Source organism: Loxodonta africana, chromosome 1, assembly GCF_030014295.1.
Source record: "Loxodonta africana isolate mLoxAfr1 chromosome 1, mLoxAfr1.hap2, whole genome shotgun sequence".
Lineage (NCBI taxonomy): Eukaryota > Metazoa > Chordata > Mammalia > Proboscidea > Elephantidae > Loxodonta > Loxodonta africana.
Genome location: NC_087342.1, coordinates 36,675,646 through 36,819,824, shown reverse-complemented (window position 1 = coordinate 36,819,824; position 144,179 = coordinate 36,675,646).

Below are 144,179 nucleotides of genomic sequence, written 5' to 3'. Positions count from 1 at the left end.
TCCTCGTTTTCATAATGTTTAACTTTACGTTTGTTGAGTCGTTACGTTTTTCTTGAGTTATGGAATTGATATTCCTTTTTTTTTTTTTGTATTTTAAGTCAATCTCTTTTTTTTTTTAATTAGGCTTCAAGTGAACATTTACCATTCCAATCAGTCTGTCACATGTAGGTTTACATACATCTTACTCCCTTCTCCCACTTGCTCTCCCCCTATTGAGTCAGCCCTTACAGTCTCTCGTTTCGTGCCAATTTTACCATCTTCCCTCTCTCTCTATCTTCCCATCCCCCCTCCAGTCAAGAGTTGCCAACACACTCTCCCGTGTCCACCTGATTTAATTAGCTCACTCTTCATCAGTATCTCTCTCCGCCCCACTGACCAGTTCTTTTCATGCCTGATGATTTGTCTTCGGGGTTGGTTCCTGTCCTGTGCCATCAGAAGTTCTGGGGAGCATTGTCTCTGGGATTCCTCTAGTCGCAATCATACCATTAGGTGTGGTCTTTTAATGAGAATTTGGGGTCTGTATCCCATTGGTCTCCTGCTCCCTCAGGAGTTGTCTATTGTGTTCCCTGACAGGGCAGACATCGATTGTGGCCGGGCACCAAGTAGTTCTTCTGGTCTCAGGATAATGTAGGTCTCTGGTTCATGTGGCCCTTTCTGTCTCTTGGGTTCTTAGTTGTCGTGTGACCTTGGTGTTTTTCCTTTGCTCCCAGTGGGTTGAGACCAATTAATGTATTTTAGATGGCCGCTTGTTGGCATTTAGGACCCCAGGCGCCACAATTCAAAGTGGGATGCAGAGTGTTTTCATAATAGGATTGTTTTACCCATTGACTTAGAAGTCCCCTCAAACCAAGTTCCCCAGACCCCAGCCCCTGCTTCACTGACCTTTGAAGCTTTCATTTTATCTCGGAAACCTCTTTACTTTTACCCAGTCCAATTAGGCTGACCTTCCTTGTTTTGAGTGTTGTCTTTCCCTTCACCCAAAGCAGTTCCCATCTACAGATTGATCAATAAAAAGCCCTCTCCCTCCCTCCCTCCCTCCCCCCTTTGTAACCACATAAGTATGTGTTCTTCTCCGTTTTTTTCTATTTCTCAAGATCTTATAATAGTGGTCTTATACAATATTTGTCCTTTTGCAACTGACTCATTTCGCTCAGCATAATGCCTTCCAGATTCCTCCATGTTATGAAATGTTTCAGAGATTCATCACTGTTCTTTATCGATGTGTAGTATTCCATTGTGTGAATATACCACAATTTATTTACCCATTCATCCGTTGACGGACATCTTGGTTGCTTCCAGCTTTTTGCTATTGTAAACAGAGCTGCAATAAACATGGGTGTGCATATGTCTGTTTGTGTGAAGTCTCTTGTATCTCTAGGGTATATTCCGAGGAGTGGGATTTCTGGGTTGTATGGTAGTTCTATTTCTAACTGTTTAAGATAACGCCAGATGGATTTCCAAAGTGGTTGTACCATTTTACAATCCCACCAGCAGTGTATGAGAGTTCCAATCTCTCCGCAGCCTCTCCAACATTTATTATTTTGTGTTTTTTGAATTAATGCCAGTCTAGTTGGTGTCAGATGGAATCTCATCGTAGTTTTAATTTGCATTTCTCTAATGGCTAATGATCGAGAGCATTTTCTCATGTATCTGTTGGCTGCCTGAATATCTTCTTTAGGGAAATGTGTGTTCATATCCTTTGCCCACTTCTTGATTGGGTTGTTTGTCTTTTTGTGGTTGAGTTTTGACAGAATCATGTAGATTTTAGAGATCAGGCGCTGGTCTGAGATGTCATAGCTGAATATTCTTTCCCAGTCTGTAGGTGGTCTTTTTACTCTTTTGGTGAAGTCTTTAGATGAGCATAGGTGTTTGATTTTTAGGAGCTCCCAGTTATCTGGTTTCTCTTCATCATTTTTGGTAATGTTTTGTATTCTGTTTATGCCCTGTATTAGGGCTCCTAGGGTAGATCCTATTTTTTCTTCCATGATTTTTATCGTTTTAGTCTTTATGTTTAGGTCTTTGATCCACTTGGAATTAGTTTTTGTGCATGGTGTGAGGTATGGGTCCTGTTTCATTCTTTTGCAAATGGATATCCAGGTATGCCAGCACATTTGTTAAAAAGACTATTATTTCCCCAATTGACTGACACTGGTCCTTTGTCAAATATCAGCTGCTCATACATGGATGGATTTATATCTGGATTCTCAATTCTGTTCCATTGGTCTATGTGCCTGTTGTTGTACCAGTACCAGGCTGTTTTGAGTACTGTAGCTATATAATAGGTTCTGAAATCAGGTAGGGTGAGGCCTCCCACTTCTTCTTTTTCAGTAATGTTTTGCTTATCCATGGGTTCTTTCCTTTCCATATGAAATTAGTGATTTGTTTCTCTATTCCCTTAAAGTATGACATTGGTATTTGGATTGGAAGTGCGTTATATGTATAGATGGCTTTTGGTAGAATAGACATTTTTACTATGTTAAGTCTTCCTATCCATGAGCAGGGTATGTTTTTCCACTTAAGTATGTCCTTTTGAATTTCTTGTAGCAGAGTTTTATAGTTTTCTTTGTATAGGTCTTTTACATCCTTGGTAAGATTTATTCCTAAGTATTTTATCTTCTTGGGGGCTACTGTGAATGGTATTGATTTGGTTATTTCCTCTTCGGTGTTCTTTTTGTTGATGTAGAGGAATCCAAGTGATTTTTGTATGTTTATTTTATAACCTGAGACTCTTCCAAACTCTTCTATTAGTTTCAGTAGTTTTCTGGAGGATTCCTTAGGGTTTTCCATGTATACGATCATGTCATCTGCAAATAGTGATAGCTTTACTTTCTCCTTACCAATCTGGATACCCTTTATTTCTTTGTCTAGCCTAATTGCCCTGGCTAGGACTTCAAGTACGATGTTGAATAAGAGTGGTGATAAAGGGCATCCTTGTCTGGTTGCCGTTCTCAGGGGAAATGCTTTCAGGTTCTCTTCATTTAGAGTGATATTGGCCGTTGGGTTTGCATATATGCCCTTTATTATGTTGAGGAATTTTCCTTCAATTCCTATTTTGGTTAGAGTTTTTATCATAAATGGGTGTTGAACTTTGTCAAATGCCTTTTCTGCATCTATTGATAAGATCATGTGGTTTTTATCTTTTGTTTTATTTATGTGATGGATTACATTAATGGTTTTTCTGATATTAAACCAGCCTTGCATACCTGGTATAAATCCCACTTGATCAGGGTGTATTATTTTTTTGATGTGTTGTTGGATTCTATTGGCTAGAATTTTGTTGAGGATTTTTGCATCTACGTTCATGAGGGATATAGGTCTAAAATTTTCTTTTTTTGTAATGTCTTTACCTGGTTTTGGTATCAGGGAGATGGTAGCTTCATAGAATGAGTTGGGTAGTATTCCGTCTTTTTCTATACTTTGAAATACCTTCAATAGTAAGGGTGTTAAGTCTTCTCTGAAGGTTTGGTAGAACTCTGCAGTGAAGCCATCTGGGCCAGGACTTTTTTTTGTTGGGAGTTTTTTGATTACCATTTCAATCTCTTTTTTTGTTATGGGTCTATTTAGTTGTTCTACTTCTGAATGTGTTAGTTTAGGTAAGTAGTATTGTTCCAAGAATTTATCCATTTCTTCTAGGTTTTCAAATTTGTTAGAGTACAATTTTATGTAGTAATCTGATATGATTCTTTTGATTTCATTTGGTTCTGTTGTGATGTGGTCCTTCTCGTTTCTTATTCGGGTTATTTGTTTCCTTTCCTGTTTTTCTTTAGTCAGTCTAGCCAGTGGTTTATCAATTTTGTTAATTTTTTCAGAGAACCAGCTTTTGGCTTTGTTAATTCTTTCAATTGTTTTTCTGTTCTCTAATTCATTTAGTTCAGCTCTAATTTTTATCATTTGTTTTCTTCGGGTGCCTGATGGATTCTTTTGTTGCTCACTTTCTATTTGTTCAAGTTGTAGCGACAGTTCTCTGATTTTGGCTCTTCTTTTTGTATGTGTGCATTTATCGATATAAATTGGCCTCTGAGCACTGCTTTTGCTGTGTCCCAGAGGTTTTGACAGGAAGTATTTTCATTCTTGTTGCTTTCTAAGAATTTCCTTATTCCCTCCTTGATGTCTTCTATAACCCAGTCTTTTTTCAGGAGGGTATTGTTCATTTTCCAAGTATTTGATTTCTTTTCCCTAGTTTTTCTGTTATTGATTTCTAGCTTCATTGCCTTGTGGTCTGAGAAGATGCTTTGTAATATTTCGATGTTTTGGATTCTGGAAAGATTTGTTTTATGACCTAATATGTGGTCTATTCTAGAGAATGTTCCATGTGCGCTAGAAAAAAAAGTGTACTTTGCAGCAATTGGGTGGAGAGTTCTGTATAAGTCTATGAGGTCAAGTCGGTTGATTGTTGTAAGTAAGTCTTCCGTGTCTCTATTGAGCTTCTTACTGGATGCCCTTTCCTTCTCCGAAAGTGGTGTGTTGAAGTCCCCTACTATAAATGTGGAGGTGTCTATCTCACTTTTCGATTCTGTTAAAATTTGATTTATGTATCTTGCAGCCCTGTCATTAGGTGCGTAAATATTTAATATGGTTATGTCTTCCTGATCAATTGTCCCTTTTATCATTATATAGTGTCCTTCTTTATCCTTTGTGGCAGATTTAAGTCTAAAGTCTATTTTGTCAGAAATTAATATTGCTACTCCTCTTCTTTTTTGCTTATTGTTTGCTTGATATATTTTTTTCCATCCTTTGAGTTTTAGTTTGTTTGTGTCTCTAAGTCTAAGGTGTGTCTCTTGTAGGCAGCATATAGATGGATCGTGTTTTTTTATCCAGTCCGTGACTCTCTGTCTCTTTATTGGTGCATTTAGTCCATTTACATTCAGCGTAATCATAGATAAATAAGTTTTTAGTGCTGTCATTTTGATGCCTTTTCATGTGTGTTGTTGGCCTTTTCATTTTTCGACGTGCTTTTTTGTGCTGAGACGTTTTTCTTAGTAGCTTGTGAGATCCTCATTTTCATAACGTTTAACTTTGTGTTTATTGAGTCTTTACGTTTTTCTTGGCTTTTTTCTTGAGTTATGGGATTGATATTCCTTTTTGTGGTTACCTTTTTATTTACCCCTATTTTTCTAAGTAAAAACCTAACTTGTATCCTTCTATATTGCCTTGTATCACTCTCCATCTGGCAGTTCAATGCTTCCTATATTTATTCCCTCTTTTTGATTATTGTGATCGTTTATCTATTGATTTCCATGATTTCCTGTTATGTGTATTATTTTGTTTATTTATTTTTTAGAATTAATCTTACTTTGTTTTTGTGCTTTCCCTATTTGAGTTGCGTTGCTATCAGGACGTTCTGTTTTGTGACCTTGTATTGTGCTGGTACCTGATATTATTGGTCATCAGGCCAAACAATCTCCTTTAGCATTTCTTGCAGTCTTGGTTTAGTTTTTGCAAATTCTCTAAACTTGTGTTTATCTGTAAATATCTTAATTTCTCCTTCATATTTCAGAGAGAGTTTTGCTGGATATATGATCCTTGGTTGGCAGTTTTTCTCGTTCAGTGCTCTGTATACGTCATCCCATTCCCTTCTTGCCTGCATGGTTTCTGCTGAGTAGTCTGAACTTATTCTTATTGGTTCTCCCTTGAAGGAAACCTTTCTTTTCTCCCTGGCTGCTTTTAAAATTTTCTGTTTGTCTTTGGTTTTGGCAAGTTTGATGATAATATGTCTTGGTGTTTTTCTTTTTGGATCAATCTTAAATGGGGTTCGATGAGCATCTTGGATAGATATCCTTTCGTCTTTCATGATGTCAGGGAAGTTTTGTGTCAGGAGTTCTTCAACTATTTTCTCTGTGTTTTCTGTCCCCCTTCCCTGTTCTGGGACTCCAATCACTCGCAAGTTATCCTTCTTGATAGAGTCCCACATGATTCTTAGGGTTTCTTCATTTTTTTTTAATTCTTTTATCTGATTTTTTTTCAGCTATGTTGGAGTTGATTCCCTAGTCCTCCAGAAGTCCCAGTCTACATTCTAATTGCTCGAGTCTGCTCCTCTGACTTTCTATTGCATTGTCTAATTCTGTAATTTTATTGTTAATCTTTTGGATTTCTACATGCTGTCTCTCTATGGATTCTTGCAACTTATTAATTTTTCCACTATGTTCTTGAATAACCTTTTTGAGTTCTTCAACAGTTTTATCAGTGTGTTCCTTGGCTTTTTCTGCAGTTATCCTAATTTCATTTGTGATATCTTTAAGCATTCTGTAAATTAGTTTTTTATATTCTGTATCTGATAATTCCAGAATTGTGTCTTCATTTGGGAAAGATTTTGATTCTTTTGTTTGGGGGGTTGGAGAAGCTGTCATGGTCTGTTTCTTTATGTGGTTTGATATGGACTGCTGTCTCCGAGCCATCACTGGGAAACTAGATTTTCCAGGTAATCAGCTAAAAAAAAAATGCAGTCAGATCCCTATCTGAATTCTTCTTCTGGCTCAGGGTATTCGGATGTTAATGGAGCCACCTGGGGAGGTGGGGGAGGGATCAGAGAGCTAGGCGTGTAGCACCACAGAATATAGAGCTGATCCCCACGTTCACGCTCTGCCCCCGTCCTCCAGAATCCCGGCAGGACGGCTCCCCAGCTGGGACACTACTCTGCCCGCTCCAAGATCTGTCACTTCCTCCTGGGGATTTCTCCCTCCGGTGCGCCGCACCGCTTGCGCGAACTGAGTGGCCATGGCCCTCACGAACAGCTGGGTCCGCCCCCGGGGTCTATTCAGGGGAATGCGCTCACACCCTGCCCGCTCTCGCCAAGATCCCAGCGGGACGGCTCCCCGGCTGGGACGCTGCTCTCCCCGCTCCAAGACCAGTCACTTCCTCTCAGGGATTTCTCCCTCCGGTGCGCTGCACCGCTCGCGCGAACTGGGTGGACGTGGCCCTCACGAACGTCTGGGCGCCCCCCCCGGGGTCGCTTTAGGGAAATATAGGTGATCCCCACGCTCACGCCTCGCCCGCCTCCCGCCAAACTCCCGGTGGGACGGCTCCCCGGCTGGGACGCTGCTCTCCCCGCTCGAAGATCAGTTCACTGCCTCCCGGGTGTTTCTCCCACCGGCTGCGCCGCTAGGCTGCCCGCGCCAACCAGCTAGACTTCCTCCCGGGATGGGTTTGGGGGGGTAGGGCTGGGCCCCTTGTCTGTGCCTTCTGCCCCCCTGGGCTCTGCCCCAGCCTGGGCTCCGAAGGTCACTTGCCTGGTACGCTGGCTCTTAGTTCTGAAAACGATCGCTGTCTGCCCGTATTTGTTCATTCTCCATCTCTAAGTCTGTGTTTGTTGTTCAGAGTTCGTAGATTGTTATATATCTGATCGATTCACTTGTTTTTCCGAATCTTTGTTGCAAGAGGGATCCGCGGTAGCGTCCACCTAGTCTGCCATCTTGGCCTCTTTTCACATTTTGACTATGAATAATGCTGCTATGAAAATTCTTGTTTAAGTTTTTATGTGAGCATGCTTCAGTTCTCCTGGGTACATACCTAGGAGTGGAAGTGCTATGTCATATGGTGACTCTATTTAACTTTCTGAGGAACTGCCAAACTGTTTTCCAAAGCGATTGGATCACTTTATGCATCTACCAGCAATGTACGAGGGTTCCAGTTTCTCCACAGCCTTACCACTTGTTGTCCATCCTATTGATTTTAGCCATCTTAATGGTTTTGAAATAATAGTGCGTTTTGGTCTTGACTTGCATTGCCCAATGACAAATGAGGTTGAGCTTTTCATGTGATTGTTGACCATTTCTGTATCTTCTTTGGAAAAATGTCTATGCAAATCCTTAGCTTGCGAATTTTTTTTCAGCTTTTTGCCTGTATTTTTGCTTTCTTTATATCATTTCTGATATGCCAGATATCTATATCTTATCAGTTTTAGCCTTCACACGTTTGGGATTTTTAGAATATCTTTCTCTTTTACCAATAAAAAGCAAAACAAAAACTCCCATAATTTCTTCTGAAATTTTTATGGTTCCATATTTTACTTTTAAATGTACAATCCTTTTGGAATTTCGCTTCCTGTAAGATATGAGAAAAAGAATGAAAATATTTTTACAGATGATCTAAAGGATTACCAACTTGCTACAAACACTCCTTTTTGCCTTTTTGCAGGACCTGTATCTTAATGGCATTTTCCCATAGTCCATATAGAAAAGCATTTTTACAGAAGGAGGCCCGCCATTCCCAGACATTTCATTTTAAGGTTTTGCTTTTCTGCAATAGAAATCCCTTCTCTATCTTATCTACACACCTCTTTTTTTAAAATTTTTATTGTGCTTTAAGTGAAAGTTTACAAATCAAGTCAGCCTCTCACACAAAAACCCATATACACCTTGCTACACACTCCCAATTACTCTCCCCCTAATGAGACAGCCTGCTCCCTCCCTCCACTCTCTCTTTTCGTGTCAATTTCACCAGCTTCTAGCCCCCTTCACCCTCTCATCTCCCCTCCAGGCAGGAGATGCCAGCATAGTCTCAAGTGTCCACCCAATCCAAGAAGCTCACTCCTCACCAGCATCCCTCTCCAACCCATTGTCCAGTCCAATCCATGTCTGAAGAGCTGGCTTTGGGAATGATTCCTGTCCTGGGTCAAGAGAAGGTCTGGGGGCCGTGACCACCGGGGTCCTTCTAGTCTCAGTCAGACCATTATGTCTGGTCTTATGAGAATTTGGGCCTGCATCCCACTACTCTCCTGCTCCCTCAGGGGTTCTCTGTTGTGTTCCCTGTCAGGGCAGTCATCGGTTGTAGCCGGGCACCATCCTAGTTCTTCTGGTCTCAGGATGATGTAGTCTCTGTCTCTTGGGCTCGTAATCGCCTTGTGACCTTGGTCTTTTTCATTCTCCTTTGATCCAGGTGGGTTGAGACCAATTGATGCATCTTAGATGGCTGCTTGCTAGTGTTTAAGACCCCCGATGCCACTCTTCAAAGTGGGATGCAGAATGTTTTCTAAATAGATTTTATTATGCCAATTGACTTAGATGTCCCCTGAAACCATGGTCCCCAGACCCCTGCCCCTGGTACGTTGGCCTTCGAAGCATTCAGTTTATTCAGGAAACTTCTTTGCTTTTGGTTTAGTCCAATTGTGCTGACCTTCCCTGTATTGTGTGCTGTCTTTCCCTTCACCTAAAGTATTTCTTATCTACTATCTAATTAGTGAATGCCCCTCTCCCACCCTCTGTCCCTCCCCCCTCTCGTAACCACAAAAGAATGTTTTCCTCTCAGTTTAAACTATTTCTCAAGTTCTTATAATAGTGGTTTTATACAATATTTGTCCTTTTGCAACTGACGAATTTCACTCGGCATAATGCCTTCCAGATTCCTCCATGTTATGAAATGCTTCACAGATTCCTCACTGTTCTTTATCGATGTGTAGTATTCCATTGTACACACCTCTTCTTATAGCCAGTAAAATTTTTGTGAGTAGGACTCTTGTGAATTTATTAGATGAGGTTGGCTTTTATAACTGGTTCCATGTGGTACAGCCGAGCAGGAGAGATAGAAACAGTAGCTCCAGAGGCAACAGAATCTATAAGAGCATAAGCCTCTAGAGATTTGCTCTTGAATTCACAGAAAGCGCTAGACTTTTCTGTAAAAACGTATCATTATATATGGACATCACCTTACAACAGACAGAAAATAATGCTTTGAAAGTGAGAGATTCAGGACAGAGCTGGAGAAAAATGTAGAATAAAATTCTAACTCAAAAAAAAAAAACTAGACTTACTCGCTTGACAGAGACTGGAGAAACCCCAAGAGTGTGGCCCCCAGACATCTTTTTAGCTCAATAATGAAGTCACTCCTGAGGCCCTTAACCAAAGATTAGACAGACCCAGAAAACAAAATGAGACTCCAGGGGCATAGCAGCCCAGGAACAAGGACTAGAAGACAGGAGAGGACAGGGAAGCTGGTAATAAGGAACCCAAGGTCAAGAAGAGTGTTGACATGTCCTGGGTTGGTAACCAATGTCATAAAACAGTTCATGTACTAACTATATGATGAGAAGCTAGTTTGCTCAGTAAACCTTCATCTAAAGAACAATTAAAAAAAAAAAGGCATTCAGAAGGAGGGTGTTCATTCCTTAGCAGATACTTAGAAGTATGTGTTTTGGTGAACATATGTACCCATTTCTGTTGGGTATGTATCTAGAATTGCTGGGTCATAGGATATATGTACGTTCACAGCTTTAGTAGATATGCCCAAAACATTTTTAAAGTGGTTGTACCAAATTATACTTCCACTAGCAGTAGATTAGAATTCCAGTTGCTCCATGTTCTACCAAATAGTTGGTATTTCCATTTTTTTCGTTTTAGCCATTCTGGTGTGTGGGGGTTAGGATCACATTGACTTTTTGTTAGAATTCCTCTGATAACTAATGAAGTTTAGTCCTTTTATATATGTATGTTGGCCATATAGAAATCTTTTACAGAGCGTTCAAGTATTTGCTGCTCTTTCTATTGAACTGTCTTTTTTTTTTTTCTTCTTTATGGGTCATTCTTTATATATTCTAAAACCAAGTTCGTAGTAGGATGTATGTATTGCAAATAACATCTTCTACCACATGAATTTACCCTTGTGGCTTGTCATGAACTTTTAAATTAAAAAACCTGCCTTTTATAAGAACAGGCAAATGTATAGAGACGAAAGTTTATTAGGGGTTACCAGGGGCAGGAGACAAGGAATAAAGTGGTGTTATTGCGTATGGAAACTGAGTTTCAGTTTACAGTGATGGAAAAATCACATTGATTAATGGTAGGGTTGCACAGCTGATTAATTTATTGCTGTCAGTAGCTTGTATACCTCTACAACTTGTTCAACTGGTAAAAGCTGTATGGTATGTTTACAACAACAACAAAAAAGAGCAACTGCTGTGGCAAAATAATAGTACTCAGTTGGTGAGATGTATTCTTTTATTGTACTTTTCTCATTTGTTTTTATAAGACATTACTGTTAAAATCAAAGATAATAAAACATTTGCATGATGAAAGTGGATAACAATGTCCCACCCACTGTATCCATCTGAAGTTTAAATGAGGAACTACATGCCACTAGCAGACACCCAGCCTTACTTGGCACTCAGGAAATATTTCATTTCTCCCACTCCTCTGGCTCACTGTCTTCTCCCCTTGTTTATTTGCTCTTTTCTCTTTCCAGCTGATTGCATGTGACCACCAGGCTTCCTGACTCTATTATTCCACTTCTCATACCAGTGTTTTTGTAATCTTGGGTTCTTGGGCATTGGTGAAAGGTACACACTGTCCCTGCCATCATGAAGGGGACAACCCAGTGCAGGTGGGAAATGCAGCCCAGAGGAAGGACAGACCACCCTCCAGGAACCGCACTGGACTTCAGAGAGCTTTGTTGGCTGCCTTTCACCTGGCTGGCTTCTAGATATCAGAGTGCCCTCGGGCTTGGTGCTTCATGCTATCTCTATCGACACCCTCTCTCTAGGATGCCTCAGTGAGTACACAGCAGTCTGCCTGTGGCTGAGGACGTGAGATTTACGCCTCCAGCCATTTCAACTCCTCCTGGGTCCAGACTCAGACTCAAATGTCAGCTTACATCTGTATCAGCCTCTTCGTGTATAAAATGTGCATTATAATGGTGCATTCCTCATAGGGTTGTCACGCAGAGCAAATATCTTAAGAAAGGAGAAGCAATTACAAGAGTCCTGTCACCAGTGCATGTACTCAGTAAGTGTTAGCGGTTAGTATTATTACCTGACATCTCCACATGGACGTCTAACAGCTATGCCATGTTATCAAGGCCATGAAACAATTCTTTGTTCCAACCCCATTCCACCCTTATCAATGAATTTCTCAAGGCTTCTGTGATGGCAACCTATGTGTTTTTCCACACAATGGACTGGTTAGAAAAGATCAGCCAGGTCCTTCATAATACATTGCTACAAAGTTCATATGGGTGACCACTGAGACAAGTGACAGCCAAATAATGTAGAAAAAAAAAAAAATAGAACCATTCTCAGCTGCTCTCATGCTTATACTCTCCAGAATATCTGGTGAGGGTGCTATTATGGACTGAATTGTGTAACCCCAAAGTTATGTTGAAATCCTAACTGCTGTACCTGTAAATGTGACCTGATTTGGATATAGGGGATTTTTAAAATTATGTTAGTAAGGCCATACCAGTGTAGGGTGGGTCCTAAACCTAGTCCTTTCTAAGTTATAGAAAGAACAGAATAGACACAGACACAAATGGGGAGAGGAAGACAGACAAAGGAGCAGATGCATCTACAAGGCCAGGAACACAAAGGGTGGCTAGAACCTGCTAGAAGCTGAAGTAGACATGAGCCATGCCCTAAATTCAGACATCTAGCCTCCTGAACTGTAAGAAAATAAATTTCTATTCTTTTAAGCCACCCAACTGTGTTATTTTTTCCTTATGGCAGCACTAGGTAACTAACACACATACCCATGTGTATAAATCCAGCCAAGTGTAAAATAGTGCTCTCCCCTCCTTGTCCTATAACTCTTCTTATACCTTCATTTTCTAATTGGGTATCAATATTAAACTAGCCTTAGGGATCAAGTTGGGGAACATCTCATAGTTTTCTCTTCTTCGCTGACTGTGTATGAGATTGAAATGATCTGTTTTTACATGTTTGCTGGAACCTGCCTGAAATTGATCTACCAAACCCAAAACCAGTTGGCCATTGAGTTGATTCCGTCTTTGTAGGGAGATCTTGAACTACTGACCTATTTTGTGTAGTGATTAAGGGCCTCTTCTGGTGCTAATTTACTTAGAAAAATTTCCACTGCATGTTTTAGGCTGCTAGGATTTCATCTTTAAATATTATGTGGTTATCACTGTTTTCAGCCTCATCCAGGCCAATTAATCAATCCTAGATTTTCCATTTTCCCAAAGTGAGACTGTATCTACTCCTGGTACCAATTCCCTTCTCTAAGACTTATTTGTAAAGAAAGATACAACCCAGCCTTCTTGAGTCTATAATGTGAGGTTATAGTCTCACATTATGTGATTTTTTTTGTAGGTCTTTTTGTTAATTTTTTTCTTTTACATCTTCTGTAATTGCTCTGTTTGTTAAATTTCTTTTATTTACTGTTTTTTTTTTTTTTTTTCTCATTTTGAACCTATCTAGCAGTTTTAGGAAATCTAGTGGAGTAGTGGTTAAGAGCTACAGCTGCTAACTAAAAGGTTGGCAGTTCAAATGGACCAGGAGCTCCTTGGAAACCCTATAGGGCAATTCTACTCTATACTTCAGGGTCCCTATGAGTCGGAATGGACTAGAAGACAACGAGTTTTTGGCTCTAGCAGTTTTAAAGTTTGCCGGGGGCCAGCCTCAGCAATGAACAGGGTTACCAGAGGAGGGGTAGAGTTCGGCGAAAAAAGAATGAGCGGTAGAGTGTCTTATATTTTCATTCTGCAGAAGAAGAAGGCTCTGCTCTTTATTTTTTACATGGTCTTTTATATCATAAGCTTACAAAAGCATAACATCGCATGATCAATAAAGGGGCAGTACAAGATATAATCATAAACATCATTTCCCAGAGACATAATTTTCCAAGTGACACATAGTACAGTTCTGCGTGCGCACACAAATACAATGAGTTTTTGTTTAGTTGATTTAAAGTAACAATTGACTTCACACTGCTTTACACTTATGCTTAATCTTGCAATACCTTCCACAGTTTTTTTAACAATTAATCTTTTTGCAAAACCATTGCCACATAGGCTTTGTCCATCTTGTCCAGGGTGGTCAAGTTCTTGAAGTCCAGCCACTTTGGGTTACGTCATATTGTCCACGATTATGCCAAGGACAATTAGCCCAATCTCTATACCCAAAGACCAGTCAAGCACAGCAGTGAGCGGGGTAGACGAGAAGGTTGACCTGTAATTGGCTGAGAAATTGGCTGAGAGAACTCACTGCCTTTTGTTTTTCCACTTTTATGGGATCATGTGTGGGTGGTGGTTTAATCACAAAAGGGCCTCGGTAAATACCAGGATTTCACCATCCTATTCTTGTTTTCCATAGTCGAGCTATTTGTTTTTCCCCTAAGACAACTTCATGTTGATCCCCAGGTAATACACGGGCTGTCCCTACCCGAGATTTCACCAGGGGATTATGAGTAGGACGCCCCCCGTCCAAAGGTCCCTAAATCTATAATGGAATTTTATGCTTATACATTCTGCTATACACAGGCTGAAAATGAAATAGAAACATAACACAGATGACAGAGATATTCCTGACTTTTCAGGAATTCTTCGATGTTTATGCTGGGGGCAGTGGGTGCAGAGGGGCCGCCCTTGCAGCCTGGCTCTTCCTGACTTTTCAGGAATTCTTCAATGTTTATGCTGGGGGCAGTGGGTGCAGAGAGGCTGCCCTTGCAGCCTGGCTCCCAGCAAAAGTTGTGCCTTTCAGGTTCAGGTCTTTAATGTGAGACAGACTCGGTATGGTGCGGTGTCGTGCCCAGTTGCATCTGTGCATTAAGAAAGAGAATGCGCCTCTAGAACTAGGAGGCTGGAAAGCAGTGGTTGGGCAGTTGCGGGGAGGGGGCGGCAGGGCAGCTCGGAGAGGGGCGTCCGTGGGAGGCGCGAGGTCCCGGGCTACCCCACCATATTCCCGGGGGTAATACGATAGAGCTGGCTTCCACTAGCCTTTTGCGACAGTGCCAGCCCACCTAGCCTAGCAGGGACCTCATACCCACCAGGCTCATAGATCCCACCAGAACTAGAGGAAGCCTAAGGCCAAGAGGGCAAGACCGAGGGTACATACCTAAGCCTGATCACAGCGCTTATGCTGGAATAGGAGGGCAGTAGAGGCATATGGAGACTTGGGTCCAGACAGTGGACACAGAAGGGTACGAACTTGTGTTCAGCCTCAGGATCCGAAGGTGGAAGCCTTCGAGACGCACTTCCGGGAGGAGAAGGCAAAGCCACAGAGGACACACTGCCCGACGACCCCCCCCCATCCCCGCTTCCCCAGGCCCCAGGCTGGACTCACCACCTGCACTGCCCCCGGAGGGCTCCCCAGGGATGGCACCCCTAATTTGGGGAGCAAGAAAGCCCGCCCTGGTTTGGGCTAGGGAATTTGTTTCCTCTGCTCTCATCACTGGCTGTGAGCGGACTCTTGTCTGCAGAGACTAAAGACGAATTATCAAAATGAGCTCAAGACTCCAGATTTGAACTAAATATCATTTTTTTATCATAAATTAAAACAGAGAAATACAACTTTAACAATGAGTGCCTGCCTGGAGCCCAAGTTGCATTAAAAAAAAAAAGCCTGAACAAGACCCCAGAGGGAGTGAGTGAGAGGAGGCTCCTTCTTTTGCCACCCTCCTGCATCCCAAGCTTTCTCATCTCCCACCTCCCAAGACTGTATCAACTGGTTTGAGAATTTTTTAATAAAGATCCCCAGGAATATCACTGCTCCCACTCTGTGAGGATTTCCCCCATGCTGGGTTAGACTAAGACTGAGAATCCTCCAGAGGCTTCCAGGGCCTGTGTACTGGATGGTCAACGCACCAAGGTTCAGAGCCACTTCATTTTTCCTGCAATTGGGCATTACACTTCAGGAAGCCACTGACCCTCTCACTGAGTTTCTCTCTGTCTTGGTCTCAGGATCAGTCAGGCCAGCTTGTCCCCTTAAGTGTGTTTCTGTTGAAAGATACCCAAGCGGCACTATGGGTTTGTGCCCCGCACCCTGCAAACCTGCCTCCTCTGGGGTGAGGAGCTACTGAAACACTGAAATCATTGAAACTAGCAGAAGCCACAGTCCATGGTGCCGGGAGAAAACTGGGAGGGAGAGAGAGGTGGAGAGGCTATAAAGCCCCAATTGTGAAGGCGACCAGGTGCCAGGATATCCTGAAGCCACAAAGCTGACAAAGCTGAATGGCCTCAAACCTGCCGCTCCTGAACCCATCTCTTCTTTCAGTGGAGAAAGCCTTTCCCTGCTCTTATGCGACTGGGCTGGAAGGGCCTGTGACTTCTAACATGAACCAGGCTCCAGAGCCTCTTGGGGCAAGTGATGGTCAAGGAAGTTCTGCCCAACCCCACCCTGTCCTTCCCACTTGTCAGAGAACCAGGAATTTCAGTCTTCAGCTCCTGGACTGATCTAGTAACTTGTAACAGGATTTCACTGGAACTCAAAACTTTGGAAGATGGGAAATACTGCCTGGTTCCTGGTCTTATTACACAACTTACATACAGTATGAGGAGTTTGGGGCTTGACATCTGACATCTTAGCAGAAGTTCCTGTTTGTTTACGAGGCAAGACGTAAAAAGAAGGCAGTGTCTAGTACGTCCTTTTCCATGAGTCTTAGGAGATCCTCACGAAGAACCTCTCAGGTAAGGACTGATGGGAAATGCCTTGGTTTACTCTTAAACTTTGCTGTTGAGGCATTTTCTTTATGGAGCACATATAAAATGTTATCTACTCAAGGAAGCACTCTAATTCTTATCTAGACTTTGTGCAGAATGACTGTATATGAAAACTAAACTTGGTCCTTAAGCAAGTGGATACCTCTCAGAGAAGGACCATGGGGAGGTTTATACCAACTCCTGCTGGGCTGCCATTGCTCCAAGGAGCCCTATTGGTGCAAAGGTTAAGTGCTTGGCTCCGGGATGTGACCCTGAGGGTGCTGACACTTCTTGAAGCCAATGACGCTCCTACTGAGTCTCTCTCTGTCTGGATCTCAGGATCACACAGGCCAGCTTGTCCCCTCGGGACTGTTTCTGTTGAAGGACACCTAAGCAGCACTATTGTTTCATGCCCTGAACCCTGCAAACCTACCTCCTCTGAGTGGGGCAAGGAGCTACTGAAACATTGAAATCATTGAAACTAGCAGAAGCCACAGCTCATGGTGCTGGGAGAAGAATGGGAGGGAGAGAGAGGTGAAGAGACTATAAAGGCCCAGTTGTGAATGTGACCAGGGGCCAGGATGCCCTGAAGCCACAAAGCTGACCAAAGCTGAATGGTCTCACACCTGCAGCTCCTGAGCCCATCTCTTTTTTCAATAGAGAAAGCCTTTTCCTGCTCCTATGCAACTGGGCTGGAAGGGCCTTTGACTTATAACTTCACTTATAACATAAACCAGCCTCTTGGGGCAAGTGATGGTCAAGGAGGTTCTGCCCAACCCCACCCTGCCCTTCCCACTTGTCAGAGGACCAGGGACTTCAGTCTTTCAGCTCGTGCGCTCATCTTGTGACTTATAAAAGGATATTTCACTGGAACTCAAAGGTGTTGAAGACGGGAAATACTCCTGGGTTCTCTTCACACAGCTGAATGCCTGGTTCCTGGTCTTATTACACAGCTAACATTCAGGACAGAAGAGGAGATTGGGACTTGACACCTGACATCTTAGCAGTGGTTCCTGTTTGTTTAGTAGGAGCAAAGAGGTAAAAAGAAGGCAGTGTCTAGTACATCCTTTTCCATGATTCTCAGGAAATCCTCAAGAAGACCCTCTCAGGTAAGGATTGATGAGAAATGTCTTGGTTTACTATTAAACTTTGCCCTTGAGGCATTTTGTTTATGGAGCACATGTAAAATATTATCCACTCAAGGAAGCACTCTAATTCTTATCTAGACTTTATGCAGAATGACTATATATGAAACCTAAACTTGGCCATTAAGCAAGTGGTTACCTCTCAGAGAAGTCCCATGGGGTGGTTTATACCAAATTCTGTGGTGCTACTGTTGCTCCAAGTAGCCCAGGTGGTGGCAAGTTTAAGCACTCAACTGCTAACTGAAAGGTTAGTGATTTGAACCCACCAAAAGGCTGTAAGGAGTAAACATCTGGTGAACTGCTCCCATTATGATTACAAACCAGGAAACCCTATCGGGACAGATTTCCTTTCACACTGGGCTGCAATGACTCCGAAATCCACTCCATGGTACCTAGCAATAACAACAGGAAACCAGTGCTCGCCATGTGCCTGAAATGCCTCTCTGGGGAAGACCTTCAGAGGCAGCTCATGGCCACATGGGAATTGAGACTCATTTTTTTGTTACCATACCCTAGTTTCAGTCCAGATAATTTATTTTCCAGTTTATTCACCAGACCTGATTACAGACATCTCTCAGATACTGTCAAAATTAATTCCATTCTCTAATAATGATTTGCCAAGAGTGTATTTCCAAGCGCTTCCAAGAGACTGGAAAAACTTTCCAAAGAGGCGTGTCCAGTGCCATGTTGTGCAGTAACTACAGCATTGACATAGTATATTTACCCATATAGTTCCCACGTTTTCTGCTTTCCTTAAATACAACTGAAATTCCAAGTCCACCACCTGAAGCACTTTCTTTAGTGTCTCATTTAGGACAAGTCTGGTGGTGATGAATTCTCTTAGTTTTCCTTCCCCTAAGAATGGCATTGTTATTTTTTTTTTATAATTTTTATTGTGCTATAAGTGAAAGTTTACAAATCAAGTCAGTCTCTCACACAGAAACCCATATACACCTTGCTACACACTCCCAGTTACTCTCCCCCTAATAAGACAGCCCGCTCTCTCCCTCCACTCTCTCTTTTTGTGTCAATTTCATCAGCTTCTAACCCCCTTCACCTTCTCATCTCCCCTCCAGGCAGGAGATCCCAACATAATCTCAAGTGTCCACCTGATCCAAGAAGCTCACCCCTCACCAGCATCCCTCTCCAACCCATTGTCCAGTCCAATCCATATCTGAAGAGTTGGCTTCGGGAATGGTTCCTGTCCTGGGGCAACAGAAGGTCTGGGAGTCATGACCACCGGGGTCCTTCTAGTCTCAGTCAGACCATTAAGTCTGGTCTTATGAGAATTTGGAGTCTGCATCCCACTGCTCTCCTCCTCCCTCAGGGGTTCTCTGTTGTGTTCCCTGTCAGGGCAGTCATCGATTGTAGAGAATGGCATTATTTTTGCTTAACTCCTGAAGGTAGTGATTGGATATAGAATTCTGGGTTAATATTTTCTTCTTTCAGAGTTGAAAAAATGTTGTTTCACAACCTTTTTTTGGGCTTCCATGGCTTCTGATAGTGAATACAGAGTCACTCAAATTATTTTTCGCAGGTGAAATGTGTTGTTTTCGCTGTAGTTTCTTCCTGAGTATTTTCTTGATATTTGTTATTCTGCAGTTGGTTATGATGTACAGTATTTATATGCAAATAATGCATGTTTTGTATATATACATATATATATATATTTTTTTGGTCAACTGTGCTTCCCCCTCCCAGGTATTGTCGTGAGCACAGTACACTGTATATATATATATATATATATTTTTAAATACTGCTGTAAAAAAATTAGTGTAGTGTGCTTACAAATATACCTGGGGTGTGGGGAAAGGCCTGCTCGGTTGGCAAAAAACCCATAACCCGTACAATATTTTTGTACAAGTACGGTATTGGGGCATAGAATTCTTTAACTTGTTGTGGTTTGCTGAACTTCTTGAACGTGTAAGTTTGTCTTTCACCAAATTTGAAAAGTATTCAGCCAGTATTTCTTCAAATACTCTTTTCTACACCACACATTTTCTGCACGACTTCTGGAGTTTCCAATAAATAGGCTTTTTGTCTAGTTCTTGACGCTCTCTTCATTTTTTTCCATATTTTTTCTCTCTGTTTCCAGAATGGATATTTTCTACTGATTCATTTCAAAGCATTTATTTTGTTCTCTGTCATCACCATTCTGCTGTTGAAACTATCAACTGAGTTTTTTATTCCTACTATTGTATTTTTAACACGTAGAATTTTCATTTGCAAATAGCATCTATTTAAAAAGTGTCCCTGTTATTTCTTGGACCATGATTAGAATAGCATTTTAAAATTTGCATCTTATGATTTCAAGGCTATAAGTCTTGCTTAAGTTTCATGGAAAATGTTGATTTTTTTTTTTTTTTTTAACCATTCAACTTACCCAGTTAAGTTCAGGGTGCAAGTTCCATCTTGTCTTCTGTATTCTATGGCTCAAATGTTAGTTCAATTTTTGAGGCCTTTGCAGTGATAATTCAGTTCTAATCTATGTGAGTGCCACACAGTCTGGAACTTTGATGGTGTTCTAACCCATAGTACAGCTCTTAAACGATTTGATACGCTTCTTAGGATCAGGGCAACGTGTATGCATCTGGGGGGTGAACCAGGAGTTCATAAAAAGTTACAGAATCTCTCTCTTGCACAGCCTCCCCTCCTTATTTCTCTGATGCTCTCTGAGTTCTGAAGGAGTGCTTTCCTGGCCCATTGGCAAGAATGCTGGGGCTTTAATCTCTTCATTCTGTCATGCACATAAGTGACTGGTTTTGCCTATGGGGCCAAAGTGCTCAACAACCAGCCAAAAGGCTGGCAGTTTGAACCCAACAAGAAGTGCATTGGAAGACAAGCCTGGTGATCTGCTTCCTAAAAGTCTCACCCTTTGAGGCAGAATTAACTAGATGCCAATTAACAGCAGAGAGAGAGAAAGAAAATTTAATGGTGATTCCTCTATACTCTTTGGACCTTACATACTCTGGTCAGAGAGAAGGATTCTCCTCTACCAGAGTTTTAGGTGTCTGCCTACCTGCCTACCTGCCCACCTCTCTCCTTTAAGAACCCTCTTTCCCATTTGATATGAAAGAGGGCTTCTCTTGGAGCTGTTTCTGTCCACAACTGGTGTGCAGTTATGGAATTTGGGCTTATTTAATTTCAGCCTCCGGAATGTTCATACTTTGTGTTCTGGTTTCCTCCCCGCCCCCATCCAACTTCAACAATTTCCTTTGCAGAGTCCTTAGATAGATGTTCCATGCATTTGTCCAGACACTTAGTTGTCAAATACCAGTGTAGCCCACCCAGGGAAGTGTTGGTTGTGGTAAGGGGGGAAGGGGCTGTACACTGAAGGAGCTGCAAGATCTGGGCTGCCTTATGTGAGCAGGATGGGGGTGTGCTTAGGAATGAATGCTGAAGGTGCTGAATCACGAGGAGTTTAATACAAAGTTCGGTCAAGGAGAGTTTGTTGATATGTGGGAACTCTCTGATGCATAGCAAAGGCTCTGGAAATGGGTTTAATATGCTGTGGGATTGCTTTTGGACGTTTGGAAAAGGCAATGGCCCACATTCTATGAAATAGAAATGCCAGACCTGCTGTGTCAGATGTTGGAAGAGGGGATAAAAGTCTCCAATATGTGGGCATGTCAGAGTTAGTCTTCTGTAAGACCATTTCTTGGAGGTCCTGAAGGACACCCATTTCATCAAAATAATAAGGAATGCGGAGATGAGGGGAGCACCAGCAACATGGAGCTTACTAATATCTATCCTTTGTAGGGGATCCTCGGGTGCCACAGTTAAGTGCTTGACTACTACCTGAAAGTTTGGCGGTTTGAACCTACCCAGAGGCACCTCAGAATACAGGCCTGGCAATCTGCTTCTAAAGGGTCACAGCCTTGAAAACCCTATTGAACAGTTCTACTGGGCCCACATGGGGTTGCTGTGAGTCAGAAATGACTTGATGACAATAATAATTCTCTATAGGCTGAGGTTGTTAGTGGGACCTGGGCTGCCTAGTAGCAATGCAAATCATGGGATCCCAGTGCAACAGAGGCCAGGTGGAAGTACTTAACTGTCAGACACAAATTGTGTGTGATTACAATAATGGTCAGCAGGTCAAAGTATTATCTACTGAGGGGATAATAGATTATCCCCAAACTTAGCAGGTGTGAGATAAATGGAAAAATATTCAACTCATGCTGATAAATTTGAAGCTAGACAAAAATTTTGGTATCACTCAACATAGTTTTAAGGTGAAGGAATAAACTAGAAAATTTAAATAACTGGTATAAGTATTAAAAGAGATTTTTAAAATGATGATATAATTGCATACCTGAATAAAAGACAAATACATCAGAATCAATGGTTTCTTTCCAGTGTAGACATAAGGGTCTAAAATTGACAAGGGTGGGGAGAACAGACCATTCTCTTTTCCCTACTACTTGACTGTACCAAAATGTGTCTGAAACTATAAAATATTTAGGAAAACATTGTTTTGACCAGAGCAGCAAAGGACCTATATGAAGAAAACTAATGTATTAAAGTACCTAAAATGAAACCTGAATATATGCAAAAATATGCTATATTTTCAAATGAGAAGTGTTGTCAATTAAATGGAAGTCCCTAAAACTAATAAGTGGAACGCATTTCCAGTCAGAAAATGAAGATAGTTGTTTTTGAATTGTATATAGTAATCATATGATACAAAGTGTAGATAACAAAGAATGTTGTTGTTAGGAGACTTGGAGTCAATTTTTGGCTGATAGCGATCCCATTTGACTGCCCCATAGGATTTTCTAGGGTGTAATCATTATGGGAGCAGACTGTCAGTTCTTTCTCCCTCGGAGCCACCTGGTGGGTTCAGCCTGCCAACCTTTCTTTCAATTAACAGTTAAGCACTTAATCACTGCAACACCACGGCTGCTTTACCAAAGTATAGAGACAAAAACCATGAAATAGCAGAATAGTAACAGGTGTCTACCTCATCAGGTAACAGAACAAATCAATATGTAACAGAACAAATCAATATTACATAGCATAGAAACTGACAAGTAGACCAATGAAACAGAAAATCTACTAAGAAATCTCAATAACCATTGATACAAAGGTGGTATTTCAAGAAAATTATATTTATTTAATAAATGGTGCTGACTCAACTGATGGTTCTGGGGGACAAAACTTACAAAAATGTGATACACAAATCATAGATTTGGAAAATTATGTGAAATGTAGATGATAAGGCTTAATAACAATTTCCATTTTATACAGGAAGGATAAAAGTTAAGCACTTGAAAAATGAGCAATGAATTCAAACAGATCATTCAGAGCAAATCCACATGCCCAATAAACATAATCAAAGTTGTTCAGAAACACTGATAGTTAAGAAAATATCAAAGTGCCAGTGAAACTGGCACAATTTAAAAACCAACACAACCTATGGCTGGCTGGGCTGTGGGCAGAAGGATACCCTCAGACATTGCTGGAAAGGTGCATTATGACAGTCTGTAGGGGAAAGACATGGCCACAGCCCTGTCCTTTTAAAATATCCTTTGAACTGGAAATCTCACTCTATGGCATCTATTCCACAGAAACAAATCCTGTAGTGTACAAAGGATAGTTATTATTAATAATGACAAAACATTGACTGTCCACTGATGGTGGAATGATAGATAACTTATGGTAAAGCTACATCATCAATAAAATCGGGAGTCGTTAGAATGAAAAAGAGTTGTAGTAGTTGAGTAGGAGAAATCTCTGTGAAGTATTATTGAAGTGTTCCTGAAAAAATCAAGGTTCAGAGAAGTCTATATAAAATTAGCACATCTGGGTTAAACAATATCAATTGTTTGAATATGCTTGAATACATTTTTATATTTTTTTGTGTGTGTAAATGAGCAGACGAGGATACATGTATGTCTGTGTGTTTGTTTAAGCATGGATAAGAGAGACCACTTACCACATTGTTAACCTGAATTACCTTGGATTCACTTGTGGGAAAGGACAGGGGGAGGAGAGCTAAAACATGCAGGAAGGGTGGACTTAAAAAGCATGGAGGATGTTTCCATTTTATTAGTGTTAAGTATGAGATGAACAAATCTGTCTTGAGGGAAGAAAGCCAGAATATTCCTTAGAAGCAAGGATGGCTTTGGACATGTTATCAGGAGGGACCAGTCCCTGGAAAAGGACATGATTCTTGGTAAAGCAGAGGTCCAGTGAAGAAGAAGACCCTCAGTGAGATTGACCAATACAGTGGCTACAACAGTGCTCAAATACAGCAACGATTAATAGGATTGCACATGACCAGGCAGTGTTCTGTTCTGTCGTGCATAGGGTCGCTGTGAGTCAGAACCAACTAGATGGCTCCTAACAACAACATGTATAAGTCCAGATAATGTGTACTGAGTTGATATCATCTATTTAAATTATTCACGTAAGTTAGAAGACCCAAAAATATAGTGTTAGATGACTTAACAGAGAATCAAGATAGAATGTCAAGTGAAAGAAGGGGTGAGAGCAATGTGGGTAGAGTGTGACCAAGCTTCCATAAAATCAAACACCCCAGCAGATCTACTTGTGTACCTGTGACTGTGTATATGTGTCCCTGCAGAGAAATGTAGGGAAGGATACGCATGTGTCTGTTAACATTGGATACCTTGAGGGAGCAGGAGCAAATTACATATGACGGTAGGAACCTGATGTAAATTTCTTTGTCATACAAATCTGTAATCTTGAAGGTGTAATTAAAAAATTTTTCAGAGCTTTGGAAATTGATAAACATCATAAATATATATGTATATTTTAAAGTTTTTTTGTTAGGTATTTTTAAATAGGTGAAAATTCTCTTTAATGACAGACAAAAGATTTTAATCACTGGAAGGAGAGCACACCACAGGCAGTAATAATCAGATCCAGTGGATTTCTTGTTGTTCTTGGAGCCAGTGAGCTCTTCTGGTTTTTATAACTGGAAACGACCAAAAATAATTTTGGGAAGTCATTAGAGTTACCCCTCAAACACCTCTTGCAAGCACACGTCTACAACTAAATGTAGAAGGCTGGACACCATGTGCAATTCAACTTACTAGAAGATTCTCTTTCCCTGATATGCTTCTACCACCTCCTCCCTGCCTTGCCCCATTGGATAACCTGCCTTTGTGCATTCTAGGCCCTTTTCAGGTCTGAGCATAGAGGACATCAACTGGGAAGATAGCTTTTAAGAAGAAAGATGTTGATCAAAAGATTTCAGAAAGCAGTACCTCCCCAGCCAGCCTCTCCCAACCTGGGAATGCTAAGCCCTCCCACTCTGATACCTCTGAGAATCTCTGATTTTTTTTTTGGATCCTTAGGAGACTGAAGAATCCACCCCTCCTGAAAGCCTTCGCTGCCCTCTGCCTCTGACAGTGTCCCACACAGGAGCTGTCTCTGTCTCTGTCACTCTGAGAAATACACACAGGACAACCTGTGGTTGGAGGTGCCCATCCTAGAGGCCCTGCCCTCCCTTCCTGTGCCCCTGAAGGCTTCCCTATGACAACTGAGGTCTCATCTTCCAGGGAGGTGGATATTCCCCTATCATGTCCAGGGCTTCCCCAGACCTGGGACTTGATGCTATGGCTGAGATTTGGACTTTTCTATCCAGTATTGAGTCTGGGCCTGAATCTGCCCCTTCCCACCCTCACCTCTGATTCCCTGTGTTCTTGCTGTTCTCCCTGGGTTTAGAAGCCTGCCCTCTCTTTTGCTTCTTTCATCTCAGTTGGCCTTTTTCTTCAGTTCTTTTACCTCAGGACAGGTCACATAAGACCACAGAAAAAACAAAAAAATTTAACAAGTATGATTGACCTGTCAAAAACCAGAAAGTACAGCTTGATTTAAAGGAGAGGAAAATGTTCCAAAGCTCTGCCCCTTACCCCAGGAGATGCTGTACAGGAAATATCTTGAAAGCACTGTATCAACTCTTATCCAGAAACAGATAACACCCAGAGGGATTTTTCTACACCACCTCCTACTTCAACTCCTCTAATGAGGCAACGACGATGCATCCTAATCATAAACCCAAATTCACCATGTGAGACCAGAAGACATGGCTGGAGTGAGCTTATTTCCCTTCACCCTGCCTTTCTCTCCTCCTGCCAAGCCCTGCTTGTTTCTCTGCCTGCAGGCTGCTGGGAAGAGACCCAGAGTCTTTGGTTTAGGGCTTCATGCCCACTGCTCACCTGCAGGCAGGCTTCACCACAGCCTGTCGTCTCTCTGGTTCCATCTACTACGATGAACTCAGTGACACCCTGTCACCATCACATCTCCCTTAGAGCTGTCCTTGCAGGGCCCCCTCTCAGCCTCCCAAGTCCCACTAAAATCCCTTTCTCCCTCCCTACTTATACTGATCACCCTCAGGGTTCTGAGACCTCACCATCCAGATGAGGCCTGTCTTGTCCTCTCCTGGGCCATGGGAGCCTCTGAGCAGACTGCGTGTCTGCGGTCAGCTGTCATGGGGCTTCTTTCACGCAAGTCCCCCTAGGCCTGGAGCTCTCCAAGCACTTGGGGTGGGAAGGCGGGGGTCACAGAACTGGCATAGGATCTTTCAGAGGAGCTGGGTTAAAGGAGACTGAATGGCTGTCTCTCCTGAAGGGCCCACGTTTCCAGCCCAAAGGCCCTGCTCTTCCCAGTCCCAGGGTGCTAGCAGGTCTTCAGGTGCTTCCCACTCTGGCCTTGGTGCTGTGCCTGCACCCTCTCTAGCCTGGTCTCCTGCGTCTGCAAGCTCTTCAGCTGGTCCCTCAGCCTCTTCAGCTCCTCTCTCTGCTTCTCCAGCTGTTCCTCCAGTTGCCGGCAGACCACTCTCTTCTCTCTCACCTCCGTCTTCTTGGCAGCCATCAGGCAGTGCCTGGCCAGCTGTTGGCAGCGTTGGGGCCTGTGCTGGGCAGAGGGCTGCAGTCACCTCTCAAGCAGCTCTTTGGAGAAGACGTGGCAACTGAAGCCCTGGCTCATGCCATGCTCCGTGTGGACCACCAGGGCTTCCCGGGACTCGAACACATGGCAGTAGGCCACACAGTGGAAGCCGTGCTTGCAGGTCACCAGCCACTCCAAGGTGGCTGCATTTGACCTCTCCCCATGCTCCTCACCCTGGACGCTGGGTTCCGGGATGTGGACCTTGGGCCCCTCCTGCCAGGGTTCCAGGGCACTGACCAGGGACTCAGTGTTGGCCAGACTGGGGGCAGAGCTGATGGTGCCCTCCTCCAAGAAGAGTTCAGCCTCAAAGACCTGGGGCATCTTGCCCACAGGGGCAAGGGAGGTTTTGGTCTGCCAGGCCACAGCCATCCCCTTAACTATACGCACCTGAGTGAAATATGCGCACCTGACCCATCGCTTCCCTGGAGCAGTCCTGTAGCTGAATGAGGGAGCGGTCTGCTCAGTTGAAGCTGAGGGGAAAGACCTCCTTGATGCTCGTGGAATCTTCCTTGGCCTGGAGCTTGGCCTTTGTGCTGTGGATGTTGTCAGCGCTTAGGCATATTCCTTTCAGGTGGAGACCTCTGAGGATAGAGAGTTCATTTACATGAGCTTTCATTGTCCTGGGTCCTCATCTGTGAGCCCAAAGATTCGCTTATAGGGACCCCTGGAGGCTTCTCCATCACCACATCCTCCAACTTTGGGAGACATCCTCCTTCCTTTCTTCTTCCAGAAGCTCCACCCTACTTTGGGGCCATTGCTATGGATGAAAAAATCTTTGCAAATGGCGCTAATGATATTACCTATTGCCATGGAGTTGATTCTAACTTATGGCTACCCCATGTGTTACTTAGTAGAATTGTGCTCCACAGTGTTTTCTTGGATGTAATCTTTATGGAAGCAGATGCCAGACCTTTCTTTGCTGTGCTCCTGGGTGGTTCCAGCCACCAGCCTTTTGTTTAGTGGTCCTGGGCAAACCATTCCTGCTCCCCAAAGACCCTACTAAAGATAATAAAAAGTACTGTATAATAAAAGTTTACGTACTTTGAAGATAGTATCTTGGGATTTTATATTTGTAAATAAAGCACCTTTAAGTTGCTTTTTTTTCTGACATTTGTTGGATTCCAAATGAATTTGCTCCTTTGGAACATGAAAAACCTCAACTTTCCTGAATGTTCATAGTAATGTGAGACTTCTCCTGAAGAGCTTTTCTATGAGGATGATTTTCTTAGTAAATTAATACTATAAACAGTTACCCAGGAGAAATGCTCACCTTAACCTCTCTTAAGGGAAGGCATTTTATAGACAAATTATCCTTAAAGTGAAAGAATAATTTGTGTATTTTGTTAAGGATCTTACACATATACCTCTGTACCCTTCCTAAACAAGCAACAGCAAAAGGTTAAAGTTGCCTTTCTGTAAACAGAAGACCCGTAACAGGTCCTTGTTAGATAAACACTTTCAAAGTCCTTAGGCAGAAAACAGATGACTATATCTGAGAGCCTTGATTTCACAAATGTCAATGGTTAAATACAAACACCTCACCTGGGTGTATCTGGGTACATGTTTCTGAATATGATGGAAGGACTAGAGAGTTCAGAATGAAGAAAGAGATGGAGGTAGTCTGTGTAAGCTGGTTGGAAGGAAAGCTCCAGGGAGGCACACAGGATAGAGAGGAGGAACCTCCCAGGAGTATGTTAGAGGGATAGAGAGACCAAGGAGGGAGCAGAAAGCAGAGCTCATCTACTGCAGGGCAGCACAGGAGAGCAGCAGAGAAGAAAAAAGAGGTGGGTGGGGGAGATGGACACTGGGTAGGGTAAAGGTACACCACCAGGAGTTACAGCAAAAGCTCAGGTTCAATGTGGTGAGATTTTAAAACTTCAGTCCTAAAGAGAACTTTAGCGCTTGGAGGAAAAGGGAAGTCCTGGAGCTCAGGGGCATGTTGTGCCCACGCTTTCTGCGGCCTGAGTCCAGGCTCAGGACTGTTGGAGCTCACAGCAACTGGGAACTCTAGGTCAGCGTGGGATACTGTTATACCACCCACTCCCAAAACTCCTTGATACATTGTATTTAATTCATCAAATGATTTATCAATTCAATCTCATTAGAACATATTAAAAATAAGTACAAGCCTTCGTAACCACTCTTCTCCCTGGTCCTACACCCACTGCCCCAGTTGATCACTTGCCTCCTTCTTTGTCAGAGACATAAGCAGGAATATTGTAGGCCTAAAACATTGAGTGACTTCTCCTTACTCTGGAAAGCCCTCATCACAGTAGAATGTCATCATTAACCCATGTATGCCTTCATTTATTCATTCACATCACACACTTCGGGAAATTGTCTACTAAATGGCAGGAAGTACTTTCTCAGAGAAAGCCTTAGTGAGACCATCACCACACATCAGAGCCTTCATCTTCTCTCCTTGTGGCCCACTTTCCCAAGGAAACACATCCCCTCATTGCCAGCTACCATTGATCAGGGAGAATCTTCCTCCCGCTCATACCTTGAGTCCTGGAGAGAGGCCTCTTCCTCTCATGTTGCCATTCCATCCTGGCTGGGTGAAGATGAGCCAAAAAGGATGGCTTCTGAAACAGGTTTCTCCCTCCTTCCAATTAGAGATGATGTCCCAAACCCTCACAAGTTGGGACATTTAGGAATCACTCTCTGTGAATTCAAAGCTTAAGTCACTCTCCCACAGGAGACCTCAGATCAACAACCTCTCCAAAGAGCATTTGGGATCTGAGTGACCACCAAGGCTTCCAGTAGCTCTTGTGTGACATCATCGCTGACATCGCTCCATTCCAAGGGCCCATTTTGAATCCAAACACAGCAACAAGAAAAATATGACAATTCCTGTGGCAGTGGTTAGGAAGTTGCTATAAGGGAAATAAAATGAACCTTTTCCCTGCCCTCAAACAGGTTACCACCCATTGGGGTGACATGAGAGTTCAGGGAATGGTAACAGTGTGATGGCTGTTGTTTTCCCCAAACCTCTCCTCGAACTCTATTTGGTCCACATCACTCCAGTCCTAGAAACACATGTCCACTCTGAATTAGTCTCTCACCTCCTTTGCAGCTAAGGCTTCACATAGGCTGTTCACTTTGACTGGAAGATGTTCTCTGCCCTCCCCTTGCTGACCCACTTTCCCTGGTGAAGCATGGTGGTGGAGAGAACACACCTCAGCCAAACTCCTGGTGTGAGCCCTAACTTCTCCACTTACTGCTACTATGACCTTGAATGAGATATTTAACCTCTCCATGCCTCACTTCCATCATCTGTCAGATTAAGAGAACTCTCCTCCTCCCCCACGTGTCTGTCAGTTTGTCGTACTGTGGGGGCTTGTGTGTTGCTGTGATGCTGGAAGCTATGCCACCAGTATTCACATACCAGCAGGGTCACCCGTGGAGGACAGGTTTCAGCTGAGCTTACAGACTAAGACAGACTAGGAAGAAGGACCTGGCAGTCTACTTCTGAAAAGCATTAGCCAGTGAAAACCTTATGAATAGCAGTGGAACATTGTCTGATATAGTGCTGGAAGATGAGCCCCCCAGGTTGGAAGGCACTCAAAAGATGACTGGGAAAGAGGTGCCTCCTCAAAGTAGAGTCGACCTTAATGACGTGGATGGTGTAAAGATTTTGGGACCTTCATTTGCTGATGTGGCACGACTCAAAATGAGAAGAAACAGTTGCAAACATCCATTAATAATCAGAACCTGGAATGTATGAAGTATGAATCTAGGAAAATTGGAAATTGTCAAAAATGAAATGGAACACATAAACATCAACATTCTAGGCATTAGTGAGCTGAAATGGACTGGTATTGGCCATTTTGAATCGGACAATCATATAGTCTACTATGCTGGGAATGACAACTCTAAGAGGAATGGTGTTGCATTCATCGTCAAAAAGAACGTTTCAAGATCTATCCTGAAGTACAACGCTGTCAGTGATAGGATAATATCCATACTCCTACAAGGAAGACCAGTTAATATGACTATTATTCAAATTTATGCACCAACCACTAGGGCCAAAGGTGAAGAAATAGAAGATTTTTATCAGCTGCTGCAGTCTGAAATTGATCGAACATGTAATCAAGATGCATTGATAATTACTGGTGATTGGAATGCAAAAGTTGGAAACAAAGAAGGAGGACCGGTAGTTGGAAAATATGGCCTTGGTGATAGAAACAATGCCGGAGATCAAATGATAGAATTTTGCAAGACCAACGACTTCTTCATTGCAAATACCTTCTTTCACCAACATGAACGATGACTATGCACATGGACCTTGCCAGATGGAACACAGAGAAATCAAACTGACTACATCTGTGGAAAGAGACGATGGAAACGCTCAATATCATCAGTCAGAACAAGGCCAGGGGCCGACTGTGGAACAGACCACATCAATTGTTCATATGCAAGTTCAAGCTGAAACTGAAGAAAATCAGAGCAAGTCCACAAGAGCCAAAATATGGCCTTGAGTATATCCCACCTGAATTTAGAGACCATCTGAAGAATAAATTTGATGCATTGAACACTAGTGACCAAAGACCAGACGAGTTGTGGAATGACATCAAGGACATCATCCATGAAAAAAGCAAGAGGTCACTGAAAAGACAGGAAAGAAAGAAAAGACCAAGATGAATGTCAGAGGAGACTCTGAAACTTGCTCTTGACCGTCGATCAGCTAAAGCAAAAGGAAGAACTGATGAAGTAAAAGAACTGCACAGGAGATTTCAAAGGGCCTCTTGAAAAGACAGAGTATTATAATGACATGTTCAAAGAGGTGGAGATGGAAAACCAAAAGGGAAGAACACGCTCGGCATTTCTCAAGCTGAAAGAACTGAAGAAAAAATTAAAGCCTCGAGTTGCAATAGTGAAGGAATACATGGGGAAAATATTAAACGATGCAGGAAGCATCAAAAGAAGATGGAAAGAATACACAGAGTCATTATACCAAAAAGAATTAGTCAATATTCAACCATTTCAAGAGGTGGCATATGATCAGGAACCGATGGTACTGAAGGAAGAAGTCCAAGCTGCTCTGAAGGCATTGGTGAAAAACAAGGCTTCAGGAATATCAATTGAGATGTTTCAACAAACAGATGCAGCACTGGAGGTGCTCACTCGCCTATGCCAAGAAATATGGAAGACAGCTTCCTGGCCAACTGACTGGAAGAGATCCATATTTATGCCTATTCCCAAGAAAGGTGATCCAATTGAATTTGGAAATTATAGAATATCATTAATATCACACACAAGCAAAATTTTGCTGAAGATCATTCAAAAACGGCTGCAGCAGTATATCGACAGGGAACTGCCAGAAATTCAGGCCAGTTTCAGAAGAGAACGTGGAACCAGGGATATCATTGCTGATGTCAGATGGATCCTGGCTGAAAGCAGAGAATACCAGAAGGATGTTTACCTGTGTTTTATTGATTATGCAAAGGCATTCGACTGTGTGGATCATAACAAATTATGGATAACATTGAGAAGAATGGGAATTCCAGAACACTTAATTGTGCTCATGAGGAACCTTTACATAGATCAAGCGGCAGCTGTTCGGACAGAACAAGGGGATACTGATTGGTTTAAAGTCAAGAAAGGTGTGTGTCAGGGTTGTATTCTTTCACCATACCTTTTTAATCTGTATGCTGAACAAATAATATGAGAATCTGGACTATATGAAGAAGAACGGGGCATCAGGATTGGAGGAAGACTCATTAACAACCTGCGTTATGCAGATGACACAACCTTGCTTGCTGAAAGTGAAGAGGACTTGAAGCACTTCCTAATGAAGATCAAAGAGCACAGCCTTCAGTATGGATTACACCTCAACATAAAAAAAAAACAAAAATCCTCACAACTGGACCAATGAACAACATCATGATAAAGGGAGAAAAGATTGAAGTTGTCAAGGATTTCATTTTACTTGGATCCACAATCAACAGCCATGGAAGCAGCAGTCAAGAAATCAAAAGACCTATTGCTTTGGGTAAGTCTGCTGCAAAGTACCTCTTCAAAGTGTTGAAGAACAAAGATGTCACCCTGAAGACTAAGGTGCGCCTGACCCAAGCCATGGTATTTTCAATCACATCACATGCATGTGAAAGCTGGACAATGAATAAGAAAGACCAAAGAAGAGTTGATGCCTTTGAATTGTGGTGTCTGCAAAGAATATTGCATATACCATGGACTGCCAAAAGAACGAACAAATCTGTCTTGGAAGAAGTGCGGCCAGAATTCTTCTTAGAGGCAAGGATGGCGAGACTGCGTCTTACATACTTTGGACATGTTGTCGGGAGGGATCAGTCCCTGGAGAAGGACATCATGCTTGGCAAAGTACAGGGTCAGTGGAAAAGAGGAAGACCCTCAATGAGGTGGACTGACACAGTGGCTGCAACAATGAGCTCAAGCATAACAACGATTGTAAGGATGGCGCAGGACCAGGCAGTGTTTTGTTCTGTTGTGCATAGGGTTGCTATGAGTCGGAACCGACTCGACAGCACTTAACAACAACAACAACTCCTTCTCATAAGGCTGTTGAGAGGATGCAACCTCCGACAACAGTGACTGCTACAGACTAAGATGGTGTGAATGCTCACTGTTAGAGGAGCCCAGGTCGGACAATGGTTAAGTGCTGGCTGCTAACTGAAATATTCAAACTCACCTAATGCCTCAGGGAGAAAGACCTGGTGATCTGCTCCCATACAGATTACAGCCTTGGAAAACCTATGGGGCTGTTCTTCTCTATCACCTGGGGTCAGTAGGAGTCAGAGTCGAGTGGATAGCACCTAAAACCAGCATCATTGTTATATTTCAGGTTACAGCTTGCTGAGGGTGCCTGAACTACCTGATGTCCCTGCTTTATGTATCAGATCACCAGTAAGCCCTATATGGCAACACTTTGTCTGCCCCATTCATGGCAGATGATCATTTAAAACTCTGTCTCCTTTAAAAGAACTATGAACAACTTGGGGGCCAACACAAGGTCTGCCTTATCCTTGAAGTCTCAGAAAGTAGGATAGTGGTTGACACATAGTAGATAATAAATGTAAGTTGGATCAATGAATGAATGAATGATGACTGTCTCAAAAGACCCATTCTTTACAGGCAACCAGTGCAGAATAGAACTCTTTGACGTGGACCCTGAGGGCACCATCACTGATGGGTAGGCTGTTGACCCCAATTCATTGACCTTCCTGGCTATGAACTCCAGAATATGGTACACTTTACCCCCTTGGCATGCTTCCCCTTGGGAAAATGCTAATGTGGAAAAGGTTAGGATTATGCCCTCCCAGAAAAGCAATGAGGCTTAAGACCTCCATGGTTAACCTACCTTGGAGGTCTGGTAGAGCCCTCAGGAATAAGCCCACTGTTCTCTGCTTGGGCTGCACCTTTGATTTTGTGCCAGAGGCTATTTAGAAAAAAAAAAAAAAAAAAGCAACTGGTAAAATAATTGAAAGCATTTGAGAAGGGGTTTTAGAAAGTTGTTGTTGGTAGCCAAAAGGGAACCTGATAGCTTGGAGGAAAATGAAATCTTTCAGACGGGGAGGAAAAGGAGCTTGTTTTCTATGGATACAGAAGGTAGAACTGGGACAAGCATCTGTAAGCACAAAAGGACAAAAGAAGATCTTACGTGTCCAGAAATATAGCAAAAATACCCCAATGTCTTCACCGTATCTCCTCAGAATTTTTATACCCCGTGACACTCATCACTTGCACTATATCCTCAGGGTAATACTTAGGGTTTCCTGAATATAACGAGCCATTTCCTACTTCCTAACGACTTTCTCATATTTCCATATTTGGTTCAGCATCCCTTCCTGGTAAACACTTCTCTGAACCTACCCCTGGTAGAAATTGTCATCTCTGCTGTGTACTCCATTGTACCCTAGAAACAATTTGCCATAGCTCAGAACACACTTGATTGCATTTACTTCTTGTGATTGACTGTAAAAATGGCCACCCATTTTTGCTGTCTCTGTATCCATGCCCTTTTATTTTTTTCCTGGGTACCTGAGCCGATTTTCACTCCCTAAACTTGTGCTGCAGCAGTATATCGACAGGGAACTGCCAGAAATTCAGGCTGGCTTCAGAAGAGGACGTGGAACCAGGGAGATCGTTGCTGATGTCAGATGGATCCTGGCTGAAAGCAGAGAATACCAGAAGGATGTTTACCTGTGTTTTGTTAATTATGCTAAAGCATTTGAGTGTGTGGATCATAGCAAATTATGGACAACATTGTGGAGAATGGGAATTCCAGAACACTTAATTGGGTTCATGAGGAATCTGTACATGGATCAGTAGGCAGTCATTCGGACAGAACGAGGGGCAATACTGCATGGTTTAAAGTCAGGAAAGGTGTGCATCAAGGTTGTATCCTTTGACCATACCTATTCAATCTGTATGCTGAGCAAATAATCTGAAAAGCTGGCCTATATGAAAAAGAACGGGGCGTCAGGATCAGAGGAAGACTCATTAACAACCTGCGTTATGCAGATGAAACAACCTTGCTTGCTGAAACTGAAGAGGACTTGAAACACTGATGAGGATCAAAGACCACTGCCCTCAGTATGGATTACACCTTAACATAAAGAAAAATCCACACAACTGGACCAATAAGCAACATCATGATAAATGGAGAAAAGATTGAGGTTGTCAAGGATTACTTGCATCCACAATCAACACCCATGGAAGCAGCAGTCAAGAAATCAAAAGACGCATTGGGAAAATCTGCTGCAAAAGACCTCTTTAAAATGTTGAAAAACAACAATGTCACCTTGAAGACTAAGGTGCACCTGACCCAATCCATGGTGTTTTCAGTCACCTCTTATGGGTGTGAAAGCTGGACAATGAATAAGGAAGACCAAAGAAGAACTGACGCCTTTGAACTGTGTTGGCAAAGAGTATTGATTATACCATGGACTGCCAAAAGAAAGAACAAGCCTGTCTTGGAAGAAGTACAACCAGAGGTGTCAAGACTGCACCTCACCAACTTTGGACATGTTTTCGGGAGGGATCAATCAGTCCCTGGAGAAGCACACCATGTTTGGTAAAGTATAGGGTCAGTGAAAAAGAGGAATACCCTCAACGAGATGAATTGTCACAGTGGCTGCAGCAATGGGCTCAAGCATAGCAACAGTTGTGAGGATGATGCAGGACCAGGCAGTGTTTTGTTCTGTTACGCATAGGGTTGCTATGAGTCAGAACTGACTCTTAGGCACCTAACAACAACTGTTAGAGAAAACAAACTTCCGTGAGGTGAAAGGGGATAATAATATCTATCTCACCCACTGTATCAATGGAAGGATTAAATGAGGAACTACATGTGAACACAGCAGAGGGCCCAGCCTCCTATGGCACTCAGGAAATGTGTTCTTCTCTCCTCTGCCTGTCCTTTCCTTATTGCTCTATTAAGTCTTGAGGGCTGTATGTGGCTGCAGGGTTCACAGCTTGACAATTCTGTTTTCCATTCCAGTGTTACTGTAATCTTGGGCTCATGGGCAGCCTCTGCACAGATTTAACCCTTCCATTTTTATTAATTTATTATTTAAATCAAAATTACACCTCTAGCCATTTCAACTCCTCCTGGGTCCAGACTCATATATTCAAATGCTGGCCTAACTCTCTGTCTGGGGTCTTCATCTGTAAAGTGTGCATTATAGTGATACATTCCTCATATGGCTATCATGTAGAGCAAATATCTTAAGGGAGAAGCACTTATAAGAGTCCTGGCACTGGTGTATGTACTCAGTAAGTGTTAGTTGTTAGTCTTATTACCTGACATCTCCATGTGGAAGTCTAACAGCTATGCCATGTATTTAGGCTGGGTTCTCTAGAGAAGCAAAACCAATGAAGTGTATAAATATCTACAGAGAGATTTATATCAAGGAAATGGCTCATGTGGTTGTACAGGCTGGAACATCCCAAGTCCGTAGATCAGGATAGAGGCTTCTCCTGATTCAGGTAGCCACAGGGGCTGGTAAACCTGAAATCAGCAGATCAGAGAGCAGGGCTCTTGTTCACAAGCTGTGAATATCAACAAATCCCAAGATCGGTAGGCAAGACTGCAGGTAAGCTGCTAACTTAGCTCCCAAGAACCGAAGGTCAGATGAACAGGAGCCAGCTGTCTGTCCAGAATGAGCAAAAGCCTCCAACCCTTGCCAGAATGTCTGCTTATATTTGGGTACAGGCCACATGCCCAAGGAACCTCCATTTTTACTGATTGGCTCCTCACAGCAGATCCTGTCATGGGGGTGATCACACATCAAATCTCAACAGGGAAGTGATTACAACATTATATGACTGCCAAAACATTGAGAATCATAGCCCAAGCAAGTTGACACACATCTTAACCATCACAGCATGTTATCAAGGCCATGAAACAATTCTTGATTCCAAACCCTGTTCCACTCTTATTAATGAATTTCTCAAGACTTCCGTGATGGCAGTATGTGTTTTCTTCCACACAATGGATATATTTAGGAAAGTTTGACTGGGTCCTACCTAAAAAATTGCTGTGACATTCCTATGGGCAACCTTTGAGACAGGTTTCAACCAACTAATGTACCAAAGAATTAGAATGACTCTCAGCTGCTCATGCTAGTACTCTCAATCCAGAATATCTGGTAAGGGTACTGTTAGGGATGAATTGTGTCCCACAAAAATGAGTGTTCAAATTCTAACTCCTGCAATTGTAAATATGACCCGTTTAGATATAAAGGGCTCCTTTTGCTATGTTAATGAGGCCATGCCAGTATATGGAGGGTCCTAAGCCTGGTGGTATATTGGTCAAGAGCTGTGGCTGCTAACCAAAAAAAAATAAAGGTCGGCAGTTCAAATCCACCAGGCACTCCTTGGAAACCCTATGGGGCAGTTCTGCTCTGTCCTATAGGTTCGCTATGAGTGGGCATCGACTCAACGCAACTTTTTTTTTTTAAACCTAGTAACTTATGAGTTATTAAAAAGTGCAGAATAGGCACAGAAACACACACGGGGGTGGGGGGAAGGAGTGGAAGGCAGATGGCAGATAAAAATGCATCTCCAGCTCAGGAGCTCTAAAGATTGCTGGCGGTTTCCAGAAGCAGAAATAGAGGAGGAAGAACCTCCCCCTGGAGCTATGGTCTAAAGAGAGACTTCTAGCCTCCTGACCTATGAGAAAATACATTTCTCTTTTAAAGTCACCTAATTGTCGTGTTTTTTGTTACGGTAACTAACACAGGTACCAGTGATGATATACATTCAGCCCAGTGTAAAGTAGTGCTCTTTCCTCCTGGGTATTAGCGTTAGCTGACATTTTTTGACTCATGGCAACCCCATGAATAATAGAATGGGACCTTTGTGATTCATAGTGTGTTCACTGGCTGACTTTCAAAAACGGATTTCTTCCTCATTTGTCTTAATCTGGAAGCTCTGCTGAAACCTGTTCAGTCAGCATCACAGCAACAAGCAAGCCTCCACTGACAGGCAGCTGTTGACCGCACTTGAGGTGCATTGGCCGGGAATTGAATTGCGGTCTCCTGCATGGAAGGCAAAAATTCTACCACTGAACTACCACTGCCCTCTTCCTCCTTGGTGTGGCCCACCATAATCCTGCTCTTTCCCTACCAGTGTCCACTGTTTTCACCTAAGAGCTATGACAGATTCAGCTTGATGCTGATGGATAGAAATTTTATTGATTCATTGATTTTTAATTGTGGTGAAAATATATTTTCTTATTTTATATTTATGATTTCCTATTGCCTTCAAGTCAGTTCCAACTCATAGTGTCCCTACAGGATAGAGCAGAACTGCCCCATAGGGTTACCAAGGCTAAAATTTTTACAGAAGCCGATTGCCACATCTTTCTCCCAAGGAGCTACTGGTAGGACTGAACTGCCCATCTTTCAGTTAGCAGCTGAGGACTTAACTACTCTGCCATAAGGGCTCCTTATATTTATGATTGGATTTATTAATTATAATACTTGTCTTGGTCATCTAGTGCTGCTGTAACACAAATACCACAAGTGGATGGTTTTAACAAAGAGAAGTTTATTTTCCCAAAGTCTAGTAGGCTATAAGTCCAAATTCAGGGCATCAGCTCCAGGGAAAGGCTTTCTCTCTCTGTTGGCTCTGGAGGAAGATACTTGTCATCAATCTTTCCCTGGTCAAGGAGCTTCTCAGCACAGGGACCCCAGGTCCAAAGGATGTGCTATGTTCCCAGTGCTCCATTTTTGGGTGTATGAGATCACCATGTCTCTCTGCTGGTTTCTCTGCTTTATATCCCAAAAAAGATTGCATAAGACACTATCTAATCTTGTAGGTCTCATCAATATACTTGCCACTAATCCATCTCATTAACAACGTAGTGATAGGATTTATAACACATAGGGAAATCACATCAGATAACAAAATGGTAGACAATTATGCAATGCCATGACCTAGATAAGTTGACAGATATTTTGGGGAGACAAAATTCAACCCATGACAATACTTTCTACAGTTTTAAATTTTTTTCTGTGGAGACTGCCTTATAATCTATGTATAATAAAAATGATGCCTTTTCTTTCTTTTTCTTAGCTTATTGTAATAACTTAGATCTCCGTTTTCAATGTTTAATGAAAATAACACATTCTTATTTTATTGCTAATTTTAAAGGAAATGTCCAACATGTCACATAAATACCATATTAATTGTAGTTTTCCAGGTCAGGGAACTTTTATTCTGTTCCATGTTTGCTCAGAGTTCTTATCTCTCAGAGGGATTGGATTTTATCAACTGCTTTGTCCCCATGCCCTGAGGTGAGCGTATGTCTTTTCTTCTTTCACCTACGCATGTGGTGAATTAAATTATTCAATCTTTAACATTCACTCAAACTTGCATGCCTACAATAAACCACCTTGATCCTGGCATAGTATATGTTTTGTTCTTTGTTGGATTTCCTTTGCCAGCATTTTACGTAGGTTTTTGCATCTCAGTTACTTAGTGTGCTTGTCTTTTACCATCCTTTTCTAATTTGGTATCACTATGAAACTGCAAACCCTGGTGACATAGTGGTTAAGTGCTATGGCTGCTAACCAAAAGATCAGCAGTTCGGATCCACCAGGCGCTCCTAGGAAACTGTATGGGGCAGTTCTACTCTGTCCTGTAGGGTCACTATGAGCAGGAATTAACTCAATGACAATGGGTTTGGTTTTGAGTTTTTATTAAACTAGCCTTAAGATCCAGTTGGGGGAGTGTCTTATGGTTTTCTATTCTTTGTTGCCTACGTACAAGTTTAAAATTACCTTTTCCTTGCATGTTTGGTGGTAACCTGCCTGAAAGTTATCTAAGCCTGTTATTTTCTTTGTATGGAGATCTTGAACTACTGATCCATTTTGTTTAGTGGTTAAAGGCCTCTTCTGGTACTAATTTACTTAGAAAAATGTTTGTCGTGTGTTCTAGACTGCTAGAATCCCCATCTTTAAATATTATCCTGATTTTCACAGTTTTCAGCCTCATTCAGGACAATTAATCAATTCCAGATTTTCCCCATTTTTCTAAAATCAGACTTTGCAACTATTCCTGATACCAATTCCCTTATCTACGACTTATTTGCAAAGAAAGGTACAGCAGTATCCTATCAAGCAGTTTTGTGCACAGGCTCCTCAAGTCCATAATGTGAGGATGCGGTTTTCAGATACTTTTTCCTAATTGTTCTTTTTCTGAAAATTTTTTCTTTACTTTTTTTTTACATCTCTCCCCCCCCCCCCGCAATCGGGTGGTTTTAAAATTGTTCATTTTATGTTCAAATCTTCAATCCAGCTGGGATTGACTCTGTGTGCAGTGTGGTGCCCAGTTGCATCTATGCAGCAAGAGAAGGCACTTCTAGAACCAGAAGGCGGGGAGGGCGGCAATCCGGCGGTTGTGGGGGCGGGGCTGCTCAGAGAGGGGGCGGGATGGTGCGAGGTCGCGGGATGGTGCGAGGTCGCGGGATGGTGCGAGGTCGCGGGATGGTGCGAGGTCGCGGGATGGTGCGAGGTCGCGGGATGGTGCGAGGTCGCGGGATGGTGCGAGGTCGCGGGATGGTGCGAGGTCGCGGGATGGTGCGAGGTCGCGGGATGGTGCGAGGTCGCGGGATGGTGCGAGGTCGCGGGATGGTGCGAGGTCGCGGGATGGTGCGAGGTCGCGGGATGGTGCGAGGTCGCGGGATGGTGCGAGGTCGCGGGATGGTGTGAAGTACCGGGCCACCCCACCGCAGGCCCTCGGGGCTGCTGGACAGAGCCCTGCCTCTTGCGCCTTTTGGGACAGGCCCAGCCTGTCCAGGCCTGAAAAGTCCTCAGGCCCCCGCTGGCCTTGCAGGACCCACAGAAGGAGGGGAAGTCAACGGCCATGGAGGGCAAGGCCCAGGGTCCGGACCTGAGGACTCCTTCTGCCCCACCTGATCACAGCACTTATGCTGATAGGAGAGCACATAGGTCCAGACGAGGACCCAGGAAGTGTGGGTGAGTTGTGGTCACCCACGGGCTCAGGGTCTGCCCATGGGAAGCCCACAGGGTGCCCTTCCAGGAGGAGAAACCAAAGCCACAGAGGCCACAATGCCTGCCCCCGCCTCCCCCACCCCGCCCACTCACTCCAGCCTGGACTCACGCCTGGGCTGCCCTCGGTGGACTCCCCAATTTGGGGAGCAGCAAAGCCCGCCCTAGTCTGGGCTAAGGACTGGTTTCCCCCATTCTCATCACTGGCTGTGATCAGACTCTTGTCTGCGCAAACTAAAGAAGGATTATCAAAATCAGCTTGAGACTCCAGATTTGACTTAAGGATCATGAATTAATAGAGAGAAATTCAACTTTAGCAATAAGTGTCTGCTTGAGTGGAGCCCTGGTGATCCAAAGGCTAAGTGATAAGGCTGCTAACCAAAAGGTCGGCAGTTCAAATCCACCAGGTGATCCTTGGAAACCCCATGGGGGAGTTCTACTCTGTCCTCTAGGGTCACTATGAGTGGAATTGACTTGACAGCAGTGGGTTTGGGTTTTTTTTTTTTTTTTTTTGGAGGCGAAGATTCATTAGAAAGAAATAAAGAGAGGGAAGGAGGAAAGGCGAGAAGAAGGAAAGAAGGAAGGCCTGATCAAGACCCCAGAGGGAGTGATAGAAGCCTCCTTCTTTTGCCACCCTCCTGTGGTCCCAAGCTTTCTCATCAACTGCCTCTTAAGACTGTACAACTGCTCTGAGAGCTTTAGAATAAAGATCCCCAGGAATAATATCACTGCTCTCACCCCCTGAGGGTTTCCCCAGTGCTAGGTTAGACTAAGGACTGAGAATCCTTCTGGGGCTTCCCGGGCCTGTGTACTGGATGGTCAATACACCGAGGTTCAGAGCCACTTAGAAGATGTTTAGACCCCCCACCAAAGCTCTCTGCATCTGGGTCTAAGGCCATCATGTCCGCTCAGCAGTGTTTCTTTGAAGGATGCTTAAGGGCACTGTGGGTTTGTGCCCTGCAGGCTGAAAACCTGCCCCTCGCCAGGGAGCAAGGAGCTGCTGAAATGACATCTTTGAACTGGCAGAAGCCACAGCCCAGGGTGCTGGGGGAATTTGGGAGGGAGAGAGGAGGATGAGTTAGAAAGGCCAGGTTGTGAAGGTGGCTGGGGCCAGCGTCCTGAAGCCACAAAACTGACCTAAACGGAAAAGCCTCACACCTGCCTCTCCTGGGTCCTTTTCTTCTTCAAAGGAGAAAGTCTTTTTCTGCACTTATGTGACTGGCCCCTAATGGCCTTTGAATTAGGATAGGAACGAGCCTCCGAAGACTCTTGGGGCAAATGATGGTCAAGAAGGCTCTGCCAACTCCACCGTGTCCTTCTCTCAGGTCAGAGGACCAGAGCTCCACCACTGCTCTAGTGATTTGGAACAGGATTTCATTGGAAGACAAATGTGTCACAGACTGGAAATACTTCTTGGATTCATCTTCTTACAGCTGATTGCCAGTTTTATTACACAACTTAAATATGGGACCAGAAGAGGAGTGTGGGGCTTGACGCCTGATATCTTAGCACCGGTTCCTGTTTCCTGAGGAGGGAAGTGGTAAAAGAAGGCAGAGTTTACTATGTTCTTTTCCTGAGCCACAGGAAATCCTTACAAAGACCCTCTCAGGTAAGGACTGATGGGAAATGCCTTGGTTTACTATTAAACTTTGTCCTTGAGGCACTTGTTTATGTCATGCATATAAAATATTTTCCACTCAAGGAAGCATTCTAATTCTTAGCTAGACTGTCTACAAAATGACTACATATTAGGCACTAAGCTTGGTACTTAAGCAAATGTTTACCCCTCAGAGAAGGCCAGAGAGGAGGTTTATATCCTACATTCCCTGGTGCTGCCATTGCTCCAGGCATGTTTGAGATGCCTCCTTGGGAAAGGCTTTCAGAGCCAGCTCATGGCCACATGGGAATTCAGACTCTTTGTTTGTTACCACCTCTCTTTAGGGGTCCAAAATGTTATTATCCAGTTTATACACCAGACTTGACTGCAGACACCTCTCATGTATTTTCAAAGTAAATTTCATTCTCTAATTTTTTTTTTTTTTAATACTGATTTGCCACCACGAGTATATTCCAGAGTGTTTCCAATAGGCTGGAAAGACTTTGGGGGTCCTGTGCCTTGTTATGCAGTGACAGCAGGGTTGGTGTAGAGTGTTTACCCAGATACTTACCACTTTTGTTGCTTTGCGTAACTCCTGAAATTCCAAGTCTACCACCTGAAGAACTTCCTTTAGTGGTTAGACTAAATCTGGTGGTTATGAATTCTCTTAGAATTTCATCAACTGTGAATGTCATTATTTTTCCTGATTATAAAATTCTGAGTTAATGATTCTTTATTTTCAACATTGAAAACATGTTGTTGCACTGTCTTTTGATCTCCATGGTTTCTGATAACTATAGAGTTATTCAGATTGTTTTCCCCTATGTGAAATGTGTCGTTTTCTCTCTAGGTTCTTCCAAGCCAGATTCACATTGTCTTTGTTATTCTGCAGGTGAATATGACCTATTTTATAACCATTTGGGTATAAAATTCTTTGAATTTAACTAGTTGGCATGTCCTGAGCTTCTTGAATCTGTAAGTTTGTCTTTCACCAAAATTGGAAAGGGTTCAGCCCATATTTTTTCAAATACTTCTTTTTACACCTACAAAAAATGCTATCTACATTCTGCTATTGAGACTATCAAGTGAATTTTTAATTTCTACTACTGTATTCAAACGTAAAATTTTCTGATATCAAAAATTACCATTTGCAAATAGCTTCTGTTTCTTTTGTGATAATATTTACTTTGCCATTTGTTTAAAAAAAAAACGATTCCTGTTACATCTTAGAGCATAGTTACAATAGCTTTTTACGGTTTTGCTGTTACGATTCCAAGACTTTTGGTCTTGCTTAAATCTTATGGAAAATGTCCATTTTTGTTTGTTTGTTTTAGCAAGAAATAGACCCAGTTATGTTCAGGCTGCAAGTTCTGTCCCATCTCCTGTATACTGTGGCTCAAATGTCACTTGAGTTTTTGAAGCCTTTGCAGACGTATTCAGATCTACTCTATGTGAGTGCCACTCAGTTTGAGACCTAGATAGTGCTCTAACCCATAGAACAGCACTCAAAGGATTTGGTATGCTTCTTAGGATCATATCTATGCATGTGCACCTTGGGGGTGAACCAGGAGTTCATACATGACTTTATGAAATCCCTTTCTTTAGCTGCCTCCTCTCTGAGGCTCTCTGACTTCTGAGGGGCTAGCCTCCTGGTCCACTGGCAAGAATGTTGGGGATTTAATCTCTTCATCCTGCCATATGATAAGCAACTGGGTCTGCCTGTGGGGCCAAATAATGGTAGGATAGAGAAAAACCTAATGAAGATTCCTCTGTACTCTTTGGAGTTTATATACACGGGTCAGAGAGAAGGATTCTTCTCCTTCAGAGGATTAGCTGTCTAGCCATCTGCCTACCTGCCCACCTCTCTCCGTTATGGACCCTCTTTCCCATTCAATATGAGAGAGGGCTTCTTTTGGAGCTGTTTCTGTCCACAACTGGTGTGTAATTACGGAATTTAGGTTCATTTAATTTCAGCCTCTGGAATACACTTACTTTATGTTCTGGTTGCCTACTACTGTCAACCATTTCCTTTGCAGAGTCCTCAGATAGCTGTCCCATGCATTTTTTAAAATAATTTTTATTGTGCTTTAAGTGAAAGTTTACAAATCAAGTCAGTCTGTCACATATAAGCATATATACACCTTACTCCATACTCCCACTTACTCTGCCCCTAATGAGTCAGCCCGCTCCCTCCTTTCAGTCTCTCCTTTCATGACAATTTTGCCAGTTTCTAACACTCTCTACCCTCCTATCTCCCCTCCAGATGGGAGATGCCAACACAGTCTCAAGTGTCCACCTGATAAAGTAGCTCACTCTTTGTCAGCATCTCTCTCCAACCCATTGTCCAGTTCCTTCCATGTCTGATGAGTTGTCTTCGGATATGGTTCCTGTCCTGGGCCAACAGAAGGTTTGGGGACCATGACCGCCGGGATTCCTCTAGTCTCAGTCAGACCATTAAGTCTGGTCTTTTTATGAGAATTTGGGGTCTGCATTCCACTGATCTCCTGCTCCCTCAGGGGTTCTCTGTTGTGCCCCCTGTCAGGGCAGTCATCGGTTGTGGCCGGGCACCATCTAGTTCTTCTGGTCTCAGGATGATGTAAGTCTCTGGTTCATGTGGCCCTTTCTGCCTCATTGTTATCGTGTGACCTTGGTGTTCTACATTCTCCTTTGATCCAGGTGGGTTGAGACCAATTGATGCATCTTAAATGGCTGCTTGCTAGCATATAAGACCCCAGATGCCACACTCAAAGTGGGATGCAGAATGTTTTCTTAACAGAATTTATTTTGCCAATTGATTTAGAAGTCCCCTTAAGCCATAGCCCCCAACCCCCCACCCTTGCTCCGCTGACCTTCGAAGCATTCAGTTTATCCCGGAAACTTCTTTGCTTTTGGTCCAGTCCAGTTAAGCTGACCTTCCCTGTATTGAGTATTGTCCTTCCCTTCACTTAAGTAGTTCTTATCTACTAACTAATCAGTAAATAACCCTCTCCCACCCTCCCTACCTCCCCCCCTCGTAACCACAAAAGAATGTGTTCTTCTCAGTTTATACTATTTCTCAAGATCTTATGATAGTGGTCTTATACAATATATGTCCTTTTGCCTCTGACTAATTTCACTCAGCATAATGCCTTCCAGGTTCCTCCATGTTATGAAATGTTTCACAGATTTGTCACTGTTCTTTATCGATGAGTAGTATTCCATTGTGTGAATATACCACAATTCATTTAACCATTCATCCGTTGATGGACACCTTGGTTGCTTCCAGCTTTTGGCTATAGTAAACAGAGCTACAATAAACATGGGTGTCCGTATATCTGTTCGTGTAAAGGCTCTTATTTCTCTAGGGTATATTCCGAGGAGTGGGATTTCTGGGTTGTATGGTAGTTCTATTTCTAACTGTTTAAGATAACGCCAGATGGATTTCCAAAGTGGTTGTACCATTTTACATTCCCACCATCAGTGTGTAACAGTTCCAGTCTCTCCACAGCCTCTCCAACATTTATTATTTTGTGTTTTTTGGATTAATGCCAAGGAGTGAGATGGAATCTTTTTGTAGTTTTAATTTGCATTTCTCTAATGGCTAATGATTGAGAGCATTTTCTCATGTATCTGTTAGCTGCCTGAATATCTTCTTAAGTGAAGTGCGTGTTCATATCCTTTGCCCACTTTTTGATTGGGTTGTATGTCTTTTTGTGGTTGAGTTTTAACAGAATCATGTAGATTTTAGAGATCAGGCTCTGGTCAGAGATGTCATAGCTGAATATTCTTTCCCAGTCTGTAGGTGGTCTTTTTACTCTTTTGGTGAAGTCTTTAGAAGAGCATAGGTGTTTGATTTTTAGGTGCTCCCAGTTATCTGGTTTCTCTTCATCATTTTTGGTAATGTTTTGTATTCTGTTTATGCCTTGTATTAGGGTTCCTAACGTTGTCCTTATTTTTTCTTCCATGATCTTTATCGTTTTAGTCTTTATGCTTAGGTCTTTGATCCACTTGGAGTTAGTTTTTGTGCATGGTGTGAGGTATGGGTCCTGTTTCATTTTTTTGCAAATGGATATAAAGTTATGCCAGCACCGTTTGTTAAAAAGACCTTCTCCTCCCCAGTTAACTGACACTGGGCCTTTGTCAAATATCAGCTGCTCATATGTGGATGGATTTATATCTGGGTTCTCAATTCTGTTGCATTGGTCTATGTGCCTGTTGTTGTACCAGTACCAGGCTGTTTTGACTACTGCGGCTGTATAATATGTTCTAAAATCAGGTAGAGTGAGGCCTCCCACTTTCTTCTTCTTTTTCAGTAATGCTTTACTTTTCCGGGTCTTCTTTCCCTTCCATATGAAGTTGGTGATTTGTTTCTCCATCACATTAAAAAATGTAATTGGAATTTGGATCGGAAGTGCATTGTATGTATAGATGGCTTTTGGTAGAATAGACATTTTTACTATGTTAAGTCTTCCTATCCATGAGCAAGGTATGTTTTTCCACTTATGTAGGTCCTTTTTAGTTTCTTGCACTAGTACTTTGTAGTTTTCTTTGTATAGGTCTTTTACATCTTTGGTAAGATTTATTCTTAAGTATTTTATCTTCTTGGGGGCTACTGTGAATGGTATTGATTTAGTGATTTCGTCTTCAATGATCTTTTTGTTGATGTAGAGGAATCCAAGTGATTTTTGTATGTTTATCTTATAACATGAGACTCTGCCAAACTCTTCTATTAGTTTCAGTAGTTTTCTGGAGGATTTCTTAGAGTTTTCTGTGTATAAGATTATGTCATCAGCAAATAGAGATAATTTTACTTCCTCCTTGCCAATCCGAATGCCCTTTATTTCTTTGTCTAGCCTAATTGCTCTGGCTAGGACCTGTAGCACAATGTTGAATAAGAGCGGTGTTAAAGGGCGTCCTTGTCTGGTTCCCTTCCTCAAGGGAAATGCTTTCAGGCTCTCTCCATTTAGAGTGATGTTGACTGTTGGCTTTGTATAGATGCTCTTTATTATGTTGAGGAATTTTCCTTCTATTCCTATTTTGCTGAGAGTTTTTATTATGAATCTGTGTTGGACTTTGTCAAATGCCTTTTCTGCATCAATTGATAAGATCATGTGGTTTTTGTCATTTGTTTTATTTATATGGTGGATTACATTAATGGTTCTTCTAATATTAAACCAGCCTTGCATACCTGGTATAAATCCCACTTGGTCGTGGTGGATTATTTTTTTATATGTTGTTGAATTCTATTGGCTAGAATTTTGCTGAGGATTTTTGCATCTATGTTCATGAGGGATATAGGTCTATAATTGTCTTTTTTTGTGGTGTCTTTACCTGGTTTGGGTATCAGGGATGTGGTGACTTCATAGAATGAGTTAGGTAGTATTCCATCATTTTCTATGCTTTGAAATACCTTTAGTAGTAGTGGTGTTAACTCTTCTCTGAAAGTTTGGTAGAACTCTGCAGTAAAGCCGACCAGGCCAGGGCTTTTTTTTGTTGGGAGTTTTTTGATTACCGTTTCAATCTCTTTTTTTGTTATGGGTCTATTTAGTTGTTTTACTTCTGATTGTGTTAGTTTAGGTAGGTGGTGTTTTTCTAGGAATTCATCCATTTGTTCTAGGTTTGCAAATTTGTTAGAGTACAATTTTTCGCAATAATGTGATATGATTCTTTTAATTTCAGTTGGGTCTGTTGTGATGTGGCCCGTCTCGTTTCTTATTCGGGTTATTTGTTTCCTTTCCTGTATTTCTTTAGTCAGTCTGGCCAATGGTTTATCAATTTTGTTAATTTTTTCAAAGAAGCAGCTTTTGGCTTTGTTAATTCTTTCAATTGTTTTTCTGTTCTCTAATTCATTTAGTTCAGCTCTAATTTTTATCATTTGTTTTCTTCTGGTGCCTGATGGGTTCTTTTGTTGCTCACTTTCTATTTGTTCAAGTTGTAGGGACAGTTCTCTGATTTTGGCTCTTTCTTCTTTTTGTATGTGTGCATTTATCGATATAAATTGACCTCTGAGCACTGCTTTTGCCGTGTCCCAGAGGTTTTGATAGGAAGTGTTTTCATTCTCATTGCATTCTATGAATTTCTTCATTCCCTCCTTAATGTCTTCTATAACACAGTCTTTTTTCAGGAGGGTATTGTTCAGTTTCCAAGTATTTGATTTCTCTTCCCTAATTTTTCTGTTATTGATTTCCACTTTCATGGCCTTGTGGTCTGAGAAGGTGCTTTGTAATATTTTGATGTTTTGGAATCGCAAAGGTTTGTTTTATGGCCTAATATGTGGTCTATTCTAGAGAATGTTCCATGTGCGCTAGAAAAAAAAGTATACTTTGCAGCAGTTGGGTGGAGTGTTCTGTATAAGTCTATGAGGTCAAGTTGGTTGATTGTAGCAATTAGGTCTTCCGTGTCTCTATTGAGCTTCTTACTGGAAGTCCTGTCCTTCTCGAAAAGTGGTGTGTTGAAGTCTCCTACTATAATTGTGGAGGTGTCTATCTCACTTTTCAGTTTTGTTAAAGTTTGTTTTATGTATCTTGCAACCTTGTCATTGGGTGCATAAATATTTAATATGGTTATATCTTCCTGGTCAATTGCCCCTTTAATCATTATGTAGTGTCCCTCTTTATTCTTTGTGTTGGATTTAACTTTAAAGTCTATTTTATCAGAAATTAATATTGCTACTCCTGCTCTTTTTTGCTTGTTGTTTGCTTGATGTATTTTTTTCCATCCTTTGAGTTTTAGTTTGTGTCTCTAAGTCTAAGGTGTGTCTCTTGTAGGCAGCATATAGACGGATTGTGTTTCTTTATCCAGTCTGAGACTCTCTGTCTCTTTATTGGTGCGTTTGGTCCTTTTACATTCAGCGTAATTATAGATAAGTATGTGTTTAGTGCTGTCATTTTGATGCCTTTTTATGTGTGTTGTTGACAATTTCATTTTTCCACTTACTTTTTTGTGCTGAGACGTTTTTCTTTGTAAATTGTGTGTTCCTCATTTTCATAGTATTTGACTTTATGTTTGCTGAGTCGTTATGTTTTTCTTGGTTTTTATTTTGAGTTATGGAGTTGTTATACCTCTGTGTGGTTACCTTAATATTTACCCCTATTTTTCTAAGTAAAAACCTAACTTGTATTGTCCTATATCGCCTTCTTTCCGTCTCCATTTGGCAGGTCTATGCCACATGTATTTAGTCTCTTTTTTTGATTATTGTGATCTTTTACATATTGACTTCAGTGATTCCCTGTTTTGAGCGTTTTTTTCTTTTTAAAATTAATCTTAATTTGTTTTTGTGATTTCCCTCTTTGAGTTGATATCAGGATGTTCTGTTCTGTGACCTTGTGTTGTGCTGGTATCTGATATTATTGGTTTTCTGACCAAACAATTTCCTTTAGTATTTCTTGTAGCTTTGGTTTGGTTTTTGCAAATTCTCTAAGCTTGTGTTTATCTGTAAATGTTTTAATTTCGCCTTGATATTTGAGAGAGAGTTTTGCTGGATATATGATCCTTGGCTGGCAGTTTTTCTCCTTCAGTGCTCTGTATATGTCATCCCATTGCCTTCTTGACTGCATGGTTTCTGCTGAGTAGTCTGAACTTATTCTTATTGATTCTCCTTTGTAGGAGACCTTTCTTTTATCCCTGGCTGCTTTTAAAATTTTCTCTTTATCTTTGTTTTTGGCAAGTTTGATGATAATATGTCTTGGTGATTTTCTTTTTGGATCAATTTTATATGGGGTTTGATGAGCATCTTGGATCAATATCCTTTCATCTTTCATGATATCAGGGAAGTTTTCTGCCAACAGATCTTCAACTATTCTCTCTGTATTTTCTGTTATCCCTCCCTGTTCTGGGACTCCAATCACATGCAAGTTGTTCTTCTTGATAAAGTCCCACATGATTCTTAGTGTTTCTTCATTTTTTTTTAATTCTTTTATCTGATTTTTTTTTCAGCTATATGGGTGTCAATTCCCTGGTCCTCCAGATCCCCCACCCTGCATTCCAATTGCTTGAGTCTGCTCCTCTGACTTCCTATTGAGCTGTCTAATTCTGTAATTTTACTGTTAGTCTTTTGGATTTCTGAATGCTGTCTCTCTGTGGATTCTTGCAGCTTATTAATTTTTCCACTTTGTTCTTGAATAATCTTTTTGAGTTCTTCAACTGCTTTATCAGTGTGTTCCTTGGCTTTTTCTGTACATTGCCTTATTTCATTTCTAAGGTCATCCCTGATGTCTTGAAGCATTCTGTAAATTAGTTTTTTATATTCTGCATCTGGAAATTCCAGGATTTTATCTTCAATTGGGAAAGATTTTGATTCTTTAGTTTGGGGAGTTGTAGAAGCAGTCACGGTCTGCTTCTTTATGTGGTTTGGTATCAACTGCTGTCTCTGAGCGATCTATAAGATATTGTAGTGATTTATTCTATATTTGCTCACTGAGTCTTATTTTGTTTTCTTTCAATATACGTAGATTGGCTACTAGATTGCGCTGTCTTGATTGTTGTAGCACTTGACTCACTTACGTCCTATTACCAGGTGGTTTGGGCTGTTACCAGATATATAAGCCTAAGAGTCCGTTCACTATTCTTGAGTAGAATCTAATTTTGGGTGATCAAGTGTGTGGTGCAGACTGTCACCTATCCACCTAGGGAAGTAGTGGTGATAGTTGTGTGCACCAGATTCTAGTAGCAGCAGGGAGTCACACTCCAGAGGGGGCAGGATGCTGACAGGCTTCCCCCAAGTGCCAGTGAGGTGGGTGTGTCTCTATTCCTAAAGCACTTTGGTGGGTGGTCTCAGCAGCTGTAATACCTTAGGCCCCCAATGCAGGTACCTCTACAGATTGGTAGGTGTCAACCTCCTTAGACCCCTAAGGCAGGAGGCTAGGTGGTCTGGGTGGAGCTTCAGCCCTCAGTTCCCTGTTGTGGGTTAGTGAGGGCTCTGTTGAATATGCAGAGGTATCAGACCTGGGAAACTTGTCTTTCCAGTAATCCGCTAAAACAATTACAGTCAGATCCCTATCAGAATTTCCCTTGCATTATAATAGCCACCTTGTTCCCTGTAGGGATGAAAGCCCAAGACTGTGGGTCACATATGTTTGGCTGGAGCTGGTTCTGTGTTTTTAGTCCAATTAGGGAAGGATTTTTGGTCCCTGGGTTTTTTGTAGCTGCTTCTCTCAGGCCAGGAGAATGGGTTAGGAAAAGACCAAAAAAAGAAAAACCGCAGTGCACTTCACTCTCTGGCTTAGATAATTCCGATGTTAATGAAGCCGCCTGGGAAGGGGAGGGGAGGGTTCAGATAAATAGGAGAGAGTAGGACCCCAGAATATAGACAAAGTTACTTATCTTGCTTGGGATGACTGTTTTTTCTGAGATTCCCAAGGGGCATGTTGACTGTGTGCGCTGGCTGGGTAGAGATTGCCCCCAAGGGTCAGGCCCGCATGCCGTGCTTGTGCTATCTCAGAAGCCGTGGTCAGTTCCTCCACTCCCAGTCCAAAGCCCAGTGCCAAGGTTCCCCGGCTGGGACGCCGCACTCCAGGCTCCAAAACCAGTCACTGCCTCCCAGTGACTTCTCCTCCTATCAGCCACGTCGCTGCGCTGCCTGTGTGTACTGGCTGGCTTCCCCCGAGGTCACTTCTGGGGACTAGGGCTGCATCAAGTGTTTGTGCCGTCTCAGGATGCAGTGCTCAGTTCCCTTGCACCCAGTCCAAAGCCCGGCGCCAAGGTGTCCTGACTGGGACACTGGCTCCAGGCTCCGAAAACAGTCGCTGCTTCCCCGTGGTTGTTCATTCTCAGTCTCTGTCACTCAGGTCAACTCTTTAGATCTGTGTTTGATGGTCAGGGCTCATAGATTGTCATGTATGTGATCGATTCACTTGTTTTTCCAAGTCTTTGTTGCAAGAGGGATCCGAGGTAGCTTCTACCTAGTCAGCCATCTTGGCCCCACCTCTCCCCATGCCTTTTTCCAGACACTTAGTTGTCAAATACCAGCATAGCCCAGCCGGGGAAGTGTTGGTTGTGGTAAGAGGGAGAGGGACTATACACTGAAGGAGCTGCAGGTTCTGGCTGCGTTGTGTGAGCAGGACAGTGGGTGTGCTTAAGAATGAATGCTGAAGGTGCTGACTCAAGGGGCAGTTTAATACGAAGTTGAGTTAGAACATGAAGGAGGAATGTACTTCAAAAGCATGGATGATACGTGTTTTCTACTTTAGTAGTGTTATGTATGTGTTACCGCAAATTGCAGGTTCGAGCCGCTTGCTGCAAAGCTAATACTGAGACAGGAGGAGGTAAGCAGTAAGAAGGATTTATTGAATACCAGTATTCAAGAGACAAAGGGGGTTAAATTTTTCTCAAATTCTGTCTACCCTAAAGGGTTGATGGGAGGGTTTCATGTGGGAAAGATCAAGGTTACCTAATGTTTTGAGCACGTAGTCCACAGATGGTCTTATCCATTCCAAAACAACTATAAAAAGTCTTTATTAAACTAAAGATAAACATCTCAGGCATCTGGACTCTAATCAGTATATTTATAACAGGCTGAAAAACTCTCATAAGAATCTCTCGGCTAGTGGAGCTGTTTTGCCAACTCCACTGTGGCTGAGATAGGGAGCGAGAAAGAAAGCCTTCTTGTCGGTTTGCAGGCTGAAGGCCATTTCTCAAGAAAACAAAGAAAAAAGAAAAGAGACCAAGGCCACAGGAGCTGAGATAGCTCCACACCCCTTTGGAAGAGACCGGTGCAGCTGGTGCAATTAAAAAATGTTCAGAGATTACTTAGAGCATCATTATGGCGTTAGTCATGTCAAGCTCTCAATCACTTATTTTGAATAGGGGAAAACATGTTGTAAGGTATTAGGGTGTTTGTTATGTTTGAGAGTGGAACAGGCTGCTCAGCTATATTTTGAACAGAGCCTACACCATTTTCTAAGGACTAGAGGTTAATCACAGCTTATACAGCTATACTAAAACAAATGAGAAAATATATTCTCTCTCTAATATTAAAACACTAAAGAAAATGCGTTTTCACTACTCCATATGAGTCTAGATAATGTGCACTGTAATTGTTCTCATCTATTTAAATGCTTAATGTATAAATATGAGTTCAAACTTAAAAGACCCAAAAAGGTAGTATTAGTGCCACATCTAATGACCTACAGGGAATCAGCAATTACAGAGCCATGTGGGTAGATTATGGCCCAATTCCCATTAAAGCAAACAAACCACGGGATCTACTTATGAAGCTGTGACTGTGTATATGCGTCCCAGCAGAGAAATGTAGGGAAGGATACATGTGTGCCTATTAACATTGGATACCTGGGGGAAGCAGGACCAAATTACATATGAGGGTGGGACTCTGATTATAATTTTTTCATTGTACAAATCTATATTCTTCGAGGTGTTATAAAAAAAGACTTTTAGAGCTTTGAAAGTTGATAAACACCATAGATACATATTTTAAAAGCTTTCTGTTGGATTTTTTTAAACAGGGGTAAAATATCTTTAACAACGGACACAAAGATTTTAATCACTGGAAGAAGAGCACACCATAGACTGCTCAACGGTAAGACCCAGAAGATTACTTGCTTGTTCTTGGAGACGATGAGCTCTTCTGGTCTCTACACCTGGAAATGGCCAACAAGAGCTATGTAAGGGTCCATGAAGTTACTCCTCAAACATCTCTTGCAAGTACACGTCTACAGGTAAAGGAAGAAGGCTGGATACTATGTGCAGTTCGCTAGGTAACTCAAAATCCACTAGAAGATTCTCTTTCCCTGACATGCCACTACCACTTTCTTCTGCCTGTTACTCTGCTGGAAAGCCTACCCTTTTGCATGCTACACCTTTTCGTGGACTGAAAATACAGGAAGTTAACTGGGAAGATGCAGCTTTTAAGGAAAAAGATTTTGTCCAATAGCTCTTGGGACAGTAGGACCTCCTCAGCCAGCCTATCCCACTGTGGGAATGCCAGCCTCCTTGCTCTCTTGTACCCCTGAGCATCCAGGGCTTTCTGTTCTGATCATCAGAAGACTGCAGAATTCACCTAGCCTGAAAGCCCTCACTTCCTCTGCCTCTGACCCTGTTCCTCTCAGGAGAGTTTATCACTCTCAGAAGTACAGCCTGTGAATGGAGGTCCCCATCCTGGAGGACTTGCCCTCCTCTCCTTGCCCCTGAAGGCTTCCCTGTGCCACATGAAGTCTCATCACCCAGGAGGAAGGACATGTCCCTGGCACCTCCAGGGTTTCCCACTTCCTAGTTCTTGCTGTTGTAGCTGAAACTCAGGCTTTTCTGCTCAATATTGAGTCTGGGCCTGAATCTGCCCCTTCTCACCCTCACCTCTGATCATCTGCGTTCTTGCTATTTTCCCGGGGGTAGGAGGAGGCCTTGCCCTCTCTTTTGCTGTTTTCATCACAGTCAGGCTTTTTGTTCCAGTCCTCTGATCTCAGGAAAGGTCAGGTTATACCATAGAAAAAAGAAAAACCAAACAAATGTCATTGACATGTTCAAAGCCAGAGGGTACAACTTATTTAAATGAAAAGAAAAAGTTCCAAAGCGCTACCCTTAATAATGTGGGAGATGCTGTGCAGGAATTACCCTGTAATTACTGGATCTCCTGTTACCCAGAAAAGGAGACCACCCACTGGAATTTTTTAAACTGTCTCCCACTATACTTCCCCAAAGAGGCCACAACAATGCATCCTAATCGTAACCCCAAATTCCCCTGTGAGGCCAGTAGTGAATGGGGTGAGCTCACTTTACCAGTCCTTCTCTCCTCCTGAAAGGCCCTCCTTATCCTTTTGGGTAGTAGCTGATGACAGGACCCACATTTCCAGCCCAAACACCCAGGTTGCCAGCGGGTCTTCAGGCGCTTCCCCCTCTGGCCTTGGTGCTAAGCCAGCATCCTCTGCAGCCTGGCCTCCTGCCTCTGCAGCCTCTCCAGCTGGTGCCTCAGCCTCTTCAGCTCCTCTCTCTGCTTCTCCAGCTGCTCCTCCAGGCACCTGCAGACTGCTTTCTTCTTCCTCACCTCCCTCTTCTTGGCCATCAGGTGGCGCCTAGCCAGCTGGTGGCAGCATCAAGGTCTGCTCTGGGCTGAGGGTGGCCGCCTCCTCTCCAGCAGCTTCCCATAGAAGAAGTGGCAGCTGAAGCACTGGCTCACGCCATGCTCCTAGTGGGCCACCAGGGCCTCCTGGGACCCGAACACGTGGCAGGAGGCCACGCAGCGGAAGCCACATTCATGGGCCACCAGTCACTCGAGGGTAGCCCCACAGGGTCTCTCCCCGTGCTGCTCCCCCTGGACACTGAGCTCTGGGGTGTGGGCCTCCTCCTGCCGGGCTCCAGGGTGCTAACCAGGGACTCTGTGTGGGCCAGACTGGGGGCAGAGCCGATGGTGCTCTCCTCCAAGAGCTTGGCCTCAAAGACCTAGGGCATCTTGCCCACGGGGGCAACAGAGGTTTTGGTCAGCCAGGTCACGGCCACCCCCTTGATTGTGTGCACCTGGGTGAAGTATGCACACCTGACACATCACTTCTCTGGAGCAGCCCCGTAGCTGGATGAGTGAGAGGTCGGCTCAGTGGAAGCTGAGAGAAAAGACCTCTCTGATGGTTATGAAATCTTCCTGGGCCTGGAGCTTGGGCTTTTTGCTGTGGATGTTGTTGGCTGCATGGCACTTTCCTCTTGAGTTGAGACCTCTGAGAATAGAGTTAATTTATGCGATCTCTGGGTCTTGGGAAGACTCATCTATGAGCCCAAGGATTTGGTCTTAGGGATCCCTGGGGCTGGTCCATCACCACCATCCTCCACCTCTGGGAAACCCCATCAATTCTATCTTTTTCCTGGGACCCCCTCACTCCTCTTGGGGGCGCCACTGTGGGAGACAAAATCTCCTGGGCACAATAACACTAATGATAGTAGTACCTTATAACAAAAATGTATACTCTGAAAACATTATAATACATCTTGGGATTTTATATTTGTAAATAGAGGATCATCCAGTATGTCCCCTCCCCGCTTTGTTTGCTGAACGCTCAGTGAATTTACTCCTTTGGAACATGGAAATGACCTCATTTTCCTGAACTTTTATAATATTTTGTGACTTCTCCAAAAGAAGTTTTCTATGAAAATGATTTTCTTCGTACATTTAAACATGCAAATGGGAGAAATTTTCACATCTTTTTAAGGGAAGCCTTTCATAGAAGGAATTATATTAAAAGTTAGAGAATAATTTGTATATTTAGTTAAGACTCTAACAGGTATACCTCTTCCTTGTACCCTTCTTAACCAGGCCACAGTAATAGGTTAAAATTGTATTCTCTGGAAAACAATTGAACAGAATCCCCTTACCATGTCCTTATTAGATGAGTGACTTCAGAGTGACACAGAAAACATGTTCAGCTGAGAGCTTTGATGCCACAAACCTGAGAGTCCAAGACACAACTACCTCACCTGTGTGTGTCTAGGAGGGTTTTATGTGTCAACATAAGGTCTATCTGTGTATGTTTCTGAATATGGGGGAAGGATTGGAGAGCTCAGGATGAAGAAAGAAAAGAGGGAGGCAGGTGGGGTGTGTGAGTGTAGGGTGGGGTGGAGGCTAGCGAAAGCTCTCAGAAGTGAGTTAGCCACCAGGCAGAGTACCAAGGAGGAAACAGGAAGCAGGGCGGGGGCAATGCAGGGCAGCATGGGGTAGCAGCTGAAAAGATGGGGGAAGGGGGTGCAGGGCAGACTCTGGCTGGTGAAAGGATGCACAACTAGGAATCACAGACGCTCAGGTTCAGTTTGTTGTTGTGAGTTGCCATGAAGTCAAGTCTGACTTGTGGCAACCCCGAGTGTTACAGAGTAGAACTGCTCCATTTGATTTTCTATTCTATAATCTTAATAAAAGTAGATCTCCAGGACTTTTCTTCCCAGTACTCCAGGGTGAGTTCAGACCGCCTACCTTTAGGTTAGCAGTCGAGCACAAACTGCATCACCTAGGCACCTCCACCTCCTTAACCTATACTTCAAGTTAAGTAGAGTAGGAATTTAAAATGCTATACTGAAGTGAGGCTTTTCTATGACTGGTTGTTAAGCCTTAGAAGAGGAGAAGGGAGGTCCCTGGATCCAGGGGGATGGAGTCTGTCCTGACCTTCTTCTGCCCAAGCCCAGGCTGGGGGCAGCATAGCTCACAGTGGGATGGATACAGAGCTTCTTCACACCACCCATTCTCATAAGCTCCTGAGAAATTTCACTTCTTTTTGTTATTCCTGACATGACATATTAACTCAATCTCATTTGAAAATATGATAAAAATAACAAGTCTCCCTAAACACCCTTCACCCCCGTCCCAGTTGCCCAGTGGCTTCCTCAACATAAAGTAGGAGGTTCCCAAGGCTGAACAGTTGAATAACTTGTCTGTACCTATTCCGAAAGACCCTTAGAGTTACAGTAGTATTCTTTGGTTCACTTGCTCATTCCTTTATTCACATCACAGTTTTGTTGTCTACTAAATGACAGGAAGTACTTTCTCTGGGACAGCCACCGTATGCCCTCACTCAAAATCTGTATCTTGTCTCCAAATCTTGTCTTTTTTGGGTGAAATCAGACTCTTTGCAGCCCACCTCCTGTCAATCAGAAAGAATTTTTCTCCCACCCCTACCTCGAGGCCTCTCCTTCCCATATTGCCATTTCATCCTGACTGGGTGAAGGTAAACCAAAAAAAAAAAAAAAAAGGTTCCCCAAAGGATGTTTATCACTCTGTTCCAAGCTCTCACTTGTTGGAAACTCCGACTTAGGACTCACTCTCTGCGAATTGGTAGCTTAAGTCACTCTCCCACAGGAGACCTCAGATCAACAACCTCTCGTAAGAGCAGTTGGATCTGAGTGAGCACCAAGGCTTCCATAACCCTTGTGTGACATCATTGCTGACATTGCTCAGTTTCGAGGGCCCAGTTTGAACCCAAACAAGACAAAATAAACATGGCAGCTTTTGGGAGATGTTGGGAGGGTTGGGGGAACTTTGTATTAATTATATAATAAAAATGAATTGACACTTTTCCCTTCCTTCAAAGAGGTTACCATTCTTTTGAGAAGAGAAATGTGAGTTCAGGGAATGATAACAGAGTATGATGGGCTGTTGTTTCTCCCAAACCTCTCATCTCTGTTTGAATCATGTTTCTTCAGCCCTGGTCACAGAATGTCCACTCTGAAGCCCTTTCAGGTCTCCCTTGCCTCTGAGGCTTCACACAGGCTGTTCTCCCTGACCAGAAAACGTTCTCTTCCCTCCCCTCTGCTGGCTCACCTTCCCTGGTGAAGCATGGTGGTGAAAAGAACAGACCCCAGTCAAACTCCTGGATTTGAGCCCCAATTTCTCGCCTTACTGGCAGTGTGACCCTGGATGAGGTGGTTAACCTCTCCATGCCTCACTTACATCATCTGTAAGATAAAGAGAAACTTATACTTCTCATAGGGTTGTTGAGAGGATGCAATTGGTTATTGCGTGTGAACCACTGAACAGTGGGTGCTACAAACTAAGACCATGTGAATGCTCACTGGTCTTTGGCAACTTGGGGCCAAAGACCAGGTCTATCAGTCTATCTATCTCACTTTGTAATTCAAGAAAGTTGGACAGTGCCCAATATAGGAGGTACTCGATATACATTAGTTAGATCAGTGAATAAATGAATGATGACTCCCCCACAAGACTCATCCTTCATAAGCATGCAGTGCAGAATGGGACTCTTTGATCTGGTGCCTGGAGATGCCATTACTCAAGGGTGGGCTGTGGTGCACTGTTTCTTGACCCTCTGGCCCAGAACCCCAGGAAATGTGATTATGAAGCCCTTCCTCCATGTTTCTCCTTGTGGCCACTGGAGAAGGGTTAGAATTATGGTGTTGTGCAGATGCACTGAAGCTGAGAACTCTGGTCAACTGGGAGACTTAGGAGAGCCTTTGAAAAATCCCACTGTCATCTGCTTTTTCCAGACCTCTGGTTTTGTTCTGGAGGCCATTTAGAAGAGGGACCACCAAATTGTGGCAAACATTTGAGTAGGGGGTTGAGAAAGTTAAAAGTGATGGATAGCAAGGAGCCTGACAATGCAGAAGAAAATGAAAGTTCTCCCATGGGGTTGAGAAGGGTCCTGTTTTGTGTGACTCCAAAGGATAGAACAGGGACAAAAGGTTGGGAACACAGTAGAAGAAAAGAAGACCTATGCCTGATCAGAAATGTATCAGAATGCCCAAATGGCTTCACCCTATGTCCTCAGACTTTTCTTACCCCATGCCATCCTCACTTGTATTGTGGCCTCAGAAGATGAGGTGGGGAATCCCAAGAGCACCGGGTCATTTCTCATATTGTAACCATCCACTCATATTGCCAACTTTGGTTCAAGAATCACTTCCTGATTGAAGCCTTTTCTGACCTACCCCTGGTAGAATTTCCCACCTCCTGCTCTATACTCTATTGTACTCATGAAACATTTTGCCATAGCTGGGAACACAGTTTCATTTATTTGTTGTGGTATGTTGAGAAAAGGTTACACATTCTTCCTCTCTCTCTTCCTGGGCCTTCTATGAGACTCCGGAGCTCCTTTCATTAGCAGTAGGAGGAGTCTTTTTCCACCCCTTAGTTGAGGATGACCTTACGACTGCTTTGGCCATTTGGACAGTAGCAAACCTGATACATGGAGAGAGTTGAAAGGACATTGCTTTAAATCTTTCCCTCTTGCTGCTCTTCAAACCCCAGTAACCCATGGGAACAGCCCAGACTGTGAGATGAGAGACCTTTAGAGAGAGGGTCGATCCAGCATTTGCAGCCAAGAGGATTTCAGACCCGCTGGCCCCCAGCTGACCTGGCTGCTGATTGCAGAAACATAAGGGAGCCCAGGTGAGAGAAACTGAGCCTGGTCCATACCAGGAGAACCTCAAATTGGCAACCTGAAAAATCATGAGCTCAGTAAATGGTTGTTTTTCCGGTTGTTATTTTAAGCCACTAACTACATTTTGGGTTTACTTGTTACACAGCAGTAGATAACTGTTACACTTGTTAACTTGGCTCTTTCTCTCACAAGGCTGCGGTGGATATTTTCTAAGTCATTTATGTATCAACAGTATCTAGCATAGGGTCTGACGTGTAGCCATTACAGGCAGTCCCTAGGTTACAGATTAGATCCGTTCCTAACTGTGCCTTTAAGTCGAATTTGTAAGTTGGTAACAGGTGCATAGAGTTCTTATTTAGCCTCACTTTCGTCCAAGAAAAGGCTCAAAGCCTTTTCGAGGATTTAAAAGCTGCATATGCAGCAAGTGAAGGTGGTTATGATGAAGAATTTGTTGCTAGTAGGGGTTGGTTAGGAGCCCTGATGGCGCAGTGGTTAAAGTGGTTGGTTGCTAACTGAAAGGTTGGCAGTTTAAACCCACCAGTTTGCTCCACAGGAAGAAGATGTGACAGTCTTCTTCCATAAAGATTACAGCCTTGGAAACCCTATGGGGCACTTCTACCCTGTCCTCTATGGTCACTACGAGTCAGAATGGATTCTAAGGCAGTGGGTTATTGTGTAGGGGTTGGTTCTGTTGTTTCAAAGTGAGGGCAAATTTACATAACATTAAAGGACAAGTACAAGTTGTTTTGTTGTCCCTCAGAAGTTCATAACCCGGGGACTGTCTGTGTACAATAAATCTTTGTTGACTGAATGGATGAATGCTTAATACATATTTGTTGTGAATCTGTGCACAAAATCATGTGTGCTAAAAGCATCTTATTTGTGATATTGCCTTAAATAAACTAATTGTACCTCAAAGCTCCCCGTTTCTCACATTGGTGGAAAATTTAGCCTTATTTATTTTGGGGGTAACCCTCATCCAGATTCAGGCAATAGACTCAGAATGTAATGAAGGACCAAGACTTTGGAGAAGACCCTCAACACACCCATTGCCCCAGTCTATGTGGGTGATCTCTCTAGCAGCATTGACCCTGCTGCTTCCATTCTCCACTTGAGCACCTTGGCAGGGCTGCAACTACCATGACAGGATTTGGCTACTTATGTGCCCACATTTGCCATTGAGGTGATGCCAGCTACCCAGGGCACTATACTGAAGCAGGGTGTACCTCTTCCCAATGTCTAGTACTCTCCTGTCCCACTTCACCCACGTCTCCCTTCCCTCACCCACCCCTCAGCCCCCAATTCACTCAGTGTGATTGCTGAGCTAAGGCTTTTACAACAGACCCTAAGAGTCATGTATTTTCCTCAAATTCTGCCTTGCAGAGCCCAAATATTTCCTTGAAATGAGGTAGAGAAGAAAAATATAGGAAGATTTTATATCCAATTTAATGTTTCAATAAATTATCTTGCCATGCATGTTCAAAGAACCCTGCAAAAAAATATACCCTCAGGCCTCTTACAAGTTGCAAGTCATTGAAAACAGAATTTTAAATCATGTCATAATCTACAGGGAAGGAGGCCAAAGAGCAGGGACAGCACTATGTGAAGCTTCCGCAATAACTCCCATCCCCTTCTCATGGTGTCTTTACCCTCACACCACATCCGCCCCCACTAGAAATCACTGGAAGTATTACTTCATCCCTCACATCTCCACAAACGGCATCTTTCTGATTCCCACAAACAATAATCGCTATGTGTCCTACTGTCAGCTGCATAATTTTGCTTAAAAAAAAAAAGAGAGCAGGTAAAACCAATAAAATGAAACTGAAGTGAAATTTCTTTTTTGTATTCATTGAGCTCACAGAGTCCATTTGGAAGAGTTTACTTTTCATGGAGTTCATGGGGAACAGGGCTTTTAGTGAAGGAGAGACTGCTTGGGATGCCTATAGGATAACAGATATCCCTCCCTGATGTTATATTACCTATGTGGTGCTTGCTTGTTTATCATCTGATCTGTCTCCTCCATGAATAGAAGGTTCATGAAGACAAGAACTTGTCTATTCTGTTTGTCAGTGTACCCTGGTGCCTGGAACAGTGCCTGGCGCCTAGGAAGTTCTCAATAATGTTTGTTGAATGAATGAATGAATGTTGAAAGGTTGTTAGCTTTACACAGCTTTTTATTTACATCAGTGAGAATAGGAATAAAGGAATGGAGACTATTACAATATACCGTGTTGTTGTCGTTGGGTGCCATCGAGTTGATTTTTGACTCATAGTGACCCCATGTGTTACAGAGGAGAACTGCCCCACAGGGATTTCTGGGCTGGTATCTTTATAGGAGCTGATTAACAAGTCTTTCTCCTGTAGAGCCACTGGGTGAATTTAAACCGCCAACCTTTTGGTTAGCAGCCAAGGAACCTTTACGCCACCAAGGCTCCTCACAATAGAACTTTGGATAAATAAAATGAGAGAATATCTTGCATGATGAAGTGATTGAAAAAAATAAGACTGACTCTGCCCTAGTTGAATGCACTCCCCTTCCCTTTGCTCTGAACAGGGACAGTGCTGATTCTTCCACTCATATTGTAGGATGTGCAGGCCCTGAGCTTCCTTGGTCTGGCTGTGTGTCTGAGTCTTTAAATGCACAAAGTCGTTCAATCAAAAAAAAGAAAGAAAATCCTGCTGCAGCTCAAGCATTACACTACAGAAGTTTTAAAAGTGAGTAAACATAGACTAACAGAACACGGTAAAATCTGTACATTTTCTTACTTGCAATTTTGGAAAAGACAGGTGCCGAGGCGTTAGCTTTAACGTTGTGAAAAATTAGCAGATCTATAAGTTGTTGTAGAGAGAGATTTCAGTGACTTCCTACTGTGGTTGATTAAATGCCCATGACATAGACCACGGTGTTACACAACAAAGGGATTGCTATTACATCTTAGTTTATGCAAATAACACTTCCTGGGGTTGTGCAGTGTACAGCCTTCACAACTGTATGTGGTGGCCCTACCTACTGTGTGTCTGTATGTCAGTGTGTCAAAGTAAGGGTGATTATTTCTCTGTGGGAGAAGGGCAGACTATGACTCAGAGAAGGTTAACTGGCTTGTTCAAAGCAATGGAGCTAGTCATTGCAATCTGCCAAACTTTCTTGCTTTCTTCGGTATACGTTGTCATGAAATTACCTGGAAGGGACCCTGGGAATTAACAAGACCAGTCACCTCATATTTAGTCCGTATTCTACCTGAGGCCACACAGTTAGGCAGCCAGTTCTCATAATTCCCAGCTAGTACTCCTAGTCTGTTAACCTGCCACTAGGCGAAGAAGCCCTACTGGAGGATCAGGCTGGAGTGAAGGATGTGGAAAACCCCAGTTTCACTTAGAGCACAAATTCCCACTCAGAGGAACACAATGCCTGGATTCAAATTCCATCAAATAGCTTCTCCAGGAGATTTGACTTGTTGCTACAAATTGCTTCTTTTCTATAACCCAAGTCTCCACCTCAGCTCTAGAGGATGAACTCCAAGAAGATTGAGCAGAGCGGAGGGATCCAAGCAGCAGTGATAAGGAACTCCAGTTGTACCTGTCTATATGAGGCTAACTCTCTGTATGGCCCAGCACTTGCCCCTAAAGATTTCAGGAGCCTCTAATCCAGTTCACAGAACAACAGAGTCTGCAGGGCTCTTGGTAGAAATTCATGCACAAAGTGTGACTCTTGCAGAACATCCCCAGAACAAGAAGAATGCCCAACGCTGCTCAATATAAGGTGCTCAGTACAAGTAAGTTGAATGGATGTTGTTATTGCTACAATGGCTTTCTGTCTCTTGCTAGTTTCCTGGGAGAAAAAAAAATTCTTTAAAATTTTCTGTCATGTTTTAATTTTGTTTCATATAAATAGAATATGGCTGGATTCAAGAGTCTAATCTCAGACTTTTTTTCTGAGATCTTTAATCTTTCTACGTTGTTGCTATTACTGATATATTTAGGCTTAATTCTGATATCATATTTTGTTTTCTGCTTTTATTTTTTCATTATTCTGCCTTTCCTGCTCATTTATTAGAGTGGTCAAATTTCCCTTATTCCTTCTAATGGTTTTAAAATTTTATTTTCAATTCCTATTTGTTAGTAAAAACAAAAAAAGTTACCCTTAAATCAAGAAGCCTTGGTAGCACACCATTAAGCACTTGGCTGCAAAATGGAAGGTAAATGGTTCAAACTCACCAGCCACTTGCTGGCAGAAAAGATCTGCTCGTTTAAAGATTTAAGCCTAAGAAACCCTATAGGTTGGTAGTTTGAGTCTTCACAGAGGCTCCTTAGAGACAAATGTCTCGTGATCTCCTTTAGAAACTCAACCACCGGATACCCTAAGGAACTCTGTTGTGAATTGCATGGGATCGTCATAAGTCAGAATTGACCCAACAACACTGGTTTGTTTTTTCTTTTGGAACCAACCTGGCTTCCTCTTACTGACTCCGTGACCTTGGATGAATTGTGCCCCATATGTACAATGGGAATGGTCTCTAAATATGGGATAGTTTTGACATTTAACTGTATCTTTAACCGTCACTGAGAAAAATCTCACATGCAATATGTTCAGGAAATGATGGCAGATACAAATATTACTGTTGCTTTATGTCAATGTCCTAGTCCAAGTCAAGACAAGGATACTCTTCCTGCCTTTAGAAAAGCGCAGTCTACAGGGAACAAGAACACTGGAAAAGTGACGCTTAGTGCACGGTGAAGGGGCCGTGAGGGAGTAAAGTCAAAGCGAAGCTGGGGACAATCTCAGGAATCTCAGGGACTTCTTGACCTCTCTACTCATCCAGACCTGAGCCTATTCCAATATCCTTACAGAACTTTCTGCAGGACACTCCAGCCTTCCCAGGTTGTACACTGTCACAGAAGAAATAGCATAAACTTTCATTTAGGCCTTATTCTGGGAAAGTATATTCCATTTACTAACTCTTCCCTTGCAAGAGCTATCCAAATAAAATGTGATTATGCATATCTTACTGATAAGAAAGCTGATGCTCAGACACTGTAGGTCACACAGCCAGAAAGTGATAGAGCTGAGGTTGAAACTCTGTTCTGGCTGACCCTAAATCCAGCCTTTCTGTGTCCTCCTTCTTCTTCCTCCAGGCACCTGTTCACCTGCACCTTCTGTGGCCAGCACTCACTTTGAGGTGTGTGGAAGGGAAGGCATTCTGTAAGTGATGAAAGAGTATTAAGAGGTGAAGAGAAATTCAGGGAAAAGTTGGTGCAAGGCACAGAAAAGAAACTGGATCATCAGCCTGGAGTCCACCGTTGGTCCTTATGGATGATCCTGAAGGTCTGGTGACCCATTGTCACCAACTGTGAGCCACTATGGAACAAAGCCGCATTGACTCCCTCCCTACCTTGGGACCAGGAGAGTGACATTTTCTTCTTTCTCAGTACTCACATAGCATTACATCAACACAAACTGTGGACAAGAGGTCTGTTGATGGCCAGGGGAGAGAGGCTCAGAGCAGACACCAAGCCTGAAATACATCTAAAACCAGCTTTGCTCCACTTGAAGTTTTGTTGTTGCTTAAGGTGGTATTATCTTTGTTTGTCAGGAACTGTTTTCCATGTAAATGTAAACCTAAATCTACACCTGTGAAATCTAAGAATTTCAGTCATTGGTTGGGAAGTAAAGGGGATAGTGCTTGTGTGATGCTCCTTGGAAGGTCCCTAAGGCTCCTAAGATAGACCCCTTGCCACAGCAGGGTGAACTTTATCAATCCAGTTGGATAAGACTCTTTCCTGCAAAGAAATATGGCAATGAGCCTTCATATCCTCCCCACCTAATGTCAGATCTCACAAACACAGAAGCTGAAGACTTCCTCTGAAACATTGATTCAGCCCATTCCCTTTTATTTTGCGCTCATTAGGATTAAAAAAATAATAATCAACTAAAATATCCCATATTTAATACTCCCAGTGAGGTCCTTTGATACCATCTTTTTGTTTTCCTAACATCACTAACATCCACCCTTCCTCACTGGATGAGCAGGAAGATTATGTGAGTTACCAGGGGAGATAAAACACCTGGAACAGCATAGAGCACAGATTAAGTATTTGAAATTCCATGAATTCTAGAGTAATGAGATTTCATGCATTACACTGTCCGTTTTCATGTATTTTGCTGTTCTGAACACTTTTTGATTCATGCATTAAATGTCACTTAATTTTTCTATGCCTAAGGCATGTTGGCACCAGAGAAATTTTGAAATACTTTTTTTTTTTTTCTCATCATTGGACCTACACTTTTCTTTTCCTGTTACTGCCACAAATCCTCTGCAAGTAGATTTACAGCTTATCAAATAGGATTCTCCTATGGTTCATTGCTATGTAAACTGCTCTCAGAGATGGCAAGGCAAAGGCTATTGAAAGCTGAAAAACAAAATTAAAAATAATATTTTTTTCAAAGAGGCATAATTTTTGGCAGTAAAACATTGCCCACTGAACCCTGAGAGCAAAGTTTTTTGGAGTTAAATATGAACTCTGGGGAGACAGCGTGAGTATCCTATGGTGTATGTATGTGTGTGTGTGTCTATGTGTGTGTGTGAGAAAGAGAGAGAGTGGAAACACCATGATGTTTTCAGTCACCTCATATGCATGTGAAAGCTTGTGGATGAATGAGGAAGACTGAAGAAGCATTGATGCCTTTGAATTGTGGTGTTGGTGAAGAATATTGAATATACTATGGACTGCCAAAAGAACAAATAAATCTGTCTTGGAAGAAGTACAACCAGAATGCTCCCTAGAAGCAAGGATGGTGAGACAAGGTCTCACATACTTTGAATGTGTTATCAGGAAGGATCAGTTCCTGGTGAAGGACATCATGCTTGGTAAAGTAGAGGCTCAGCAAAAAAGAGGAAGACCTGCGATGAGGTGGATTTGCATAGTGGTTACTAAAATGGGCTCAAGCATAACAACAATTGTGAAGATTGCACAGGACCAGACAGTGTTCGATTATGTTGTACATCGAGTTGCTATGAGTTGGAACCAATTCGATGGCACCTAACAACAACAACAATAAAATTATTACAGGGAAAAAAGTTCTCCAGTTACAAAAACTTCCTCTGTTGCTGGTCATTTTGAGGGAATACTCAACTCTTCAAATCAAAAATCAGATCTTGTTGCTTTCCCAGAAAAGAGCCCTGAAGCCCCACCAAGAGCAAGTTCCTTTGTGGAGAGCATATATTTGTGATGGAATACATCGAACCTAAAGAAGTGCAGCACTGTTGGTGATATGGACATGCAGTTGCTAGGTGCTGTCCAGGTGCCTATGAGGAAGTATGTTTGTGATTAGACGGACCTTTTGTTGTCCCCCATTATGCAGGCTGATGGGTACATTTCAGGGTTCCTCAGAATACTGACATGGGGATGGCACCAGTGTCTTACTTTCAGGGCTGCTGAAACAGAAACACCCCAAGTGAATGGCTTCAACAAACAGAATTTTATTCTCTCACAGTCTAAGAGGCTACAGGTTGAAATTCAGGGCATCAGCTCCAGGGGAAGATTTCTGTCTCTGCAGGAAGATCCTTGTCATCAATCTTCCTGCTCTAGGTGCTTCTATGCACAGAAACTTCAGGCCCAAAGGAAACACTCTGTTCCTGGAGGTGTTTTCTTGGTGATTAGAGGCCCCCATGTGTCTCTGGTTGCTTCTCCCTTTTTTATCTCAAAAGAGATTAACTTAACACACAAGCTAATCTTTTAGATTGATTCGCACCTCACTAATACAACTGTCGCTAATCCCACCTCATTAACATCATAGATGTAGTATTTACAACACTAGGAAAATCTCTTCAGTTGAAAAATGGTGGGCAATTACACCATATAGGGAATGATGAACTAACCAAATAGACACAGATTTTTGGGGACACAGTTCAATCCATAATAACCAGGCTCTTCCTATTTCTGGGAAATGATCAACCAAACACAGGTGCCAATGGCAGATAACAGGCAGGTGAGGAAGACATGAGAGGTAAGACTCGAAATTGCAAGGTGTAGATGTGATGATTCCCTTTGTTGACTGAGAGCCCGGCACATGGCATATGCTGGAGAAAATTCCCTTCAAGTATGACTCCTTTAATATCCCAAACACCCTGAGAGGTGGACAGTGTTACAGCTATTTTCCCACTGAAGACCCTGAAATGAGGAGTTAAGGGACTTTTCTAAAGTCAAACACTAGTGGATGAAGGATCCAGGGCTCTGTCCTTCATTCACCATTTGTCTTTCGAAGTTTGGTGTGTACACTCCCCCTCAATACCAGGGATGCACCAGGATTGGGGGCTGTGCTGAGGAGGACATTGTATGAGAAACTGCATGGTGTTGGCCAGTGTCCTAGTCATGTAGTGCTGCTTTAACAGAAATACCACAAGTGGATGGCTTTAACAAAGAGAAGTTTATTTCTTCACAGTAAAGTAGGCTAAAAGTCCAAATTCAGGGCATCAGCTCCAGGGGAAGTCCTTCTCATCAATCTTCCCCAGACTAGGAGCTTCTCCACACAGGGACCCTGGGTCCAAAGCATGCACTCTGCTCCCAGCACTGCTTTCTTGGTGGTGTGAGGTCCCGAAGCCTCTGCTTCCTTCTGTTTGGTTTTATCTCTGTGAGATAAAAGGTTGTGCAGGTCACACCCCAGGGAAATTCCCTTTACATTGTATTTACATTGGATCAGGGAAGTGGCCTTAGTAAGTGTAAATAATGTGAACTTACGATCCCCACCTAATCCTCTCTAACGTAAAATTACAACCACACAAATGGAGGGCAACCACACAATACTGGGAATCATGGCCCAGCCAAATTGATACATTTTAAGGGGAACATAATTCAACCCATGACAGCCAAAAACCTTCTGAGACATGGCATTCCTGAAAACTCACAGGCACATGGAGTAACATTCGACCTTCAAACTTGGAGAATAAAGCATTGGTTTGGGAGGGAACATTGGTGAGTTCCTGGAAGTTTCCAAGTTGGGAATCAAAGCTACAGAGAGGAAAGGGCAGGAGGTGTGAAGCGATGGACACCTGGATTTAGGAGTTAAGCAGAGATTGGCAAGGACTCGAAAATTCTGAGGAAAGAGAGATGTCCTCTCCCCTCATTCTCATCTCTTCATCTTGATTTTTCCCCCAGCAGACTCTTACTTTCTGATGTCTCCATCCAGATACCTATTGGAAACTTCCCAGCACCCGAAGAAGCTCAAAGGGAGCAACTACCACATTACACAAAGACCCACTGCTATGGAAGTGCCTGAGCAGTAGGATGACTGATGCCTCAGCCCTGCTCAGCCCTTCCTACCTTGCTCACATCTAACCCTGCACACTCCAGACATCCCAGGTCTGCCGTAAACCTCATCACATCTCTGCTTTTCCTGGGCTCTGCTGTTGTGTAAGGTAGGTTTCCTCTTGTTTTTCAGGACCTATCTTGAATAGAAGACTACATCTACATTGAATTAACCCTAGAATTTCAGTCATTGTTTGGGAAGGAAAGAGAAAAGTGCTTATAGGATGCTCCTTGGAAGATCCCAAAGGTACCTGAGGTCAGTTCCCCTCACCACCGCAAGATGGACCTTCCCACTCCTGCTGGATCAGATTCTTCCCTGCACATAAATAAGGTGAAGGGACTACAATTCTCCCTGACTACTTTCATAGCTCATATACACACTATTAAAAGGACTCCTCATAAATATGTTTTCAGCACATTCCATCTCCTCCTGTCCTCATCAGGATTCAGAAATAGCAGGCTACCATTGCTTATTTAATAGTCCTCCTGAGAATTAACGATGCCTTTTTCTAGAGTGAATGCAGAGAAACAGCGATGTCCCCAAGAAGCCACGTCTTGATCCTGTCAGGTCAAACCAACCACACAGGAAAACCCAGGGTGTGCTGAGGATCATTTAAGATCTGTTGTCCAGCATCTTTCTCGAAAACAGAAAAACAGCACCTTAAAAAAAAGTACCGTCTCCAAGCTGAGTCATATAAACATTAGTTAATGACCAAGAAGGTTGAAAGGTTGAAATACAAATTCCATTAATAGATTATTAAGAGATAGAGATATTGATAGGATACCCACAGAAAGCTCTCCAAATGAAGTTACGGCTTTTGAGAAATGGATGATGAAAGTGATCACTGGTGATTTATGAGCAAGCTGTGAGGGGCCAAAGCCACACGGTCCCCAAGAGCATTCTGAAAACATCAGTTAAAGCTGGAGGAAAGAACTAGCTCAGTCTCATGTGGATCGGGAAAACAGCGGACACCTGTATCTTTTTCTTTTCACACCACTACAATCCATCCAGCAGCAGAGGAGAACAAGAAGAAAGACGCAATGAGAATTTTTTCCAACGAAACTATCTTTAATCCCAATTTTGCAAAGGACCATCCTGTAAAGTAAAGCTACTGTTCTTCATTTCCCACCCTGAAAATACATGTGCATGCAAGGCCAGCCTGAGCCTAGATATCTAGTTACCTGTGTCACTACTGCCAGTGAGAGATGGTGACTTCCACTGTCATGTATCCACTGGTGGCAGATTCGGAGTGATGGGAGGATAAATGTAGCTAGAGAGCACACATTCACAGAGGCAAGGGCCAAAGGCCAAGGACGGTACCAGACATCGTGGATCTCGAGTGTGAGCCAGTCTAGGGCCCAAGGCTCCCACGAGTACTTGGCAAACAGGTCATCCATATCCCCACATCCAGAATGGACTGGACGCCTGGGGCCTGGCTGCCAGTATTTCCACCTTTTCTTTGGAGGCCTGATGCATATGCAGTATGTCACCAGAGGCTGTGGATCAACAGATGGAAAAAATTTGAAAAAGGCAGTTTCACTTGACTTTCGGTACTGCCTTTGGCTGAGTGGCATGCTGTGTTTCCTAGGAGGAGAAGGCATTCGTGGAGAAAGGTAGATTTTATGTGTGCAGGCAATGTGAGTGCCGAGAAGATGACTAGGTGGAGACCAGGTTGTGATCTTCAGACCCAGGAGAGGCTCTTGGTAGGTGTGTGTCAATGTCTTCTGCCTATTCCACTTGGTGGGGTTTTTCCATACAGTGTATCCTCAGAATTCGTAGTCATCGGAGGGGCTTCTGTCTGCCTGCAAGCTCACCAGGCCAGGGCCTGCCCTTGATGTATCTCCCCCATCAATTACTAGTACCTAAGACCATCCAGATAGGCTACTTGCTACACTCTGCCCATGGGCAACCGGTACAGCCAGAGGCCTTTTCTCTTTCATCTCTAGGCTGTATAGCATGCACTAGTAATTGGGATATTTCTCAGGGGTAGATTTAACAGATTTTGGTGAAAGAAAACCTACAGAAAGAGACAGAGAGTGGCAATAGAAGATGAGTGTTGAGGTCTTGACTACTGATATCCTCAAGTAAGTGGAACACAGGTACCTGGCCTGCTCTGCCATTGAGTTGAACCCTTCCATGTCGAGGGCTGCCATCCATGAAGATATTCCCCGGGTGCACTCAAGTCCTGTGGCCAAAGCCAGAAGAGGCCCCTCAGTGTCATTGGTCAAAATGAAGTGCTCTGTGGAATTGGCAAGGTAGGCCAGATCTCTCCTATTGGCTCAGTCCTTGTGCCTGGTACATCACAAGCTCTGCCCAGTCTTCTGGTGGCTGTCTCCATGTTGATTGGTAAACAAGCCTGAGCCCCGCCCAGTGAGTCTTCACCTGGCCTACTGGCTTGCTAGGAAACAAGAATGCCACTCAACTAAAGGAGAGTACAGGCAAAGTCAACTAAAAAAAAAAAAAAAACTACCATTTCCCAAATTTTGCCGTCTGCTGCTCCGCAGCCTCCGGTGGCATGCTGCGTATGCATCAGGTCTCCGAAGATGAGGGTGAAATCCTGGCAGCCAGGGCCCCAATAGTCCAGTGTCTATGGATGTGGGGATATGGATGACCTGTTTGCCACATACAGGAGGGAGCCCTGGGTCCTAGAAGTGCTCACTCTTGAGCTCCACGACGTCTAGTATTTTCCCTGGCCTTTGGCCCATGCCCCCGTGAGTGCGCACTGTCTAGCTATGTTTCTCCTCCAGTCACACTGAATATGCCACCAGTGGATGCGTGAGTGTGGAAATGAACATCTATCACTGGCAACAGTGTCACAACTGTAGGCTAAGGCTGACCTTGGCTGTCTTCTGCCTCAGGCAAAGGCCCTAGTCCTTCAAAGGAAGTGATGACATTTGGGCACTGCTGGACATGATTTTTTCAATCAACACAGGGGTCTGAGTGAGGGTCAACAGGCCAGGTAGGCCAGAGGAAGGCCGGGTTGGTGGGGTGAAGGCTTCTTTACCAATCACCATGGAGACAGCCACCACAAGACTGGGCAGAATATCTAGTGGGACTGGTCACAAACAGTGAGTCAATAGGAGCAGTCCAGCCTAACTGGCCAAATCCGCAGAGTCCTCCATTTTGTCCATTGACACTCAACCTCCCTCTTCTGGCTTTGGCCACAGAAATTGAGCACACCCAGGGGATATCTTCACAGGTGGCAACCCCTGATGTGGACAGCTTAAAGACACTGGGAGAGCAGGCCAGGTACCTGTTTTCCACATACTTGAGGATATCAGTAGGCAAGGGGTCCCCACTCACCATCTGTTGTCCCTCTACGTGTGTGTTCATTTGGCGAAATCTCTTCCTTCTACCCCTGAGAAACATCACAAGTATGAGATCCTGAGAGAAAGCCTGGAGACAGAAGGGGGAAGGATTCTGATTGTACCGGTTCCCCATGGGAAGAGAATAGCAGGTAGTCTATCTGGATGATCTTAGATACTGTTGACTGACAAGGGAAATACACCATGAGTGGACCCTGGCCAGGTGGAGCTTGTGGGCAGACACAAGCCTCTCCAGCGACTACTAATTCCACTGATACTTTGTATCATGAAAAACCCCACCAAGTGGAATGGGGAGATAACATTGACCCATACCTGCCAGGGGCTTCTCCTAGGACTAAAGATCCCAACCTGATCTCAACTTCATCACCTTCTCAGCACACACCTTGCCTGCACACCTAATTCTGCCTTTGTCCGTTATGCCTTATCCTACTAGGAAAAAAAAAAAAGTGCCACTCAGCCAAAGACTGTACTGCCCAAATTTAGTGAACCTGCAATTTTGAAATTTTTACTGTCTACAAGTCCACTGCCTCCGGTGGTCCACTGAATATGTGGCCGGCCTCCGAAGACAAGGCCAAAATCCTGGCAGCCAGGGCCCCAGCTGTCCAGTAGTTTCTGGTTGTGGAAACATGGATGACCTGTCAGCCACATACAGGAGGGAGCCTTGGGTCCTAGACTAGCTTGCCATTCGGCTCCACGACGTACAGTACTGTCCCTGGTCATTGGCCGGTGAATCCGTGAGTGTGTGCCCTCTAGTGATATTTCTCCTCCCATCACTATCATTCTGCCACCAGGGGATAGGTGAGTGTGGAAGTCACCATTTAACACTGGCAACAGTGTGACAAGTCACTAGAGATGTAGGCACAAGTTGACCTTGGCTGTCTTTTGCCCCAGGAAAGGGCCCGGATCCTTTATCCCAGATGGTGACACCTGGGCCCTGGCGGACATTTATTTTGATAAACACAGAGGTTTGGGTGAGGGCCAGCAGGCCAGGTAGGCCAGGTAAAGGCTGGGTGGGCAGAGCTAAGGCTTGTGAACCGTCACCGTGGAGACAGACACCGGAGGAGTGGGCGGAGCTTCTGAGGGGCCAGTTCACAAGTACTGAGCCAATGGGAGAGATCTGGCCCACCCAGCGGAGGACACAGGGCCCTCCATTGTGACCTATGAGGCTCAGGGGCCACCTCTGGCTGTGGGCACAGGATTTCAGCGCACCCTCAGAAAGGCTACACAGGAAGATGGGAGACCCTGATGTGGACAGGTCCAGGGCATTGGGAGATCAGGCTGGGTACCTGTTTCCACTTTCCTGAGAATATCAGTAGGCATGGCATCCCCACTCAACATCTCTTGCCTCTCTCTGACTCTGTATGTGTTAATCCTGCAAAATCTCTACATTCTACCCCTGAGACACATCAAAACTTGGAGTGCCTGAGATAGAGCTTAGAGATTAAAGGCGGAAAGCCTCTGGCTGTACCAATTGCCCATGGGCAGAGAAGAGCAGGTAGTCTATGTGGAAGGTCTAGGTACTAGTGATTGATGGGGGAGCTACACTACGGGCAGACCCTGGCCAGGTGAAGCTTGCAGACAGATGGAAACCTCTCAGGAGGCAACTAATTCTGCAGATAAATTGCATGTAAAAACCCGGCCATGAGGAATGGGCAGAAAACATTGACACATACCTACCAGAGGTCTATCCTGGGTCCAAAATTCCCACCCTGGTCTCCACCTTGTCATCTTCTCAGCACACACCTTGCCTGCACATATCAAATCTGCCTTTCTCCATGAATGCCCTCTCCTACTAGGAAACACAGCATGCCACTTAGCCAAAGGAGAGTGCACACAAAGCCAACTGAAGTTACCATTTAACCAAATTTTGCCGTCTGGTGGTCTACAGCCTCCAGTTGCACACTGCATATGCATCAGGTCTACGAAGACCAGGGTGAAATCCTGGGAACTAGGGCCCAGTAGTCCAGTGTCCGTGGATGTGGGGATAAGGATGACCTGTTTGGAACGTACAGGAGGGAGCCCTGGGCCCCAGACTGGCCCCACTTGAGGTCCATGACGTCAGCTATTTTCCCTGGCCTTCGGCCCATTTCCCCATGAATGTGCACTCACTAGCTACATTTCTCCTGTGATGACTCTGAATCTGCCACCAGTGGATACCTGAGTGTGGAAATGAACATCTATCACTGGTGGCAGTGTCACAGGTCATTCAGTATCTAGGCTCAGGCTGACCTTGGCTGTCTTCTGCCCCAGGCAAGGGCCCTAATCCTTCAAAGGAAATGATGATGTTTGGGCACTGGCGGACATAATTTTTTTAATCAACACAGGGGTCTGGGTGAGGGTCAACAGGCCAGGAAGTCCAGGGGAAAGCTGAGCGGGGGGGCCAAGGCTTCTTTACCAGACACCATGGAGACAATCACTGCAAGACTGGGCGAAACGTCTGATGGGACAGGTCACAAACACTGAGCCAATAGGAGTGGTCCAGCCTAACTGGCCAGTTCCACAGAATCCTCCATTTTCTCCATTGACACTCAATGACCTCTCCTGGCTTTGGCCACAGGAATTGAGCACAGCCAGGGAATATCTTCACAAGTAGTAACCCCTGATGTGGACAGTTTAAAGACACTGGGAGAGCAGGCCAGGTACCTGTTTTCCACTTAATATCAGTAGACAAGGTGTTCCCATTCAACATCTATTGTCCTTCTGCACATGTGTTCATTTGGCGAAATCTTTTCCTTCTACCACTGAGAAACATCACAAGTACGAGTTCCCAAGAGAGAGAGCCTGGAGACGAAAGGGGGAAGGATCCTGGTTCTACCAGTTTCGCATGGGCAGAGAATAGTGGGTAGTCTATCTGGATGGTCTTAGATACTGTTGACTGACATGGGAAATACACCAGGGGCGGACCCTGGCCAGGCAGGGCTTGTGGGCAAAGGCAAGCCTCTCCGGTGACCACTAATTCTGCTGATACTGTGTATCACGAAAAACCCCACCAAGTGGAATGGGCAGATAACATTGACCAATACCTGCCAGGGGCCTCTCCTGGGACTAAAGATCCCAACCTGGTCTCAACTTCGTCACCTTCTCAGCACACACCTTGCCTGCACACCTAATTCTGCCTTTGTCCGTGAATGCCTTGTCCTTCTAGGATAAAGAAAGCATGCCAATTACCCAAATGAAATACTGCCCAAACGAAGTGAAACTGCCATTTTCAAATTTTTGCTCCACTGCATATGTGGCCAGCCTCCAAAGACAAGGCCGAAATCCTGGCAGCCAGGGCCCCAGCTGTCCAGTAGTTTCTGGTTGTGGAAACATGGATGATCTGTTGGCCACATACAGGAGGGAGCCTTGGTACCTAGACTAGATCGCAATTCAGCTCCATGACATCCAGTACTGTTCCTGGCCTTTGGCCTGTGACTCCATGAATATGTGCCCTCTAGGGATATTTCTCCTCCCGTCACTATCATTCTGCCACCAGGGGATAGGTGAGTGTGGAAGTCACCACTTATAACTTGTAGAAGTGTGACGAGTCACTAGAGATCTAGGCATAAGCTGGCCTTGGCTGTCTTCTGCTCCAGGCAAGGGCCCAAATCCTTTATCCCAGATCGTGACTGCTGAGCTCCCGTGGAAATTCATCTTGATCAATAGAGAGGTCTGAGTGAGGGACAGCAGGCCAGTAGGCCAGATGAAGGCCGGGGGAGGGGGCAGGGCTAAGGCTTGTTGACCATCACCATGGAGACAGCCACCGGAGGAGTGGGCGGAGGTTCTGAGGGGCTGGATTGCAAGTACTAAGCCTTTGAGAGAGATCTGTCCCACCCAGCGGAGGACACAGGGCCCTCCATTGTGACCTATGAGGCTCAATGGCCACCTCTGGCTGTGGGCACAGGATTTCAGCACACCCTTGGAAAGGCTACACAGGAAGATGGGAGACCCTGATATGGACAGGTTCAGGGCATTGGGAGAGCAGACCGGGTGCCCATTTTCCACTTTCCTGAGACTATCAGTAGGCATGGCATCCCCACTCAACATCTCTTGCCTCTCTCTGACTCTCTCTGTATGTGTTCATCCTGCAAAATCTTTTCATTCTACCCCTGAGACACATTACAACTTGGAGTGCCTGAGAGAGAGCTTAGAGATTAAAGGGGGAAGGCCTCTGGCTGTACTTACTGTCCATGGGCAGAGAAGAGCAGATAGTCTGTGTGGAAGGTCTAGGTATTAGTGATTGATGCGGGAGCTACACCATGGGCAGACCCTGGCCAGGTGAAGCTTGCTGGCAGATGGAAACCTTTCCGGAGACAACTAATTCCACAGATGCATTGTATGAAAAAACCCAGCCATGAGGTATGGGCAGAAAACATTGACACATACCTGCCAGAGATCTCTCCTGGGTCTGAAGGTCCCACCCTGGTCTCCACCTTGTCATCTTTTCAGCACACACCTTGCCTGCACATACCAAATCTGCCTTTCTCCATGAATGCCTTTTCCTTCTAGGAAACACAGCATTCCACTCAGCCAAAGGAGAGTACAGGCAAAGTCAACTGAAACTACCGTTTTCCAAATTTTGTCATCCGCTGGTCCACAGCCTCCAGTGGCACTCTGCACATGGATCAGGTCTCCGAAGACCAGGGTGAAATCCTGGCAGCCGGGGCCCCAGTAGTCCAGTGTCTGTGGATGCAGGGATATGGATGACCTGTTTGAAAGGTACAGGAGGGAGCCCTGTGCCCTAGACTGGCCCCACTTGAGGTCCATGACGTCGGCTATTTTCCCTGGTCTTTGGCCTGTGCCCCTGTGACTGTGCACTCTCTAGCTACATTTCTCCTGCGATCACTCTGAATCTGCCACCCGCGGATACCTGAGTGTGGTAATCAACATGTCTCACTGGCAATAGTGTCACAGGTCACTAGGTATCTAGGCTCAGGCTCACCTTGGCTGTCTTATGCCCCAGGCAAGGGCCCTAATCCTTCAAAGGAAATGACGACGGCTGGGCACTGGCAGACATGAGCTTTTGAATCAACACAGGTGTCTGGGTGATCCTCAACAGGCCAGAAAGACCAGGGAAAGGCCGAGTGGGTGGGGCAAAAGCTTCTTTACCAGTCAGCATGGAGACAGCCACGAGAAGATTTGACATGATTTGACAGGATTCGACGGGATTTGCAGGGATTCAATGGGATTGGCTGGATTCAAGGCGATTTGACACAATTCGACAGGATTCGGCATCATGCGGCGCAATTCAGCACGATTCAGCTGGACTCAGCTCTATTCAGCATGATTCGGTTCTGTTCAGCTCCATTTGACTGCATTCGGCTCCACTCGACTCTATCCTACTCTACTCTACTGTATTCTATTCCTTTCCATTCTTTTTTATTCTTTCTATTCTGTTCTATTCTACTCTATTCTATTCTACCTTACCCTACTGTAATCTATTCTAATCCATTCAATTCGATTCTATTTGATTCGAAGCAATTCGACGCGATTAGATGGGACTTGACCGAATTCGATGAGATTCAACTCGATTCAAGCCATTTGATGCGGTGAGATGCGGCTTGACACGATTCAACACAATTTGATGTGATTTGACGTGATTCAACACTATTCAAACCATTCTATCCCATTTGACTCCATCCACTGCATTCTAGTCCATTCTACTCTATCCTATTCTATTCTACCCTACCCTACCCTACCCTACTATAATCTATTCTAATCAATTTGATTTGATTCGATTTGACGCGATTCTACACGATTAGATGGGATTCTATGGGAATGGACGAGATTCAAGCAATTCGATGTGATTCTGTGGGATTTGATAGGATTGGACGGAATTCTTTGTGACTCAATGGAATTTGACGTGGTTAGAGTGGATCAACGCAATCCGACGGGATTCGACCCATTCGACTCCATTTGACTCCACCCGACTGCATTCTACTCTATTCTATTCCATTTTATTCTATTCTATCCTACCCTTCCCTACCGTACTCTACCCTACTATAATCTAATCGATTTGATTCAATTCAACACGATTCGAGGTGATTCGACACGTTTCAATGTGATTCGACGTCATTCTACACGATTTGGCCTGATTCAGGGCGATTCGGGACTATTCGGCTCGATTTGGCTGGAATCAGTTCAATTCTGCTCAATTCGGCTCGATTTGGCTCTATTTGACTCTATTAGTCTCTATTTGACTTCATTCGACTCCATTCTACTCTATTCTATTCTATTGTACTCTACCCTACCCTACTCTAATCTATTCTAATCGATTCAATTTGATAAAACGCGATTTGACGGGATTCAGTTTGATTCGCCTCGATTTAGCTCTGTTCGGCTCCATTCGGCTCCATTTGACTACTCTATTCTACCCTAATCTTTCTATTCTGTTCTGCTCTGTTCTATTCTACTCTGTTCTACCCTACCCTACCCTACTCTAATCTATTCAATTCAATTCGATTCGACGTGATTCAACTCCATTAGAGTCCATTCAACTCCATCTGACTCCATTCTACTCTATTCTATTCTACTCTACCTTATGCTACCCTACCCTTCCCTACCCTACCCTACTCTGATCTATTCTAATCAATTCAATTTGATTCAATTCGTTGCTATTTGATGCGATTTGGCACGATTTGGGGCGATTCAGTTTAATTCAGCTCAATTTGGCTTGGTTTGGTTCGATTTGGATCGATTCTCCTCGATTCTGCTCCATTCAGATCCATTTGTATCCATTCCCTCCATTAGACTCCACTGGACTCCATTCAACTCCATCTAACTCCTTTCGGTTCCATTCGACTCCTCCATTCAACTCCATTCTTCTCCATTCTACTGCAATCTATTCTATTTTATTCTATTCTACCCTACCCTAACCTACTCTATTTGACTCGATTCAACACGATTCGATGTGATTCAGCTCGATTCAGTTCGATTTGGATCAATTCAGCTTGATTCGGCTCGAATCGTCGCGATTCATCTCAATTCTCGTTTTGTCTCGGTGCAGCTCTATTCAACTCTATTCAGCTCTATTCACCTCTATTCGACTCCATTCATCTCCATTCGACTCCATTCGACACCACTCTACTCCATTCCATTCTATTCTATTCTATTCCATTCTACACTGCCCTACCCTACTCTAATCTAATCGACTCAATTTGATAAGATGCAAGTCGACCCAATTCGAAGGGATTCAATGGGATTCGACACGGTTTGATGCAGTACGACAGGATTCGACATGATTCGGTGTGATTCATCCCGATTTGGCTCGATTCAGCTCAATTCGGCCCTATTCAGCTCTATTCGACTCTAGTCATCTCTGTTCGAATCCATTCGACTCCATTCCACTTCATTTGACTCCATTCAACTCCATTCTATTCGATTCTACACCATTCTACCCTATCCTATTCTACCCTACCCTACCCTTCCCTATTCTAATCTATTCTAATCCATTTGATTCAGTTTGACGCGATTCACCTCAATTGGCTCCATTAGGCTTCATTCGGCTCCATTTGACTCCATTTGACTCTATTCTGTTCTGCTCTATTCTGTTCTATTTTATTCTAATCTACTCTATTATATTCTATTCTATGCCACCCTACCCTACCCTGCTCCAATCTATTCGATTTGATTCAATGCATTCGACGCAATTCGATTTGAAAGGATTTGGCGCGATTCGGTGCAATTTGGCTCAAATCGGCTTGATTTGGCTTGATTCACCTCTATTCAGCTCTATTCAACTCTATTCTACTCTACTCTGATCTTCTCTACTCTATTCTATTCTTTCTATTCTGTTCTGTTCTATTCTACCCTACCCTACTCTAATGTATTCTAATCTATCCGATTCAGCCCATTTCGACACGATTCAACGAGACACGAGGCGATTTGATGAGATTCTGTTCGAATCACCTTGATTTGGCTCGATTTGGCTCAACTCAGTTCGATTTCACTGCATTCGGATCCATTTGGCTCGATTTGACACGAATCAACTCAATTTGACTCAATTCGACTCTATTCAGCTCTATTCTGTTCAACTCCTAATCTCTTCTATTCTACTCTACTGTACCCTGCCCTACCCTATTCTAATCTATTCTATTCTATCCTATCCTACCCTACCCTATCCTAATCTACTCTATTCCACCCTACACTACCCTACCCTAATCTATTCTACCCTACCCTATTGGACGTGATTCAGTGCAATATGGCACGATTCGGTGCAATTCGGCGCGATTCAGCACGATTCAACGTGATTTGACTTGGTTTGTGTCTGTTCTATTCTACTCTACTTTACCCTACCCTATCCTACACTACCCTATTCTATTCTAAGCTACTCTATTCCAGCCTACCCTACCCTACCCTACCCTAATCTATTGTATTCTATTCTACCCTACCTTACCCTATCCTACCCTACTCTAATCTATTTGATTGGATTCAATGTGATTTGATGCTGTTCGACGCGATTCGGGACGATTTGGCACGATTTGGCATGATATGGCATGATTCGACGCGATATGGTGCGATTCGATATGATTTGACTCGATTCAACTCTATTTTGTTCGACTCTATTCTATTTGACTCTACCGTACCCTACCCTACCCTGCCCTATTCTAATCTATTCTATTCTATCCTATCCTGCCCTACCCTACCCTAATCTATTCTATTCTTTCTCTTCTACCCTACCCTACTCTAATCTATTTGATTCAGTTTGATGCGATTTGATTCAGTTCGATGCGATTCAATGTGCTTCGACGTGATTCAGCATGATTCAACACGGTTGGACTCAATTCGACTCGATTCGGCTCTATTCTATTAGACTCTATTCTATTCTACTCTATTGTACCCTACTCTACCCTACCGTACCTTACCCTTCCCTACCCTACCCTATTCTAATCTATCCTATCCTGCCCTACCCAACCCTACTGTACCCTACCCTACCCTAATCTATTTGATTCTTTCTATTCTACCCTACCCTTCCCTACTCTATTCTATTTGACTCGATTCTATGCAATTCGATGAGATTCGACGTGATTTGATTCGATTTGGCACGATTCATTGCGATTTGACTCGATTGGACTTAATTAGACTCTATTCGACTCCTATTCTATTCGACTCTATTCTATTCTACTCTACTCTACCCTACCCTATCCTACCCTAACCTACCTGACCCTACCCTATTCTATTCTACTCTATTCCACCGTATGCTACCCTTCCCTACCGTACACTACCCTATGCTATTCTATTCTATTCTACTCTACCCTACTGTACCCTATCCTACCCTACTCTAATCTATTTTATTCGATTTGATTTGATGTGATTTGACGTGATACGAGGTGATTCGATGCGATTTGGTGCGATTCTGCATGATTCGGGGCAATTTGGCATGATTTGACTCCCTTTGACTCTATTCTATTCCATTCTATTCTATCCTACCCTCCCTACTTTATCCCACCCCACCCTACCCTACCCTATTCTATTCTACCCTACGCTACCCTAACCGACCCTACCCTACCCTTCCCTAATCTATTCTCTACACAATTCTATTCTTCCTACCCTACCCTACCGTACTCTACTGTAATTTATTCAATTAGATTCTTTTCACTTCTATGTGGTTTGATGCGATTCGAAGGGATTTGAAGGGATTCGACTCGATTCAACTCTATTCTATTCTACTCTCTTCTCTTCTATTTTATCCTACCCTACCCTACTCTATTCTATTTGATTATATGCGATTCGACAGGGCTCAACAAGATTTGATGCTATTCGACGCGATTCGACAGGATTTGACGGTTTTCGGCGTGATTCAGCACGTTTCGGCGTGAGTTGAAGCCATTCGGCGTGAGTCGAAGCGATTCGACTCAATTCTATTCTACCCTACCCTACTTTATTCTATTTGTTGGGAATCGATACGTTTCGATGTGACTCGACCTGATTCGTCACGGTTTGGAGCTGGTTCAACACGATTCAGCGCGATTCAACTCTATTTGACTCTTCTGTTCTGTTCTGTTCTGTTCTGTTCTGTTCTGTTCTGTTCTGTTCTATTCTACCCTACCCTACCCTACTCTATTCTGTTCTACTCTACCATACCCTGCCCTACTCGACCCGACCTCACTCTATTCTATTCGGTTCTACCTATGCTGTGCTACCCTACCCTACCCTATTCTATTCAATTATAATCTACCCTACCATACCCTACACTGTTCTATTATATAATATTCCGTTCTATTCTACTCTATTCTATAATCTATTCCATTCTAATCTAATCTTATTTATTCTATGCTAATCTACTCTGTTTTCTAGTCTATTCTAATCTACTCTGTTTTATACTATTCAATGCTAATCTATTCTCTTCTGTAATCTATTCAATTCTAATCTAATCTGTTCTATTTTATTCTAAAATATTCTACTCTATTCTAATGTTTTCTATTCAATTCTATTCTAATCCATTCTATTCTATTCTATCCTAATCTATTCTATTCTGTTCTATTTTAATCTATTCTATTCTATAATCTATTCAGTTCTAACCTACTCTATTCTATGCTGATCTATTCTACTTTATTCTGTTCTATTCTTATGTAATCTATTCTATTTTATTTATTCTACTCTATCCTAATCTATTCTATTCCACTCTCGTCCATTGTATTCTAACCTATTCTATTCTACTGTAATCTATTCTATTGTATTCTATTCTATTTTAGTGTATTCTATTCTAATCTAATCAATTCGAATCCATTCTATTCTAATACTTTCTATTCTATTCTACTCTAATCCATTCTCTTCTCTTCTATTGTATTTTATTTTATTCTATTCTAAACTGTTTTACTCTAATCTATTCTATTGTACTCCATTCTACTGTAATCTGTACTATTCTAATGTATTATATTCTCATCTGTTCTATTCCATTGTATTTTAGAGTATTCTATTCTATTCAATCCTATTCTATTGTAATCTCTTTTATTCTATTCTAATCTATTCTATACTATTCTGTTTTATTGTATTCTAATCTAATGTATTCTCTTCTATTCTGTCCTGTTCTATTCTATTCTAACCTAATCTATTATATGGTAATCTATTCTGTTGTATTCTACCCTATTCTTTAATCTAATCTGTTCTATTCCAATCATATTTATTCTATTCTATTCTAATGCTTTCTGTTCTACTGTAGTCTATTGTATTCTAATCTTTTCTATCCTAATGCATTCTCTTCTCATTTATTCTACTCTAATCTAATCTATTCTATTCTAATCTATTCTCTTTTTTCTACTCTAACTTCTATTCAATTCTAATCTATTCTAGTGCTTTCTATGCTATTCTATCCTATTATAATGTATTATTCTATTCTACCCTAATCTCTTCTTTCTATTCTGTTCTCATCTATTCCATTCTAATCTATTGTATTCTGTTCTATTCTATTATTTTCTAATCTATTCTATGGTAATCTATTCTATCCTATTCTATTCTAATTTATTCTTTTGTATTCTACAGTATTATAAATTATCGTATTCTATTAAAATTTTTTTTTTATTCTATACTACTCTATTCAATTCTACTCAATTGGAAACTATTCTATTTTATTCTAATCTGATCTATTCTGTTCTCATGTTTTCTATTCTATTCTAATCAATTCTATTCTAATTCATTTTATTCTATTCTAATCTATTCTGTTGTGTTCTATTCTATTCTACTGACTTCTATTCTTTTCCAGTCTAATCTATTCTGTTCTAATCTATTCTATTCTACTGGATCGTATTCTGTAGTATTCTTTTATATTCTATTCTATTGCTTTTGAATGTGTTCTATTCTATCGTATTCTAAACTATTTTAATCTATTCTATTCTAATGTATTCTATACTAATCTATTCTATCTATTTTGTTGTATTCTTTTCTATTCTATTTTATTTAATGGTACTCAATTCTATTCAATTCTATTCTAAAGTATTCTATTCTAATCTAATGTAATATAATCTATTCTAATCTAGTCCAATCTGTTCTAAAATATTCTATTTTATTTTATTCTATTCTAATCTTTTTATTCTGTTCCAATCTATGCTGTTCTAATCTATTTAATTCAATTTTATTCTACTCTATTCTTCCATAATCTATTCTATTCTAATCTATTCTTTTTATTTCTATTTTAAACTATCCTATTCTATTCTATTATCTATTTTACTCTACTCTGTTCGTATCTATTCTATTCTATTTGAAACTATTCTATTCTATTCCAATCTATTGTATTCTATTCTAATCCATTCTATTTTATTTTAATCTGTTGTATTTTATTCTAACCTATCCTATTCTAAGCTTTTATTCCAATTTATTCTATTCTAATCTATTTTATTCTATTCTGTTCTAATCTATTCTGTTCTACTGTAATCTGCTGTATTTTATTGTATTCTATTCTAATCTCTTCTACTGTATTCTGTTCTATTCTATTGTATTTTAGTGTGTTCTATTCTATTCCATTTTATTCTATTCTATTGTAATCTCTTTTGTTCTATTCTAATCTATTTTATTCTATCCTATACTATTCTGTTTTATTGTTTTCTAACCGAATGTATTCTATTTTATTCTATTCTAAACTATTCTAGCCTATTCTACTCTCTTCTATTGTATAATCTGTTCTATTCTAATCTATTCTCATGTTTTCTATTCAATTCTATTCTTTTCTATTTTATTCTCTTCTATCCTATTTTATTCTTCTCTATTCTGTTCTAATCTATTTATTCTGTTCTAATCTATTCTATTCTACTCTATTCTATTGTCTTCTATTCTACTGTAGTCTATTCTATTTTAATTTGTTCTATACTACTGTATTCTGTTCTATTCTATTGCATTTTTGTGTATTCCATTCTAATCTATTGTATACTATTGTGTTCCAATCTATTCTACTCTGATCTATTCTATTCTTATCTATTCCAATCTATTCTATTCTTCTGTATTCTGTTTTATACTCTTCTATTCTAATTTATTCTCCTCTACTCTAATCTATTCTATTGTAATCTGTTCTTGGAAACCCTGGTGGCACAGTGGTTACATCCTACGGCTGCTAACCAAAGGGTCAGTAGTTCAAATCCACCAGTTGCTCCTTGGAAACTCTGTGGGGCAGTTCTACTCTGTCCTATAGGGTCGCTATGAGTCAGAATCAACTCAACGGCACTGGGTTTGGTTTTTGGTTTGGTAATCTTTTTTTCTAATTCATTCTGTTCTATTCTAAACCATTCTATTGTATTGCATTCAATGCTTATCTATTCTATTCTACTCTAATGTATTTCATTCTAATCTTCTCTATTCTATTCTATGGTAATCTATTTTATTCTATTCTATTGTATTCTGTTCTATTCTATTGTCTTTTATTGTATTCTATTCTAATCAATTGTAATCTATTCTATTCTACTCTATTCCGTTCTATTCTAGCCTATTCTAATGTATTTTTTATTATCTATTCTATTGTAATCTTTTGTACTCTAATCTATTTTGTTCTATTCTATTCTATTGTAGTTTATTATATTGTATTATATTCTATGGCATTCTGTTCCAGTCTATCCTTTTCTAATCTATACTATTCTCTTCTAATCTATCCTATTCTATTCTAATCTATTCATTCTATTTTGTTCTATTCTAATCTACTCTATTCTTATGTTTTGTATTCTATTGTATTTGAATCTATTCTACTATATTCTCTTGTATTCTATTCTATTGAATTCTATTCAGTTCTATCGTTTTCTACTTTGCTCTAATCTATTTTATTCTATTCTAAGCTATTCCAATCTATTCCGTTGTAATCTATTTTAATCTATTCACATCTATTCTATTCTGTTCAATTCTATTCTAATCTTTTCTTCTATTCTCATCTATCCTATTCTAATCTATTCTATTCCTTTCTAACCTAATCAATTGCATTCTATTCTATTCTAATCTATTCTATTCTCTTTTTTAATCTATTCTCCCTATTTTAACCTAATCCATTCTATTTTATTCTAATCTAACTTATTTCTTTCTAATCTAATCTATTCTAATGTTTTCTCTTCTATTCTAATCTCTTCTATTGTAATCTATTCTAAAGTACTGTATTCTATGGATTTCAATTCTATTCTATTCGTCTATTCTTTTTTATTCTAATCTTTTCTATGATAATCTAGTCTATTCTTATCTACTCTATTCTAGTCTATTGTATACTATTGTATTGTCTTCTAATATCTTCTATTCTATTCCAATCTAACCTTTTCTAATCTAATCCATTCTTTTGTTTTCTATCCTATTCTATTCTAAAGTACTGTCTATGGAATTCAATTCTATTCTATTCCAGTCTATTCTTTTTTGTTCTAATCTTTTCTATAATTATTCTATTCTTATCTACTCTATTCTAATCGCTTCTATTCTAATCTATTCTATTGTATTGTGTTCTATTGTTTTCTAATATGTTCTAATCTATTCTAATCAATTCTGCTCTATTCCAATCTAATCTGTTCTAGTCTAACCTAACCTATTCTATTCTGTTTTCTATCCTATTCTATAATCTATTCTATTCTAATCTAATTTATTATATTATATTCTAATTTAATCTGTTCAATTTTAATCTATTCTAATGTTTTCTATTCAATTTTTTCTATCGTATTCTGATCTAATCTATTCTATCCTAGTCTAATATATTCTATTCTTTTCTAATCTTATCTATTTCTATTCTATTCTATTCCAGTCTAAATATTCTATTATAATCTACTCTGTTCTACTCTACTCAATTTTATTCTGTTCTGTCCTATCATATTCTATTCTAATCTATATTAATCTATTCTACTGTATTCTATTCTACCCTAATCTATTCTTTCTATTCTATATTAATCTATTTTATTTTGCTCTATTCTATTCTGTTCTAATCTTTTCTATTCTATGGTAATCTATTCTGTTGTATTCTATCCTATTCTATTCCAGTCTATTCTATACTATTCTAGTCTAGTCTATTTTATTCTCATCTATTGTATTCTAATCCATTCTATTCTATAGTATACTATCCTATTTTGTTCTGTATTATTGAATTCTATTCTATTGTTTTCTAATCTATTCTATTCTTTTGTATTCTATTCAAATCTATTCTATTCTATTCTGTTGCATTCTAGTCTACTGTATTCTATTCTGTTGTATTGTAGTCTCGTCTATTCTATGCTAATCTATTCTATTCTACTCTATTCAGCCTACTCTATTCTAATCTGTTCTGTTCTATTCTATTGAATTCTTTTCAATTCAATTCTATTCTAGACTATTCTGTTCTGATCTGTTCTATTCTCTTCTAATCTATTTTATTTAATTCTATTCTATTTTATTTGAGTCTATTCTACTCTAATTTATTCTATCCTGTTCTGTTCTATTCAATTCTTCTAATAGATTCTATTCTATTCTAACCTATTCAAATCTATCCTATTCTCTTCTAATCCATTCTATTCAAATCTATTATATTCTGTTCTATAATCTTTTCTATTCTATTTTAGTCTATGCTAATCTAATTTATCCTATTCTATTCTAATCTAAAGTTTTCTATTCTCTCCTAGTCTATTCTATTCCATTTTAATCTGTTTTAAACTTTCTCTTCTACGGTAATCTATTCTTTTGTATTATATCTTATTCTATTTTATTGTTTTCTATTCTTTATTCTATTCTATTTTAATCTATTCTTTTTATTCTAATCTAATCTGTTCTATTCAATTCTAATCTATTCTAATGTTTTCTATTCCATTTTACTCTATTCTTATCTAATCTATTCTATCCCATTCTAATGTATTCTCTTCTATTTTAATCTAATCTATTTTATATTATTCTAATCTTTTCTATTCTAATCTATTATAATTTGTTCTATTCTAATCTACTCTCTTGTATTCTATGCTATCCTATCATATTCCATTCTAATATATACTGATCTATTCTATTGTATTCTATTCTATTTTACCCTAATCTCTTCTTTCTTTTCAATTCTAATCTGTAATATTCTAATCTGTTCTATTCTACTCTGTTCTAATCTATTCTATTCCCTGGTAATCTATTCTATGCTATTCTTTCCTTTTCTATTCTATTCTATTCTAATCTACTGTATTCTATTCCATTGTATCCCATTCTATTGTATACTATTTGATTGTATTGTATTCTGTTGCATTCTATTGTTTTCTAATCTATTCTATTGCATTCTGTTCTATTGTACTCTATTCTTTTATATTCTACTGTATCGTATTCTATTCTGATCTATTTTATCCTATTCAATTCTTATCCATTCTAGTCTATTCTACTCTATTGTATTCTATTCTCTTCTAACTTATCCTACTCTAAACTGTTCTGTTCTAATCTGTTCTATACTCTATTCAATTCTAATCTATTCTATTGTATTCTGTTCAATTCTGTTGTATTATATCCTATTCTATTGTATTCTATTCTATTCATCTATTCTTTTCTGTTCCATTCTAATCTATATTATTCTTTTCTATTCTATTCCATTAAATTCTATTCTGTTGTGTTCTAATCTATTCTATTTTAATCTAAGCTATTGTATTCCATTCTATTCTAATCTTATCTATTTTATTTTATTGTATTCTAATCTATTCTATTCTTATCTATTGTGTTCTATTCTTTTCTGTTCTTATCTATTCTCTTCTCTTCTATTGAATTCTATTCAATTCAATTTTATTCCAGTCTGTTATATTCTGTTCTAATCTATTTTTTCTATTCTAATCTACTCTATTCGAATCTATCCTATTCTAACCTATTCTATTGTACTGTATTCTTTTCCATTGTATACTGTTCTATTGTATTCTATTCTAATCTACTCTAAACTATTCTATTCTATTGTATTCTATATTATTGTATTCTCTTCTATTCTAATCTATTCTATTCTACCCTATCCTATTCTATTCATTGATTCTATTCTATTCTGTGTATTTTATTCAACTAAATTCTATTCTAGTTTATTGTGTTCTAATCTATTCTATTCCAATCTATTCTAATCTACTCTATTCTCTTGTGTTCTATTCTATTATTTATTCTAACCTACTCTAGTCTAATCTATTTTATTCTATTCTAATCTTTTCTATTTTATTCTAAGCCCTTTTATTCTAACCTATTTAATTCTAATCTGTTCTATTCTACTCTGCTCTAATCTATTCTACTTTACCGTAATCTATTCTATTCTATTTTAATCTATTCAATTCTATTCTAGTCTATTATATTCTATTTTATAATCGATTCTATTCTAATTTATTCTATTCGAATCTACTCTATTCAATTCTAAACTATTCTATTCCATTCTCTTCTATTCTATCCTAATGTCTTCTACTCTAATCTATTATAATTTATCCTATTCTATTGTGTTCTATACTATTGTATTCTGTTCTAATGTTTTCTATTCTCTTCAAATGTATTCTAATCTATTCTATAACCTATTCTTTTTTATTCTAATCTACTTTTTCTATTCATGTCAAACCTGTTCTATTGTTTTCTATTCTATCCCACTCTAATGTAGTCTATTCTATTCTAATCTATTCTGTTGTACTCTATTCTATTGTATTCTATCCTATCCTATTCTAATCTATACTAATCTATCTATTGTATTCTACTGCATTCTAAACTATTGTATTCTAATCTATGCTATCCTAATCTATTCTGTTGTGTTCTATTCTATTCTTCTCCACTCTATTCTATTGTAATCTATTCTTTTCTATTGATTTCTATTCTTCTAATTTAATCTATTCTACTATAATCTATTCTATTATATTTTATTCTTTTCTACTCTAGTCTATTGAATTCTATTCATTTCAGTTCTATTCTGTTCTCATTTATTCTAATGTATTTTTTTATTCTAATGTATTCTATTCCAATCATTTCTGATCTGTTCTAATCTATTGTTTTCTATTCTATCGTATACTATTCTATTGTTTTCTAATCTATTCTAAACTATTTGAATCTAATCTATTCTATTCTTTTTATTCTATTGCACTCTGTTCTATTTTATTCTAATCTTTTATATTCTATTCTACTCTCTTGTATTCTAATCTATTGTAATCTATTCGAATCTATTCTACTCCACTGTATTTTATTCTATTCATCGATTCTTTTCTATTCTTTTGTATTTTATTCTAATCTGTATTCTATTCTATTGTATATTATTCTATTGAATTCTATTTGTTCTAATTGATTTTATTCCATTCATCTATTCTATTGTATTCTATTCTATTCTAATCTTTTTATTCTGATCTATTGTATTCTACTGTATTCAATTCTATTGTATACTATTCTATTTTATCATATCATATTCTAATCTTTTTTATTCTCTTCTATTCTATTCTGTTCTAATGTATTCTCTTCATCTCCATTCTATTCTATTCTAACCTATACTATTCTCTTCTAATCTATTCTATTCTGTTCTATAATCTATTGTAACCTATGCTAATCTAACTTATTCTATTCTATTCCAATTTTTTTTCTATTCTATTCTAATCTGTTGTAATCTCTTCTATTCTGTTTTAATCTATTCTATTCTACTCTTTGGTAACCTTTTCTATTCTTTTGTACTCTATCTTTATCTATTCTATTCTATTTCATTCTAATTATTTTATTCTATTCAATTCTAATCTATTCTAATGTTTTATATTCCGTTCTTTTCTAAGGTGATCTATTCTATCCTATTCTAAAGTATTCTATTCTATTATAATCTAACCTATTCCTTCTATTTCATTTTATTCTATTGTTTTCTATTCTAATCTATTCTGTTCTTTTGTATTCTATTTTATCCTATCCTATTCTAATCTATAGTAATCTATTTTATTTTATTCTACTGCATTCTATTCTACTGTATTCTATTGTTATCTATTCTTTTCTATTCTACCCTAACCTATTCTTTCTATTCTATTCTAATGTATTTTATTTTGTTCTATTCTATTCTGATCTATTCTACGGTAACCTATTCTATTCTACTATGGTCTGTCCTATTCTATTCTATTCCATTGTATGCTATTCTATTCTATTCTATTTTTTCTAATCTATTCTACTCTATTGCATTCTATTCTATTGTATTCTATCCTTTATTTCTATTCTAATCTACTCTATTCTTTTCATTGATTCTATTCTTTTCTATTGTATTTTATTCTCTTGAATTCTATTCAATTCTAGTCTATTTTGTTCTGATCTATTCTATTCTAATTTATTCTGTTTTATTTTATTCTATTGTATTCTATTCTAATCTACTCAAATCTATTCTATTCTATATTCTATTCTAATCCATTCTACTCTATTCTGTTCTAAATTATTTAATTCTATTCTGTTTTATTCTATTCAAATCTAGTCTATTTTATTCTAATCTTTATTCTTTTTTATTTTAATCTACTCTAATGTTTTCTATTCTATTCTTTCCTATTCTCATTTATTCTATTCTTTGTACACTATTCTATTCTAACCTATTCTATTGAATTCTATTCATTTCAATTCTATTCTAGTCCAGTCTATTTTATTCTGTTTTAATTTTTATTCTATTCTATTCTATCCTGTCCTACTCTAAACTATTCTAATCAATTCAGTTCTATTCGATTCTGTTCCATTCTATTGCATTCTATTCTATAGTATTCTATTCTGTTCATGTATTTTATTCTGTTCTCTTCTATCGTATTCTACTCTATTGAATCCTATTCTTTTATGTTCCAATCGATTCTATTCTATTGTAGTCTAATCTATTGTATCCTGTTCTATCTAATCTATTTTATTTTATTCTATTCTATTTTATTCTAATGTATTCTGTTTTAATCTCTTCTATTCTCTTTTAGTCCATTCTATTGTATTCAGTCTATTCTAATCAACTCTATTCTAATCTATTCAAATATATCCTATTCTCTTCTAATCTATTCTATTCTCTTTTGTAATCTATTCTTTTCTGTTCTAATCTGCGCTAATCTAATCCAGTCTATTCTTTTCTAATGTATTCTATTTCATTCAAATCCTTTCTATTCTATTCTGTTTTATTCTATACTAATCCAATTCTATTCTATTCTGTGGTAATCTGTTCTATTCTGTTGTATTCTATCATATTCTATTCTATTGTATTCTGTAGTCTATTCTAATCTAATCTTATGTATTCTCTTCTAATCTCATTTATTCTATTCTATTTTTTATTTTATTCTAATTTAATCTAGTCTACTGTATTCTAATCTAGTTTATTCTATTCTATTCTTTTCTACTGCTTTCTATTTTATTGTTTCCTAATCTGTTCTCATTTATTCTGTTCTAATCTATTCTATTGTATCCTATTCTATAATCTATTCTATTCTAATCTAATTTATTCTATTAGACTTTAATCTATTCTACTCTAATCTATTCTGCCCTATTCTAACGTATTTTATTTTATTGTTTTCTATTCTAATCTATTTTATTCTTATTTATTCTATTCTAATCTATTTTCATCTATTCTATCCCAATCTATAGTGTTCTAATGTATTCTATTCTATTGTATTCTGCTCTATCCTATCCTCTTCTATTCTAATCTATACTAATCTATTCTACTGTACTCTATTGCATTCTATTCTGTAAACTATTCTAATCTACTCTAATATATTCTTTGTGTTCATTCGTCTATTCTATTCTAATATATGCTATTCTATTTTATTCTATTTAATTGTATTCAATTCTAATCTATTCTATTTTTTCTTTTCTAGTCTATTTTATTCTATTCTGTTCAAATCTGTTCTATTCTCTTCTATTGAATTCTCTTCAATTCTATTCTAGACTATTCTATTCTCTTCTAATCTATTGTACTCTATTCTAATCTATTTTATTGTATTCTATTCTATTTTATTCAAATCTTTTCTATTCTAATTTATTCTGTTCCATTCTATTCTCTTTTATCCTATTCTATTCTAATCTTATCAATTCTTTTGTATTCTATAAAATTCTATCCTATTCTCATCTAATCTCTTCTAATGTGTTCAATAATCTATTCTATTCTAATCTGTGCTAATCTAATTTATTCTATTCTAATGTTTTCTATTCTATTCTAATCCATTTTTTCTATTCTGTTTTAATCTATTCTATTCTATGGTAATCTATTCTATTCTTTTGTATTCTATCCTATTCTATTCTACTGTATTCCATTCTATAATCTATTCTATTTTATTCTTATCTAATTTATTCTATTCAATTCTCATCTATTCTAATGTTTTCTATTCCATTCCATTCTCTTGTATTTGAATCTAATGTATATTATCCTATTCTAATGTATTCTATTCTATTCTAACCTATTCTTTGAATTTTTTAATTCTGTTCTACTCTCTACAAATCTTTTCTATTCTACTCTGTTCTATTCTATTTTATCCTATCCTATTCTATTCTAATCTATACTAGTCATTTCTATTGCATTCAACCATATTCTAGTGCATACTGTTCTACTGTATTCTATGCTAATCTCTTCTATTCTAACCAAATCTGTTCTTTCTATTCTATTGTCATCTATTTTATTTTGTTCTATTCTATTCTGTTCGGATCTATTCTATGGTAATCTATTCTTTTCTATTCTATCCTAATCTTTTCTATTCTAATATACTCTATGGTATTCTAAAGTATTGTGTTCTATTCTAATCAATTCTATTGTATTCTATTCTACTCCAGACTATTCGATTCTATTCTGATCTATTCAATTCTATTCTCTATTCTAATCTATTCCATTTTAATCTATTCTATTTTAGTATATTCTAATCTATTCAATTCTATCCTATTTTGTCCAGTTCTAGCCTATTCTAATCTATTCCATTCTAATCTATCCTGTTCCATTCTAATCTCTTCTACTCTCTCCTGCTCTAATTTTTTCCAATCTATTCTAGTCTATTCGAATCTATTCTGTTCTAATCTACTCTATTCTATTCTAGTGGATTCTATTCTATTTTTAATACAATTCTATTGTATTCTAGACTATTCTATTCTAATTGATTCTTTTCTAATCTATCCTATTTTATTCTTCTCTTCTAATTATTGTATTCTAATATATTTTAAAATAATTTTTATTGTGGTTTAAGTGAAAGTTTACAAATCAAGTCAGTCTGTCACACAAAAACTTATATACACCTTGCTACATACTCACGATTACTCTCCCCATAATGAGACATCCCGCTCTCTCCCTCCACTCTCTCTTTTCCTGTCCATCTCACCAGCTTCTAACCCCCTCTACCCTCTCATCTCCCCTCCAGGCAGGAGACGCCAACATAGTCTCAAGTGTCCACTTGATTCAAGAAGCCCACTCCTCACCAGCATCCCTCTCCAACCCATTGTCCAGTCCAATCCGTGTCAGAAGAGTTGGCTTTGGGAATGGTTCCTGTCCTGGGCCAACAGAGACTCTGGGGGCTGTGACCACTGGGGTCCTTCTAGTCTCAGTCAGACCTTTAAGTCTGGTCTTTTTATGAAAATTTGGGGTCTGCATCCCACTGCTCTCCTGCTCCCTCAGGGGTTCTCTGTTGTGTTCCCTGTTAGGGCAGTCATTGGTTGTAGCCAGGCACCATCTAGTTCTTCTGGTCTCAGGATCATATAATCTCAGGTTCATGTGGCCCTTTCTGTCTCTTGGGCTCAAAATTGCCTTGTGTCCTTGGTGTTCTTCATTCTTCTTTGATCCAGGTGGGTTGAGACAAATTGGCCACTTGCTAGTGTTTAAGACCCCAGACACCACGCTTCAAAGTGGGATGCAGAATGTTTTCTTAATAGATTTTATTATGCCAATTGTCTTAGATGTCCCTTGAAACCATGGTCCCCAAACCTCTGCTCCTGCTACACTGGCCTTTGAAGCATTCAGTTTATTCAGGAAACTTCTTTGCTTTTGGTTTAGTCAAGTTGTGCTGACCTGTCCTGTATTGTGTGTTGTCTTTCCTTTCACCTATCTAATTAGTGAGTACCCCTCTCCCACTCTCCCTCCCTCCCTCCCCCCTCTTGTAACCACAAAAGAATGTTTTCTTCTCAGTTTAAACTATTTCTTACGTTCTAGTAATAGTGGTCTTATACAATATTTGTCCTTTTGCAGCTGACGAACTTCACTCAGCATAATGCCTTCCAGGTTCCTCCATGTTATGAAATGTTTCACAGATTCCTCACTGTTCTTTATCGATTCCATTGTGTGAATATACCATAATTTATTTATCCATTCATCCGTTGATAGTAAACTTGGTTGCTTCCAAAAAAAAAAATGTAAACAGTGCTACAATAAACATGGGTGTGCATATATCTGTTCATTTAAAGGCTCTTATCCTCTAGGATATATTCCAAGGAGTGGGATTGCTGGATCGTATGATAGTTATATTTCTAGCTTTTTAAGGAAGCACCAAATCTATTCTCGAAGTGGTTGTACTATTTTACATTCCCACCAGCAGTGTATAAGTGTTCCAATCTCTCCACAGCCTCTGCAGCATTTATTATTTTGTGTTTTTTGGATTATTGCCAGCCTTGTTGGAGTGAGATGAAGTCTCATTTTAATTTTGATAAGCATGTCTCTAATGGGTAATGATTGTGAACACTTCCTCATGTATCTGTCAGCTACCTGAATGTCTTCTTTAGTGAAGTGTCTATTCATAACTTTTGCCCATTTTTTAATTGGATTATTTGTCTTACTGTAGTTGAGTTTTTGCAGTATCGTGTAGATTTTAGAGATCAGGCATTGATCAGAAATGTCATAGCTGAAAACTTTTTCCCAGTCTGTAGGTAGTCTTTTTACTCTTTTGTTGAAGTCTATGGGTGAGCATAAGTGTTTGATTTTTAGGAGCTCCCAGTTATCTAGTTTTTCTTCCGTATTTTTAATAATGTTTTGTATACTGTTTATGCCACGTATTAGGGCTCCTAATGTTGTCCCTATTTTTTCTTCCATGATCTTTATCGTTTTAGATTTTATATTTAGGTCTTTGATCCATTTTGAGCTCATTTTTGTGCATAGAGTGAGGTATGGGTCTTGTTTCATTTTTTTGCAGGTGGATATCCAGTTACGTCAGCACCATTTGTTAATAAGACTGTCTTTTGGGGGGGGGCTTTGTCAAATATCAACTCATATTTGGATGGATTTATGTCTGGACTCTATTCTGTTCCATTGGTCTATGTACCTGTTGTTGTACCAGCACCAGGCTGTTTTAGTACTGTGGCAGTATAATAATTTCTAAAATCAGGTAAGGTGTAAAAAAAAAAAAAAATTTTTTTTTTTCTTCCCAAATTGTTCTTTTTCAGTAACACAAACCCAGTAATGCCTTATTTATCCAGGGCCTCTTTCCCTTTCATATGAAGTTGGTGATTTTTTTCTCCATCTCATTAAAGAATGCCGTTGGGATTTGGATCGGAATTGTAGTAAATGTATAGATCACTTTTGGTAGAATAGACATTTTTATAATGTTGAGTCTTCCTATCCATGAGCAAGGTATGTTTTTCCATTTATGTAAGTCTCTTTGGTTTCTTCCAGAAGTGTATTGTAGTTTTCTTTGTATAAGCCTTTTACATCTCTGGTAAGATTTATTCCTAAGTATTTTATCTTCTTGGGGGCTACCCTAAATGGCTTTGATTTGGTGATTTCCTCTTCGATGTTTCTTTTTGTTGATGTAGAGGAATCCAACTGATTTTTGTATGTTTATCTTGTATCCCGATACTCTGCTGAACTCTTCTATTAGTTTCAGTAATTTTCTGGATGATTCCTTAGGGTTTTCTGTGTATAAGATCATGTCATCTGCAAATAGAGATACTTTGACTTCTTCCTTGACAATCTGGATGCCCTTTATTTCTTTGTCTAGCCTAATTGCTCTGGCTAGGATCTCCAACACAATGTTGAAAAAGAGCAGTGATAAAGGGCATCCTTTTCTGGTTCCCGATCTCAATGGGAATGCTTTCAGGCTCTGTCCATTTAGGGTGATGTTGGCTGTTGGCTCTGTATAAATGCCTTTATTATGTTGAGGAATTTTCCTTCTATTCCTATTTTGCTGAGAGTTTTTATCACGAATGGGTGTGGAACTTTGTCAAATGCCTTTTCTGCATCAATTGATAAAATCATGTGATTTTTGTCTTTTGTTTTATTTATGTGGTGGATTACATTAATTGTTTTTCTAATGTTGTTCCATCCCTGCATACCTGGTATGAATCCCACTTGTTTGTGGTGAATTATTTGTTTGATATGTTGTTGAATTCTATTGGCTAGAATTTTGTTGAAGATTTTTGCATCTACATTCATGAGGGATATCGGTCTATAATTTTCTTTTTTGTGGTGTCTTTACCTGGTTTTGGTATCAGGGATATGGTGGCATCATAGAATGAGTTTGGTAGTATTCTGTCCTTTTCTATGCTCTGAAATACCTTTAGTAGTAGTGGTGTTAACTCTTCTCTGAAAGTTTGGTAGAACTCTGCAGTGAAGCCGTCCGGACCAGGGCTTTTTTTTGTTGGGAGTTTTTTGATTACCTTTTCATTCTCTTCTTTCGTTATGGGTCTATTTAGTTGTTCTACCTCTGTTTACGTTAGTTTAGGTAGATAGTGTGTTTCTAGGAATTCATCCGTTTGTTCTAGGTTTTCAAATTTATTTGAGTACAATTTTTCATAGTAATCTGATATGATTCTTTTAATTTCAGTTGGGTCTGTTGTAATATAACCCATTTCATTTCTAGTTCAGGTTATTTGCTTCCTCTCCTGTTTTTCTTTTGTCAATTTGGCCAGTGGTTTATCAATTTTGTGGATTTATTCAAAAAACCAGCTTTTGGTCTTGTTAATTCTTTCAGTTGTTTTTCTGTTTTCTATTTCATTTAGTTCAGCTCTAATTTTTATTATTTGTTTTCTTCTGGTGCTGTAGGTTTCTTTTGTTGCTCTCTTTCTATTTGTTCAAGATGTAGGGATACTTCTTTCATTTGGGGCCTTTCTTCTTTTTGGATATGTGCATTTATTGATATAAATTGGCCTCTGAGCACTGCTTTTGCTGTGTTCCAAAGGTTCTGGTAGGAAGTGTTTTCATTCTCATTGGGTGCTATGAATTTCTTTATTCCATCCATAATGTCTTCTTTACACCAGTCTTTTTTGAGCAGGGTATTGTTCAGTTTCCAAGTGTTTGATTTCTTTTCCCTTCTTTTCCTGTTATTGATTTCCACTTTTGTGGCCTTATGGTCAGAGAAGATGCTTTGTAATATTTCAATGTTTTGGATTCTGCTAAGGCTTGCTTTATGACCTAATATGTGGTCTATTCTAGAGAATGTTCCATGTGCACTAGAAAAGAAAGTATACTTGTTTGCTTTTGGGTGGAGTGTTCTGAATATGTCTACGAGGTCATGTTGTTTGATTGTGGCATTTAGATCTTCTGTGTCTTTATTGAGCTGCTTTCTGGATGCCCTGTCCTTCACTGAAAGTGGTGTATTGAAGTCTCCCACTATTATTGTGGAGCTATCTATCTCACTTTTCAATGCTGATAGAGTTTGTTTTATGTATCTTGCAGCTGTCATTGGGTGCATAAATATTTAATATGGTTATATCTTCTTGGTGTATTGTCCCTTTAATCATTATATAGTGTCCTTCCTTTTTCTTTATGATGGATTGAACTTTAAAGTCTATTTTGTCAGAAATTAGTATTGCCACTCCTGCTCTTTTTTGATTGTTGTTTGCTTGATATATTTTTTTCCATCCTTTGAGTTTTAGTTTGTTTGTGACTCTAAATCTAAGATGTGTCTCTTGTAGGGAGCATATGGGCAGATCTTGTTTTTTAATCCATTCTGCCACTCTCTTTCTCTTTACTGGTGCATTTAGTCCATTTACATTCAGGGTAATTATGAATAGGTATGAATTTAGTGCTATCATTTTGATGTCTTTTTTTGTGTGTTGTTGACAGTTTCTTTTTCCCACTTAATTTTATGTGCTGAGTAGATTATCTTTATATATTGTCCTTTCCTCATACTTGTTGTTGTTGGTTTCGTTTCTGCTGATTATCTATTTTTTCCCTTGTATTTTATTTTGATGAGTAGGATAGTTTGTCTCCTTTGTGGTTACCTTATTATTTACCCCTATTTTTCTAAATTTACAACTAACTTTTATTTCTTTGTATCGTCGTATCTTCCTCTCCATATGGGAGGTGTATGATTACATTTCCTAGTCCCTGTTTATTATTTTATTGTTGTCTTCTTTTATATAATAACATTGCTGTTTCCCTGTTTTGAACTTTTTTTTTTAATCTTGCTTTTTTCCTTGTTTTTTTGGATTTTCCTGTCTGCGTTCACTTCTGGTTAACCTGCCCAGTGTTCAAGTCTTGGGTTGATACCTGATATTATTGATTTTCTAACCAAATAACTCCCTGTATATTTCTTGTAGTTTTGGTTTGGTTTTTATGAATTCCCTAAACTTGTGTTTATCTGGAAATGTCTTAATTTCACCTTCATATTTAAGAGAGTGTTTTCCTGGATATGTAATTCTTGACAGATAATTTTTTCCTTCAATTTTTTTCAATAAGTCATCACATTGCCTTCTTGGCCACATGGTTTCTGCTGAGTAGCCTGAGCTTATTCTTATTGGCTCTCGTTTGTAGGTGCCTTTTCGTTTATCCCTCGCTGCTCTTATAATTCTCTCTTTATCTTTGGTTTTGGCAAGTTTTTTTATAATATGTCTTGGTGACTTTCTTTTAAGGTCCACCTTATGTGGAGTTCAATGAGCATCTTGGGTAGATATCTTCTCATCTTTCACGATACCAGGGAAGTTTTCTGCCAACAAATCTTCAACAATTTTTTCTGTATTTTCTCTTATCCCTCCCTGTTCTGGTACTCCAATCACTTGTAGGTTGTTTCTCTTGATAGAGTCCCACATGACTCTTAAGGTTTCTTCATTCTTTAAAATTGTTTTATCTGATTTTCTTCAAATATATTAGTCCCAAGTGATTTATCTTTCAGTTCAGAAATTCTAGCTTCTACTTGCTCAATTCTGTTCCTCTGACTTTCTATTGAGTTGTCTACTTCCATAATTTTGTTGTTAATCTTCTGAGTTTCTGATTGCTCTCTGTGGATTTTTCCAGCTTATTAAACTTTTCATTATGTTCCTGAATAATCTCTAATTTCTTCAATTGCTTCATCTGTGTGTTCCTTGGCTTGTTCTGTGTATTGCCTCATTTCCTTCCTGATGTCTTGAAGGGTTCTGTATATTAAACTTTTGTATTCTGGCTCTTGTAATTCTAGGAATGCACTTTCATCTCGAAGATCCCTGGATTTTTGTTTTGAGAACCTGTTGAGGTGATCATGGTCTGTTTCTTTATGTGACTTGATATTGACTGTTGTCTCCGAGCCATCTACAAGTCATTGTATTAGTTTATGCTTGCTTACTGTGTCATAGCTTCTTGCTTTGTTTTGTTTTGGTATACCCCTATGGGTTGCTTGAGTGAGCTAGCTTGATTATTTTCGACTGTGGACCTCGGACATCCTGTCCCCAGCTGACTAGAGCTGTTATCAGGTGTATCGGTCTAGGAGCCCATTCAGTTTTCTTGTCTGAATTCATTCAAGTTTCCAGGTAGCTGATCATCAAGTGTGTGGTACAGGCTCTGTCCTACAGTTTTAGAGGGTCAGGGGTAATTGGTGTATATACCATTATCTGAGTGCGGCAGGGGGTCATGCTCTGAACAAGGCAGGGGGCTGAGAACTGACCCCCGAGTGTCTCTGAAGAAAGCGCATCCCGTTCCCTAGAGCGTGCAGGTGGGTGAGTTCTGCAGATGGGCCATGGGCACCCAAAGTTTTTGGTTATAAGGACTGGGAGGTACCCTGTCGAGGGTTGCTGCATGACCTGAGTGGAGCTACCAGTTCTTAGGTTCCTGATGTGGCTAGGTGAGTACCTTGTTTAATGGGCTTAGCAATGTCAAACATCAAACACCCACCTCTCCACTGCACAGCTGAAATGGCTGAGTTTGCCAACAAGGGTCTATTCTCCCAAAATAGGACCACACAGGTCCATGCAGAAGGGAATGGTGCTCAAAGTCCACAGACGGTTTATGCCTGGACAGGAGCCGCTTGCGTCCTGAGCTCCCCCTGGTTAGTGGAGCTAGCAAATTATCTTTTCCCCAACTGCAAATTTTTTCCTTCCCCAAGACCAGGAATATAGCTCTAGGTGCTCAACAGTGCTTATCTCAGGCCCAGGGAATTCAGCCACTGAACCTGGCTTGGAGGTGGGGAGGACGCGGTAAAATATATGCAAACACTTAGCTTTTGCTGAGAGTGCCGTTCTTCTGTTTCCAGAGGTGTGAGTAGGCTGTGTGGCTGGCTGCTTCTCCCTGAGGAAACTGCGGCCGAACGCTAGTACCAGCCCACTGCCGCAGTGGCTCCGGGAATGGTGCTTGAGAGCTCCCCACCATTCAGATCCAGTAACTCCTCTCTGCTTCTTCTCCTACTTCCCCTCAGTTCATTTTCTAAGTTTGCCTTTGAAGCTCAGGGCTACCAGCTTGTCACAAAATATACTCGTTTCACTTGTTTTTTTTTTTGGGGTCTTTGTTGTGAAGAGGGGTCGCCGAAAGTTTCTGTCTATAACGCCATCTTGGCTCTGCCTCCTGTATTCTATAGTATTCTATTCTATTCTAATCTATCCTGTTCTCTTCTATTGTATTCTAATGTATTCCAATCTGGTCTATTCTAATCTATCCTATCCTATTCTAATGTATTCCAATCTGTTCTATTCTAATCTATGCTAATCCAATTTATTCTATTCTATTTCAATCTATTCTAATATTTCCCATTCTTTTCTAATCTGTTTAATTCTTAATCTAATCTATTCTATTCTTTTTTATTCTATTCGATTCTACGGTAATCTATTCTATTCTATCCTATTCTATTTTATTGCATTCTATTCTAATCTAATTTATTCTATTCTATTTTATTCTAATCTAAATTATACTATTCTATTCTTATTCTTAATTTATTCTATTCTATTCTTTTCTAATATTTCTATATTTTCTAATCTGTTGTATTCTATTGTAATCTATTCTATAATCTATTCAAATCTAATGTATTCTATTCTAATGTATTCTATTTTATTCCAATCTAATTCACCCTATTCAGTTCTAATCTATTGTTTTCTAATCTAATCTATTCTTATCTATTCTATTGTAATCTAGTATATTCTATTCTAATACATTCTCTTCTAATCTAATCCATTCTGTTTTATTCTATTCTAATCTAAAGTTTTCTATTCTATCCTATTCTAATCCATTCTATTGTATTCCATTCTACTCTAATCTAATGTATTCTATTCTACTTAAATCTATTTTATTCTAATCTATTCGATTCTGTTCTAATCTATTCTATTGTATTCTACTCTACTGTAATCTATTCTATTGTCTTCTAGTCTATTCTAATTTACTGTATTCTATTCTAATGTTTTCTATTGTAATCTAATCTATTCTCGTTTATTCTATTCTAATCTATCCTATTATATTCTATTCCATAATATATTCTATTGTAATCTATTTTATTCTAATGTAATTTATTCTGTTCAATTCTAATCTATACTTAAGTTTTCTTTTCTATTCTAATCTATTGTATTCTATTCTATCCTATCATATGCTATTCTAATTTATCCTAATCTATTCTATTGTATTCTACTGCATTCTATTCTAACCTATTCTTTCTATTCTATTCTGTTCTAACCTATTCTATTCTATGGTAATCTATTCTATCCTATTGTATTTTATCTTGTTCTAATCTATTGTATTCTATTGTGTTCTGTTCAATTCTATTCAAGTCTATCATATTCTACTTTAGTCTATAATCTATTCTCTTCTAATGTTTTCCATTCTATTCTAATATATTCTAATGTAAACTATAATATTCTATTCTGTCCTATTCCATTCTTTTCTAATCTATTCTATTACATTCTTTTCTATTGTACTCTATCCTACTGAATTCTATTCTATTCAATTCTATTCTGTTCTACTCTATTCTATTGCATTCTACTGCATTCTAATCTACTAGAACGTTTTCTATTGTATTCTATTCCATTCTAATCTATAACCTATTCTAATCTATTCTGTTCTAATCTTTTCTACTATAACCTATTCCTTTCTAATATATTCTATTGTTTTCTATTCTATTCATCAATTCTATTCTACTCTTGTATTTTATTCTACTTAATTGTATTCTAGTCTTTTCTATTCTGTTCTAACCTATTCTATTTTAATCTAATCTATTCTATTGTATTATAATCTGTTTTATTCTATTCAAATAAATTGTATTCTAATCTTTTCTATTTTATTTCATTCTTTTCTATTCTAATCTATTCTATTATGTTCCATTCTATTCTATTCTCTTTTAATCTATTCTATCGTATTCTATTCTACCATAGTCTACTCTATCATAATCTATTTTATTCTAGTGTATTGTATTCTGATCTAGTCTATTCTGTTCTCTTTTAATCTATTCTATTTTATTGTATTCTGTTCTATAGTAATCTATTCAATTCTATTCTAATCTTTTCTAATCTATTTTATTCTATTCTAATCTTTTCTATTCTCTTGTATTCTATTCTAAAATCTATTCTCATCTAATCTATTCTAATTTAATTCTATTCTGTTTTATTTTAATCTATTCTATTCTTTTATATAATCTCTTCAATTTTTCTAATCTAATTTATTCTATTCATTTGTAATCTATTCCGTTTTCTATTCTGTTCTATTCTAATCACTTCTATTTTATTTTATTCTATTCTGATCTATTTTTTGTAATCTATTATTCTGTTCTAATCTATTTTATTCTTTTCTATTGTAATCTATTCTATTTTATTCTATTCTATACTATTCTGTTCTAATCTATCCATTCTCTTCTATTCTATTTTAGTCTAGTCATCTATTCCAGTTCATTCCCTTGCAATCTATTTTATTCTATTCTAATTAATTCTATTATATTCCATTAAATTCTATTCTATTTAATCTATACTCTTCTAATCTATCATATTCTCTTCTAATCTATTCGATTCTATTCTAATATATTCCATTCTAATATTTTCTATTCTATTCTCATCTATGCTATTCTATTTTATATTCTTTTCTATTCTAATCTAATCTCTTCTAGTCTATTTTATTCTATTCTACTCTAATTTATTCTGTTTTCTATTCTCTTCTATTCTATAATAATCTATTCTATTGTATCCTTTTCCTTTTTTGTATGCTAATCTAGTCTATTCCATTCTATTCTTATTTATTGATTCTATTCTATCGTATAATCTATTCTATGCTAATCTATTCTATTTTATTCTATTCTAATCTATTCCAATGTTCTCTATTGTGTTCTAATCTGTTCTATTCTAATGCATTCTACTCTATTGTATTCTATTCCATTCTATTCTATCCTATTGTATTTTATTCTGTTCTATCTAATCTATCCTATTGTATTCTATTCTAATCTATGCTATTATGTTCTAATCTGATCTATTCCATTTTAATCAATTTTATTCTAATCTATTGTAATTTTTTCTATGGTTTTGTATTCTATTCTATCCTGTTCTGATCTATTGTATTCTGTTCTATTCTAGTGTATCTTAGTGTATTCTATTCTATATTTATCTTTTCTATTCTATTTGATTCTATTCTATTCTGTTCGATTGTATTCTATCGAACTCTATTCTAATCTATTGTCTTTTCTTCTATTGTATCCTGTTCTAATCTATTCCATTCTTATCTGTTTTAATCTGTTCTATTCTGTTCTGTTCAATTCTAATCTAATCTATTCCATTCTATTCTATTTGTACCTATTCTATTCTAAACTATTCTATTGTAATCTCTTCTAATATATTCTATTTTAATCTACTGTATTCTAATCTTTCCTATTCTATTCTATTGTAATATATTCTTTTCTATTCTACTCTATCCTATTCTAGTCTATTCCAATCTATTCAGTTCAATTCTAATCTATCCTGTTCTATTCTATTGTATTCTATCCCATTCTATTCTACTGAATTCTATTCAATCCTATTGTATTCTACTCCGGTCTGTTCTGTTCTAATCTATTGCATTCTGTTCTATCTAATCTATCCTATTCTAATCTATTGTATTCTATTCTAATCTATACGATTATGTTCTAATCTGATCTATTTTATTTCATTGTATTCTATTCTAATGTATTCTAATCTATCTTAATCTATATTTTTCCAATCAATTCTATTCTAATCTATTCTATTGTATTAAATCCTATTCTTATCAATTCTATTCCATTCTAATCTATTCAAATCTATATTATTATCTTCTAATCTATTCTGTTCTTTAATCTATTCTATTCTAATTCATGCTAATCTACGTCATTCTATTCTATTCTAATCTGTTCTATTTTATTCAAATCCTTTCTATTCTATTCTGTTTTATTCTATTCTAATCTATTCTACACTATTCTGTGGTAATCTTTTCTATTCTGTTGTATTCTATCCTATTCTGTGGTATTCTATTCTATAGTCTATTCTAGTCTAATCTAGTCTTATCTATTCTCTTCTAATCTAATTTATTCTATTCTATTCTGTTTTATTTTATTCTAATTTAATCTATTGTATTCTAATCTATTCTGTTCTACTGTTTTCTATTCCATTCTATTCTAATCTATTCAATTCTAATCTATTCTATCCTATTCTAATCTACTCTATTGTATTCTATTCTATAATTTATTCTAATCTAATGTATTTGATTTAACTCTAATCTATTCTAATTTATATTCTATCCTAATCTAATCTATTCTCCCCTATTTTAATGTATTCTATTCTAATCTAATGTATTGTAATCTATTTTATTTTATTATTTTCTATTCTATTCTAATCTGTTGTATGCTAACCCATTGTTTTCTATTCTGTTGTATTCTATTCTATTGCATTCTGTTCTATCCTATCCTCTTCTATTCTAATCTATTCTATTGTATTCTACTGTAATCTACTGCATTCTGTTCTTCTGTATTCTAATCTATTCTTTCTATTCATAACTATTCTATTCTAATATCTTCTTTTCTATCATATTCTATTCTATTCATCTATTCCATTCTAATATATTCCATTCCATTCTATTTATTTTATTCTATTCTGTATTGAAAAACTTTTTTTCACTGGGTTATTGATTTGTATTCAATTCTATTTTAATCTATTTTATTCTTATATAATCTATTGTATTCTATTCTATCTACACTATTCTGTTCTAATCTTTTCTAATTCATACTGTTTTCTTTCTATTCTAATCTATTTATTCTATTCTAATCTGTTTTATTCTATTCTAATCTATTCTCTTGTATTCTATTCTAATCTCTTCTCTTCTATTGCATTCTAAACTATTCCAATCTATTCCATTCTAATATTTTCTATTCTGTTCTGTTCTATTTTATTTTAATCTATTCTATTCTAATCTATGGTATTCTCTTCTGTTTTATTGTATTCTATTCTACACTATTTTAGTGTATTCTATTTTCTTTTTAATATTCAATTGTTTTCTAATCTAAGCTAATCTATTCTATTCTAATGTGTTCTATTCTTTTATCATTCTATTCTACTGTATTCTATTCTATTGTTTTATTCTAATCTTTTTTATTCTATTCTAATCTGGTTCTAATCTATTCTGTTCATTGACTGTATTCTATTCTATTCATGTATTCTGTTGTATTTTATTGTATTGAATTCTATTCTAATCTATTCTATTCTACTGTGTTCTATTCTATTCTAATTTTTGCTAATCCAATTTATTCTATTCTTTTCTAATCTATTCTAATATTTTCTCTTCTATTCTAATCTATTCTATTTTACTCTAATCTAATGTTCTCTATTAAATTCTTATCTATTCTAATGTTTTCTATTCTATTGCATTCTATTCTATTCTACTTTATTCTATCCTATTCTTTTCTAGTCTAATCTATTCTATTTTATTCTTTTCTATTCTACTCTATTGTGTTATATTCTATTGTATTCTATCTTTTCCTATCATATTATAATCTATTCTATTGTATTCTATTCTACTGTACCCTATTCTATTCTATGTTATTGTATTTTAGTGTATTCTCACCTATTTTGTTTTATTCTGTTCTATTCTTACCTATTCTATTCTACTGTAATCTCTTGTATTCTATTCTACCATAATAAATTCTATTCTAATCTATTCTGTTAAGTTCTATTGTATTCTATTCTATTAAATTATGTTCAATTCTCTTCTGTTCTAATCCATTCTATTCCATTCAAATCTATTCTAATCTATTGTATTATCTCCTGTTGTATTCTATACTAATCTATTTCATTCTAATCTATTCTATTTTAATCTTTTCTATTCTATTATACTCTACTCAATTCTAATCTATTCTGTTCAATGCTGTTCTTATCTAATCTATTCTATTTTATTCTAATCTATTGTATTCCATCCTATTCTATTCTATTCCAATCTGTTCAATTCCATTCGAGTCTATTCCTTTCTAAACTATCCTATTCTCTATTCTATTGTACACTGTTCTGTTGTATTCTGCTATCTATTCTATTCTAATCTACTCTATTGTATTGTATTCTACTGTACTCTGCTCTATCCTATCCTATTCTATCCTAATCTATTCTATTGTATTCTACTGTATTCTATTGCATTCTATTCTTCTGTATTCTCCGCTATTATAATCTGTTCTATTCTATTCCTTTCTTCTATTCTATTTCATTCTTCTATTCTATTCCTCTGTTCTATACAATTGTATTTTACTCTATTCAATTCTATTCTGTTCTAATCTATTCTATTCTAATCCATTGTATTCTGTTTTAATCTATTCAATTGTAATCTAATATATTCTATTTTGTTTTGTTCTATTCTATTCAAACCTATATGATTCTAATTTATTCCATTCTAATCTATTCTCCTATTCTAATCTGTTCTAATCTATTCTCTTCTATTCTAGTCTATTGTAATCTAATCTATTCTCTTATAATCTATTCATTTCTATTCTAAACTATTGTATTCTAATCTAATTTATTCTATTCTAATATTTTCTATTCTGTTCTAATCTAATCCATTTATTCTATTTTATTCTACTCTAATTTATTCTATTCGATTCTAATCTATTCTACTGTTTTATATTCTATTGGACTGTATTCTATTCTAATCTAATCTATTCTATTTTATTCTGATCTATTCTGTTCTATTCAAATCTAATCTATTACAATCTATTCTAATTTATACTATTCTATTCTATTGTATATGTTGTATTATATACTACCATATTCTATTCTGTTGTATTCTATTCTACTCTAATCTATCCTTTCTATTGTATTCTGCTGTAATGTATTCTATTCTAAATCGAGTCTGTTCTATTTTATTGTGTTTTATTCTATTCCGTTGTATTCTGTTCTAATCAATTCTATTTTAATCTATAATAATCTATTCTAATCTTTTCTCTTCTATTGTATCTAATGTATTCCAATCTACTCCATTCTAATCTATTCTATTCTAGTCTATTGTATTCTTTTCTATTCTGTTCCATTGTATTCAAACCTATTCTATTCTAATCTAGCCTATTCTATTCTCTCCTATCCTATTCTAAGCTGTTCTTTTTGAATCTGTTCTTTTCTATTCAATTATACTTTATTTTATTCAAATTTATTCTAATCTAATTTATTTTATTTTTATTCTATTCTAATCTATTTTATTCTTAGCTATTCTATTCTAATCTATTTTATTCTGTCCTATCCTATTCTATTCTACTGTGATCTATGCTATTCTATTCTGTTTTGTTCAAATTTATCCTATTCTCTTCTAATCTATTCTATATTATTGTAATCTAATCTATTCTAATCTAATTTATACTATTCTTTTCTAATTCATTCTGTTTTCTAGTCTACTCTAATCTATCCTATTCTATTCTGATCTATTCCATTCTAATCTATTCTATTTTTCTATTGTCATCTATCCTATCATACCCTGTTCTATTCTAATCTATTCTGTCTTCTAATCTATTCTATTCTATACCATTGTAATCTGTTTATTCTAATCTGTTGTATTCTATTCTATCATATTCTAATCTGTCCTATTCCAATCTATTATATTGTATTCTATCACTTTCTATTGTATCCTATTCTATTTTACTCTTTTGTATTTTATTGTATTCCATTCTAGCCTATCCTATTCTAGACAATTCTATTTTAATCTGTTCTATTCTATTTTAATCTATTCTGATCTAATCTATTTTATTTTATTCTATTCTAATCTATTTTATTCTGTTCTAATCAATCCTACTCCATTGCATTCTGTTCTATTCTATTCTATCCTATCCTATTATATTCTCATCTATTCTATTCTAATTTATCCTATTCTCCTAATCAATTCTATTGTATTTTAATCTATTCTATTCTAATCTGATTTATTCTGTTTTCTCTTCTAATCTATTATTATAGCCTAATCTATTGTATTCTGTTCTATTCTAATCTCTCGTATTCCATTCTGTTCTAATCTATTCTATTCTAGCCTATTCTGTTGTATTCTATTCTGTTTAATGCTATTCTATTCTAATCTATCCTATTGTCTTGTAATCTATTTTAGTTTTATCTTTTGTGTTCTATTGTACTGTATTCTATTCTATTCCAATCTACTCTATTTTCTTCTACTCTATTGTATTCTATTCTAAAATATTTTATTCAATTCTATTCTTATCTGTTCCATTGTATTCTATTCTAGTATGTTCAATTATATTCTATTCTTTTGTATTTTACTGTATTCTATTCTATTTTATTCTTTTCTAATCCATTCTATTCAATTCAATTCTAATCTAATCTATTGAATTCTATTAAATTCTATTCTAATGTATTCTATTCTAATCTATTTTAATGTATTCTATTCTAGTCTATTCTGTTCTAATGTATTCTATTCTATTCATTGATTGTTTTCTATTCTTTCCTGTTCATCTATTCTATTGTATTTTTCTATTTAGTTATATTGTGTTTTGTTCTAATCTAGTCTATTCTAATCTGTTGTAGTCTAACCTATTCTATTCTAGTCTGTTCAATTCTATTGTAATCCAATATATTCTATTTTTTTGTATTCTGTTTTATTCTGTTCTAAGGTGTTCTATTCTAAACTATCCTAATCTAATTTATTCTATTCTATTCTAATGTTTTCTCTTCTTCTAATCTATTCTATTGTAATCTACTCTGTTTTATTTTCTTCTAATCTATTCAATTCAATTCTAATGTTTTCTGTTCTATTGTACTCTATTCTATTCTATCCTATTCTAATTTATTCTATTCTAGTTTTTAGTCTAATCTAATCTATTTAAATCTATTCTATTCTAATCTATTCTATTCTTATCTATTCTATCCTAATATATTCTAATCTATTCTATTTTATTCCCCTATATTCATTCTACTGTATTCTATTCTTTTCTACTCTGTTCTTTCTATTCTATTCTATTCCGTTTTAATCTATTTTATTCTATGGTAATCTGTTTTATTCTATTCTATCCTATTCTAATCTACTGTATTCTACGCAATTCTATCATAATCTATTCTGTGCTACCCTAATGAATTCTTTTCTATTCTGTTCTGTTCTATTCTATTCTAATCTTATATTATATTCATTCCTATCCTATTCTCTTCTAATTTATATTAATCTATTCAGTTGTATTCTACTGTATTCTCTTGTATTCTGTTCAATTATATTCTAATCTATCCTATTCTGTTCTACTCTAGTCCATTCTATTCTAAACTATTATGTTGTATAATCTGTTCTCTTCTCTTCTAACCTGTTCTATTTTATTCTAATCTAATTTATTCTATTCTAATGTTATCTATTCTATTCTATTACATTCTTTTCTATTCCATTCTACTGTAGTCAATTGAATTCTATTCTTTTCTGTTCTAATCTATTGTATTCTAATCTAATCTAATCTAATCTATACTCAATTCTATTCTATTGTATACTATTCTAATGTTTTCTATTACATTGTGTTCTAGTTTATTCTATTGCATTCTATTGTTATCTAATCTATACTAGTCTATTCTATTGCATTCTATCTCTTCTAATCTATTCTATTCTTTTCTAATCTATTCTACTCTATTTTCTATTCTATTCCATTTTTCATTTGAATATATCCTATTCTAATCTGATCTGTTCTATTCTATTTTATTCTACTCTAATCTCTTTTATTCTCATCTAATCATTTCTATCTTATTTTATTCTAGTGTAATCCTTGCAATTCTAATCTAGTGTATAATTTATTCTATGCTTATCCAATTTATTCTACTCTGTTCTAACTCTTCTAATGTTTTCTATTCTAATGTAATCTAATCTATTCTATGGTAATCAATTATATTCTCCTGTATTCTATACTGTTGTATTTTATTGTATTATCTATTCAACTCTTATCTAATCTATTCTAATCTTATTTGTTCTATTCTGCTTTAATTTATTCTAACCTAATCTATTCTATTTTAATCTAATTTATTTTCTATTCTATTCTTTTCTAATCTATCCTATTCTAACTTATTTTATTCTATAATCTATTCTCATCTAATCTATTCTATTTTAGTCTAATTTGTTCTATTCAGTTGTAATCTATTCTAATGTTTTCTTTTCTCTTCTAATCTATTCTATTATATTCTATTCTGCGTTTCTTTCTATTGAATTCCATTCAATTCTATTCTAGTCTCTTCTATTCTGTTCTAACCTATTCTATTCTAATCGAATCTAATCTCTTCTAACCAATTCTATTGTAATCTAATATATTCTATTTTACTCTATTCCATTCTAATCTATTCTACTGTGTTCTATTTTATTCTAATCAATTCTATTCTAATCTATTCAAATCTATCCTATTGTCTTCTATTCTAATATATTCTATTCAAATCTGTTCTATTCTGTTCTATAATCTGTTCTTTTTAGTTCTAAACTATGCTAATCTAATTTATTCTGTTCTATTCCAATGTATTCTATTCTGTTTTATTCTTTTCTAATCTAATCTATTCTATTCTATAATCTATTCTAATCTAATATATTCTCTTCTATTCTAATTTATTCTATTCTGTTTTATTTTATTCTAATCTCATCTACTCTATTGTCATTTATTCTATTCTACTCTTTTCTATTCTATTATATTCTAATCTATCCTATTCTAACCTATTCTTGTTCATTCTATTCTAATCTAATCTATCCTATTCTACTGTATTCTCTTTTCTAATCTATTCTATTCTAATTTCTTCCAATCTAATTTATTCTATTTAATACTAATCTAATGTTTTCTATTCTAACCTAATCTATTCTACCCTATTCTAATATATCCTGTTTTATTCTAATCTTACGTATTCTATTCTATTTTATTCTTTTCTATTCTAATCTATTATCATCTATTCTATTCTATTTTTTCTGTTCAATTGTATTCTGTTCTGTCCTATCCGCTTCTATTCTAATCTATACTCATCTATTCTATTGTATTCTATTGCATCCTATTCTTCTGTATTCTAATCTATTCTGTTTTATTCTACTCTAATCTATTCTTTCTATTCCACTCTATTCTATTCTTATCTATTCTATTCTTTTGTGTTCTATTCTGTTCAATTATATTCTATCGTATAATATTCTAATCTATTCTATTATGTTCTATTTTATTCCATTCTATTGAATGGTATTCAATTCTGTTCTAATCTATTCTGTTATAATCTGTTCTATTCTACTCTAATCTAATCTATTTTATTATATTCTAATCTATTCTATTCTCATCTATTCTATTGTTTTAACTTATTCTATTCTATTCCATTCTATTCTGTCCTATTCTAATTCTAATCTATTTTAATCTATGCGAAACTACCCTGTTCTCTTCTGATATCTTCTATTCTTTTCTAATATATTCTATTCATATCTATTCTATTCTGTTCTATAATCTATTCTTTATTCTATTCTATGCTAATCTAATTTATTCTATTCTAATGTTTTCTGTGCTATTCTAATCTATTCTATTAAAATCTATTCTATTCTGTTTCATTCCACTCTAATCTAACCTGTTCTATGGTAATCTATTATATTCTTTTTATTCTATTCTATTGCATTCTATTCTATAATCTATTCTATGCTAATCTAATTTATTCTATTCTGTTCTTTTTATTCTAATCTATTCTATTCTATTGTAATCTAATTTATTCTATTGTATTCTATTCTACTGTTTTCTATTCTATTCTATTCTCGTTTATTCTGTTCTAATATAATCCATTCTATCCTATTCTAATCTATTTTATTGTATTCTATTCTGTAATCTATTCTATTCTTATCTAATTGTTTTTATTCTAATCTCATTTATTCTATTCATTTCTAATCTCTTCTAATGTTTTCTATTCTATTCTCATCTGTTCTATTCTAATCTATTATCATGTGTTCTGTTCTAATCTATTGTATTCTGTTCTAGCCTATCCTATTCTAATCTATATTCTGTTCTATTGTATTCTATTGCTTTCTATTCTCCTGTATTCTATTCTAATCTATTCTACACCAATTTATTCTTTCTATTGTGTTCTAATTTATTCTATTCATCTATTCCATTCTAATCTATTCTATTGTATTCTATTCAATTCTAGTCTATTCTTTTTTGTTCTAAACTATTCTACTCTATTTTAATCTTATCCACTGTATTCTATTCTAATCTACTCTGTTTTAATCTATTCTAGTCTATTCTAATGTAGTCTATTTCATTTCATTGTGTTCTATTCTAATCTATTCTATTCTGATGCATTCTTTCCTATTCTATCCTATAATCTCTTATATTCTAATTTATTCTGTTCTATTCTAATCTGACTTTTTCTATTCTATTCTGTTTTATGTTATTCTAATCTATTGTATTCTAATCTAATTTATTCTATTCTACTCTTTTCTATTCTATTGTTTTCTAATCTATTCTATTCTGCATTATTCTGTTCTAATCTAATATATTGTATTCTATTCTATGGTAATCTATTCTATTCTATTGTATCCTATGCTATTCTATTCTATAATCTATTCTTATCTCTTCTAATCTAATTTATTTTACTCTAATCTAATGTATACTATTCTATTCTTATTTATTCTTCTAATCTATTGTAATGTTTTCTAGTCTATTCTATTGTATTCTAATCTATTCTGTTTTATTTTATTCTAATCTATCCTAGTCTAATCTATTCTATTGTACAGTCTATTCTATTCTAATCTATACTCTTGTATTTTATCCTATTCTCTTCTGTTCTCTTCTCTTCTAATCTCTCCTATTCCATTCTAATCTATTCAACTCTATTCTGTCCTAACCTATTCTATTCTTTTATAATCTATTCTATTCTATTGTATTCTCTTCCATTGTACTGTAATCTATTCTATTCTACCCAATTCTATTCTAATCTATTCTAATGTATCCTATTCTCCTAATCTATTCCCACTGTATTTTGAAACAATCTATTCAAATCCGTTCTATTCTATTTTGCAATCCATTCTATTATAATCTAAAGTAATTTTATTTTATGCTGTTTATTTCCAATTTTTTCTATTGTCCTGTATTCTGATCTTTTCTGTTTTATTCTATTCTAGTTTATTCTAATGTATTCCACTCTATTGTCTTCTAATCTATTTTATTCTATACTATTCTGTTGTGTTCTAATCTATTCTTTTCTATTAGTTCTATTCTACTGTAATCTCTATTGTGTTGTATTCTATTATAACCTATTCTATTGTAGTCTGTTTTTTTCTATTGAAGTTTAGTTTATTCTATTCTATTCTAGTCTGTTTTATTCTGTTGTAATCTTTTCTATTCTAATCTATCCTATTGTAATCTATTCTCTTCTATAGTATTCTATTGTACTCTATTCTATTGAAGTCTATTCTATTCTGTTCTAATCAATTATGATCTAGTCTATTCTCTTCTGTTGTATTCATTCTGTTCTATTCTAATGTATTCTATTGTGTTGTATTATATTCTATTCTGTTTTATTTTATTCTAATTGAATCACTTTTATTGTATTCGAATGTTTTCTATCCTATTCTACTGTATTCTAATCTATTCTATTCTGCTTTATTCTATTTTAATCCAATCTAGTGTATCCTAGTCTAATCTATACTATTCTCTTGTATTCTTTATTCTATTCTAATGTAATCTATTCTATTTTTCTAATCTAATTTATCCTATTCAATTCTAATCTGTTCTAATGTTTTCAGTTCTATTCCCTTCTATTCTACTCTATTATTTTCTATTTTCTATTCTTTTTTAATCTATTCTATTTTATTCTCTTTTAATCTATTAAAATCTATTCTATTCTAATCCACTTTATTGTATTCTATTCTATTGTATCCTATCATATTCTATTCTAATCTATAATCTATTCTATTGTAATCTACTGTATTCTATTGCTTTCTATTCAGCTGTATTGTATTCTATTGCTATCTTTTCTCTTCTAATCTGTTATATTCTATTCATATCTATTCTTTCTGTTCTATTCTGTTTTATTATACTGTATTCCATTCTATTCTTATCTATTCTATTTTATTGTTAATCTAATCTCTTCTGTTTCTATCTATTCTTTTCAATTCTATTTTATTGTAATCTAATTTATTCTATTCTAATGTTTTCTATTCTATTCTATCCCATTGTATTCTATTCCAATCTATTCTCTTCTAATCTATTCTGTTTTATTCTAATCTAATTTCTTCTATTCTAATCTACTCTAATGTTTTTTGTTCTATTGTATTCTAATCTAATCTATTATTCTTCATTTCTATTCTATTCTTTTTTCTATTCTATTCCTTTCCTTTCCATCCCATTCCATTCCACTCACCTCATCTCTATTCAATTGTATTTTATTCTATTCTACTCTAAACTATTCTATTCTATTCCATTCTTATCTATTCTACTCTATTCATTTCTATTCTATTCTGTTCAATTCTATTCTAATGTATTATAATCTATTATATTGTATTTTATTCTATCCTATTCCATTCTATTCTAATATGTTCTATTTTATTCTATAATTTATTCTATTTTGATCTATTCTATTCTAATCTAATTTTTTCTATTCTATTCTATCCTATTCTATTCCCTTCAATCTATTCTATTCTACTCTATCGAATTCTAGCCTATCCTTTCCTATTTGATTCTAATGTATATTAATCTATTCTATTCTATATTCTAATCTTATCTATACTATTCCAATCTATTCTATTCTAATCTAATTTATTCTATTCTAGTATTCTCCTTTTATTCTATTATAATCTATTCTATTGTATTTCAATCTATTCTATTTTAATCTAAACTCTTCTGTTTCATACTCTCCTATTCTAATCTATTCTCTTCTAATTTATCCCAAACTATTCTATTCGAACCTATTCTCTTCTAATCTTTTGTATTCTAATCTATTCATATGCATTACAATCTATTCTATTCTATTCCCTTCTATAACCTATACAATTCAAATATAATCTATTCTATTTTGTTCTAATCTATTCTATTCAATTCTAATGTTTTCTATTTTCTAATCTACTCTATTGTATGCTATTGTAATCTAATCTACTCTATTTTATTCTATTCTAGTCTATTTTATTCTGTTCTATTCTGTTGGAATATATTCTATTCTACAGTTATCTATTCTATTGTATTCTGTTTTATTCTATTTTAGTGTATTCTACTCTGTTCTATTCTAATCATTTCTAATCCATTCTATTCTACTGTATTTTATTTTACTCTATTCTATCCTACTGTAAATTATTGTATTCTATTCTTATCTTTTCTATTGTATTCTAATCTATTCCGTTTGATTCTATTCTATTCTCTTCTGTTCTAATCTATTTTATCCTATTCTATCGTATTCTATTTTAATCCATTCTCTTCTAAACTATTCTATTCTTGTCTATTCTGTTCTAATCTATTTTATTCTATTCATCAATTCTATTCTATTGTATTCTATTCTTTCTACTTTATTCTATTCTAATATATTGTGTTCTTATCTATTCATTCTATTGTATTCTATTCTGTTACGTTTTTTCTGATCTGTTCTATTCTAGTCTATTCTGTTCTAATCTATTTTATTCTATTCTAATCTACTGTAATCTATTCAATTCTATTTTATAATACTCTATTGCATTCTATTCTATCGTTCCATTCAATTGTATTTTAGTGGAATTTATTCTATTCTCTTGTATTGTATTCTGTTCTAATTTATTCCAGTTCTATTTATTTATTCTGTTCTATTCTGTTGTATTTTAGCATATTCTATTAAATTCTATTGAAACTCTGGTGGCATAGTAGCTAAGTGCTATGGTTGCTAATCAAACGGTCAGCAGATTGAATCCACCAGGTGCTCCTTGGAAACTCTATGGAGCAGTTCTACTCTGTTCTATACGGTTGCTGTCAGGCAGAATTGACTCGATGGCAACAGTCTTTTTTGTTTGTTTGTTTATTCTATTCTATGGTATTCTATCCTATTCTAATCTATTCTGTTCTACTCAAACCTATTCTATTATAATCTGTTCTATTCTATTCAGTTCTTTTCTATTTTATCCAATTCCAATCTAATCTACTCTATTTTAATATATTTTATTCTAATCTATTCTGTTCTGTTCTAATCAATTCTATTTTAATCTATTCTATCCAATTGTATTCTGTTCTGTAGTATTCTATTCTATTCTATTTTATTCTGTTCTAATCTATTCTGTTCTGTTCAATTCTATTGTATTTTAGTGTATTCTATTCTGTTATAGTCCATTCTGTTTATTCTGCTCTAATCTCTTCTGTTTTATTCTCTCCTAATCTAGTTTATTCTATTTTATTTTATTCTAATGTATTTTATTTTATTCTGTTCTATTCTATTCTGTTCTAATGTATTTTATTCTATTCTATATTAATCTATTCTACTGCATTCTATTCTATTGTAATCTATTCTTGTTAACCTAATCTATTCTATTGCATTCTATTCTATTATCTTCTAATCTATTCTATTCTATCTTATTGTGTTCTATTCTATTGTATTGTTATGCATTGTATTGCATTCTATTCTACTTTATTTTAATCTATGCTATTCTATCCTATTCTACCGTATTCTACACTAATCTATTCTATTCTATTTTGTCCTGTTCTGATCTAATCTATTCTATTGTATGCTTCTGTATTCTATTCTGTTCTATTCTATTGTATTCTAATCTATTCTGTTCTGCTTTAGCCTATTCTAGTCTAATATATTCTATTCTACTCTACGGTTATCTATTCTATCATATTCTATTTTATAATCTATGCTTTTCTAATCTAATCTGTTATATTCTAATCGAATTTATCCTATTTATTTTATTCTAATCTATACTATTCTTCTCTAATTCATTCTATTCTAATGTTTTCTATTCTATTCTGTTTTATTCTAATCTAATCTATTCCATCCTATTCTAATCTATAATCTATTCTATTTTATTCTAATCTATTTTATTCTATTCAATTATAATTTATTCTAATGTTTTCTGTTCTTTTCGATTCTAATCATTTCCATTCTAATTTATTCTATTCTAATCTATTCTGTTTTATCTTAAACTATTCCATTCTAATCCATTCTATTCTTTTCTATCCTGTTTTATTTTTGATCTATTCTATCCTATCCCAAACTATTCTAATCTCTTTTATTCTATTCTATTCTGTTGTAATCTATTTTATTCTCCTGTATTCTGTTCTATTCTACTGTATTCTACTGTAATCTATTCTACCCTACCCTACCGTACCCTACCCAAACCTACCCCACCCTATTCTATTCTGCCCTATGCTACCCTAACCTATTCTATTCTGCTCTATTCTACCCTACCCTACCTTACTCTAGTCTACTCTATTCAATTCGAATCTTTTTGATTCTATGTGCTTCGATGTGATTTGTCAAGATTCGATGGGATTTGAAGGGACAATTTGACGCAGTTCGACACAATACGATGTGATTCAGCACGATGCGACACAATTTGACACGATTCAAACCGATTCAAATCGATGCAACTTGATTCAACTCGATTCGACTTGGTTTTATTCGATTCAACTCTTCTCTTCTTTTCTCCCCTACCCTACCCTTCCCTACCTCACCCTATCCTATTCTATTCTAACCTATAATCTGTTCTAATCTATTCCATTCTAATCTATTCTAATGTTTCCTATTCTAATCTAATCTATACTATTCTATTCTTATCTAATTTATTCTATTCTAATGTTTTCTCTTCTGTTGTATTCTAATCTATCCTGTTTTATTCTATTCTAATCTAGTCTATCCTTTTTTATTCTATTTTAATCTAATTCTATTCAATTATAATCTATTCTAATGTTTTCTATTCTGTTCTATTTTTTAATTTTATTCTATTCCTTTCTAATCTCTTCTGTTCTATCCTATTCTTTTCTAATCTCTTATTCTAATCTATTCTATTCTGTTGTAATCTGTTCTATTCTATTCTCTTGTATTCTGTTCTAGTCTATTCTACTGTAATCTATTCTATTCTACCCTACCCTATCCAACCGTACCCCACCCTATTCTATTCTACCCTATGCTACCCTACCTAACCCAACCCTACCCTAATCTATTCTATTCTACTCTATCCTATTCTACTCTACCCTACCTTACTCTAATCTTTTCTACTCTGTTCAATTTGATTCTATGTGTTTGATGAGATTCTTCGAGATTCTACTGGATTCGATGCGATTCAGAGCAATTCCGCAGGATTCAGCATGATTCAATGCAGTTTGACGCGATTCCATACAATTTGACATGATTCAACTCAATGTGTCTCGATTCGACTCAATTCGACTTGATTTTACTCTTCTATTTTATTCTCTTCTTTTCTATTCTATTCTCCCCTCTCCTGCCCTAATCTATTCTATTCTACCTTACACTTCCCTACCCTACCCTACTCTACAGTACCCTACCCTAATCTACTCTATTTTGTTCTGTCCTACTCTACTCTACTCTATTCTACCCTACCCTACCCTACTCTAATCTATTCTATCCGATGTGATTCTACGTGATTTGACGTGATTCGATGCGATTCGATGCAATTTGATAGGTTTCGGCATGATTTAGCACGATTCGACTCACTTTCAGTTGCTTCGACTTGCTTCAAATTGCTTTGACTCGCTTCAACTCCATTCGACTCTATTCTGTTCTAATCTATTCTATTCTACCCTACCCTACTCTACTCTATTCTATTCAATTCAATGCTATTTGATGCGATTCGATGTGATTCAACACACTTCAACTTGCTTCAACTCACTTCGTCTCACTTCGACTCTATTCATCTCTATTCGACTCTATTCTATTCTATCCTACTCTGTTCTACCCTACCCTACCCTAATCTACTCTAGTCTACTCTGTCCTATTTGATTCAATTGTTGCGATTTGAGGCTATTTTACATGATTCGACACAATTTGGCATGATTCGGCACAATTCAACTCGATTCAAATCTATTTGACTCTTCTATCCTATTCTATTCTATCCTACCCTATCATATCCTTCCTATCCTACTCTACCCTACCCTACCCTATCCTACCCTAACTTTCTGTAACCTATTCTATTCTACTCTATTCCACCCTACGCTACCCTATGGTATCCTACCTGACCCTACCCTAATCTCTTGTATTCTATTCTACCTTACCCTAACCTACTCTAATCTGTTCGATTCGATGCGATTTGACGCTATTCAATGCGATTCCACTCAATTCGACTCTTCTAATCTATTCCATTCTATTCTATTCTGCTTTATTCTATTCTAATCTAATATATTCTATTCTATGGTAGTCTATTCTATCCTATTCTATTCTATAATCTATTCTAATCTAATCTAATTTATTCTATTCTAATCTAATCTATACTATTCTCTTCTTATCTAATTTATTCTATTCTGTTCTAATCTATTCTAATGTTTTCTATTCTAATCTAGTCTATTCTATTCTGTTTTATTCTCTTCTAATCTAATCTCTTCTATCCTATTCTATTCTATAATCTATTCTATTCTGTATTCTATTCTACTTTATTCTAATGTAATTTATTCTGTTCAATTATAATCTATTCTATTGTTTTCTATTCTATTCTAATCTACTCTATTCTGTTCTGTTTTATTTTTATTCTATTCTAATCCATTCTATTCTCATCTAATCTATTCTGTTTTATTTTATTCTATTCTATCCTAAACTATTGTATTCTAATCTTTTTTATTCTAATATATTCTATTCTGTTGTAATCTATTCTATTCTGTTCTTCTGTATTCTGTTTATTCTACCCTACCCTACGCTACCCAACCCTCCAGTGCCATTGAGTCGATTCTGACCCTAACCCACCCTATTCTATTCACTTCTACCCTACCCTACCCATCCCTACCCTACCCTAATCTATTCTATTCTGTTGTGCTATATTGTATTCTACTCTATTCTGTTCTACCCTCCCCTCCCCTGTGCTGCCCTACCTTACTCTAATCTATTCTACTCTATTCAATTAGATTCTTTTCGATTCTATGCACTTTGATGTGATTCATCGAGATTCGACGTGATTTGACATGTTGGTGTGATTTGGCACAAATCGGCACAATTTGAACTGATTTAACACAATTTGACTCGATTCCACTTGATGCGACTCGATTCGACTCAACTCAATTCAGTTTTACTCGATTCAACTCTTCATTTCTATTGTCTTATCTTCTATCTTATTAAGTTCTATTCTATTCTATTCTCACCTACCCTATCCTACACTGTCATACCCTACCCTACCCTGACCTACCCTACCATTATCTATTCTACCCCACCCTTCCCTACCCTACCCTATTCTATTCTTATCTACTCTAATCTATTCCATTCTATTCTATTATCTGTTCTATTCTAATCTATTCCATTTTAATCTATTCTATCCTAATGTTTTCTATTCTGTTGTATTCTATTCTACTCTGTTTTATTCTATTCTAATTTTTTTAATCTATCTATTCTATTCCATAATCTGTTCTAATGTATTCTATTTTATTGTGATCAATTCTAGTCTATTCTAATGATTTCTATTCTATTCTAATTTATTGTATTAAAAATTTTTTTTGTTCTAAACCATTCTAGTCTAATCTGTTCTATTCTCTTCTATATGCTCTAATCTATTTTATTCTATTCTACAGTAATGCATTCTATTCTACTGTATTCTGTTCTATTCTACTGTATTTTAGTTTATTCTATTCTATTCTTATCAATTCTAATCCATTCTATTCTACTTTAATCTATTCTAATCAATTCCGTTCTAACTTATTCTATTCTAATCTATTTTATTCTATTCTATTCTATCGTATTCAAATCTATTCTCTATTCCAATCTTTTCAATCTATTCTAGTCTTTTCTATTCTAATCTATTCTTTTGTATTCTGTTCTATTCTATTGTATTCTATTCTACTGAAATTCAATTCTATTCTACTCTGTTCTAATCTATTCTACTTTAATCTCTTCTATTGTATTCCATCCTATCATATTCTATTCTAATCTCTTGTGTTCTATTCTCTTCTAATCTATTCCATTCTAATCAATTCTATTCTACTGTAATCTATTCTATTCTACTGTATTCTGTTCTATTGTATTCTGTTCTATTCTATTGTATTTTAGTGTATTCTATTCTAATCTATTCTTTAAGAATCTATCCTAATCTATTCTATCCTACCCTACCCTAGCCTGCCCTATTCTATTCTACCCTATGCTTCCCTACCCAACCCTACTCTACCCTAATCTATTCTGTTCTATTCTATTCTTTTCTAATCTATTCTACCCTACCCTACCGTGCTCTACCCTACACAAATCTATTCTATTTGATTCTTTTCGATTTTATGCAATTAACGGGATTTGACGCATTTTGACGTGATTTGGCCCGATTCTGCATGATTTGATGTGATTCGAGGGGATTCGATGGGTTTCAACGCAATTTGACGTGATTCAATTTGACTCGACTTGATTCAACTCTGTTTTACTCAATTCGACACTTCTATTATCTTCTATTCTAGCCTAAGATAGTCTATTCTCCTCTATCCTACTCTAACCTAACTTTATTCTATTCTATTCTACTTTATTCTATGCCATGCTTCCCTACACAACCCTATCCTACCCTACCCTAATCTTCCCTATTCTGTTCTGTTCTATTCAATTCTACTCTATTCTATTCTTCCCACCTCTATTCTATTCAGCGTGATTCAATGCGATAAGATGCGATTCCACATGATTCGATGGTGTTCAGCGTGACTCGGCGTGGCTCAGCATGATTCAGCATGGTATTGACTCAGTTCAACTGGATTCAAAACAATTTAACTCGATTCGACTCTATTCTATTCTTTTCGACTCTGTTTTATTCTGTTTGACTCTATTCTATTCTACTGTACTCTACCCTACCCTACCCAAAGCTATTCTAATCTATTCTATTCTGCTCTACCCTACCCTGTTCTATTCTATTCTACTCTATTCCACCCTATGCTACCCTACCCTAATCTATTCTAGTCTATTCTACCCTACCCTTCCCTGCCCTACCCGACCCTACTCTAAACTATTCTAATTTGATGCAATGTGATGGGATTTGATGCAGTTTGACGGGATTCGGCGCGATTCAGCACGATTCGACTCACTTCAACTCTATTTCTCTCTATTCGACTATGTTTGACTCCTATTCTATTCTATTCTATTCTATTCTATTCTATTCTATTCTATTCTATTCTATTCTACCCTACCCTACCCTACCCTACCCTACCCTACCCTACCCTACCCTACCCTACCCTACCCTACCCTACCCTACCCTACCCTACCCTACCCTACTGTACCCTACTGTGTTCTATTCTCTTCTACCCTACCCAGCCCTATCCTACCCTACCCCACCCTAACCTAACCTATTCTGTTCTGTTCTACTCTATTCTACCCTACCCTAATCTAATCTATTCAATTCAATTATTTTGGATTCTATGCGATTTGACACGATTCAACGGGATTCAAGGCAATTTGAGGTGATTTGACGGGATGCGACGCTATTTGACTCTATTTGACTCCTCTATTCTATTCTATTCAGCTTTATTCTATTCTAATCTAATCTACTCTATTCTACTGTAATCTATTCTATCGTATCCTATCCTATTCTATAATCTATTCTCTTCTATTTTATTCTAATTTTATACTATTCTATTCTTATCTAATTTATTCTATTCTTTTCTAATCTGATGTTTTCTATTCTATTCTATTCTATTCTATTCTATTCTATTCTATTCTATTCTATCGTATTCTATTATAATCTATTCAATTCTATTGTAAACTATTCTATTCTATCATATTCAAATCTATACTCTTCTATTCTAACCTGTCCTATTTTAATCTATTCTATTCTCCTGTATTCTAATCTATTCAATCTATTCTATTCTTATCTATTGTATTCTATTCTTTTCTAATCTATTCTATTGTATTCTAATCTATTTTATTCTATTCTATTCTACTGAATTCTATTCAATTCTACTCTGTTCTATTCTAACTATTCCATTCTAATCTACTCAATTCTATTCTATTCTACTGTAATCTATTCTGTTCTTTTGTATTCTGTTCTATTGTATTCTATTTTAATCTATCCTATTCTATCCTAATCTATAAGAATCTATCCTAATCTATTCTATCCTATCCTACCCTACCCTCATCTATTCTGTTCTCTTCTATTCTACTGTATTCTATTCTACCCTGCCCTACCCTACCCTACCCTATTCTAATCTATTCTATTCAATTCTATTCTTTTCTAGTCTATGCAATTCTCTGTGAATCGATGGGATTTGATGAGATTCGACACGATTCAACTCGATTTGCTTTGACTTGATTCTACTTGATCCAACTCAATTTTACTCGATCCAACTCTTCTATTCTATTCTATTCAAGTCTAGTCTGTTCTATTCTCTTCTATCCTACCCTAACCTACCCTAATCTGTTCTATTCTAGTTTACTGTATTCTATGGTATGCTTCCCTACCCAACCCTACCTTACCTTACCCTACCCTGCCCTACCCTAACCCACTCTATTCTATTCTGTTCTGTTCTATTCTATTCTACCCTATCCTGCTCTACTCTTATCTATTCTATTCTATGCAATTCAACGGGTTTCAATGCAATTCAATGGGGTTCGGTACAGTTCAGTGTGATTTGGTGTAGTTCGAAGCGGTTCGAAGTGGTTTCACTCAGTTCGACTGGATTCAATGTAATTTGACTCGATTCGACTCTATTCTACTCTACTCTACCCTACACTAAAGCACTCTAATCTATTCCATTCTTTTCTACCCTATCCTATTCTACTCTACCCTGCCCTACCCTATTCTATTCTACTCTATTCCACCCTACCCTTCCCTACCCTACGCTATCCTAAACTATTCTATTTGATGCAATTCCACGCAATTCAGCACGATTCAGTGCAATTCAACTCGCTTCAACTCTATCCTCTCTATTCAAATGTATTCGACTTTTTTCAACTCAATTCGACTCTATTCTGCCCTACCCTACCCTACCCTACCCTACCCTACCCTACCCTACCCTACCCTGCCCTGCCCTGCCCTGCCCTGCCCTGCCCTACCCTACCCTACCCTGCCCTACCCTGCCCTACCCTGTTCTGTTCTGTTCTATTCTACTCTACTCTACCCTACTCTAGTCTAGTCTAATCTATTCAATTCGATTCTTTTCGATTCTGTGCTATTTGACACGATCCGACCCAATTTGACTCCTCTATTCTAAACTATTCTATCTCCCCTCCCCTCCCCTCCCCTCCCCTAATCTATTCTATTATATTCTACTCTAGTCTACTCAATTCTACTCTATTCTACCCTACGCTTCCCTACCCAAACCTACCCTATACTACCCTAATCTCTATTCTGTTCCGCTCTGTTCTATTCTACTCTACTGTATTCTATTCTACCCTACCCTATGCTACCCTACTCTATTCTATTTGATTTGATGCAATTCTGTATAATTGGACGTGATTTGACTTGCTTCGATTCTATTCTACTGTATTCAACTCTATTCCATCCTACCCTACCCTACTCTAATCTAGTCTAATTTATTCTATTCTATCTGATCGATGCAATTCAATGCGATTAGACGTGATTCGGCACTACTAATTGTGATTTGGCACTATTAGTTGTGATTCGGCTTGATTCAACTCGATTCACCTCTTCTATTCTATCCTATCCTATCCTACTCTAACCTACCCTACCTTTTGTACCCTATTCTATTCTACTCTAATCCACGCTACGTTACCCTACACTACCCTATCTGACCCTATCCTACTCTACCCTAATCTATTCTATTCTACCATATCCTACCCTAACCTACCCTACCCTAACCTACTCTAATCTATTTGTTTTGATGCCATTTGACTTGATTCGACTCTACTCGACTCTTCTATTCAAATCTCTTCTATCTTATTGTGCTTTATTCTAGTCTAATCTAATATACTGTGTTCTAGTCTATGGTAATCTATTCTATTCTATTGTATCCTATCCTATTCTATAATCTAATATATTATATTCTAATTTATTCTATTCTATTTGATTTTATTCTAATCTAATCTATACTCTTCTATTCTTATCTAACTTATTCTATTCTATTCTAATGTTTTTTTCTATCTATTTTGTTTTATTCTCTTCTAATCTATTCTGTTCTAATCTATTCTATTTTATTCTATTCAGTTCTAATGTTTTCTATTCTATTTTTATTCTATTCTAATCCATTCTATTCTCTTCTAATCTATTCTATTTCATTTTTTCTATTCTATTCTAATCTCTTTTATTCTAATTTATTGTATTCTATTCTGTTGTAATCTATTCTATTCTCTTGTATTCTGTTCTACTGTAACCTATTCTATTCTACCCTACCCTATCCTACCCAACCGTATGCTACCCTATTCTACCCTACCCAACCCTGCCCTAACATCATCTATTCTATTCTGTTTTGTTCTATTCTATTCTACCCTACCCTACCTTACTCTAATCTATTCTACTCTATTCAATTTGATTCTTTCTGATGTGCTTCAATGCGATTGACTGTGATTCTATGAGATTCGATGGGATTTGACACAATTCAATGCAATCTGGTGCTATTCAACGCGATTCAATGCAATTCGAATCATTTCGACGTGATTCGATGATTCGACTCAGTTCGACTTGATTTGACTCTATATTACCTGATTCAACTTGATTTTACTCAATTCAACTCTTCTATTCTAGTCGCATCAATCCTACTCTCCTCTACCCTACCCTACCCTAATCTAATCTATTCTTTTCTATTCTACCCTATGCTTCCCTACCCAACCCTACTCTACTCTATTCTGTTCTGCTCTCTTCTGTTCTGTTCTATTCTACTCTACTGTATTCTCTTTTACCCCACCCTACCCTACTCTAATCTAGTCTATGCAATTCTATGTGATTCAACGTGATTTGACGTGATTCAACGGGTTCCAACGGGTTTTGAAGTAATTCGATGTGATTCGATGGCATTCAGCGTGGTTCGGCGTGATTTGTCATGATTCGACTCAGTTCGACTGGATTCCACTCGATTCAACTCAATTCAACTGTATTCTACTCAACTCTATTCTATTCTACTCTACCCTAACCTACCCTATTCTATTCTATCCTGTCCTACTCTACCCTACCCTATGCTATTCTATTCTACTCTATTCCACTCTACACTACCCTACCTACTCTACCCTAATCTATTCTATTCTATTCTACCCTACCCTTCCCTATCCTACCCTACCCTACTGTAAACTATTCTAATCTATTCTATTCAATGTGATTCGATGTGATTTGACGCGATTCGACACAATTTGGTGTGATTTGGCGTGATTCGACTCACAACTCACTTCAACTCTATTCCTCTCTAATTGACTCTATCCTATTAGACTTGATTCTATTCTATTCCACCTACCCTACCCAACCCTACACTGTCCTACCCTATGCTGCCCTGCCCTGCCCTACCCTACCCTACCCTACCCTACCCTACCCTACCCTACCCTACCCTACCCTACCCTACCCTACCCTACCCTACCCTACCCTATTCTATTCTATTCTACCTTATGCTACACTGCCCACCTCAACCCTAACCTAATCTATTCTATTCTGTTCTATTCTACTCTATTCTACCCTACCCTACCGTACCCTACCCTACTCTGTTCTTTTTGATTCAATCGATGTGATTCAATGAGATTTGATGCTATTTGACGCGATTCAGCATGATTCAGCATGATTTGACTCGTTTCGACTCTATTTGACTCTTCTATTCTGTTCTATCCTATCCTATCTTACTCTACGCTACCCTACCCTATCCTACCCTTACTACCCTAACCTTCCGTACCCTATTCTATTCTACGCTATTCCACCCTATGCTACCCTACCCCACCCTAATCTATTGTATTAATTTCTACCCTACCCTACCCTACTCTAATCTATTCGATTCGATGCGATTCGATGCGACTCATTGCGATTCAACTCTATTTGACTCTATTCAACTCTTCTATTCTGCTTTATTCTATTTTAACCTAATATAGTCTATTCTATTCTACAGTAATCTATTCTAATGTATCCTACTATTCTATTCCATAATCTAACCTATTCTATTCTAATCTAATCTATACTATTCTATTCTCCAATTTATCTATTCTGTTTTCCATTCTATTCTGTTCTATTCTAATCTGTAATCTATTCTAAAGTTTTCTATTCTATTTTTATTTTATTCTATTCTAATCTATTTCATTTTATTCTAAACTATTCTTTTCTAATCTCTTTTATTCTAATCTATTCTATTCTGTTCTACTCTATTCTGTTGTAGTCTGTTCTATTCTCTTGTATTCTGTTCTATTCTATTCTACTGTAATCTATTCTATTCTACCCTACCCAACCCTACCCTACCTTCATCTATTCTTTCTGTTCTGTTCTATTCTATTCTACCCTGCCATGCCCTACTTTACTCTAATCTGTTCTACTCTATTCAATTCTATTCTTTCCAATTTGATGCGCTTCAATGCAATTCGCCATGATTCAACAGGATTTGACGCGATTTGAAGCAATTCCGAGAGTTTCAACACGATTCGCCTCGATTCAACTCGATTTGACTCTATACTACTTGATTCGACTTGATTTTACTAGATTCGACTCTTCTATTCTCTTCTCTTACCTTCTATTCTATTCTAGCCCAGTCTATTCTACTCTCCTGTACCCTACCCTACCTAATCTATTCTTTTCTACCCTATGCTTCCCTACCCAACCCTACCCTACCCTACCCTAATCTACTCTATTCTATTCTGCTCTGTTCTGTTCTATTCTACTCTATTCTACCCCACCCTACCCTACTCTACTGTATTTTATTCAATTCTGTGCAATTCTATGTGATTCGACCTGACTCAATGCGATTCGATGGGATTCAATGACGTTCAGCACGGTTCGGAGTGGTTCGGCACTGTTCGGTGTGGTTTGTCGCGCTTCACCGTGATTTGACATGGTTCAACTGGATTGGACTTGATTCAACTCAATTTGACTATTCTATTCAACTCTATTCTACTCTACTGTACCCTACCCTATTCTAATCTATTCTATTCTATCCTACCCTACCCTACGCTATTCTATTCTACTCTATTCCACCCTACACTACCCTACCTACCCTAGCCTTATCTATTCTAGCCTATTCTATTCTACCGTATCCTTCCCTATCCTACCCTACCCTACTCTAAACTATTCTAGTTCAATGTGATTCAATGCAATTCGACGTGATTTGGCGTGATTCAGTGTGATTTGGTGCAATTTGGCTTACTTCGACTCTATTCGAATCTATTCTATTCTATTCTACACTGCTCTACCCTACCCTATTCTATTCCATTCTACCCTACACTACACTATCCACCCCTACCCGACCCTAATTCTGTGTTGTTCTGTTCTATTCTACTCTATTCTACCCTACCCTAATCTATTCAATTGCATTCTTATTGATTCTGTGCAATTTGACGGGATTCAACGCAATTTGGCGTGATTAGGCATGACTCGATGCTACTTGACAGGATATCGTGGGTTTTGTCATGATTAGGTGTGTTTCGACGCGACTCAAGGTGATTTGAGGCAATTCGACTCGATTCAACCCGATTTGACTTGATTCGACTTGATTTGACTCTTCTACTTTATTCTGTTCTGTTCTATTCTGTTCTAGACTATACTATTCTCCCCTCCTCTCCTCTACCCTACTCTAATCTATTCTATTCTACTCTATTCTACCCTATGCTTCTCTACCAAACCCTACCCTACCCTAATCTACTCTATTCTGTTCTATTCTCCTCTCCTCTACTCTATTCTAGTCTACCTTACCCTACCCTACCCTACTCTCTTCTATTCGATTCGATGCGATTCTTTGCGATTCGAAGTGATTCGACGGGTTTCAGCCCGATTCCGCACGATTAGACTCACTTCTATTCAATTCTATTCTATTCTATCCTATTGTATTCTACACTACCGTACCCTACCCTACTCTAATCTAGTCTAATCTGTTCGTTTTTATTCAGTCAATGCGATTCAATGTGATTCAATGCTATTCGACGCGATTCGGAGCAACTTGGCACGATTTGGCGGGATTCAGCGTGATTTGACTCAATTCGACTCGATTCGACTCTTCTATCCTATCTTTCTCTACCGTACCCTACCTTAACCTTCCATACCTTATTCTATTCTACTCTATTCCACCCTATGCTACCCTACCCTAATCTACTGTATTCTTTTCTACCCTACCCCACCCGACCCTACCCTACCCTAACCTACTCTAATCTATTCGATTCGATGCGATTCTATGGGATTCAATGTGATTGACTCGCTTTGACTCAATTCTACCTTTCTATTCTGTTCTATTCTATTCTGATTTTTTCTACTCTAATCTAATATGCTTTGTTCTATTCTACGGTAATCTATTCTATTCTATTGTATTCTATCCTATTCTAATCTATATTGTATTCTAATCTACTCTATTCTATTTTTTTTAATCTATACTATTCTATTCTTATCTAATTTATTCTATTCTAATCTATTCTGTTTTATTCTATTCTAATCTATTCTATCCTATTCTATTCTATAATCTATTCTAATCTAATCTATACTATTTTGTTCTAATCTAATTTATTGCATTCAATTATATTCTATTCTAATGTTTTCTATTCTATTCTATTCTAATATCATCTATTCTATTCTATTTTATTTTTATTCTATTCTAATCTATTCCATGCTATTACATTCTAATCCTTTCTATTCTCTTCTATTTTAATCTAATCTAATCTATATTATTCTATCCTAAACTATTCTTTTCTAATGTCTTTTATTCTAATCTATTTTTTATTCTATTGTGTTCTATTCTGTTGTAATCTATTCTGTTCTAGTCTCTTGTATTCTGTTCTACTGTATTCTATTCAATTCTATTCTACTGTAATCTATCCTGTTCTACCCTACCGTACCCTATCCTACCCAACCATACCACACCCTATTCTATTCTACTCTACCCTACCTTATTTTAATCTATTCTTTTCGATTCTATGCACTTTGATGCGATTTGTCGTGATTCGACAGGATTCAAAGGCATTTGACGTGATTCGATGCGATTCGAACCGATTCATCATGATTCAACTTGATTCGACACGATTTTACTCCATTCGACTCTTCTACTCTATTCTCTTATATTCTCTTCTCCCCTACCCTAACCTACACTGTCCTCCCCTACCCTACCCTACTCTGCCCTACCCTACCCTACCCCTATCTATTCTATTCTACCCTACACTTCCCTACCCTATTCTATTCTATAATCTGTTCTATTCGAATCTAATCTATTCCATTCTAATCTATCCTATTCTAATGTTTTCTGTTCTTATCTATTCTGTTTTATTGTATTCTAATCTATTTTATTCTATTATATTTTTTCTTATCTACTCTATTCTTCGGAAACCCTGGTGGCGTAGTGGTTAAGTGCTACAGCTGCTAACCAAAGGGTCAGGAGCTCAAATCCACCAGGCACTCCTTGGAAACTCTATGGGGCAGTTCTACCCTGTTCTATAGGATCGCTATGAGTCAGATTCGACTCAAAGGCACTGGGCTTGGTTTTTTTTGGTTTATTCTATTCTTTAGTCTGTTCTAACCTATTCTATTGTACTCTATTCTATTCTAATGATTTCTATTCTATTCTAATTTATTGTATTGTATTCTAAACCATTCTATTCTATTCTATTCTGTTCTATGGTAATGTATTCTCTTCTACCGTATTCTGTTCTATTCTACTATTTTAGTGTATTCTATTTTGATCACTTCTAATCCTTTTTATTCTATTCTATCCTAATCTATTTTAATCTATTCTATTTTATTCTAATCTAATATATTCTCTCTTTTTTTGATTCTATTCTATTCTAATCTATTGTAATCTATTCTATTCTATCATATTCAAATCTATACTATTCTAATCTATCCTATTCTATTCTCCTGTATTCTAATCTATTCTACTCTTATCTATTGTATTCGTTCTATTTTTTTAATGTATTCTATTCTACTGAATTCAATTCTGTTCTAATCTATTCTATTCTAATCTGTTGTATTCTATTCTCTTCTAATCTATTATACTCAATTCTATTCTGTTCAATAATAATCTGATCTATTCTATTGTAATCTATTCTATTCTTTTGTATTCTGTTCTATTATAATCTGTTTTATTCTATTGTATTTTAGTGTGTTCTATTCTATTCTATCCTAATCTATTCTATCCGAATCTATCCTACCCTACCCTATCCTACCCCACCCTATTCTATGGTACCCTAACCAACCCTACCCTACCCTACCCTAATCTATTCTGTTCTGTTCTATGCTGCTGTACTCTATTCTATTTTATTCTACCCTACCCTACTCTAATCTATGCTATTCTACTCAATTTTATGCAATTCGGCGCGATTTGACGTGATTCGACATGATTTGATGGGTTTCAATGTGATTCAATGAGATTTGATGAGGTTTGATGCGATTTAACACAATTTGATGCTATTCAACTTGATTTGATTTGACTCGACTCGATTCTGCTTGATTTGACTCGATTTTACTCTTCTATTCTATTATGTTCTATTCTATTCTTCTGTTTCCTACCCTAACCTACCCTAATTTATTCTATTCTTTTCTATTCTACGCTATGCTTCCCTACCCAACCCTACCCTAATCTATTCTATTCTGTTGTGTTCTGTTTTATTCTATTCTACCCTACCCTACCCTACCCTATTCTATTCTACTCAGTTCTATGTGACTCGATGGGATTTGATGGGATTCGACGGGTTTTGACGCGATTCGACGTGATTCTTTGCGATATGATGCAATTCAACGCAATTTGACGGGGTTTAGAGCAGTTCGGCGTGGTTCGACTCAGTTCAGCTTGATTTGAGTGGATTGGACTAAGTTCAACTTGATTTGACTGGATTCGACTCTATTCTATTCTATTCCACTCTATTCTATTCTTCTCTGCCTGACCCTACCCTAAGCTATTCTAATCTATTCTATCCTATCCTATACTACTCTACCCTACCCTACCCTATGCTATTCTACTCTATTCCACCCTACTCTACCCTACCCTAATCTATTCTATTCTATCCTACCCTACCCTTCCCTAGCCTACCCTACCCTACCCTACCCTACTCTACCCTACCCTGCCCTACCCTACCCTACCCTACTCTAAACTATTCTATTCTATTCTATGGGATTCAACGCGGTTCAGTGCGATTTGGCGCGATTCGACTTGCTTTGACTCTATTCCTCTCTATTCGACTCTTTTTGACTCTATTCTATTCTACCCTATCTTGCCCTACCCTAGTCTAATCTATTCTATTTGATTAAATCTTGCAATTCAATGCAATTCAATGCTATTCAGTGCGATTTACCGTGATTCAACTCTATTTGACTCTTCTACCCTATCCTACTCTACCCTACCCTATCCTTTCCTACCCATACCCTATTCTATTCTAGTCTATTCCACCCTACCTTACCATACCCTACCATACCCGACCCTATCCTACCCTACACTAATCTGTTGTATTCTATTCTACCCTAACCTAACCTACTCTAATCTATTCGATTCAATGCGATTCAAAGTGATTCAACTCCATTTGACTCAATTCGTCTCTTCTATTCTAATCTATTCTATTCTGCTTTATTCCATTCTAATCTATTCTATTCTATCATATTGTATCCTGTTCTATAAGCTCTTCTATTTTATTGTAATCTATACTATTCTATTCTTATCTAATTTATTCTATTCTAATGCTTTCTATTCTATTTTAATCTATTCTCTTTTATTCTATTCTAATTTAATCTATTCTATCCTATTCTAATCTATTTTATTCTAATGTTTTCTATTCTAATCTCATCTATTCTGTTCTATTTTATTTTTATTCTATTCTATTCTAATCCCTTCTCTTCTCTTCTATTCTAATTTATTCTGTTTTATTTTATTCTATTCTATTCTAATTTCATTTATTCTGTTCTATTTTTTTAAATTCTATTGTAATATATTCTATTCTATTCTACCCTACCCTACCCAGTCCTACCCTACCCTACCCTAATCCATTCTATTGTGTTCTGTTCTGTTCATTTCTATTCTACTCTACCTACCCTACCTTACTCTATTCAATTTGATTATTTTTGATTTTATGTGCTTTGATGCGATTCAACGGGATTCAACTGGATTCGACATGGTTCGATGCGATTTGATGCGATTCCACGCGATTCCACGCGATTCGACCCAATTTGACTCAATTCAAAATGATTCGACTTGATTAGACTTGATGCGAATCGATGCAACTCGATTTCACTTGATTCAACTCGAGTGGACTTGATTCAACTTGATTTTAACCGATTCAAATCTTCTATTCTATTCTCTTATCTTCTATTCTGTTCTTCCCTACCCTACCCTACATTGTCCTACCCTACCCTACCTTACAGTACCCTGCCCTACCCTATCCTTATCTAGTCTATTCTATTCTACCCTACCCTTCCCTACCCTACCCTATTCTATTCTATAATCTGTTCTATTCTAATCTATTCTATTCTAATGTTTTCTATTCTTATCTATTCTATTTTATTTTATTCTAATAATCTATTTTATTCTATTTTTTCTAATCTATTCTATTCTATAATCTGTTCTAATCTATTCTTTTCTTGTCTATTCTGATTTCTATTCTATTCTAAACCATTCTATTCTAATCTAACATATCCTATTTTCTTCTATTCTGTTCTAATCTATTCCATTCTACGGTAATGTATTTTATTCTACTGTATTCTGTTCTATTCTGCTGTATTTTAGTGTATTCTATTCTAATCAATTCTAATCCTTTCTATTCTATTCTAATATAATCCATTTTATTTTATTCTATTCTAATCTACTTTATTCTAATATATTCTATTCTGTTCTACTCTATTTTATTCTATTCTATTGTATTCATATCTATACTATTCTATTCTATCTTATTTTAATATTCTATTCTTATCTATTGTATTCTATTATACTGAATTCAATTCTGTTCTATTCTACTCTGTTCTAATCTATTCTTATCTATTGTATTCTAATCTATTCTATTGTATTCTGTTTAATCTATTGTATTCTATTCTCTTCTAGTGTATTCCAATCTATTCCATTATATTCTATTCTGTTCAATTCTATTCTATTGTAATCTATTCTATCTGTTTTATTGTATTCCATTCTATTCTATTGTATTTTAGTTTATTCTATTCTATTCTGTCCTAATCTACTGTATAAGAATCTATCCTATCCTATTCTGCTCTGCCCTGCCCTGGCTTGCCCTGCCCTACCCTACCCTACCTTAATCTATTCTGTTCTGTTCTATTCTATTCTATGCTACTCTATTCTATTCTATCCTGCCCTACCCAACCCTACTCTAATCTATTCTATTTAATTCATTTCTTTTTGATTCGATGGGATTCGATGGGATTCAATGGGTTTTGACACAATTCGACCCTATCCGATGTGATTCGATTTGATTTGACTCGATTCTACTTGATTCAACTTGATTTTACTCGATTCGACTCTTCTATTCTATTATCTTCTATTCTAGCCTATTCTATTCTCCACTATCCTACCCTAATCTATTCTAGTCTAATCTTTTGTATTCTATTCTATTGTATTCTCCTATATTCCATTGCATTCTATACTACTGTATTCTATTCACTTCTAATCTATTCTATTCTCATCTACTCTATTCAATTCAATTCTATACTATTTCAGTCTATTCTGTTCTAATCTATTCTATTCTGTTCTATTGTATACTATTCTAGTGTATTGTATTCTAATGTTTTCTAATCTATTGTAATTGAATCTATTCTATTCTAATCTAACCTATTCTATTAAATTCTATAGCATTCTATTGTATTCTATTTTATTCTCTTCTATTGTATTCTAACCTATTCTTATCTATTCCTATTGATTGTATTCTAATCTTTACTACTGTATTCTATTCATCTATTCTATTGCATTTTATTCTATTGAAATCTATTCTAGTATATTCTACGCTGTTCCAATCTATTGTATTCTAATCTAATTGAATCTATTCTATTGTCTTCTAATCTATTCTTATCGACTATTCTAACCTATTCTACTCAATTCTATTGTATTCATTGATTCTATTCTATTCTATTTTATTCTTTTGAATTCTATTCAATTCTATTCCGGTAAATTCTACTCTGTTCTATTTTATTCTAATCTGTTCTATTCTATTTTAATCTATTCTACCATAATCTATTCTATTCTAATCTAGTCTATTCTGCAATAATCTATTTTGTACTGTATTCTATTCTATTCTATTCTTTTGTATTCTATTCTATATTCTATTCTGATCTAACCTTGTCTCTTCCATTCTGATCTATTCTAATCTAATTTGTTATATTGCAATCAATTCTAATGTTTTCTATTCTATTCTATAATCTATTGTAATCTAATCTAATCTGATGTATTCTAACATATTCTATTTAATTCTATTCAATTGTATTCTGTTCTAATGTTTTCTATTCTATTCCAGTCTATTCTATTCTAACCTATCCTATTTTATTTATTTTTATTCTATTCTATTATAATTTATTCTATTCTAATCTATTGTATTCTATTCTACTGTATTCTCTTCTATTGTATTCAATTCTACCCTATCCTATTCTATTCTAATTTATTCTATAGTATTCTCCTGTATTCTATTGCATCCTATTCTACTGTATTCTATTCTATTCTAATCTACACTAATATATTCTTCATACTCTATTCTAATCTATTCTATTCCAATCTGTTGAATTAAAATCTATTCTATTATCTAGTGTAGTCTATTCTAATCTATTTTATTCCATGCTAATCTCATCTATTCTATTCCAATCTATTCTATTTTAATCTAATTTATTATTTTCTATTCTAATATATTCTATTTTTCTATTTTATTTAAATCTATTCTATTATATTCTACTCTATTTTATTCTATCTTATTCTAATCTATTGTATTCTAATCTATTAATTGTATTCTACTCTAATCGTTTCTATACTCTTCTAATCTATTCTTTTTATGTTATTTTATTCTAATCTAGTCTACTCTAATCTATCGAAATCTATTCTATCCTATCATATTCTATTCTAATCTATAGTAATCTAATCTACTGTATTCTATTCTACTCCATTCTAATCCTTCCTATTCCATTCTATTCTATTTCAGTGTAGTCTCTTCTATTCTAATCTATTCTATTCTGTTTTATTCCATCCTAATCTAATCTATTGTATTCTATTTTATTCTCATTTAATTTATTATATTCTATTCCAATGTTTTCTATTCTATTCTTATCTATTCTATTCTGTTTTATTCTATTCTAATGTTTTGTATTCTATTCTAATTATTCTCTTTTATTCTATTGTATTCATCTATTCTACTCTACTCTAATCTATGCTTTTTTATTCTATTCTTTTCTGATCTAATCTTTTGTAATCTATTCTATTCTAATCAATTCTTTTCTGTTCTATTTTATTCTGTTCTCTTCCATTGTATTTAAGTCTGTTCTAATCCGTTCTATTCTAGTCTTGTCTATTCTACTGTAATCTATTCTATTCTAAACTATTGTATTCCTTCCTATTCAATTCTATATTATTCTATTCTACTGAATTCTGTTCTAATTTATTCTATTCTTATCTGATCTATTTGAATGTATTCTATTCTCTTTTTTTAATAACTTTTATTAAGCTTCAAGTGAACGTTTACAAATCCAATCAGTCTGTCACATATAAGTTTACATACATCTCACTCCCTACTCCCACTTGCTCTCCCCCTCTTGAGTCAGCCCTTTCAGTCTCTCCTTTCTTGACAATTTTGCCGGCTTCCCTCTCTCTCTATCCTCCCATCCCCCCTCCAGACAAGAGTTGCCAACACAATCTCAAGTGTCCACCTGATATAATTAGCTCACTCTTCATCAGCGTCTCTCTCCCACCCGCTGACCAGTCCCTTTCATGTCTGATGAATTGTCCTCGGGGATGGTTCCTGTCCTGTGTCAACAGAAGGTCTGGGGACCATGGCCGCCGGGATTCCTCCAGTCTCAGTCAGACCATTAAGTTTGGTCTTTTTATGAGAATTTGGGGTCTGCATCCGACTGATCTCCTGCTCCCTCAGGGGTCCTCTGCTGTGCTCCCTGTCAGGGCAGTCATCGATTGTGGCCGGGCACCAACTAGTTCTTCTGATCTCAGGATGATGTAGGTCTCTGGTTCACGTGGCCCTTTCTGTCTCTTGGGCTCTTAGTTGTCGTGTGGCCTTGGTGTTCTTCATTTTCCTTTGCTCCAGGTGGGTTGAGACCAATTGCTGCATCTTAGATGGCCGCTTGTTAGCATTTAAGACCCCAGACGCCATATTTCAAAGTGGGATGCAGAATGATTTCATAATAGAATTATTTTGCCAATTGACTTAGAAGTCCCCGCAAACCATGTTCCCCAGACCCCTGCGCTTGCTCTGCTGACCTTTGAAGCATTCATTTTATCCCGGAAACTTCTTTGCTTTTGATCCAGTCCAATTGAGCTGACCTTCCATGTATTGAGTGTTGTCTTTCCCTTCACCTAAAGCAGTTCTTATCTACTGATTAATCAATCAAAAACCCTCTCCCACCCTCCCTCCCTCCGCCCCTCGTAACCACAAAAGTATGTGTTCTTCTCAGGTTTACTATTTCTCAGGATCTTATAATAGTGGTCTTATACAATATTTGTCCTTTTGCCTCTGACTAATTTCGCTCAGCATAATGCCTTCCAGGTTCCTCCATGTTATGAAATGTTTCAGAGATTCGTCACTGTTCTTTATCGATGCGTAGTATTCCATTGTGTGAATATACCACAATTTATTTACCCATTCATCCGTTGATGGACACCTTGGTTGCTTCCAACTTTTTGCTATTGTAAACAGAGCTGCAATAAACATGGGTGTGCATATATCTGTTTGTATGAAGGCTCTTGTATCTCTAGGGTATATTCCTAGGAGTGGGATTTCTGGGTTGTATGGTAGTTCTATTTCTAACTGTTTAAGATAACGCCAGATAGATTTCCAAAGTGGTTGTACCATTTTACATTCCCACCAGCAGTGTATGAGAGTTCCAATCTCTCCGCAGCCTCTCCAACATTTATTATTTTGTGTTTTTTGGATTAATGCCAGCCTTGCTGGTGTGAGATGGAATCTCATCGTAGTTTTAATTTGCATTTCTCTAATGGCTAATGATCGGGAGCATTTTCTCATGTATCTGTTGGCTGCCTGAATATCTTCTTTAGTGAAATGTGTGTTCATATCCTTTGCCCACTTCTTGATTGGGTTGTTTGTCTTTTTGTGGTTGAGTTTTGACAGAATCATGTAGATTTTAGAGATCAGGCGCTGGTCGGAGATGTCATAGCTGAAAATTCTTTCCCAGTCTGTAGGTGGTCTTTTTACTCTTTTGGTGAAGTCTTTAGATGAGCATAGGTGTTTGATTTTTAGGAGCTCCCAGTTATTGGGTTTCTCTTCATTACTTTTGGTAATGTTTTGTATTCTGTTTATGCCTTGTATTAGGGCTCCTAGGGTTGTCCCAATTTTTTCTTCCATGATCTTTATCGTTTTAGTCTTTATGTTTAGGTCTTTGATCCACTTGGAGTTAGTTTTTGTGCATGGTGTGAGGTATGGGTCCTGTTTCATTTTTTTGCAAATGAATATCCAGTTATGCCAGCACCATTTGTTAAAAAGGCTTTCTTTTCCCCAATTAATTGACACTGGTCCTTTGTCAAATATCAGCTGCTCATACGTGGATGGATCTATGTCTGGGTTCTTAATTCTGTTCCATTGGTCTATGTGCCTGTTGTTGGACCAGTACGAGGCTGTTTTGATTACTGTGGCTGTATAATAGGTTCTGAAATCAGGTAAAGTGAGGCCTCCCACTTTCTTCTTCTTTTTCAGTAATGCTTTGCTTATCCGGGGCTTCTTTCCCTTCCATATGAAATTGGTGATTTGTTTCTCTATCCCCTTAAAATATGACATTGGAATTTGGATCGGAAGTGCGTTAAATGTATAGATGGCTTTTGGTAGAATAGACATTTTTACTATGTTAAGTCTTCCTATCCATGAGCAAGGTATGCTTTTCCACTTAAGTATGTCCTTTTGAATTTCTTGTAGTAGAGCTTTGTAGTTTTCTATGTATACGTCTTTTACATCCTTGGTAAGATTTATTCCTAAGTATCTTATCTTCTTGGGGGCTACTGTGAATGGTATTGATTTGGTTATTTCCTCTTCGATGTTCTTTTTGTTGATGTAGAGGAATCCAAGTGATTTTTGTATGTTTATCTTATAACCTGAGACTCTGCCAAACTCTTCTATTAGTTTCAGTAGTTTTCTGGAGGATTCCTTAGGGTTTTCTGTGTATAAGATCATGTCATCTGCAAATAGTGATAACTTGACTTCTTCCTTGCCAATTCAGATACCTTTTATTTCTTTGTGTAGCCTAATTGCCCTGGCTAGGACTTCCGGCACCACGTTGAATAAGAGCGGTGATAAAGGGCATCCTTGTCTGGTTCCCGTTCTCAAGGGAAATGCTTTCAGGTTCTCTCCATTTAGAGTGATATTGGCTGTTGGCTTTGCATAGATGCCCTTTATTATGTTGAGGAATTTTCCTTCAATTCCTATTTTGGTAAGAGTTTTTATCATGAATGGGTGTTGGACTTTGTCAAATGCCTTTTCTGCATCAATTGATAAGATCATGTGCTTTTTGTCTTTTGTTTTATTTATGTGATGGATTACATTAATGGTTTTTCTGATATTAAACCAGCCTTGCATACCTGGTATAAAGCCCACTTGATCAGGGTGAATTATTTTTTTGATGTGTTGTTGGATTCTATTGGCTAGAATTTTGTTGAGGATTGTTGCATCAATGTTCATGAGGGATATAGGTCTATAATTTTCTTTTTTTGTAATGTCTTTACCTGGTTTTGGTATCAGGGAGATGGTGGCTTCATAGAATGAGTTGAGTAGTATTCCGTCCTTTTCTATGCTTTGAAATACCTTCAGTAGTAGTGGTGTTAACTCTTCTCTGAAAGTTTGGTAGAACTCTGCAGTGAAGCCGTCCGGGCCAGGGCTTTTTTTTGTTGGGAGTTTTTTGATTACCGTTTCAATCTCTTTTTTTGTTATGGGTCTATTTAGTTGTTCTACTTCTGAATGTGTTAGTTTAGGTAGGTAGTGTTTTTCCAGGAATTCATCCATTTCTTCTAGGTTTTCAAATTTGTTAGAGTACAATTTTTCATAATAATCTGAAATGATTTCTTTTAATTTCATTTGGTTCTGTTGTGATGTGGTCCTTCTCATTTCTTATTCGGGTTATTTGTTTCCTTTCCTGTATTTCTTTAGTCAGTCTAGCCAATGGTTTATCAATTTTGTTAATTTTTTCAAAGAATCAGCTTTTGGCTTTGTTAATTCTTTCAATTGTTTTTCTGTTCTCTAATTCATTTAGTTCAGCTCTAATTTTTATTATTTGTTTTCTTCTGGTGCCTGATGGATTCTTTTGTTGCTCACTTTCTATTTGTTCAAATTGTTGGGACAGTTCTCTGATTTTGGCTCTTTCTTCTTTTTGTATGTGTGCATTTATTCATATAAATTGGCCTCTGAGCACTGCTTTTGCTGTGTCCCAGAGGTTTTGATAGGAAGTATTTTCATTCTCGTTGCTTTCTATGAATTTCCTTATTCCCTCCTTAATGTCTTCTATAACCCAGTCTTTTTTCAGGAGGGTATTGTTCATTTTCCAAGTATTTGATTTCTTTTCCCTAGTTTTTCTGTTATTGATCTCTACTTTTATTGCCTTGTGGTCTGAGAAGATGCTTTGTAATATTTCGATGTTTTGGACTCTGCAAAGGTTTGTTTTATGACCTAATATGTGGTCTATTCTAGAGAATGTTCCATGTGCGCTAGAAAAAAAAGTATATTTTGCAGCAGTTGGGTGGAGAGTTCTGTATAAGTCTATGAGGTCAAGTTGGTTGATTGTTGTAATTAGATCTTCCGTGTCTCTGTTGAGCTTCTTACTGGATGTCCTGTCCTTCTCCGAAAGTGGTGTGTTGAAGTCTCCTACTATAATTGTGGAGGTATCTATCTCGCTTTTCAATTCTGTTAAAATTTGATTTATGTATCTTGCAGCCCTGTCATTGGGTGCATAAATATTTAATATGGTTATGTCTTCCTGACCATTTGTCCCTTTTATCATTATATAGTGTCCTTCTTTATCCTTTGTGGTGGATTTAAGTCTAAAGTCTATTTTGTCAGAAATTAATATTGCTACTCCTCTTCTTTTTTGCTTATTGTTTGCTTGATATACTTTTTTCCATCCTTTGAGTTTTAGTTTGTTTGTGTCTCTAAGTCTAAGGTGTGTCTCTTGTAGGCAGCATATAGATGGATCGTGTTTCTTTATCCAGTCTGTGACTCTCTGTCTCTTTATTGGTACATTTAGTCCATTTACATTCAGGGTAATTATAGATAAATAAGTTTTTAGTGCTGTCATTTTGATGTCTTTTTATGTGTGTTGTTGACAATTTCATTTTTCCACATACTTTTTTGTGCTGAGGCGTTTTTCTTAGTAAATTGTGAGATCCTCATTTTCATAGCGCTTGACTTTATGTTAGTTGAGTCGTTACGTTTTTCTTGGTTTTTATCTTGAGTTATAGAGTTGTTATACCTTTTTGTGGTTACCTTATTATTTACCCCTATTTTTCTAAGTAAAAACCTAACTTGTATTGTTCTATATCGCCTTGTATCACTCTCCATCTGGCAGTTCAATGCCTCCTGTATTTAGTCCCTC